The 144,179-nt window shown below is 41.9% G+C and overlaps 1 protein-coding gene across 1 annotated transcript; it reads right to left on the bottom strand.

Annotated features, from left to right (window-relative positions):
* Positions 1-50,163: 50,163 nt before the first annotated feature.
* LOC309586827 (ephrin type-B receptor 5) lies at positions 50,164-108,261 on the bottom strand (the record flags this gene model as incomplete). Its single annotated transcript, XM_082304375.1, has 16 exons — positions 50,164-50,406; positions 51,439-51,594; positions 52,840-53,033; positions 53,183-53,332; positions 54,399-54,614; positions 55,558-55,805; positions 56,212-56,331; positions 56,442-56,497; positions 59,014-59,128; positions 59,977-60,139; positions 61,264-61,388; positions 74,045-74,383; positions 76,550-76,705; positions 91,540-92,236; positions 96,721-96,785; positions 108,168-108,261. The coding sequence occupies 16 exons, from the start codon at positions 108,259-108,261 to the stop codon at positions 50,298-50,300; spliced, it is 3,003 nt and encodes a 1,000-aa protein (XP_082160501.1). The 3' UTR covers positions 50,164-50,297.
* Positions 108,262-144,179: the final 35,918 nt, after the last annotated feature.

The raw sequence follows: 144,179 nt of genomic DNA, 5'->3' as shown, positions 1-144,179 counted from the left end.
TGGCTTTGTTATGTCTGTTTAACAAGACACCTGTGACCTAACTCAGCCTCACATATCAGTTTTGGGGTGGTGTGCTTTTCATGCTCATTCTGTGGAGCAGCATGAGAGAGAAAAAATGACAGCCTGATTACTGGGCCCTCACATTTTATTACTGCCAATCTAGTATGATGAAATTTTCATTCAGGGATAGCAAAAACCTGCAAAGGTATTTTTTTAGGTACAACAGGGGTCTGCATTAAAGAGAACTTACTCCTTTTCAGTCCCTTTGCTGATATGCTTTTGGTTTAATGACTCACACAGGGGGAAAAGAGTATCTTGGGATAGCCAGAGGACATGAGTAGCTGTTACCCAGGGATGGATTTTAAGCATATGCATGTGGGCTTTGCTTGTAGTGGAAAGAGACACAAGAAAGAAGTTTGCCTGGAACTCAAAGCAGAAGAGCTTCAAGCAAACCTTCCCATTTGGTTTCCTGTCTCTGTTGTTGTTCCCTCTTCTACAGACAGGGACAAAATATACCTGAAAGAGAAAGAAAGTGAAAAGCCGAGGAGGCAAAAGTAGCTTCTCTTATAACTTTGCTGTTTCTCTTCTTGACAATATGTGCTGGAAGTCCTGTGTGGAGTATAAACAAGACTATTTGGGGAACACAGTAGACTTACAGCTTCTGAAGAAAGCCATCTCTCTTTAAATCAGGAAGTAGTTTGGAAGAGAGGTGCATGCTTGCTCTCTTTCACTCAACAACTCTCCAGCAGGCTGTCTGTCTCTGGAACTCAGCCAAGTTGCCTGCCTTAGCCAAATATTGCAACTCTCTGCCACTCTTCTGCACTGACCTTTTCTGCAGAAGCACCCGTTTCCCACTTGGATTGTCTTATCCCAGGTGGAACAGGGGAAGAAAGTGCCATTTACAGACACACATTAGAGGGAGAAAGAGATGGAGGTGGCGGTTTGAGTTCAGCTGAGGGATGGGGAACCCATGGGGATGGTCCTGCCTGAGGATCATGGGTTGCTCCTCTGGCTCTGGAGCTCTTTTTTGCACCACTTACAGGGTGAAAGAATTCAGGCTAGATGACTGGATGAAATCAACCTACTGCAGCAAAAATGTATGTCCAGGACTTGCTGTTCCTTTCTGCCTTTTGCTTCAGGTTTTTTCCTTGTCTGCTGTCCCCACCTGGTGTTTACCTGTTTTCTGTCCTAGACTTGGATGCAGAGAATAACTGCTGCCTCCAGGCTGCTTGGAAACAGTTCTTCCTTTCATATATCACTGGGTGTTAAGAAATGGGCATTCCAAAGATGCTAAGGACAAGCTAAAGGACACTATGACACAATGGCATAGCTGATTTGACAACTGAGAATTCAGCAGCTCCAAATTGTCAGGGAAAGCACAGCAGAGTTCATAGGAATCTTTTGCCACCATTAATAGTTTGTGGTCTTGAGGGAGCCATACTCCGACCTTTGGCCCAATTGCAACCAGAAATTTGATGTGTCACACCCATCTTATTACATATACTCTCTGATATGTCTCTCCCCTGCTGAAATGTTTATGGAGAGGGACAAATTTTTAAAGCATTTTAAAATTGTGTGACTGTGGAGGAGAGTAAAACAGGGTTTACAGGAATCTTCCACCATTCACATGCAAAGTCCTAGGGGAAGAAAGCCAGCCAATGAGAAATTGTACAGCCTCTTCAGTGAGAGTGAATTTATGTGGTCACAGTAAACTCATGTTATGTGCTTAGGCTGCCACTGAAAGCAGAAGTCTTCTCCCTGTGTCCAAAACCTTCTACATCTACTCTATCACCTTCCTTGTGCCAGCACTAATGCTAATGTGGTTGTGCTGTGAGCTGGAGAAGTGAGCTTGTTGCAGACCAGAAACCTGAGAAAAAGGTTTCTTTTCAGCTGGATGGGTTCTTGATGTGTTGTGAACTGAACAAGAATTAACCCCGGCACAAGGAGGTACAGGAGAACGCATACCTGGGCCAGAGACAAGGGTGAGGCTGAGACACCCTCCCTCAAAATGGTTGTGCAGCTGCAACCCCAGACACAACATACCAACTGTTGATCCACCTTGCTCTGCTGCCATGCTTTTGACATTCTCCTCTTTTGATGGTGACATCCAGTGAAGTGGGGGATAGCCAAACAGTCTGAAACTAGGCTGGCAAAGGGACTATCACTTCAACACTCAAGTGTGCTTGGTGAATGGGTAGCAAACTAGTTCCTCTGAGTTTTAGCTATCTGAGAAGTATCTCATCCTTACTTGCAGGGAGCTACATCAATCATCATTGTTACCGATTTTCAGGATTCATAGCATAGGAGCCATAGCATCAGTGCTACTTAAATGATATTTATGAGAGAGAGGGGATGATTAAGGTGAACTGCTGCTCTATAGCTGGGCGGTCAGAGTACAGCAAGAGAAAAAGACTTCTGTTGGGGTAAAAATTTTTCACAATGCTAACATAGTAGCTGCTGTGGACTCTGCTCTTGCAAGGTATTTGGGGAAACTAAGTACTGCAATGTGGATGATTATTTCCTGTGGGTGGCCAAATAGGTGAATCACAGGACTGGCTTGATCAGTTATTTATTCTATTAAGTCTTAGGGTGTGCATACTGTAATTCTATATTTGGCTTAATCATGATGGCTTGTACCTGAGGAATTCATGAACATGAAGGCAGTAAAACATGGCTTGAGAACTGAAATCCAGAGGGCCAGTAATTGTACAGTAACTAGAAGGTTAGCAACTGGAAACCTTTCCTCTAAGTCCTCCTGCTCTATTACGAATGTTCACTACCACTGAATTAATGAACTGTTCAAAGCAAATAATGAAATTAATGGAACGTGTCTGAAAACAGGAAAGGGGTGAGATGTTAAAATATTCTCATTGTTATTGACTTCCTTTTTTAAATTTTAGCCTATTTAAAAGTAGGAAGAGAATAACAATGAGACTACTGTAATGCTTAGGGCTAGAAGCAGCCACAAGCTGAATGAGAGAAGTGAACAGTCACAGAGCCAACATCCTTCAGAAAACTTCATCCTGTCCCATTCTGTAAGCAAACGAGACAACTTTCTGCTGGAATCCTGTGTTCAGCCTTGGTTATTCTATCTCAAAAAAAGGAGGGGAATGTAAGAATGGGCACAAAAACTTATTTAAAGCATGAAGAAACTATGATTTGAGACAGAGTTGAAATTGTTTGGTTTAGAAAGATTAGTAAGTGGGAGAGCGTGTGCATAGAGGGATGATTTCCTAAAATAATGAATGAGAAAGGGGAGGATGATCCTATCCTTCATATAATGGAAGAAATAAGAGATGTTGCAAACTGAAAAAAAAAAAAAAGTGCTTTTTACAGAAAGTGTAATTTACTTCTTGAACAGGATATAGTGAGATAAAAAGCACAGTGCAATACAAAAATAAAGTGTAGAGAATCTGGAGTTTGGGGTTTTTTTTAAGGTAGATTACATTCATAGCATGGCTAGTAGCATAAATCTACTGTATGCAGTCAGAGATGCAAGAGACTTGTTTAATGGAGTTCTCAAGGTGAAACTGTACCAGGAAAGGGACAGTTAAATGTATGGCAGATCAGTGCTGCTATGCTAGTTTTTAAACTTGATACATGCCTCTCACACAACAGGCACACTTAACTGTCTTATGTACTTCATGAGTGAATCTGATCCTGATATTAGCATTTAAAGAACCTCTGGCATCTTTCTGCATCATATGTGTGAGTGGCCATGTCCTCTGACAGAACACTGAGTTAGTGAGCTGATATTGTGTTACAGTATGGCCAAGGCTATGTTACCCTAGTAACAATAAAAAGGGAAACCGTTACAAGCATCATGTAACCCTGAATTTTAATTGTAGAGCATGGCCTTGGATAACTTGTATTACCTCTCCCCATTTTCAACCTTAAAATCTGCAGGGTAGAGCTTCCCTTTTGGTTGATTCGTGTCTCCCAGTAGGTCAATGTTGATTAAAAACTCTGACTATATCATAAGGGGTAACATATTGTAATTCTTGGCTGCATTAGAAATAAGACTGAGCTGATCTTCCAAAGGCTTTTATTTCTTTAAATTATTATATATCTTTTGATTATGCATTTTTAAATTATTATATATCGTTAGATTATGCATATATCATTAGAGAATGCATAACATTTTTTCAACAATACTTGCATTCCTGATGTAGGTAAGGCCAAGTGCTATCAGTGGTGTGTTCATGTTTCATGTTACACCAACACTGTTTATTCAGATACCTAAAAAGCACCCCACTACCTAGCAGGAACTGGAATTTCATGTAGAACTGTCTGGGACATTCTTTTAGATGATTACACAGATAACATGCTGAGGAATGCAGCACTGCTAATAGAGTATTAGGAAAGTAGTCATTACCATAAATGACTGTATTTTTAAGAGTGACTTTTTCTAACAGGTTTATCTAAAGGTTTATTATGTAACAGAAACAGCCCACAGCTGTTGCATTTTTATGAGCTAAGTCCCACTCTCAGTGACACTGTCCAACCCTATTGACCTCAGTTAGCCTGTCCAAGCGGGTTCAAGAACAGATGACCTATTGACCAGTATTCACCTCCTCCTCTGTTGTCTCATGAGGCTACACAAATAGTTGAAGGTTTTTTTTCATGTTTGAAATTCAGTTTGATTTTCTTTTTAAATTAGAATAGAATAGAATAGAATAGAATAGAATAGAATAGAATAGAATAGAATAGAATAGAATAGAATAGAATATTTCAGTTGGAATGGACCTACAATGATCATCTAGCCCAACTGCCTGATCACTTCAAGGCTGACCAAGGTAAAGCATGTTATTAAGGGCATTGTTCAAATGCCTCTTAAACACTGACAGGCATGGGGCATTGTCCACCTCTTTAGGAAGCCTGTTGCAGTGTTTGACCACCCTCTTGCTAAAGAAATGCTTTGTAATGTCAATTCTGAACCTCCCCTGAGGCAGCTTTGAACCATTCCCATGTGTCCTACCACTGGATACCAGGGAGAAGAGATCAGCCCCTCCCTCTCCACTTCCCCTCCTCAGGAAGCTGTAGGGAGAAATGAGGTCGCCCCTCAGCCTCCTTTTCTTCAAACTAGACAGACTCAGTGTCCTTGACCGCTCCTCATAGGACATGCCTCCAGCCCTTTCACCAGCTTTGTTGCCCTCCTCTGGATGCATTCAAGTACCTTCACATCCTTCTTAAATGGCGGGGCCTGGAATGACACACACAGTACTCAAGGTAAGGCTGCACCAACACTGAATATAGCAGGATAATCACCTCTTTTGGCTGGCTGGTTATGCTGTGTTTGATGCACCCCAGGATGCGGTTTGCCTTCTTGTCTGCCAGGACACACTGATGACTCATATTAAGCTTACGTCAACCAGCACCCCCAGATCCCCTTCTGCAGGGCTGCTTTCCAGCCACTCCTCTCCCAGTTTATACTCGTGTCTGGCATTCCTCCATCCCAGGTGCAGAATCCGGCATTTGGACTTGTTAAATTTCATCCCATGAATCATAGCCCAATGCTCCAATCTATCTAGATCCCTTTGCAAGGCCTCTTGTCCCTCAAAAGAGTCAACAGCACCTCCCAGTTTGGTATCATCAGCAAACTTGCTAATGGCGCATTCAACTCCTGCATCCAGATCATTGATAAAAATACTGAAGAGAACTGGCCCTAGAATTGGGCCCTGAGGAACACCGCTGGTGAATGGTCACCAGCCAGATGTAGCCCCATTCACTACAACCCTTTGAGCCCTGCCGTTCAGCCAGTTCTTCACACAGCGCACCATGTACCTTCTCATCTCACAGTTGGACAACTTGTCCAGAAAGATACTGTGAGGGACACTATTGAAAGCCTTACTAAAATCCAGAAAAATTACATCTACTGCCTTCCCTTCATCCACTAGGCAGGTGACCTTATAGTACAAGAATATCAAATTAGCTAGACAGGACTTTCCCTTTGTGAACCCATGTTGACTGTGCCTGATGATTGCATTGTTCTTTAAAGGCCTGTCAATGATACTCGGTATGATCTTCTCCATAATTTTTCCAGGTACTGAGGTTAGACTATCAGGTCTGTAGTTTCCTGGGTCTTCCCTCATGCCCTTCTTGTAAATTGGAATAATGTTGGCTAGCTTCCAGCTTCCAGTCAGCGATGACCTCCCCAGACTCCCAAGGCCTTTGGTAGATGATTTCTTCAGGTAAACAGACACGCATAGTAAGTTCAGTGAATTGAAATAAATGGGGAAAAAAAATCTACTTAAACAGAGTTTTGTGCTCTACTCTACAAAAAGATGTCTTTAGCAGGTCTACTTTTTTAACAAAAGCTGAGATACAGCTTTATGAGCACCATAGAGATGGCCTGCCACAGTGATGTGAGAAAATCGGGTTCTAATATTCATTATCCTTCATTTAAAGTAGGGATGAGTCTTTCCTTGCAGGACACTGCTCACATTATGGAACTATAGGATTTTTCCAGAATTAGCAGTTCTCCATCTTTTTACCATTTCCTTATAATTAGTCCAAAAAGAGAGAAAATATCTTCCACCTGGAGATACTGAGAGCATTTTAATATAGAGCATTTTAATGTAGAATACCTGGTAGGAATCTGGACGGAGCCATTTCCTGAGACTTTGATTCAAATCCTGCTCTGAATCATATGTTACATGGTTTTAAATTCAATGCTGCTACAGAGTAGGTGACTGAATTGAAAGATATGATAAGGTATTGTTTTCCTTTTCTTTTAAATTTTACATGTGATAGTTCTGTTTATTTGTGCCTCAATCCAAAAACCATAAATGATTCATACTTTTTGTTGTACAAACCAGTTTACAAACTAGTTGTAAAATTAGTTCTGAATACCCGAATATGCTCAAGGTAACCCATACTGCATTTTCCTGCAAATAAATTGTTTGCCAAAAATTACAAAACCATCCCCAACAAATCCGCAGTTCCATTAGCTTAAGTGGGGTAAACCCAAGTATGAATATTAAGACATGCAGAATATTTTAGTTCTGATAGATTTCAAGAAGTTTGATGTGCCTCAGCGCTACTCTAGTCAAGAGGTTCTACAAATGGTTATCACAGATAACAGCAAAGATATTCTCTTCATTTGCAAAACTACTCCAGGTTCTTGTGGTGACGTTCCCCCAGCTTTGCTCTAGAAGTACTCTGTGGCCAAAATTAAAATAAGAGTCCTAATTTCAAGAGTATTAGGTCCCAGTCTTAACCAAAACTAAATGTTTATTCTTAAAAAAATTCTTAAAAAAGAATTAACTCTCCAGTGTACCAAATCAAATATCTCAAGTGTGATACTGTTTATTTTGATAGTCATTTACTCCATAGATATTTTGTATGTTCACATATGTGTTAAATGTTCACACATTTTCATTACTGAAAATAACCTCATTAGGATCTCAAACATTTCCATTTCTTTGTTGCATTTATGCATCAAAAGTTTAGTATGCAAGTGCTTCTCAAAGCTCCATCTTCTGGGGCAAAATATAGTATTTAAAGAGTTATAGACACCAGTACTTTATAACATCATACATTCTGCATTCCTTCTAAGGAAGGTCCTTCCCCTTTAGCACATTTCTCAAAGAAATCAACCCTTAAGACTTTTAAAACTGAGATATATCAGAGGTGAGGTGATCTTCCAGGCAAGAGGAAATCCTTATTGCCTGAGTTGCCTATACATGGAACAGATAGAGGAGTAGATACTATGTTTCCAGCCTAGATGCACTAGTTGTATTTTGGAAAAGAACTCCAGTCTAGTAAGGAAAGATCATGAGTTTTATTTAGAACTATCCATGTTTTTAATTTTGATGACCATAGTAAAGGGGTATTTGGTATTGTTCCTTAAAATTGTTTTCATCAAATAGATCTGAAAAATAAACTATTATTTTATTGGTTTTAAACTTGGACTGTGTCTGTAGTGTTTGAAATTAAAGAGGAAAATTTTCTCTCTGGAATCTGACTGTAGAGTCCAGTGATTACATCAAGGCACTGTATGATAGGGCATTCTCTTATTTTGATTGACAATTTCCTCATCTGCATAATAAATAGGAAAAATGCAGCCGTGTTATGAAAAGATTTCAGATACTTGGATGTAAACAGCAACATAAACATGAAATACGTAACTTAATGTGGGCTAGAAATTCCATGATGATAATTTGCACTGCAACAGTATAACAGGTAGTATGATCTGCACTGAGATGGCATGAATCTAACTTGTTTTCAGCATTGATTCAGTGTTCTTCCTAATTCCTGTATGAAGACAACTCTACCTGAATATTGAAGAATGGAAACAAGTGAGGTGAAAATAGAGATACTGGGCTGGTATAAGTACACTCACACCAATTGTACATTAGGAAAGTAAACGACACCTCAGTCTGTGTGAAAGTATAGCATACTGAGCAGTTTCAGTATTGTTTTTATTTCTGTAATTGTTTGAAAATCAAGGCTCATCAATTTCTTTTTTTTTTCTCCATCAGAAAGGATTTCATTGTTGTTATCAATGTTGGGTTTTTTTTTCCTCCAGACACTGTAAGAACATTTTACCCATGTAATTATGGAAGGGTAGAACCCTTTTATATATAAATATATCTATCTATCTATGTATGTATTCTATCTGCTTTTATATTTTTCGTTCTTTTCTAATGTCACATGTATCCCTTCAACAAGAAGGAGACAGTAGGTGTCCATAGCAAATATATGAGATGTATGCAGTGCCAATACACTATGTTTCCTGCTCTCTGCATGTCAGTCTGTATCCTGGCCAAACAATACCCAATGGTACAGTTGGATTTTGAGAAAACTGAAGAAAGGGAAATACATGTTCTGACCAGAGGCTTTTCTAATCCTGTATACCATCTCCATTGATACCCTGTGCTATATGGTTCTGAAGAAGGTAAAAGAGCACTCACAGTTAATACCTTGGAAAATAATCTTTTCAATTTTGGCTTTTATTTTGAAACAAAGGCTATGTTTTCAAGGTTTACTGGAATGTCCCTAAAGAATTGCCCCAGATTTATTATTCCAATAATGCACTGAATATAGTGTGCTGGCAATTCTGGTTTCTGCTGAGGTGGAGATGAGGATGGTAAAAAAGCAAGCAGATAGATACTCTCTGTCTTGTTACTTTGTTCCTCAGGAGCTGAAAGGATGAAATAACAGCTTGTCCATGCAGTGAATTTGGCTAAAATAGCCGCTAATGGATAATCTGCTTGGCACTTATTCCTGAAAGCTGTTACGTAAGAGTTTATTAAGACAGTAATTTTAATCAAGTGCTTTGTATGGATAATTCCTAAATTACATGTAGGTACGTTTGGAGGAGCAAGACACAGAAAGGAGCAAGAGGGGAAAGATTGTAGTTCGGTTTGCTTAATTTCATGTGAAATGAGTCACCATAGCATATTCAGAGTGAGGAACACAAAGCCTAACAAGAAGTATTAATACATCAACATGCATTAACCCCTTAATTAGCATTTTTATACTTTTAAGGATACTTAAAGGTATTCATAGAAATCCCACGTGAATCTCAGCTAGGATGGATCCAAGGATTCTCTGCTAAAACCCCTGATGTTCTGGGGAATCAGTGTATCAAGAAGTCATGGAGTCACCAATGACCTCAGTGGAGCACAGAACATTCCCTAGCAGCAGAAATAGCCAATAGTATGGTGCTACTGGTATGTTTAAGATATCTAGTAAGTCCTCTGAGGTAAGAGCCGCATGATCCAGTTAAATTGCTCTTGAAGCCTGTGACTGGCCTGGTGACCATGAGGAGCACAACAAGTGTGCTTGCAGCATAGCAGAAATGAAACAAGGGGGCTGGTGTTCCTTTGTGAGGCCAGACACAAACTAGAAGCTGGGGCTTTTTGTTGCATCATTCTATTCATGTGGCAAGAAGATTACTGGCAGAAATACAAGCTTATTTGAAAAGAGAACACATGATATTCACAGTGTTTTTCATGTCAAACTCCCAGGGTGCTTTTCAAGGGTTACCTGATTATCTATCTGAGACATAAAAGGAAATGTTCTGCCCAGAGCTACAGAGTCCTATAACTGGGTCAGTTCTTGTCCAAATCCAGTGTGTTGTAGAAAGTACCAAGTCCTTGTTCAAGGACCTGGCTGAGTGTAGTGTGAGAGGATGAAGGTGACTGAGAGTTGGTATATGATGTGACTCAGTCCGTTCCAGGCTAGCTGGTCATTTGAGGACTTCTTTGTCCTTCATTAGTGATTCTCCTTTTAGATGGAACAACAGCAGGATTGTGCTATGTCAGAGAAGAAAGTGTAGGGCAAAAATTCTAGAAAAGCAGCAAATTCTGGATTGCCATCAGGCAATCCACTGAGTTCAGACACCCCTATTATTCAGAGTATCTGAAGCAGATATACATCTTTGTGAAGTCACAAAATGCCTTTGTTTATGACCCATGTGCACCCAGAGTGTTGCTGAACAGCATTGTAGCAATAGTATGTCATAGATATAAAATATGATAGTGCTGGCTTCAGTTCAGTGCTGAGAGATGATCTGTAGCAAGGGGTACTGATAGGGAATGGGAACAAATTAAGAAAACACTCATCAATCTTCTCTTTTATCATTCTGGAATTGCTGTATTCCTGGTCTGAGTCACAGATGCAGAAGTCAAGTAGGGAATTGCTCCAGAAAAAAAGTGCTATGCTGAGCTCTTCTTCTACCCACAGCTCTTTAAACTGCTTATCTGATTTTATTCCTAAGAATCAAGTCTAACAGAAAACACTCCCAAACTGATTTTGAACTAATGTAAAAAAGAATAAGTCATATTTTTATCATGCAAGTTCTGATTCTGGATAATTGTATGCCCTTGGGGTTGGAGAAGCATAACCTGGGCACTGTGGTTGATTGGGAGCAGCACTATGTTGATATCTAGAGATGGTGATGTTCTAATACATGCAATGGATATGTCTATAGCTTTGGGCAAATCATATACCTCTGTATGTATGAATTTCTCCATCTGAAGATATTATGATGGTGTGTAGAAAGGATATATATTCTACTTTGTCAGAATTATTTAACGAACATACCACCAAAGCAGTATCTGTTCTAATGATCAGGTTTCAAGGCTTTTTTCCTTCTTGCCTTCCTCCCTGTCTTCCACCTTTCCTTCTTCCTTTCTTTTTCTTAAGAAGTTCTGCCACAGGCCCTTGGAAATATTTTTCTATTGGCTAAACAAAAGGGCATCAACAAACAGAACTTCAGACATATCAATTCTATTGGTTGCCCTGTTTGCCTTGGGTGCAATTAAATAACTGAAATTATTCAGCCTTAAGAAATGCCACTGTTTTTGTGTGTGTTTAAACCTTTCCAGACTCTGTTGCAAAACCTCTATAAAGGGCGAAGAAAAAGGCTTAAAATTGAACTTAGTCTATACAGTGACCTACCTAAAGAGGAAGGAATTAATCCTATATATCAACACAATAATTGAACACATACACAAACAGATTACAGGGCTCCTAATTGAGAGCAGACACTAACTGCTGTTCTTTAGAATGAATTATTTTATTCTAGAAGGACAAAGAACTATTTCTAGTCTGACTTCATACAGTGTGGAGTGGTGTAGGAAAACAGAAAATTCTCGGGCAGTGCTTGCTTGTAGCAGGAGGTAAGGTAAGAAGGCAGCAGATAGTATTTGTGGATGAACCCTTTAGGACGAGGGCGTTGATCCTATTATTGTTTAGTCAGTCTGCTGGGAAGATGGGAGAATGGGAAATGAGACCATATTCTTTTTCTCCAGTGTTCTCTTTCAGGTTTCACTGCAAGCCTAGTATGAAACTGGATAACACAGAGATTAGCAAAAAGAGACAAAAAGCATATTACTGCTGTTCAATATGTCATTAGTGATGCAATAATAAACAAAATAAAGATTAAACCAGAGCAGTTTTATAAGGCACTGGGGTTTTTTTGGCAACCTGGATCCATACATAGAGATGTCACTCTTGGGTGGTTTTGTTTGTTTGTTTGTTTTTTAATAATACAGCTAAAGAAACCAAAGTTTTGTAGCTATTAAAGAAGGAAGCTATCTACAACAACAGACTGGGTGTAGGGGGGAGCATTGCCTCTGAAAACCATTTTGGGGTCATAGAGGACAAAGAAATTAACGTGGCAGTCAATGTGAAACTGCAAAAGACACTACTGCAATCTCTTGGCATGCACATTGAAAGCATTATGCAGGAGAAAAATGTAAATTGTTAAATAATATGTAAATTATTAAAGCATCTGAAAAGTTTAAAAATTTGTTGAAGGGAACCCTAAAAATGAAGTAATGATTGGAGACACATGCCTTACATTGAGAAGCTTAAAAAGTACAGTCTGTACAAGTATTAAAAAAAAAAAATGAGAAGTGCCACCTTATAAGTGTTAAGTAAGTGTTCATAAGGAGAAAATGCCAGGTTTGCAACAGCTCTGTAAACTAGCTGAGAATGCCATAACAAGAAGCAGTGTCTGGGAGCTTAAGCCAATGTTAATTTTAAACACAAGAAGTGATATTTTCTTTAACAGTGATATTGATTAACTGGGGAAGAATTTCCTCAAGAAATGGTAAATTTTTCATCTCCAGGAATTTCCAGAAGACAAGCTCTGTCTAGATGTATTTACCCAAATCCCTAATATGTGGAGAATTATAAGCATCTAAGATATATGGAAAGTCAGACTAGATGATTTTAGGGTTGCTTCTGGCCTTAAATTCTAATAATTCCTTCTATTTCAAACAGGTAGTGAACACAAACTCAGTATAGGTGAGAAGAGGGGTGGAGCAGAAGGGTAAGGAGAAAAAAGGCAGGCAGGAACAGCTACGCTTAAAGAAGATCACAACTTATCATGTAAGATCATCACCTTCTGCCAAAACGGTAATAAAGAGATAAAGCCCATTTTGTCCTTGTCCTTCTACCCTGGCTAAAGTCAGAGGTGGAGAACACCCTATATGCTGAGTAGGCTGTCAATGCTATGATAGTCAACTGGAGAGCTATTAAGTCAGTAGAAAAAACATCTGTGCCTCATTAAACTGTTCTCTGTATGTTGCAGCTAAAACTGTTTTGCTCTTTGTGCTACCACTGCAGTGTATCCTCTCTTCTTCTATAAAATGGAGACCAGTTCATTTAACTCTAAACTAGACACCTATATGTGGACAGAAGAATCATATCTTGACCTCCATTTGCTGAAGTGACAAAGGTTAATGATAATCTAGAAATCTCGCTTAGGTACACCTATTCTACAACTCTATAGAAGGCATTTAACATTAGTTCAGATGAAACCAAGATTTAGTTTCTTATCTGGTATGTTAACTCTGGTATGACCATAGATTGTCAAGGGAAGAGCTACAGATGTCATCCATCTGGACTTCTGCGAGGCCTTTGACATGGTCCCCCACAATGTCTTTCTCTCTAAATTAGAAGGATATGTATTTGATGCGTGGACTGTCTGGTGGATAAGGAATTGGCTGGATGGTTGCCTCCAGAGGGTAATGGTCAATGGCTCGATGTCCAGATGGAGAACAGTAATAAGCGGTGTCCCTCAGGGGTCCATACAGGGGCCAGTGCTGTTCAATATCTTCATCAATGACACAGAGAGCAGGATCGAGTGCACCCTCCGCAAGTTTGCAGATGACACCAAGCTGAGCAGTGCGGTTGACATGCCTGAGGGACGGGATGTCATCCAGAGGGACCTGGACAAGCTGGAGAAATGGGCCTGTGTGAACCTCATGGGGTTCAACGAGGACAAGTGCAAGGTCCTGCACCTAGGTCGGGGCAAGCCCTGGTATCAATACAGGCTGGGGGACGGAGGGATGGAGAGCAGCCCTGAGGAGAAGGACTTGGGGGTACTGATAGATGAAAAGCTGGACATGAGCCAGCAAAGTGCTCTCGCAGCCCAGAAAGCCAACTGTATCCTGGGCTGCATCAAAAGAAGCGTGGCCAGCAGGGCAAGGGAGGGGATTCCGCCCCTCTGCTCTGCTCTGGTGAGACCCTACCTGAAGTACTGCATCCAGCTCTGGCGCCCTCAGCACAGGAAGGACAAGGACCTGTTGGAGCGAGTCCAGAGGAGGCCACAAAAATGATCAGAGGGCTGGAACACCTCCGCTATGCAGAAAGGCTGAAAGAGCTGGGGTTGTTCAGCCTGGAGAAGAGAAGGCTGTGGGGAGACCTTCTTGCGGCCTTTCAATACTTAAATGGAGCCTATAAGAAAGACGGAGACAGACTTTTTAGCAGGGCCAATAGCGATAAGACAAGGGGTAATGGTTTTAAACTAAAAGAGGGTAGATTCAGACTAGATATAAGGAAGAAATTTTTTACGATGAGGGTGGTGAAACACTGGAAGGGGTTGCCCAGAGAGGTGGTGATGCCCCATCCTTGGAAACACTCAAGGCCAGGCTGGATGGGGCTCTGAGCAACCTGATCTGGTTGTAGATGTCCCTGCCAATTGCAGCAGGGATGGACTAGATGGCCTTTAAAGGTCCCTTCCATCCCAAAGCATTCTATGATTCTATGATTGTCAGTCGTATGAGGTGTTCTGCTTATACAAATTCTTTGAATTACTTATGTGCACCTTGCTGGCTTGATAATCACATATGCAGTCACTTCCTATAAGATGGCACCAAATAGCGACAACCTACATATTAAAAAGAGAATAAATCAAGTGAAGAATTTCTTGTCTCTGTTCAGGTAGTATATTGTGCAAGAACTGGTTGCACAGTACACTACTGGTTGAAATACACATCATCACAGGCCTCTGTCCTGACTCTTTCTGGATATTGGCTAGTGGATTATAACACAATCTTGAGTTTTAGTGGCTGGGGTTAAGACAATTAGTGTCTGCTGTCCCATAACTATTACATGCTCCTTTACCTCACATGTTAAAGGTATCTGCCTTGAAAGTTACAGAGTTTAGGATTCTAGGCACAACTCTGTGTATGATAGAGAGAAAACATCCTGTTTTATCAGAGAGTGGATTGACTACTGCAGGACCCACCCATTGAAATAACTCTTATTCAGGATAAAGTGGAAGCAAATTTTAGATAAGATTTATAATTTCTGATCCATAATATTTGATGATTTTCTTTTCTAGTGGTGTTATTTTGATGCTATCTGTTGCTGTGACTGGGGATGGGGTTCCGTACCTGCAGAGCACAAACCAAAAGAAGGCTGCTGCAGTGCCAGGGACCTGTGCCCTCTTTTGTGCAGGAGCCCATAGAACAATGTATTGAGCTAGTCACTAGTCACTCTTTCCTGAGATCAGTTCTCTGCGCAAATATGTGAACACCAGCACAGGTATAAGGGAGAAAGACAGACTCGAGAGAGCCCACATTTTGATTGGATCATGTTGCTGTAGAATTTCTCAATCAGCTTATTCTTCTCAGTATTTCAAAATCCTTCAAAATGTTTTCTCATCTGTAAAGGTAAAATCCCATCTTTTTCTTCCTGTATTTCAAAGTGTAGGTTAGTCAAATTGCTCTGGCTTTTGGAGTAGTTAACTCTTTCATTTTTTTTTTTAACAAAGGACTAAATGCTGCATCAGCCTTGATGCGTAGTAGATCAAAAATAAGGAAGACAACAGAACAAGAAAGAGTGAAGAAACTCCTTGTGGGATACATTTTATGTAGGAATGTTTGTGGTAGGTGAGTTGCCTAGGATTTACTCAGCTTTTTGAGCAGGCTTTTGCACCTGTAGTGATGTCTGTGCTGCCTTGGTTGCATTTGAAGCTAGATCAGGTAACTACGCTGGAAGACACAGCAGTGACATCAGTTTAAAATGCTCTAGTAGGATAACATTTTTAGTTACTCAGAGAGAAATCAGCTGTATTTGCTGTCAGCTTAACAGTTCAGCTGTTTGAAAGTGCGGTACACACAGAGCAGAGACGTGGAAGTCTTAGGACTATGCAGCCTGTGTTCAGAGCCATGATGCATTTTGCAGATTGTTTGTTTTGTATCCCCACTGAAAGGCAGAATGCAGTGGGTTTCAAGTTCCTGGCATTGATTTGAATACTTCTGTGATGTGTAAGAAAGAGGACTCATGCATCAGTTCCGTTCAGAAAATGGCTAAACACATGAATTCCTTGCTTTTGGCATCTTGGACAGGTCCACACTCTCTTTCACTAAGGGAATACAAAAGCCCAAGGGTCTCACCTGGATCGCAGCTGATTGCAAACTAATATATATTCGGCATGGATAATCAGGGAAGTGGGATTCTGACACAAATTAGTGTAACTGCACCCCAGAATCTCTGAGGGATTGGCCTAGATGAGTTTTCTTTTGGATAGAATCAAACTTCTTAACTTTATGCCAGAAACATGACTCTGATAGAGCAAATATAAACTCTCTCATGGGGGTCTCAGACCTCTGATCTGAGTACGGGAGTTCTAATTTCAGAATTGCTGCAATTTTTCTAATTGTTGTAAATGTATTCAGAATAAATTGTCACACAATTGTTAAAGAAAGTGTCTAATAAATCAGCAAAGCTTTATATTTGCTAACATGTCACCATCTCAGGTTGAGAAAATAAAAGCCAGTTTATGTTATGCTGTTATTGTTTCTGAAGCAGAACTCTATTTCAAGGGAAAGCATCAGTCCAGCAAGTATGTAGGACATGGACACCAGAACTTCCCAGTGTTACAAATACAGATGAAATAATTTTATGTTTTGCCTGAGCATTTTCAACAATGATTGTCGTCATATTCAGCCGATCTAATTTTCAGAAAAGCTAAACTATGAATTCTGATGGAGAGCTTAGCCATAGAGCAACAGATATCACCTATAGAGAAAACTACTTGCTGTCTACAAGGAGGACATGTCTGCTAACCATAACTCACAATATTGTGAGTCAGTGGAGAGAAGTTAGGCAGCAGCTGATGAATATCGTGATTAGTTTGAATCACCTGTCCCATTCCCTTCTGCTGCTGTCTGGGAAGTTCTATTGTGGCTTCAGAATCTTGAGAAGCAGCCCAGATCATCTGCTCATTTATATACATGAATTTTTTAGTTATGGAAGAATGCAACATGTTTTATCCAAAGGTGGCAGGATTTTTGAGGTGAGGGAGGAATCTCACTAAAAACTCTTTTCAAAGCGTCCTTGAGTATCTCAGAATGTAAATCATTATGTAGAGCAACACATTCTTTTCTTCCAAGGTGAATCATTAGGTTCCAGATCTTCTTGGGCAAAACTTACTTTTTAGCTACTAGTCCTCTTTTCATGCATATTGCTTAATGCTGAACAGCATGCACTTCCTTCACCCAAGCTGTGCAAATAAAAACAGAGAAGATTTGATTTTGTCTTAACAAAACACACAAACAACAGCCTATGGACACCTGCATAGTCTTTGTAACAGTTCTTGCAAGCCAGGCAGTCGTGTTTTTGTCAGAGAATATAACATTTCAGCAGCTGCCTCTTGTTGAAAAGTTAGTTATGAACATAAAATAAGACTGAAAATGAAAACCTGAATGGACTGCAAGAAGTAACATACTGACTCAGCTCTTGTTTGACTAAACATTGGTTCCAGAGGGCTCAATACATAACTACCTGGATATGATGTTTGTAATACTCAGGGAAGGAGTTCGTACTGTGGGGTTCAGGAGCTGAAGGTATGGCACAGTTAAGGAAAATGTAATAAAATCAGGCAGAAGAAGAAGGCTGCATTTTTTTTTTTTTCTATTACAAGAGCTCTGTTAGCTGATAAAGTAGCATCTTCAAATGAAATTAGTGAGACTTATTGTCTGAGCCAGGGTGGAGTCAAGCCTGGGAATGAGAAGAAGGTATATAGTTTTATGGACAAACTCCCTGACATTTAAAGGTAGCAGCTGCATTCCAAGGTTGTAAAACTGGCCTCATAAAGCCTGTGCACATTTTATGCTTTGGGTCTGATTTACACCCTGATGTTAATGGCTTAGCTAAAGATGAAACTTTAGATGGGGTTAGGTTGATGTTTGTAGCAGTTTGAACAAAAACCTAGTTCACATGGTTTGTATTTGATTGAGATTGCCACATATATGTCTTCTCTAAACAGAAATACAGTTAAGTGTGATTATGTGCTTGTTTTATCAAGCCAGTGCAAATATGTGTGGATAATACAATGTTATCCCTGCTCAGTGCAAGCTAAATTTCTAGAAACAGCATTAAGCCAAAAAAGACTGTGTGCGCAAATGTTTCAGGGTATCCAAGAGAATATTAGCCTAAGTACCTAAATGTCACTGCAAACATCAGTGTTGTTCTCCGTGATTCGACATCACAACAGGTCTATTTACAGATAAAATCCAGCCTATCCTAAGTGCCACCCTGATATTCTTGGCCTGTATTCTGAGTGTATCTGAGATCTCTCCTGCTTCTCAGTTATTAAAAATTAGCTTTTAGATCCGTTTTCCATCTCAACTGTATGGAAATTAGCAGTTCTTAACAGCCTTATTTATAGTCATATACTGAGTAATTCTTCATATCTCGAATTCAGGTAGATAGGAATTTCCCCAAACCCTTCCTGTTTTCCACGCAGATCTCTGCTGCTACCATGTGGTCATTTCGTGTCACTGTTGTGGAATGGCTCTCGTATCCTCACAACAAAACTGCCCTAGGATCTCAGAGTAAAAACCAAGATTGAGAGTTTCAGGTTTAAAGAAGCATTTGAGAGGTAGTCATCTGAGGTAGGCCTTTTTGTGCCGAGTCATGCTAGACATTTCATAGCTTAGCAAATTCTTTGCAGATTTTAGTGTTAAAAAATAAAAAGTAGACTAGATGATTGTTCCTGTCTCAGACCAAATTCATTACATTTGCTTCCAAAAATAATCACTTGAAAACCAAAATCTTGCGCCTTTGCATGGAAACTGATATGCAGGATTTCTTTCTGGATGGTTATCAAATGTAGGTAGATTTATTAGTAGTAGGATAATTCTCAATCATCTTATTTTTTGCATCTGTCTTTGCATTTGTCGAAATTTGTGTAAACAGGTTTCCCATTCAGGCCAATGAGTCATTGAATCTGCCCACATATGTTGCCCTGGATGTTTTTTCTGCCTCTAGTATGGAGGCAACCTCATCCATACAGTTTTCCCGGCCCGGTGGGAAGAAAGAAATACAAGTTTTGTGCAAAATAGATGTACTTCTGTGAAACTCTGAAGTTAAGATTTTGCAGTTCTGAGAAGTTCACATCCATCTATCTATATCTGGTACTTTTTCCATCTGGAATCAGATTTGCTGCCATTTCAATTTGCAGCAAATTTGAATGCAATTTGCTGCCAGTTCAGCGACAGCATCACTAAGTCTTTGGTGAAAAAAAAAAAGAAAAGAAAGAAACAAAAACAAAACCCCAAACAAATTAAAGCACTGCAATAATAAGCTGGTCAATACATGTATCCTGCTACTTTTCCCCCAGCAAAATTGATGCTGCTCAGCTCTGTGTCCTGGACAAAATTATATGTTTACCTTTTGCAGGCAACTAACACACCTGTCAGCACTGTTCTTAACTGAACTATCAGCCAAGTCAGTCCCAGCTGGGTATCATGAGGCAGAGGTTTGGGTAAGAGATGTGTGAATGAAGTGGCATCACTTCTGAGAACACCACTGAAGTGCTGTGTAGAAAGATGCAACTTTTCTACCAAAAGGAGCAGATCCTCTGTTCACATAAAAGCAAGGCTGGGCTATGCAACTTTAGGGGCCTGAAGTTCTGTCATTGTTTAAATACTGTGACATTGTTACAGTATTTAAACAAACATACATGGAATGATAGCCTCAAAATCTGGAAAGGTTATCTGAGAGTCAACCTGAAATAATTAGTGACCAACCTTCAGGCTGCCGTTATCGCTGTCTGTATAACTCTACCTTTGTCTTAATTTTGTTTGTACCTGTGCCTAATGTGCTCTTCTTTATTCTCAGCAGGCCATTCATGATGCCTAAGATGAATTTTTAAAGCCTACCATTAAAAATTTGTGAAGATGAAGTAAATGTAATATCCCTTAATTAAAACATTAATGAAACTACTGTAAAATATATTATACATTATTTGGAATAATTTTTAAAGCAGCTGCTCATCACCTGATTGCATATGTGCACATAAGGCTGGATAGTTATACAGATCTGATGAACTTGTCTAACAGGACTCTGGAAGAGTGTGTGTGTTGATGCACTACCTGTAAGGTGTCCAGGAATTAAGAAATTACTTTATTTTATTACAGAAACTTGTTTTTGACATGCTAAATTTTGCTCCAAAGGGTTTCATCTATCCACAGGAAAATAGAAGCCCATGATTGGAAAAGGTAAAAACACATGGTTTATGAGCTAGGGTTCTTCAGGATTTCTATTCCCACAGTCATTTGAGAAGCAGCAGAAAGGCTGGTGAGAGTTTTCACCCTTCAGCGAGCAGGGAAAATGACCTGATCAATCTTTAGTCATGCAACTGTTCAGAAAAGTCATTCAGCTGATGACAGGATTTCTTGCTGCTTCCTCCTCTGAGAAATATGTATGTTATGAAAGCAAGTGGCCTGTTTATTATTTACATGCTAAATAGTCCATTTTCACAATTTTCTTTCCCTTTGACATGGTGGTCTAACTTTTCCAGTTAGGCCAGCTAGCCTAACAGCCCTAAATACGACTGTATTTGTTGAGGTAATTTGAAATACAGAGAAAAAGACAAGCTTGAATCAAATATTATCTTTTCTTATCTAGAAAACTAGGTAGAAACAATCCACTTGCTCAATGAAGTGAACAATTTTGAAACATTTTAAGTGCGAACTCTTTCTTCCTACTCATTGTTACATGTCTGAATAATGTTTTGGAAAAAAAAATAGCAGGGAAACTAAAAATCTGCCATTCGGGAATTCAAGGCTAAGTCCCACATCTGGAATGGAAGTAGCCTATGACTCACTTCAGGCCAGGGACTGACTAACTAGGTGACAGCTCTGCAGCAAGACTTCCAAGTTGAACATGCGTCAGCGGTGTAGTGTGCCTTTGCAAAAATGCCATTTAACTACTTACTTTGATGTATTAGGAAAAGCACAGCCATCAGGGCAAGAGAACTGATTATTTGCCTCGGCTCATATGAGGTTGCATCTAGAAAAAAGTCTTAGGTTGAGCTCTGCAGTATAAGAGAGATGATGATGAAGTGGAGTAGAGTACAGTTAACAATCACTATGATACTTAGGGTGCTGGAGCACATGATATGTGAGGAGAGGCTGAGGATGGCTGGTTTGTTCAGCTTGGAGAAGCCTGGGGTAGATATAATTACTATCTTCCAATACCCATGGGGGGAGGAGAAAAAGGAGTCAAACTCTTCTCAGAACAACACAGTGAAAGAGAGAGGCAACGGGAACAGGTTGCATTAAGGGGAATTCTGATAGGACATAAGGAAAAATTTCTCCTCCTGAGGGTGTTTCAGGCTCAGCACTAGCAAAGGTATCCAGAGAGCCTGGGGAATCTAGGTTCTTTGAGATGTTCAGAATTCACCTGAACAGCCTGATCTGGCTTCGGAGTTAATCCTGCTGTGAGCAGGGGTTTGGGAGTAGAAAGTTCCAGAGTAGAAACCACCAGAGGTCCCTTCTCACCTAAATATTTGTATAATTGCAACTAGATTAAATTTCCTCTTCTCCTCATCCCCCCCCTTGAATCTTGTCTCTAAAACGATTATCTTTTTGAGTTAACAAAAGCCCAATTTTGAGAATGGTTAAAAAATTATAATTTCAGTAAAGAAATGTTTAACATATTTTGATTAAAAATATAATGAAGACGATCAAAGTACCACTTGCCTGATACTTCCATGCTCCAAAATACTATTGCTAATCTGTAGTGAAGTTCCAGTCAATGGAGGAAGAGAAGAGGGAGAAACTCCCTGCTTTTGTGTCCTTCCCACCTTTCAAGAGAGGAATTAATCTCAGCTCATGCCTCCCTAGATTTATTCTCATTCTTCCCAGACATGTTTGATTGATTGTGTTACCTGCCAATTATTCATATTAAGATGACTCAAACAATGGTGTTCTGTCACTTCTCTTGGAAGCACATACCAGTATAAAGTCTTATTGTTTCATTATTAATCCTTCTTCATGTTTGAATCTCTGAGAACAATGTCTCCTTAGTTGTGTTCACTGCTCTTCTCTACATGCCTTCGAGTCTGTCCATAGAATAAGATAGTTTCCAAAACTGTTTACACAAACAAAGACCATCTGAATGATGCAAGGGCTAGTCCAAATATGTTTTGGGTAGAAGAGAAAAAATTTCATTAAAAAAATTATAGGTGCTGAGCCTGTATTTCTCTTTTCAAAGCATGATGGATTGTTCTTTGGACTGTATTTCATGCACTATATCATTCAGTGCTCAGAGTGTTCTAAATGAGGTATTTTGGCTCCGAGTTATGCAGAGAGTATAGAGACCCTTACATGGGTTTAAAGCACTTTGATGTTTTCTTCTCTGGAATATGGATGGTAAGAGATCACACAAGGTCATAAAATTCAGCTGTTCTGCTGCCTTCTGGATCCTTTTGTCTCCCAGTTTGAAAGTGAAGAATTTCCTTCAAATGTAATTTGTGAGCAGCCTTTCTAGGTACCTTGTAGATACTGTTAATCTGTTTCACTTCAATATTTTTCCCATTTTGTCTTTTCTGATGCAAACAGCTTGTAACATTTTGGAAAGTGCTCACAATTTAATTGGTTTCTCATTACTTTCTCCCATGTAAACACACTGTGCAAGAGAAAGGGGCTACACTTCAAAGAGGTTTCCCCAGGCTTCTAGATTATCCTTTCAATCCCCTTTCATGCCTGCCCACCAGCAGTTAGGAGCATAACCACTGGTTATCTTAGAACCTTGTAACCAACAACCTAACTAACTGGGGCCATAGAGAGAGCAAGGACAGAAAGAAAACCTCCCAGCTGAACCACCTCATTAGGATGCATGCTGGGACATGTCTCAGCTGCAGAATATTTCCTTTTCAACTTGGTTGTGCTTTGGCTAGAATATGCCTTCTTTGGCTGAGCTAACTCAGTAGCAGAAACTATGAGTTTAGACATGAGCTTTGCATTTCTAACAGTGTGGTCAGATTTGCCATTTTACTGCTTCTTCACGAACCAAGGCGTCTTGATATCCCAAATAAATTCTCACTGAGAATTAACAGAAATGTTTTGTCCCCTGTTTGTTAGTGTCTACAGTTCTTCAGGTTCTATTTGTACTGTAAGCTGAACAGTGATGTTTTTATGCACTGTAACTGGTATCTGTATTTGTTTGCTTCTATTTCTGCTCCCCACATTACTTTTCATAGCACAAACATATACACTTACTTCTTACAAGTATTCTTGTCACTGGAGCCTGGGCAAGGAAATGCAACTTACGTATAAGTCAGACGGTAGTAAAGTAAGTGCCCAATGCCCTAGACCTTGCTATTAGGCAGAGGAGCAATGGACTAAACAGGTACAGAAAAGCCTTTTCTTTTAAAGAAGATCCTAGTACTTTTCAGTACTTTCAAGAAGGATGTGTTCATGTGATTGCATGATTTATGCAGACACACAAACTATTTATTTTTGTGCCTTTTAATGGAAGATGTGCTAGTGCTATTTATATTCTTTGTGTATTTATGTGATACTTATATGTATAAAGTTAGATGCTATATGCTATGCAGATATATGCAAGTGCATATGTTAATATATGCTTTATTTAACAAATATGTTACAGGTATACATATACATTAGCATACGGTTTACATTAAAAAGGTATAACCAGAAGAATAGAGTGTATGTAAGTATTTCTTGGGTGTAGATAAAGCAATAGAAATTGTTATGGTGGCCTGAAAGAACACAGAGAACTAAACAATTAGGCAAAACCGGAAGATTCGGGTAGGATGATAAGAGATCCTTCTGCACAATTGCAGCTCTATAAGGCTACAAAACAGTCACCTCAAGCACAGGAGCCCAATCATCTGGAATCTAAATGATTTAGACTTCAGAAATGGCAGAAAGTGTGATTTTGGACTATCCAAGGCAGATCACAATGAAATGACATTGCAGACTTTCATGTATATTTTCTTCTGAGAGAAATGATTTTTTCAAGCTTGACTTTTGAACATTTTTTTATTTCCTGCAACTCCATGTTCAAATATTTAATTATTCTGTAATCAGCCTCCAGTTTCTTTCCTTATATATAGTTCAGACTTAATCTTTCATAAAGGCTTCAAATTCACTTCAACCTCAAAGATTTATGAGTTTCATTTCTAAAACTCCTAACTGTAATGAGATTCAGACCTCCCACCTTATTCTCTGGCTTTTGGGGGACAGAAGAACCTCTACAATCCCCTTTGGAGGTAGCAACTTTTTGCTTAAGTATGGCAAAGCAGACCATCTGCTGAGTGGGTCTGGAGAATATTAATTAGAGAGGAAAGCCTTTTCTTCTCATTATCTTCTTTGTGTCTTCACAGAAAATTGCAGATGAAGTGGTCTGTTGTGAAGATTGGGAATTCATTTTCAGGAGGTGAATTAGTTTTGGACTGTATTAGTTTTGCAGTGATTTTACAATGTTCTCAGAGACTTCTTAGAGTCAATTCTGGAGAGAGTGTAAAAGCAACCTGAACAGCAGAGCCAGTTGGCTCTTGTCAGCTCTCTAATTTCTCACTCTCATCTTTTAGATGTATAGTAACCTACAGTGTTCCTTGGGCCATCTCCCTCCCTTGGATTTCAGCCAGCAGCCTCAAGGTTTTTCGTGTACTCAAGTCTTGTTCTGCCCAGGGCATCTCCTGTATATCTGCACCTGGGATAGAAGAATGCTTTGGACATTTCCCTGACCAGAAACTGTCCAGAGCAGATGCCATATGGTGAACAGCTATTATATGGTGACTCACTCTTAGGACTTCCATTCTCCTTTTGTAGACTGACCATACTCCTTTTAGATATATTTTATTTTGAACAGATGAACTCCAATTGAGAACCCAGGAGGCTGGAATCTCTCCCCTAAATAAACATTGCACAGAGAGAGAGAAAGCAGATTTCCAGCCTACCAACCCTTTTGCAAACATTCAAGTTCAATGCCTTTAGTTCATTCTTGACTTTCTCTAGGAGTAACAACTGACAGGAAGGCATGGTGATTGTGAAGGTTTCATCAATGTTCCTGAGGAATCTGCTAAACTGAGGAACATTCAAAGATTTTGTAATAAGAAATGTCATCTGTCACCTGCCTTGTGTGAACAAACTGTTCCTTTTACAGTTAGCTCAGGCAACTAGCTGCCGGTTGAAGGGGAATCCTAAAATTGTGTTTTGTGGGAGAACTCTTTCAGAATTTTCGTCTTGACTCATTGAAGAATGAAAGCTATTTGTTTGTTGAACTATTATTCCATGCTGCTCCTGAAGGAGAGAGCTAGGTTCTGCCGTCTACATTGCTGCCTATTGCTAATCACTGAAGACATCATAGTCTGCATGGATAGAGAGAAGCTGTAAAGACTTCAGAGCAGCCTCCTTTTCTATGAAGTGCATGGAAACCAAGGAGAAACATGAAGGGAACATGCAAGACTTGGCAGAAGGGTTTTTCCCATCTTTTTCTGGGATATTTATGGAGGATCAGGGCTCACTTTCCAAAACTGATTTAGCGTAAACGATGAGCCCTACGTCTTCTTTCAATGTTTCGTTGAGACTAGCAACCAAACACACATACATAGTACCTTTTTTTTCTTTGTGCATTGAGAGGCAGTGAAACAGAGGTCCTGGATTGTAGCTGCAGATGTTTATATTACCCACTGAACCATTAAGGAACTATTAAAACCATTTAATCTTATCTATGTTTTTAATAAATCAAGTATTGTATTTCTGGTAAAGATAAGTAGCTGACAGCACTACCTAGTGTTATGCAGTGCCAATGAATGCTGAACAAGTGTTGACCATATATTCAAGCATACTCCATTCCTCTTTTGCATCCTTTCTGCTCTTTCTTCTTTAGTTTCTGCATGCCATTTTGCAGATGCAGGTCAGTAGACAGACGTAGCCTTTTTCCTAATTTAGTTCTTCAACTTTGTATATCTGTGGTGTAATACCTGTTGGCAAGATTCGCTGTTACCCCAGTCTTGCCCTTTCAGCAGGTTTGTCAGTAACTTCAGGCTTGACTTCTCATTTTCCTAAGCACAGCCTGTTCCATTAAAAGCAGGCGGAGTGCTTTTCATTCTTTCCTTATGAAAAACATGATGCTGCATGTTGTTAGTACATTTCCTTAGGGTATCACTTTATTTTACTTTAAGTTAACAAGCTGATGAAGAAGAAGCTTCTTTCTTTTTTTTTTCTTTTCATTTTGGCAGATTAAGCTGGCTGAGTACATACAGACAGAACCCCTGTGGCTCTCAGCATCAGAGATAATGACAATGGGCATGCAGCCAACCTTTATTTTTCTTAAAGATTATTTATTTCTGTTAACAATGACATCTTTATTTTCAAACTTTCCAGAGGGATCGTTATGCATTGTATTCAGCTGAAGCTCCCATGCTGGGATGGAATAAGATGAAAGGTTTGAATATTTAATTAGGATTCTTTTTCTACCCGAATTTCCTGGTTAGAGCAGAGGGCTGGGAGTCAAAGAGACAGTTTTGTGTTCTGCCAATGTATTTCCATCTGTCAGAAAGAAAGGATTCAGTTACTGAATTTTGTATTATGACAAGAATCAATGATCCAGCCTACTTGAGACTGGCTGGTGAACTTGAAATGGGAACAGAAATCCAGAAATAATGCAGGGAATATGTGCAATTTCTGCATGGATCTCAGATGTTGCCTGCTAGAAAATGCTGAGGCCTGGCAGTGTAAGGTTGGAAGGTAATTTGTCGCCTTGTACAAAGTCTAGTCAAGTACAGTAAATGTGCAATTACCCTGGAATTCTAAATTACCATCTGAGTCAGAATTTTATTTCCTTTGTGACCTTTTCATCAGCTCTCTAGTAATTTTAAAGCTGAAATATAGATCTTCTGCTTATGCAAAATGTCTGATCTTTAAAAGGTGGATCGTTCATGTATATATCTTGACAGTTCTCAAAAGTGTCTGTTATCTTGAGAACAAAAACCTCTAAGCAAGTCTGTTTTGCTGATGCAGCAAAACTTGTTTCCTATAACGACTTTATTTATTTTAGGACTATGAATGGGCAATTTTTATTGTTCCGGGATCTGGGAATCTCCCCTGATCCAGGCCTCACAGGATAATGATGTGCAAGCTATTCAGAAACTTCTTGCTTGCAAAGCCTCTGGTACTCATCAGAGAGGTAGTGCCCCTTCTTGTACTAGCCTTGGCTGGAATACTTTTGAGAACAAAACATCTGGGGTCTGCATGTTTGGATAACGGGCACAGGGCTGTAGTTGTAGCAGAGAATAAACTTCCCAGGAGGGAGTGGAAACAGCTGAATGGTGGGGATTCAGCACTGGGATGGTTAATTTATTATTGTCTCTCTAGGTGCAGTGGGGGAGACAGCCCTTCATATGCTGCCTTGTATGGCAATGTGGATGCTACTCAGGCTCTGATAGGTAGCCCCAGAGCTTGTCAATGAAGTAATGACATCTCAGCTGTAAGCAGGTAAAAATGCTGAGCTGAAAGGACAGTGTCGGGACACCCAAATGGTCCAAGATGGTCCAATAATGGTCCAGATCCATGCTAAAGATTCACTCAGGATCCAAAACAGCCAGTGAAAATGACCTATTCAAGGATGTTCTATTTTATTGTCCCCTGACTCAGTTTCTTGACACGTCTGGATACTCTGCTTTCATTCCAAGAAATAAACTGTGTATGCATGCTGATCTAAAAAACCCATGTACCTGAACTGTGTACATATGCTGACCCGAAAAAACAGAAGTTAATTTTGTCCTTGAAATATATCCCATTTTCAACCTTTTTTCTCCATTTCTCATTCCCATTTGATTTGTCTGGATTGATAATTGAGCAAGACCACTTTGTGATAACCTCTGAAGAAATGTTCCAGTGCTGCAAGAAGCAGTATGGATTCAGAAGACGATGCTTTTCCTATCTGAAGCTCATTCTCACGGGTGTTGCTAAACAGAGACATGCCAGAGGAATCAATGTAAGCAGTCCTGAGGAGCCTCCTCCCTGACCAAACACACTCAATGAGAGGAGAATGCATCTGAAGCTCTCGTACATTCATGTAGCCCTCAGGAGCCGCAGTATTGATTCTGCTGTTTTGCCTACATTTCAGGGTGAACGTTACCTTTAACTCTGTGAATTTTTGGGGGGATGTCACATTTTCAGAGTAATTTCTTAGCAATTCTTGTGTATTGTGTGAGAATTGCATCCTTCTATTTCAGAAAAAGACCGAAAAGAAGTAGGGTATATAGTGATTTATGTTGGAAACCTAACTATGGTAATTTGCCTGTCTCTGAACAAGGTTTGTCATTTCTCCGTGCCTCAGTTTCTCTATCTGTAAAATAACATGAATTATTGCAGAGCCATAAACAAAGGCTGATGAAAATTTGGTGAAGTAACATTTCCAAGTGCTTGAGATACTCACATAGAAGCTATTACAGAAGTGTAAAAATATGAGTAGGAGCATAAGTGAAATAAACAAGGTGCGAAAACACTTTAATGAGAAATGCTGAGAGTGAGCATTGTTCATTCTGAGTGGCAATTCATTTCACAGTTGTAGTATCTGCCTCTGGGTCAAAACAAATTAAAGACTGCATGGATGAGAAACTAGGCCAGATCCTGTGGTCTTTCTCACACGACAGAGACTTGTGATTTAGTCATTTGTCTTTCCTATTTCTTTCTTGCGTGAATGCATTTCTTTCTCCTGTTCTCTCCTATAGTCTTCATGTCACGTCACGTCACGTCATCTTGTCTTGTCTTGTCTCGTCTCATCTCGTCTCATCTCATGCTCCAAAGAAACATATGACAGCTATGGAGAGCAATTTTTCAAAAAGGTCTCAGAAAATATACAGAATGTAAAGGACTGAAATTTGATAAGCAAAAGTGTAGGCTGAGTGTCAGGAAATATTTGTGATAGTATGGAACTTGTAATACAAATATTAAGCAATTAGCAGATATTTCAAAGCACTGATCACTTAAAACCAGAGCAGAAAAAGTAAAGGAGAACTATATATTTTCTAACAGTCAGTAAGGCTCTCTCTTGACACAAAATATCAGTATGGCTATCATAAAAAAAACACACTCTGAAATGTTGGAACACCTCTGCTGCCAGGATTTGGCAAGATAGAGAAGACGTGAGATCAGCATAGTGCCCTGTTGCAGGACAGAATAATCTTTTCATTGTACTGTTAGTCTGAATTACCCCTGAAGAGCAGAAAATTTCTGCAGGACAGATGGAAAAGAATGCAAACCCAGAACTGCGTTCATCTCCAAATTTAATTTCTGTTTTCATTTCTCCAAATTCTATAACCTGCTTTTCATATTTCTTCTCTCTATAAAGTTGGGTTATTCCCTTAAGGTGTTACTGGGCTGAACTGCCATTTAATAAAAAACTGGAATAGTGCAATAAATGTGATTAGTTGATTTATGTTAGACAATGATCTCAACACTGTATTTAGTAATTGTCAATGCCACAATCTATGAGTGTAAGCAAATAAGTTTAGGAGAGAAATTTACTACTACTTTTTATTCTGGCCCTTCAATTCTTTTTCAGTCAGACATATGTGTTGTCTATATATGTGTTACCTATGGTATGTATGTAGGTACATTGTGTTTATATATGCATGTACATATTACACTTCTATTTCTGTTTCTTTCCCTATAACATTAAAATCTACTCCTACAGAAACCAGCATCATAGATCTTTCCATCCCGTTGAGTTTTCAATATTCTCCTCTAAAACAGCTACTGGGCCATTGTCTTAATTCCAGATTGAGAAAGCATGAAAGCTTCCAAAAGAAGGTCACTTATCTCTCCATGTACTTGCTTAATAAAAGCAACTTTTCAGAGACTTAGGCATTTTTCAGATAAAATATGCTACAGATGGTGGTCTAATCTTACTCTTGTTTACTTCACTGTAGGTACAGTGACATTTCATTGGAGCAAAGGCATTTTGTGTGAACTGCTTTTATGAGGAAAAAAATAATCTTTGTAAATAGAGCCATTATGAGGCTGATGAACTCCTTTACATCCTACTCACACTATAAAATAAGATTGAAGTGGGATGTAGGCCTTGCACTGCTTCTCTGTGCATGATGAACTTCTATATGAATGCTAAGTAGGTACATCCACTCAGGTTCAGTTTTGCCCTGTTAATAGAGATCATAAGTCGGAGCTAAGATTATAAACAGGAGTTAAGATTAGTATAAACTATTCCTTTCCCTTCTTGTTTGTCCTTTCTGATTGTAGTCTTATGTCTTTTCTTTGTTATGCTTCTGCTTGTATTTCATTATATGAATGGTTCTTTCTCTCCATCCACTAAAGCCAAGGGGGGATTGCTTCTTTCACTCCTGCACCAAAATGAAAGCCTGAAAAAAAACCCTGTTATAAAACATGCCTCTGGCTGTGTGGCTTTGCAGAAAAGGACTTGGGGCTCCTGGTCGACAGCAGGTTGAACATGAGCCAGCAATGTGCCCTTGCCACAAACGTGGCTAATGGTATCCTGGGCTGCATTAGAAGAAGTGTTGCCAGCAGATTGAGGAGGTGATTCTTCTCCTCTACTCAGTTCTGATGAGGTCACACCTGGAGTCCTGTGTCCAGTTCTGGGCTCCTCAGTACAAGAGAGAGATGGAGCTGGCCACACAGAGTCCAAAGAAAGGTCACTAAGATGATTAAGGGACTGGAGCTTCTCTCCTATGAGGTGAGGCTGAGAGAGCTGGGGCTGTTCAACATGTACAAAAACCTGAAGGGAGGGTTTAAAGAAGGCATAGCCAGGTTCTTTTCAGTGGTGCCCAGAACAAGAAGCAATCAGCACAAACTGAAACACAGGAGGTTCTGTCTGAACATCAGGAAACACCTTTTTACTGTGAGGGTGATTAAGCACTGGAGCAGGTTACCCAGAGAGGTTGTGGAATCTAGTTAGCCCTGTTCTTGACAGGTTTGCTGCATTTTCAGTTATTTTGAGGCTGCGGGTCCAAAGCAGTTTCTTAGTTTTAAAATTCTTCATGGATTTGCTTGGTTTTTGTTTCTTATGTTCTTCCTGCCCAGCCTGAAGGTCTTCTTACTCCCTCCACGTTCTCCTCTGAAGAACATATATCTTTCATTTACTCTGCCTTTGCTCTTTGCTATGACTTGATTCTTGTCAAAATAATTTTCTCTCTTTCTCAGGCAAAACCTCTAGATTCCTCTGCTGCTTTCACCATCAGGAAATCATTTTGGAATGTTGTTGTGGGAATTTCAAATTAAGTGGCGGTGTGTAAATGGAGACATTTTTTTCTGACTTTTTCATTAGTCTTGTTTAACTTAATGTTATTTCCTGCATTTCTTTTAACTGCTCTTCAGGGGAATATATTTTATCTTTTGCTGCCTATGCTGGGAGTGAGGAAATTGTATGTTTACTCATTGAAAACAGACTGATATCAGAGCACAAGGCTCCTTGGGTAAGAACTGTTCAATAACCTCCTTCAGTTTTCCTTAAATAATGTGCTATTAAACAGTGTATCCCATTTTCCCAAACTGTTTCTGACTGCCGTCACTTCACTTTAAGAGTGCTCAAGTATGAGGTTTAAACAGTCAAGTGAAAAGCAGTGAAGAGGGATGGTCATGAATCATACAAAGTATATGGGTCTTCCATAAGAATATGGTCTATGTCAAGGTTTCTGAAGACAATCTGTAGGTCAACAATGGAGAGCTGATCTCTCCAATTTTCAGAAGTCTAAGTTCTGTTGATGTCCTTTGTGAAAGAAACACGTTAATATTAGTTTCAGCTCAGCAAAGTCTGTTGCCTATGACAAGGCAAAACACTGTAGGGATGTGCATATGAAAAATTATGCCCAGGACTGGAATATCAAAGATATAAACAATACGAACTGAAAACTAGGGGGAGAAAACAATCTACTCTGGAGAAGTTGTAGTCCTGGAGCTACCTAGACAGAGAAATGCTCAATTCCAAACTGACTATTCCTAAATCAGAAAGGAAAGAGGCTCTTGCACTGGTAACCTATCACATTTCACTTCATGTCAGCAGCAAACTACCTTTTTGATGATTTTTTTATATATTGAAGGCCTCTACTTGGCAGCTGCTATCCTTAGGTTTTAAAGTGGATGTGTTTGTAGTGCACTGAGGGGCTGCAGGTTGCTAACAAATTGCTTGCTCTTACTGAAGCTGAGTAGGGACTACCTAAGAGTCTGTCATAGCTAGGAGATGAGGTTTTTTTATCTTATTGTTTCACAGAAGATCTCATTTTCTGTCTGACCTCTACAGGTAACACTGTTCCCCATATCCTGGTTCTTCAACCCAACAAGACCTTTGCCTGACAGATCTACAATCTCATCCTCTCTTATGAAAGGAATAACATGGGGCAGGAAGCCCTGGACCAGATTCCTATCAACAAGGGACTCACTCCATTCAAGCTAGCAGGGATAAAAGGCAACACAATAGTGGGTATGTGAATAGTGTTCAGATTACCTAAAGCTGTTGTCACTGTACCACCTCCTGAACTGAAGGAGTCGATGGATTACCTGTGTATGGGACCATTTAGATGCAGAAATGCAGCTGCCCAAGGTAATATGTATAAGATTGGACCTGTGCTGATCCAGAGAGAACTTCTCAACTCCTGCATCATCACCAACAAGTTATCATATGGTGTATCAGAGCACTATTCTGGTCAGTAGTGACTTAAGAGACAAAACATCCATTACTCATCACCTAACATTACAGCAAGGACTTGGGTCTGTCCTGGCTGAGGTAAAAGAGGACCTCTGTTAAACTGGTAATTGTTGTAACATGTGGGGATTTTTGGAAGACTTTCCACCCTGTTAGTGACCCAGATCAGCTTACTTAGCTTGAGAACCTGGTAACACCAGAAACTGACAAATCCATTCTCCCTTCGCAGGAGAACAAGGCAGTTGGGAAATCTGGGGAGACTATAAGGGAGATTGATTTGAGTAAATGTTTTTATTGCTTCAGCTGTTCCCATCTCATTAATTAGATGTTTCAACACCTCATGCAGAAAAGAGAACATGTCCAGTGGAATTTTGGCCCTTAGACCTCCACCTTGTATGACCTCACTGAGATTGACTCATGGGAAGATGGCCATTCTCTCTTGGAACTTAACATCACCTCAGGCAAGAGAGAAGTATATTATTTGATCGATAACTCCTTCTTTCACTGATAAAGTTTTGCACTCTTTCTAAATATCCCAAAATATTAGAATTGTCCGTATGTTGAAAGCCAGGAGTGCAGCTGTTACAGTGGAACATCACAACTGGCATAACCTCAGAGGAATTTGGGCTGCAGACATAATGGAGTGATCCAACAGCTTCACCCTGGCTTTCTCAGGTCACAATAACAAGGTAGCATAGGCTTCAGTATGTCCTAGAAGCACATTTGGAGTTCCTGAATAAGCTTTTTTGGCCTGCACTGAAACTCAGCACGACACTGCAATAGACTGCCCATTATTCAGGGAGCCACAGTTACGGGCATTGCGTATGCCTGTCTAAGTAACATTTCTCATAGTTATGGTGTGTGGAAGAAGTAGCAATTCCTCTTGAGAAGCACACTTTAAATCCTACAACACTGTCTAAAACTTTAAGGCATTCTAAAGCTGGCTACTTCCAGTTCTGGGGACATTTAGGTTACATGATGTGGTCAAAGTATGGGACAGGTCCCCACTACGTGGACTAGCTAAACAAGTGGCTATTATGTGATTCTGTATTAGTCTGCCTTTTTTATTTAAAATCTCTTCCCTCATTCTCTTCTTGCTCTTGTGTATGAAAGGTATGTAAAGGTGTTAATGGAGTGCTCTGCTTATCAATACCTTTCAGAAACTGACAATTTATTTCCATTTTATGGATGAGGAAACAGAGTCATAGAAGCGAAGAAGCTAGCACTTTGAAAACTGCTTGTGATTTTTAGTGCCCCAGTTCAGTGGACAATATGAAGTATCTGTGGTCATATTCTGTAGAATAGGCATCCACAATTCCAGGTGAACTCTTTGGTACTTCAAATGCCCAGAACCTCTGAAAATCATTCTCTACTAGGTTGTCTACAACTGTGAACCTGACTGTGAGATTATCAGGTAGCCATCTTTTGTTAGCAGTTGAGACCTAAATCAGTTTTCTTTATACTAAGTCATGCTCAGTTCTCTAGGCTGCAGTTTTATAACACTGAGAATTATGACAGAAGCTATACCATGAGGAGGATTTGTTTGTGTTGGTCACCACCGGGCCTGCTTAAATGGAGCCTTACAGCCATATCCTGGTCAGTTCCTAACGTAGTGAGATCTCTTTCAGGAATCTTATGTGACTCCTGAGGAGAGCCTCTGGCTGGTGGAGGAACTGGTCACAGTGACAGGGGCTATAATAATATTGATCTTGGAGGTAAGTGAGAACAGTTTACGTTTATAGTATTTCCTCAGTTTGCAAGTTGTCTGAATACAAATGTAAACAGTGTATACCTCTTAGATTCCAGATACCTTTAGAGTCAGAGCAACTAAATACTTTGGGCAAACCATCTTGGGAGGACCTTTCCAAGGTCCCACTCTTCCAGATTTCAGAGAGATTTTGTCTCTTTTTTGGTTTGGTTTGGTTTTGTTTTGTTCTAGATTGCTACCTGAAAACCACTTAAGGAATATTTTTCCTTTAATTAGGAAGTCATTCTAAGGGGAAAAACTGGATGATAGGAATTGTTTATATTGCTCATTGGGTAATGTGAAAGAAGTCACACCTGTTCCACTAACAATGGCAAGAATGGATGAATGTGTTCACTCCACAGAACGTCACATAAACAAGGCACAGGAGACTAGCAGGAATTCCTGTTGGAATTTACAGTCCTGAGGGATATAGGCCAAGTGAAGAGCAGAGTCAGGACTCTGAATTTCAGGAGAGCAAACTTTTAGTTTTTTAAGGAACTAATGGATGGAACCCCCTGGGAAACTGCCCTCAGGGTTAAAGGAGCTGAACAGAGCGGGCAGCTCTTTAAGGGCATTTTTCTTAGAGTGAAAAACTCTGGATTCTCATGTGTAAGAAATCAGGCAAGAAGGGCAGGAGACCAGCATGGCTCAGTAAGGACCTCCTGGTCAAACTAAAGTATAAGAAGGAAACGCACAGGCAGTGGAACCAGGAACGTGTATCCTGGGAAGAATATAGAGACGCTACCCGAATGTGTAGGGATGGGACCAGCAAAACTAAGGCATAGCTGGAGCTGAATTTGGCAAGGGATGAAAAGAATAATAAGAAGGGCTTCTACAGGTACGTTGGCCCAGAAAAGGAAGATTAAAGAAAATGCACGCCCCCCACCCCCCTGGGACAGGAGAACTGGTGAAAACCAACATGGAGAAGGCTGAGGTACTAAACAATTTTTTTGCCTCAGTTTTCAATGGCAATCTCTCTCTCCACATCTCTCAAGCCCCTGAACCTCAAGGCAGGGACTACGGGAATGAAGTCCCACCCATTGTAAGTGAAGATCAGGGTAAAGACCACCTAAGGAACCTAAACATACATAAGTCCATGGGACGCAAAGAGATGCATCCCAGGGTCCTGAGAGAATTGGCTGATGTAGTTGCCAAGCCACTTTCCATCGTATTTTAAAAGTCATGTCAGTCAGGTGAAGTCCCCAGTAACTGGGAAAAGGGAACTGTCACCCCCATTTTTAAAAAGAGCAAAAAGGAGGACCCTGGGAACTACTAACCAGTCAGACTTACCTCTGTGCCTGCTAACATCATGGAACAGATCCTCCTGGAAGACATGTTGAAACATATGGAAGACAGGGAGGTGATTAGAGATAGCCAACATGGCTTCACCAAGTGCAAGTCTTGCCCGACTAAGCTAGTGGCCTTCTACAAGTGGACAAGGGAAGAGCTACAGATATCATCTACCTGGATTTCTGCAAGGCCTTTGATATGGTCACCCACAACAGTCTTGCTGCTAAATTGTAGAGATATGGGTTTGATGGATGGACTGTTAGATGGAGAAGGAATTGGGTGGATGGCTGCGCCTAAAGAGTAAACAGTCAATGGCTCAATGTCCAAGTGGAAACCAGTAACAAGTGGTGTCCCTCAGGGGTCCATATTGGGACCAACACTATTTAATACCTTCATCAATGTGTCATTGATAACGCGATTGAGTGCACCCTCAGCAAGTTTGCAAATGACGCCAAGCTGAGTGGTGCAGCTGATGTGCTTGAGGGGAGAGATGCCATCGAGAGGGACCTGGACAGACTTGAGGAGTGGGTCCATGTGAACATTATAAAATTCAACAAGGCCAAGTGCAAGATCCTGCACCTGGGTTGGGGCAATCGCCAGGATCAGTGCAGACTGGGACATGAATGGATTGAGAACAGCCCTGTGGAGAAGGACTTGAGGATACTGGTGGATGAGAAATTGTATGTCAGCCGGCCATGTGTGCTTGCAGCCCAGATATCCTGGGCTGCATCAAGAGAAGTGTGGCCAGCAGGTCAAGGGAGGTGATTGTGCCCCTCTACTCTGCTCTCGTGAGACCCCAGCTGGAGCACTGCTTCCAGTTCTGGGGTCCCCAGAAAGACATGAACCTGTTAGAGCAGGTCCAGAGGAGGGTCACAAAAATGATCAGCGGGCTGGAACACCTCTTATAAGAAAGGCTAAGAGATTTGGAGTTGTTCAGCCTGGAGAAGAGAAGCCTCCAGGGAGACCTTCTTGTGGTCTTACAATATATAAAGGGGGCTTACAAGAAAGATGGAGAGAGACTTTTTACCAAGGCCTGTAGTGACAGGACTAGGGGCAATGGCTTTAAACTGAAAGAGGGTAGGTTTAGATTGGCCATACGAAGAAATTTTTTACAGTGAGGTTGGTGAGACACTGGAACAACTTGCCCAGAGAAGTTGTGGTTGCCTCATCACTAGAAGTATTCTAAGTCAGGCTGGATGGGGCTTTGAGCAAGCTGATCTAGTGAAAGATGTCCCTGCTTATGTCAGCGTTGTTGGACTAGATGATCTTTGAAGGTCCCTTCCAACCCAAACCATTCTATGATTCTATAATATGGTGCTTGAAATTGAGGGAACAGAGCTAGTTTTTGAATTGGGAACAACAGTGGTAGAATTAGAGAGGGAACATCATTGTCAGTAAGGGAGAAGTAAGTTTCTTCAAATGGCACAAGCTAAAGGCAATATTTTCAATGGTCTGCATGGCAGAGAGAGTCACTAAGTTGGAATTGAGTATCAGACTACCGGATCTGGTTTCCATGTCTGGATTGGTGGAATGGTTTAGCTTCTGGCCCATAGGTAACACTAAGAGGTGACACTTTTGGAACCTGTGGCTTCAATTTTCTGACACTCCAAGGGCAGAGGAGTCCCAAATCAGAGGACAGAATATTGGCCAATCATTACAAAACAGGACACTGAAGTCAGGAGCCTTGAAGACCATAAGAAGAGCTAACTGAAGTAGTTATAAGTAAATAAACTTGGACATAGACATACATAGGAGATGTGGCTGTCTTGTCCTATTGTTTGGGCTAAAATCTGATGCTTTAGTTTACAGAGATAATCAGATTATGTTGGCCAAGGCCTTGATAAGAGTCTTGGGTTTTTTTCCTTTTCCTCTTCCTTTTCCTCCTCTCTTTTCTTTGCTAGCTTTTTACATCATCGTCCAGACCCAAGATCCCGATAAGCTGGGCCACTTCCACAACTACCCCATGGCACTTTTAGCACCTTTGAGCTCTTCCTTATTATCATTGATGGACCTGCCAACTACAAACTGGACCTACCCTTCATGTATGGCATCATTTATTCAGCTTTTGTTGTCATTGCTCCTTATGCTCAACTTACTCATTGCCGTGACGGGTGGCACCCACTGGGGAGTGGCTCATGAGCAGGATAAGCTTTGGAGAGCCCAGGTGAGAAAGCTGTTCAGCTATGTGACTCCCTGTTGTGAATTATGAAGAGTGTGTTGGAAGGGACAGACTGTTTGACAGTCCTGGAAGGAGCAGAGTTGGTGTATTGAGAAGTGAGGCATGTTCGGCTGAGAAGAGCTGTGGATTTTCTTATGGGGGGAAGAACAGAATTCTTACGAGCAAAGGTAGGGCTAGATGAGAAGTACATGTAAATATTTCATGAATTCAAAGGTGATTAGACGTGTGGATTTTGTCTTTGCTACATTGGTCTCATGGCAATTATGGAAATACTCTATTTCCTCTCTTTCTGCATCCCTCAATGCCTGCAAATATTTACTTATTTATATATTTATTTACTGCAGGTTGTTGCTACTACTGTTATGCTGGAGAGGAAGCTTCCATGATGCCTCTGTCCTTTCTCTGGAATCTGTGTCCAGAAATACGGTCTAAGGGGCAGATGGAATCTCAGGTAAATTCTGTTATAGTAGACAACTAAACAGAGTAAATTCACATGTATAAACCCATCAGAAAGGACTACATTGTTCTAAGTCATCAGACCCAGTGAAACAACCACATAATGCAGGATGGGATTGTTGGGATCTGATGTGGAGTTCTGAAATCTGAAGCTGGACAAGAACCACGAAAAAGATAGAATCAGAGGTTTAAAAACATTGTTACATTATATTAGGTCCCACTCCCATACCTCAAGTAGAGAATTTTTATCTGCGGTTCATCACAAAGTGAGGAACACACTCACTTCATGGTGAGGAATGCGTCTTACAGGAGTCCTAAGTAAATGTCTCAGCATAGTCACAGCCCCATAATCCATCACTGTTAGAAAAATGCCTCTTCATGCTTAATCCTGAGTATTGTCCCATTCTTTTCCATTCACGCCCACTCCTGAATTGCACTACTTTAAACAATTCCTATGTCCTACCTAAGTGTCTTGTGATGATACCAAGGTGGCATGGAAATTACCTCACATTGTTTGACCTTGTGAAACAATGATTAAGGGTGGATATTATTGCTCTCACACAAAAAGCATAGCAAATTCCTTTCTGAAGGGAAGGCATCACCTCACAGCCATAAGAAAATGGATCACACCTAGGTCTGTGGTACTGAAAGCTGAACTTACAGTTCAGCTTGCCAATTGTGCTGCATTCTGACTGTGGCTGGATAAGAGAAGTCTCAAGAATGGTTCATTGATTTTATGATATATATTTGCGTGAAGCTACTCAACCTAAGATCTTCAGTGTTAGCTTAATAACTTAGTACTATTTCCTAGAGAGGTCTAAAAAACATCCTAAATTTGAATAAAAACAGCCTAGCAGTCCTAACAATAAACATTACATCCTCACTAAGTTCTATGTGCGTGCAGTTAAGCAGCTGTTCACATGATCCTAAGTATGTCCCTAAGCTGACATTTAGTTTCCTAATTGGTAGGTTTGATAGACTGATCTTTCTGTTCCTAATAATATTTCAACTGTCAAAAAAATACATTGCTTCTCAGTACAAATCACAGGAAACCCAGTTGTTGGACTACTGCTATTGTCACTGAAGTACTCTTCATTGGGGAAAACCACATTTGTTTATCATGATCATTATTATTATTGTTGTTGTTAGTTTGTTCTTGTTATAAGTCTGCATAGATGACAGGTTAAAATAGCAAGAGTTTTGCAATGTAACATAGTAGAGACATTAGGGTACATTATAATTACTGTCCTTTTTAACAGAGCAGCACTAAGAGATATATTTTTAAATAGCTTATTTCAGATAGTGCTTTCTCACTCATATCTAACTAGCTGGCTTCTCTGAATACACTAGATTTTCTTATTTTTAATCTCCTGTTCACTTGCAGAGTCAGTATGGTTCAAAGAGGACTAGAGTCAGCAACAGAATTGTTTATAAATGATCATTCTGTTACAGCTGTCCAAATGCATGGACAGTAGTAGGCTTGTATAAAAGTTACCAAAATGCATGAGGGAGAAAGTTGCATAAATGTAACTAAAATTCTAGTTTTAGCCAGCAGCATGTATAATTTCTAGTGCCACTGTAAACTAGAAAAAAGTCCAACCTTACTTAGCGTGGCCTGAATTTAAGAGATTAGTTTTCAGAAGCAAACAACATTATTGCTGTTAAACTCTATTAACTAGTTGAGGCATCGACGCCAAGATGCCAACGTGCTGTACTCATAGTTGTGACCTGCTCTTACGGCAGTTGATTAAAAGACCACATTACTCCGTTTCAGGAACAAAGATCATGGCAGAAACTAGAAAGGAATCTTGATCTGTCTTCATGACATGTTTCAACTGAGACGATTTCAGGGAGTTTTCTCATCACTCAGAAAAGGGAGATAAGATATATAAGCTACAAGGCTTTTGGAGGGCAAAGCCTTCTCTTCTGTGGTTCAGGTAGCAGAACACCAGGGGGAGTAATTCCTCTTCGAACAGGTCCGAGTTACAAAAAGGAAGACACAGTGATTTCTCATCATCTCAGTGCAGCCCTTTCAGTAACACAGAAGTGGAACAGCTTCATACACAGAGCATGATGATCTTGAATGCCACAACAAAATGTAAATTCGGAGGTGGGTGTCATTTTTTCCATATAGGTTTGAAAAGTGAAGGATTAGACTAGCTTTTTAGTAGGACATGAGATTTGCTCTTCCATGCTGTCTTTTAATGATATCTAGAGATATCATTAATCACTGTGTAAGTCATACTGTCATTGAGCCTTTCTTCAACATCATTTCAGGCACGGGTGCAAAAATCTTTGAAAACTCTGGGTGAGCAGGGCCTGCTTTTGACTTAGTGAGGCAGGGGGTGCACAGGCACGTAGCTCCTGGCTGAGAATTCCACTTGGCTGCTGAAGCAGCATAGGTGTGAATTTGCTTGCCTGACGTGCTCTTTGGCAGCATGATACATTAACTGACATACTGGTGCAAACCCAATTGTCTGTCTGGGAGGCTGTCCAGCAACAGACACCAAAAAGGCAGGTGCAAGGAACTTTATCAGGAATAATTACAAAACAGCTTGCCTTAAGGTGAAGTTTCTTCCTGTAGGTAGTGAAAAGTTGGTGTTCAAGCAGAAAAGCTGTTAGTCTTTGCAATATATTCTTTCCAACTGTAGGTATGACTCTTCTGAGTTTTCATACAAAGGCCTAATGCCCTCATGAAGGTCTACGCATTGACACCTGTGCATTTAATTCAGTCAGTCTTCTTATGCACTGCATATTATAGATATCACATGGAGTAAATTAGCAACCTGATCTAGTTGTAGATGTCCCTGCCAATTGCAGGGGGGGTGGACTAGATGACCTTTAAAGGTCCCTGCCATCCCAAAGCATTCTATGATTCTAAATGTGGGCAATAACTTGTTAACATACCATCACTTCTCTGGCAAAGAATATGGCTCTGCAAGACTTTTTTGCATTGTTTCTCACTCTTCTGGTGAAGGACAGATATCAGGTGCCTAGGTGAGCCCCATTCCTTTCCCTCCCGATTCTCATTTCCCATCCCCACCTGTTGGTGCTCATACACTGCAGGACATCCTAGATGATGCCTGTGGAAATGGAATGTAGGATTTCTGCTTTCACATAAGATTGAGAAAAGTGAGATCAGGATATTTCTAATGCTTTTGCCATGACTGCCTTTTCTCTGTGCTTGCAGAGTTGAGGACCGACATGATAACAAATAACACAAGATGCATTGTGACACGAGAGCCTTTGCATCCCAAATTATGGAAGAAGTACTCTGAAAACAGGGAACACCCTGTGAATAAAGAGAATGGGGAGACTTCTTACAGAAAAGCCACCCTTTTGCACTCCATTTGTGACCCCAAGCCTGCCCCTGTGCAGTTCTAGCCACAGCCAGGACATCTTGACACTTCACCGTTTGGAAATATCATAGGGACGTTTCAACCATGCCTTAGAACAGGAGGAAGAAGAGATCTATGATGTCCAACCACTACTTGCCTGCCTTGGTATAGCGAGTAAATCCATTTCCTCTGACTGTGAAAACAACTTTTCCATAGACTTCATATGCAGAAGTAAATGTCCTACTGCCTGAACTACCACCAAGCAGTTTATTTTACTGCAGCTCCCCATAAGGGGCTATTAAACCTTGTTGTCATTGGTATGAGATTCAGACAAGGCTCCCATTTTGGCTTCCATTGCATGAAGACAGAGAATGTATTTTCTGCATATAAATTTCCACTAGACTGAAAAGAGGCCATAGGTTTTGAACTAGATCACTAATTTCTCCACTAATCTTGACCACCTAAGGCATGGAAAACATAGCCTGCTGTGTTTCCCCAAATGACCCACAGAACTTCTAGAATATACTCATATATGAATATGCATACATAGTATCTACAGAACTTGTGCTATTCTAACCCTGACAGCTGGAGAAATACAGTAAGTTCATGACTAGTTCACAGTGAGCCAACAGAGGGGCACAGATCAGAACAGCTAGGGTTATTTCCTCTCTAGACACAAAGAAAGTATCTTCTTATGTAATGTCTTCATTGGGGGGTCTTGCTTAACAAGGCCAATTCTGATACCCCACAGAAAGTGAAATTTTCCACTGAGCAAAACTACAAACCACCTGTGCCTTGGGAAAGGAATCTGGGAGGGAGCTAAAAGATATGGAAGTATTTGCAAGCAAGGATAATTTAAATACAGTCAACCAATACTTTATGAAATGTTCATCACTAACCAATAAGTGTAAATTTGGGCAGGTTTATACTAATCATGTAGCAGGATAAATATGTTGTAGTTTTGTACTAAGGTGTGCTAGATTTGTGGAACTGCCACCTAGCACCCACCTTTGTGCAAATATGAAGGGAATAAAATACCTTGGCTCTGTGTGTTAATTGGTGTCTGCACACCGGGCGAATGACCCTGCTTTTGGGACAACAGTTTTTGGCACCCCAGATGGGACCGCGCTGACAGCCTTGCCCGGATCATCTTGCTGTACCAGATGGGGAGAAGTGGTCCAACTGGACTCCAGCACACACTGACCTGTTGATCGGGGACTCCATCGGCTCCTCTCCTGCAGTCGGATGGTAAGCGACACAATGGTGCAATGCTATTTGAAAGAGGCATTTTAAAGGGAAAAAGGGGGGAAGGGCAAAACCTCTTCAGGAAGCAGTTAGAGTTGTTTTTTTTTGTTCTGCATAAGACGCATCGGAAAAGACACACAGCAGCAGCGTTGGTTTGTTTCTACGTGTTGTATTTGTAATGTAGGGAGAAAATCCCTCATTTTGTATTTGGAATTTTGTGCGTATGAAACATTGATTTAGGTTTTTTGGTACCAAAATGGGTTCTGCTGTTTCCAATCAGGGTCCTCTTTGTTCTCCCATAGGATGTATCCTAAATAATTGGAGCAAATTTGGAGGGGACCCCATGACCAGGAATAAATTAAAATGGTATTGTGATCAATGGTGGCCACAATATCAATTGGATGATGGTGAAATATGGCCCGAAAATGGGTCTTTGAAATACAACGTTGTATTACAATTAAGGTTGTTTTGTTGGAGAAATGAGAAATGGGATGAGGTACCATATGTTGATTTGTTCTTTGCTTTAAGAAACAACTGGGAGATTAGAAAGAAATATGGTCTGGTGGATTCAAAATACCAGAGCGGAATATATTCTGAGAAGGAAAAAGAGAAAAAGAGGGTTTGTGCTGGGCTAACTGTAAGATGAAAAAACCCAGATCAGATGACATGGAGGAAGATACTCAGCTATTGGTAGCCCCTCCAAAACAATTAGAATTGAATGGGGAGGAAATTGAAACTGCTAGCCCTGTAGCTGGAAGAACTAGGGGATGGAGACCTATCATCCGAGCTCCTCTTAGGCAGGCTGTAGGACCTGAAGGAATGCCAGTGCATGTATATGTACCATTTACTACTTCTGATTTTTCAAATTGGAAACAGGCAGTCGGGTCTTACCAGAATAATCCTGAGGCGATGATGCTAGCTAGTAATATGAAACTGTTTAATATGTCGCTTATTGGTCAACCAGCATTGGGTATTAGAAAGAAGCTGCAAAAAGTGGAGGGTGAGGACAGAATGACAATTTCACAATTAATATCGATTGCATAGAAAGTATATAATAATAGAGAAGAGGTAGAGGAAAAAGAGAAGTGAGGACGAGCAAAATTGCAGGCTTCTTTGCTGGCCGCTCTGACAGAAGGACGGAGATGAGGAAGTGTACAAGGAGGATTTAGACATAGAGGAAAGCGTTGTGGAGGTAGCAGCAGAGGCCATTGTGAAACCTCCTAAGAATGAATCAGTGTGCCCACTGTAAACAGGAAGGTCACTGGAAGAGAGAATGTCCACATCTTTTGAATGATTGACAGAAAGAAGCAGGGGAAGTTGATGGGGTAACGGCAGAGATTGGATTGGACTGAAGGGGATTGGAGGAATCTATTAAAGCTTCCCCAGCTGATCTTCTGGTTCCAGTTAAGCCAGGGAATGAAATAATTGATTTTCTGATTGATAGCGGGGCCACTCATTCTGTAATAACTAGTTGTAAAGGACCTTTAAGTGAGACTAGGATAAGCATTGTTGATGCTACAGGGAAAAGAACTTTGAGGCTGCTTTTACAGCCTATGGAGCTCTCGATTGGGAATACTAAATTAACATGTGAATTCCTCTATATGCCAGAATGTTCGTTGCCATTACTTGGGTGAGATTTACTCTGTAAATTAAATGCACAATTAACTTTTTCTGAAGATTCTGTCCAGCTCCATATTGCCCCAGAGAATGCATGGAAAGTCCAGGTATGTTTGCTAACTGAGAAGAATCCTGTGGAAGAAGAAGATATTCCAGATGAGGTATTAGATGTGGTAATACCCATAGTGTGGTCATCAGAAACACCGGGACGAGCCAAGAATGTGACTCCAGTAAAGATCGGGCTAAAACCGGGACCCCAGCCAGCAAGAAAGAAACAGTACCCTATTAAATTGGAAGCCCGGAAGGGATTAGAACCAGTGATAAATTCCTTTTTAGAGCATCGACAATTAAGGGAATGCCAGTTGGAACTCAATACTCCAATTTTGCCTGTAAAGAAGCCTCACTCTCAGGAATATAGATTAGTACAAGATTTACGAGAGGTTAATGTGAGAACTATAGACGTGCACCTTGTGGTTCCAAATCCATATACCCTCCTCGCCTCAATTCCTGACGGTAATACTTATTTTACAGTGCTGGACTTGAAGGATGCTTTCTTTTGTATATTTGTGGACGAACAGTCAGACTATTTTGCCTTCGAAGGGAAAAACCCGACTACAGGACAAAAGATGCAACTCTGTTGGACTGTCCTTCCCCAAGGATTTAAAAATAGCCCCACATTGTTTGGTAATGCGAGAAAACTAGAACAGTGGCACAGTGAGTATGATACCATAACACTGTTACAGTATGTAGAGGACTTAGTGATTGGTTCTGATACCTGTGAGGAGTGTTTGGAAGCCACAACTGGCTTATTCTATTTTCTGGGTTTAGCAGGTTACTGAGTTTCTAAAAAGAAGGCCCAGATAGGAAAAGAGAGGGTCCAATATATGGGATTTGAAGTTACAAAAGGACAAAGAGAATTAAGTGCTGAAAGAAAATGGGCCATTTGTAGAATTGCTGTACCTACTTCAAAGAAACAATTAAGGACATTTTTAGAGATGGCTGGGTGGTGTTAGCTATGGATCCCTAATTTCGGACTAATTGCCAAGCCGTTATACGCTGCCACAAAAGGAACGGAGGGGATTTTGGAATGGATGACAGAATGCCATAGAAGCTTTGATGAAATTAAGAGAAAATTGATGGAAGACCCTGCCTTGGGGCTCCTGAATTTGAGGAAAGCCTTTCAATTATATGTACATGAAAGGCAACAAGTAGCGTTGGGGGTGCTGGCACAGAAATTGGGGAGCTAGAAGAGACCAGTGGGATACTTTTCCAAACAATTGGATGAGTTCAGTAAAGGTTGGCCTGCCTGCTTGAGGGCAGTAGCAGCGACTGTAACCTTACTTGAGGAATCCTGAAAACTGACACTGGGTCAACTGATGACCATGTTTGTACCCTATGCTGTATCGTCTCTCCTTGAAAATAAGAGACACCACTCGATTCCCCTGAATAGGTTAGCAAAATATCCATCTGCGTTACTAGAACAAGATGATATCATGTTTTCTCTGACCTCCACCTTGAATCCTGCCACTCTACTCCCAGTCCCTGAGTCTGATGAACTGCAACATGGTTGTTTAACCACTATTGAACAAGTGTATTCCAGCAGACCAGATCTACAGGATGAACCCTTGCCTGATGCAGAAGTGGAGCTCTTCATCAATGGTAGCAGCTACATGTTGGAAGGAAAATGAAGAGCTGGATAGGCAGTGGTAGCAAACACCCACACATTAGAAATCAGAGCATTACCCGGTAATACATTGGCTCAAAAGGAGGAATTGATAGCACTGACTCGAGCTCTAGAACTGAGTCATGGGAAAAGAGTCAATACATATACTGATTCCAAATACACATTTGGAGTGGTCCATGCACATGGGGCAATTTGGAAACAAAGAGGACTATCAAACTCACAAGAGATTCCAAGAAAATATGGGGCAGAAATTATGAAACTTTTACAAGCAGTTCTTCAACCAAAAGAGGTTGCAATAATACATTGTAAGGCTCACCAACAAGGAAATTGCAGAGTTGAAAGAGGTAATCGAAAAGCGGATTGGTTAGCTAAAGAGCCAGCCCTGAAGGAGCCAACTTTAGAAGAAGCCTTGATTCCAGGATCTCATTTAGAACTATCACCATCAAAATACACTGAAAAAGAAAATCAATTGGCGAAACAATTGTATTGCTCCAAAAATGATCAAGGTTGGTGGGTAACACCACTGAAACAATTATTGGTTTCTGAGAAAATGATGGAAATTCTGCGTAAAAGGATACACCAAGAGATGTATACAGGAGCAGATACACTGGTATTAACTGCTAAAAGAAACATTTTTGGGCCCAAAATGCAGAATATAGCAGATATTGTAGTGAAAAAATGTACTGTCTATTGTGCTAATAATCCAAAAATCGGAAAGAAGATTATGGGAGGACTTGTAAAACAAGGAATAACTCCTGGGGAATACTGACAGATAGACTTTTCGGAATACCTAGATATAACCTATATAAATATTTATTGGTAATAGCAGACATCTTCTCTGGTTGGCCAGAGGCTTTCTCTTGTCACACCAACAAAGCTAGAGAAGTAATTAGGATTTTGTTAAAAGAAATTGTACCTAGATTTGATATCCCAGAGGGTATCTCCTCTGACAACGGGCCTCATTTTATTGCAGAAGTAGTGCAAGAAATTTCCAGGTTTTTGCAGATTAAGTGGGAACTACACCCCCCCCGGAGGCCCCAGTCTAGTAGGAAAGTAGAATGAATCAGACTCTTAAGAGACAAGTTTCTAAACTTTGTCAGCAAGCACACCTTAAGTGGACAGAAGCCTTACCTTTAGCTCTTCTATGAATTCAAATAACCCCTAGGGTTAAGGAAGGAGTAAGCCCCTTTGAGATAGTATATAGGAAAGCAAATCCCACCTTCTAAGCATGAAGGGAGACCAAATACATATAAGAGGACAAGCTGCGATTAAAGAATAATTGATTTCTCTTTTGCAGACTTTGTTTTCACTACACAGGTGCCTAAATCAAAAGACTTCTCTTCCCTTGGACGTGCCGGTTCATCCATTCCGGCCAGGAGACACAGTCTATGTACGAACCTGGAAAGACGAACCATTGAAAGAGAAGTCAACAGAACCTTTTCCTGTGCTATTGAAAACTTATACTGAAGTCAAGGTAGAGGGAATTAATTCCTGGATTCATTATACACGAGAAAAAGAGCACTGAGGCCTGATCAAGATAAATAAACTTTCATACCAACTTTGATTGACTAGAAACCTTCAATAAATTGCACCTGGAAAACAAGACTGGCCTATGTAGAAACCAAGTGCCCATAGTTATAGAGACCCCCCCCACTTAGCATTGTTAACCTAACTTCACTGAGGTGAAAGTTGTAAATGTTACAGTTATATATTCAGTATTTGCTGTCTGTAAAGCAAATTTAGTCTTACAACTCACCCAGTCATTCAGGAGAATCCACAATATCAGTAGTCTGACTGCATGTCTTCAACTACCAAAATCCGCTGCAAAACCCCTAGAATGGGGAGTCCTAACTACAGATTTAAACTGAACATTTGAAACCACAATTGGCAACAGCTTGAGATATCTAAAGTGGCTTTACAAAACAGATTAGCATTAGACTTAATGTTACGACATGAACATGGGGTTTGTGGATATTTAGATTTAAATAATAAAGACTGCTGTGTTCACATCCCAAACATTACTGAAAATCTAGAGGATCAATTGGACAAAATAAAACAAAGTGGCACAGTCAAGTCGTGACCTGAGGGCCTCAATAAAAGTGGGATGGATAAACAAAATATTACATGGACTTGGATTCTCCCTTAGTGGATGGTTGCAGAGCTTATTGCAAAATTTAATCATTGTTATACTTGTAGTTATAATTGCTCGTATTTTATTTGGATGCATCAAGAGTATGATAGTAAGACAAATCACGGGAAATTACGTACTGTGGATGAAAAGAAAGAGTGAGACATATGAGACTTGTGGTAGGGTCTCATAGTCTCAAAGGGTGGAAATGATATCCCGCAGAAACTGGAATTTTCCACTGAGCAAAACTACAAACCACCTGTGCTTTGGGAAAGGAATCTGGGAGGGAGCTAAAAGATATGAAAGTATTTGCAGGCAAGGCTAATTTAAATACAGTCAACCAATACTTTATGAAATGTTCATCACTAACCAATAAGTGTAAATTTGGGCAGGTTTATACTAATTATGTAGCAGGATAAATATGTTGTAGTTTTGTACTAAGGTGTGCTAGATTTGTGGAACTGCCACCTAGCACCCACCTTTGTGCAAATATGAAGGGAATAAAATACCTTGGCTCTGTGTGTTAATTAGTTTCTGTACACCGGGTGAATGACCCTGCTTTTGGGACATTTAAATTTCCCTATGTATTGGTGAGGTGGACAAGCTCAGCTTCAGGTTTTCATACTCCTCTATAGGGATAGATACAGTCCTGAAGCTCTGCTCCTCCTCAAAGCAGATCTTTCCTTAAGCAGGTACTAGTCTGTCTGAAGGGAGACATAAGCTCTGTCATTCTGGTCACTGTGATACACCTCTACCAGACTACATAGTTGATCCCAAGGACATTGTTATTCCTTTACTGGTACCCTTTCCTGATCACTCTTGGCAAGAAATTGTGAAAGAGTTCACTTCCCTTGTTTCAATTGTCTATTTGGAGTTCACTACTGCAGGTCTACATTTTTCTTCAGAAACAGTAGTCAACCAGCTGTGCCCATTGATGTAGCTGGTTAGGGTGAGAAAAAGAGCAAGTATTTTTCAACAGCAAAGGGCTTCAGATCTTTTTTGTCACGCTTTCCAATGTCTGTAAGGGGGTCAGAAGAGAACAAAACCCAAATTCTGGGTGCTCAGGATTTTGGAATATCAGAATATTATGCCTTTCCTCTCAAGAACAGACTTGTGAGGACCAGAACCTATTTGTTTCCCTCTCCACTTGCAGATCCAGCAGGACAGATTCTAAGAATCCTTATTTTTCCCTTCTGTTACAGTCCCATAGAGTTGCATAGCACCAAGGACTTGCTGTTCCTTGCGTCAGCACAAAGTATTGGTAAGTTTCCCTCCTGGATCATGGAGCAGAGCCAAGAACTGCACATGAAACAGAATAGAATTTTGAGCCCTTTACTCTCAACCTCTTTACCACGCGACATGTCTTATTGCTTACCACATATTGTGCACTAACGGGAATTTGAATTCTGGACCAAGCTGGCATACCAAGTGATAGCCTGATGCTCACCTCCATCTGAGTAATAATCTCTCACACCATGATGGCATTCTTTTGGAAAAAAATGGTAATTTTCTGTTGCCTTTATTAAAGTCTTTGTAGCTTTGCTGGGCTCCTAGGCACAGATAAAGCCTGCTGATAGCTTTGTAAAGCTGTCTGACACCTTTTGTTGGTAGAGAAGACGCAACAGGTGCTTGTGATCTGTCCAAGATATTATTCCATCTCCTCCCATGTTATTACAACTTTCCCTCCCCCAACCCACGCCCAATGTATGATGTCAGCCACATTTAAATGCCACCAGTTATTTAGCTCTGCTTTCAAATCATGGCAAGGCTTTGTTTTTGTTCATGGAACAGGACATGTAGTGTGCACTCTCTGGGTGCATTAAGTCTTCAAGTAGCATACTGACATCTCTTTCTCTTACAGTGAAAATCTCTGTGAATTCCCCCAGAACCTTTCCAGAGTTTGAGACTAGTGGATGGTGTAAACATCACACTTCAACTGGTTCAAGCTGATTCAAATGGACTCGCATGAGCTGGATGCTGTTTAGAATCTTTTTCTGGTGACCAACGAGGGTGATGCCGATACGCTGGATATCTCTGCAAGAGAATAGAGGATGTGGAAGGTGTTAAAACAGGCTTATTGTTCTGAACAGTCCCAGTCTATTTCCCTGTAGATCCAAATCAATGTGTATGGATATATGTGTATGTGTATCTTTGTCTGAGAAACAGCTGACAAGACTTCTGCTTTGCTGGGCAAATGTGTGTGGGTGGAGCGGGCGTCAGCAGAATTTCCTAGGTTGTGGTACCAAAAGCAGTGGAAGTAGGCCATGAAAATGATCAGAGGGCTGGAAAATCTCTCCTATGAAGAAAGGCTGACAGAGTTGGGGTTGTTCAGCCTGGAGAAGAGGAGGCTTCGGGGGGATCTTATCGGGGAGGCCTTTCAATATATAAAGGGGGCTTACAAGAAACATGGGGAGAGACTTTTACCATGGCCTGTAGTGACAGGACAAAGGACAATGGTTTTAAACTGAAAGAGAACAGGTTTAGACTGGATATAAGGAACAGTGGTAAGATACTGGAGCAGGTTGCTCGGAGAAGTTGTGGATGCCCCATCCCTGGAAGCATTCAAAGTCAGGCTGGACGCGGCTTTGAGCAAGCTGATCTACTGAAATATGTCCCTGCTCATGACAGGGGGGTTGAACTATATGATTTTCAAAGGTTCGTTCCAACCCAAACCATTCTGTGATTCTAAGAACGTTCCTTTTCCTGACTCCTGTCTTCTACATAACACTTCAACCCAGTATATGGTATGGCTGTTATTACCTGTGGCAGCTGTCATGAACATTTTGATGTAACAAACAGTCTCTCTGCAACACTATGTTTTGTAGTGTACGTGGGATCAGTATTAATGCTTATAGAAACAGATTACCAATGTACAGTGATATGGAGGATGTCCAGAGGCCCTAATAAGATGTAAGAAACAGTTGCTACTTTGCTCTGGCCTCCCTCTCCTTTTTCATGCATATGTATTCTCCATATAGCCGTTACTAAATATTTCTCAGACTGCTTTCACTTTCTCCATGGAAAAATCAGTGTCTGGTATCTTCTGCTCTCTGCCCATCTACTTACTCCAGAGTCATGCGTGATATGACATCAAATGTAATCAGACCAGCCTGGTCAAAATTCTCCTTGTAACGGCCCATCTTGATAGCATCCAACCACTCATGGGCATTGCTGAGTGAAGGGAAATCTGGAGGACAGTTGCTCAGGAGAGGCTGAGACGGTCTGCAAAAGAGGCACGTTCTGAAAACCCAAGTTATCAACATCAGTTGATCACACTGGTAAGGTCAGATTTATGAGAGGCAGAGAATGCAACCTCTGAAGAGCACAGAATGGAGCAGAACAACGATACTTGTTCTTCATGCCCTGATTCCTAAAGTCCCACCTTGATGCCCCATTTCTAGACTACCTGTGTTCCCTTTTCTGCCTGAAAACAACTAACCCAACCCAAGAAATTGATCTTTCCTTCCCATTTTATAGTCTCTCAGGCACATTCTCTTCTTTTTGCCCCAGATCTTTCCACACTTTCTGGTCTAGACCTATTAGCTGGGCAAAGAGTTGCAGTGAGGAGGCTTCTGAGGCAAGGAAATGAGACCTTATAACTTTTTACCATTTTCCCTCTCCTAGATGCACTCCTTGAATCAGAAAGTAACCTATGAGATGAGTGTGTTGTTTCAGCTCCAACACCCATCACAAAGAAGCATAGCAGTAAAAGGCCAAGAAAACAACTATTTATACATGGCCTTTGCTCTTTTCCCTGTCATCTAAATCTGTCCCAAAGCTATAACTCTCTTATGTGCTGTTTTTTAGCAAACTGGGCATGACTAGGCACTTTTCCCCTCCTCCAGCTATGGAGTACATTGCCGTGAGTCAAGGTTTATAACCACAGGCAAAAACTGTCCAGGCCAGCAGGATGTAATTCTGTCATCAGCCCAACAGCCGTCTAATCTTGGTGCCATTTACCCCCCCAGAGACTTCTGCTTTGCTGATGTCCTGCTTCTGGTTCCATCAGGCTGCAAAATGCAGTTGGGAAAATATGGAATGCAAGCTGCAGTTCTAGTTAGCTTTAGCTACAGATTTCCTTCCCTCCATAACCTAAGGTCTTCTCTTCCTTCATCCCCTCTTGTGTGACAATACTGTGTGATCACAGAATATCTTGTGTAGCTGCACCCAAATGTGTCCCTCCTTTCATTCCCCAAGATCCCTCACTCATGTTCATCCTCAGCGCACCTCATCAAGAGATTTATCTCCCCTCACATTCAGCACTCACAACACCTCATCACCCATTAAGTGAATCAAGATATACAGTTCTTCTACCCCTCTCCTCCATTTTTCCCCCTTCCTGTTTGGTCCCAGTCTTAGATGAGAGGGTTGGAAAAAGTACTGTATAGCTTGATTTACTGCTTTCTTTTTCTCATGATGCCTACCCAGAGACAAGCCCTATTATTTTGCACTAAAGCCTCATCTCACCTGCTGCTCCCAGTGCCAGTGGCTTTGAGGGCAGATGGCTTGCGGATCATTTTATCTAGGGCACTGACTATTTGCTCAAATTTGGGTCTCTGGACCCGCTCCTTCTGCCAGCAGTCAAGCATCAGCAGGTGCAAAACAGTTGGGCAGTCTGGAGGTGGTGGCAGGCGATAGTCCTGGTCAATGGCATTAATTACCTGCAGGAAAAGAAGAACAAAGCTTTATCACAGCTGGGAAAATAAAAGACAAACATGCTTCAGTCACTTGGTGGTGTATGACTTTCTTCTGCTTGAAGTGATACAAGACAGAGAGGCAGATGTACATTCTCACCACTTCTAAAACTTACATCCTGATTGGACATGTCCCAGTAAGGCCTCTCACCATAGGACATCACCTCCCACATGACAATGCCATAGCTCCAGACATCACTGGAGGAGGTGAACTTGCGATACTGGACAGCTTCAGGGGCAGTCCAACGGATGGGGATTTTGCAGCCCTAGAAAGCAGTCAGAGAGCAACCAGAATGTTAGTGAGATAAGGATTATTTGTGAAAATGCCATCACTGAACTGATCAGATGCCAGTAGCACGGTACAACTCTGAGCATGGAGTGCCAGTCCAGTTGACGCTGTCTTGTAGACATTGTTGGTTTAAATTCAAACTATATTGAAGGTTTTCACCTTGTTCTACTGACAAATACAGATGATAAAACAGAATCATGCTCACTTGCTGCTACAAATCCCATGATAATTTTAACTTTTATAGCTCTTCTTTGCAGCATTTGAGAGGTGGCAGATAGTCAAATCCTCCTGAAAGTCACAATCATTTGGAAATCTAAAGCCATTTAAACCATCCCAACCTGCAACACCACGGACAGATACACTGAGTGGCTAGCATTAACTCCTTCCTCTTTCCATCTTGACCTCCCTGACTGCAGGTATGACCTGCCAGATGAAATATCATTCAGGTGCTGGCCCTTCAAAACACATATATCTAAAACTTGTTTCACTTTTCAGTGACTGAATTCTTCTTCATCCCCTGCATACTAAATGGAAGTTTCAACCCGCCTGTTACACTGCCACCCCTTTTGTGGTATGTATAACATGTGTCAGAGCTTCACAGGCAATAAGTTCATTTCATGGTTGGTTCTAAGCCCATATACTTATGCCAGTTATCTTGTCTGCAGGAAAAAAAAACAACCTTTCCTCAAAGGGTAGTAGTACAGGACTTCAATCTCTCCTTCAGTCCTTTATACTTCCTGTAAGAAGCTAAGGAAAGGGGAAAGGTAACACCTACGTCAGGTTATGAGGTTTGTCCTATTCACCAATCATTCCACAAAGAACGGCACTGAGACTCCATTTCACATGGCAGAGTGGATCAGATATTCAGTTATTTTTGGTTTTTTTCTGGTTTGGAACAGATAGCCCACAACATAGAAGACTCTACCCCACTGGTATCTCTGGTCTCAAGATGGACTAAAAAGGGTACACCAAATCAAGGAGGAACACAGAGAAAAATTATAGATGACAGCACTACAGTAACTCACTCCATAGTGGTAACTCACCAGAGCTCCAGTATAAGTGGGATTTGAAGCATCATCTTCCAGAAAACGGGACAAACCAAAGTCCGACACCTTGCACACAAGATTACTGTTGACTAAGATGTTACGTGCTGCCAAGTCACGATGCACATAGTTCATGTCTGAAAGGTAGCGCATGCCAGCTGCAATCCCCCGTAGCATTCCCACCAGCTGTAACACACTGAACTGTCCCTCCTTCTGCTGCAAGTGAGGAGGCAAACATAGGCTTTTGTGACCACAGAACATGAAGCCAACAGGGAAGGCTAACAAAGAGCAAGGTAACAAGGTTGATTTATGAAGTTAGAGAACATACATCTTAACCTCAGCCAAAATCTGAAGGCTCAGGGACAGCAAATAAGAAAGGAAGGTGGGCTTAAGGCAATGAATCTTAAATGAAGTCAGACACTGGTGATCTGGTCTTTTTCTGAAGACAAATCTCATATTGTGGCCATATCCTCCTTTAGCATCCTATGCCTAGTCTCATTAACTACTAAGATGGCTAAATGAATGGGAGCAGGCAAATCTGCTCTTACTGTTAAGATCTTTACAATGGGTTCTATGCAATTCTATGCAATGGGTTCACGTGCTCTTCAAAATGTACCTGCCAAAGCATTTGTGGTTGAATTAGCATCTGAACCAGTAAAAAAAGAAGTGAAGCATCTATACTACGAAAATACCTGTATTTATGTTTAATTACTAGAAAAAACACTGGAAACCCTGAGTCCAAAAATAATTACAAGTTTCATTACTTCATTACAATGCTGAAACTTGAAAACATTCAGAGGAATAAAGTCTGAAAAACATTATTAGAAAGGCAAACTTTGGAGCATGCACATAAGGAACTAGAAGGCTGTGTACAAAGGTAAGCAATTTAGTATTGTTTACCATTAATTATTTGAGCTGGAGAGGTCTAAAATAATGAAGAAATTTTATATGATGGGTGAGCTTTTGGAATATTTTCACCATGTTGGCCCAAAATCACTTACTCTGGTAATTTGGTATTATTTCTATTGCACTTGCAGAGGGCAACTGAGGACTTAGAGAGACAGGGGTGAAGAGGAAGGACAGGCAAAATTATCAGATCTGAGACTGGCACACAGCAAGATGAAGAGGTAACGGTTGTGGGAGACTCTGGTTGTGGTACCCTGAGGAAGGAATCCAGTGATCCATTCTCCATGAACTCTGTGACAATCATGACTGGTCGGCTCTTGGTGACCACACCCTCCAGATGGATGACATTGGGATGCTCAAATTGCCCCATGATGCTGGCCTCGCTCAGGAACTCCCGCCGCTGTTCATCTGTGTAACCTGACTTCAGGGTCTTAATAGCTACTGTGTATTCACGCTTCCCTGGGTGTTTTAGGCGCCCAAAGCACACCTCTCCAAACTCTCCTGTCAGGGAGGGAAGAAACACACCTCAAGTAAGGAAACACAGCAAAGAATTTTAGGCAGGTGCACTAAAACATTCTACTATGGAAGACTCCAGGTGCTGCTTGGAAATAGGGTTACTAGGACTATTTGGATTAAGGTAAAGTTCTTGAAGGCTCTGAATTCAGTCAGGTTGGAGAATACATCTTCAGGGTTCAAATGAGGAGCTCTGAGTCTTCAAAGGGTGTTTTAAACTTGGTTTGGAGCCAGCATCTAAGGCTAAGTAGGTTAAGATGAATTTTGGTAAAAATGAAGGTTAGCTATCCCAAGACACTTGATGTACCATGGTTGGGTCCATTTCAGGCCAGTAGTGTGTCAGGTATCAAGGTGAACAAGAAGGCACTTCAAAATCTGCAGAATCTCACACTACCTGATCCAATGACCTCCTCAATCTTGATGAAGGACACATCAATCTCCTTGGCAAATTCTCGAATAGCTTCATTGGGATCTTCATAGGTCGAAGGATCAATATAATACTTCACTCCAAGTCCTGCAGTGGAGGAGACAGCCCAAAACATCACCAGAATCAAATCCTGAGAGACACAGGTGTTAATGAGTCCTGAAAAGAGCCCTTGCCATCTGTTGCTCAAGAACACTTACCTCGTGCACTGATATACTGCTGCAGGCGGTCTGTGTATGGAGTCTCTCGCCTTTTACTGCAGGACATAAAGGAAAGGAAAGTCAAAACACACACAAGAGTCTCTCATAGGATGTTGTGGTAGGTCAATGCAAGACTCAGAGAATCCTTGAATTTAGAGAGAGAAGATGGGTGTTAAGATCCTGCCCATCTCTTGGTAACCAGTGTGTGCTTGTTTTCTATGTGGTAGTTTTGACACCACTGTTTGTATCCCCATTTTAGATATGACAAAAGATAGGGCCTCCAGCACTATGCTGAAAAAAGATATTACAGTTTAACCTTACTGCCTTGGAAGTTTTCTTGCTATTCAGGCTAAATTTGCAGTTTATTTTCATTTAATTACTACAAATTATTCTTTTCAATACTAATCTAAGCCATCTCCTGCGATTCCTTTTAAGTTCTTCAGAAATATCCTAAGAGCCATTTACTTTAATGCTTAGTTTGTATAAATTTCCCCCAAAGATTAATTCTTCTTTATTCTTCCTCCTGGTCTCTTAAAAACGTTTACTTTGACTATTCATTTCATAAATATGGTACCCAAAACAAACCACACAGAGCCAGATGGACAGAAATCTGTTCCATGATGTGATTTTTGCATGTGAGATCAAAACAGGTATGGTCTTTATTATTGTAATATTTATTGCATATATACATCTAATTTCCAGTAAGCATAGCTCCTTCTCAGCATAGGCGCTTCTCAGATTTCACTCTCCTCTTAAATGTGTATGATTCAAGCAATTTTTTCCCACATGATCTAGTTGTTATTCTTGGTTTGCTCTAAATATATTTTCCATTTTCAAGCCACTTCCTTTGTTCCCAACAGTGTTCACATTTTTTTTTTTCCAAAAATGTACAAGTCATGCTAGTTTACAATCTTTTCTAAATTGTATTAATTAGACCAGATTGTAAATCAAACCCTATGGTATCCTGTAGTATCCCTGCTGTATGCATGAATTCGTGTTAACTCATACGCTTTGCTGTTTCAGCACAATACCTTCTACCTGCTGATTGAATTAGCATCTGAAGACAGAGTATCATGGAACATTATGTTACTTTACTAACTGAACTAATTATGTCTTTCTAACAGGAAACTTTGTGTATTACTCTTACTTGTCGGGCTTATCTCTTTAAATTCTGCTAAGATTGCAAAAACACAGATATTTCTACCTTCAAAATCTGTTCTTTCTGTTGTGGAAAGAAATTGGCTTTACTAGGCAAGTGTTTCACATTGTATATTGCCTGGACAATGTGTACCAACAATTTACAAAAACAAGTTAAAATTATAGCATTTGACTCTACATATATTCAACCTTTTAAAGAACTCCTCATTTCATGTGGTGTTCCCCATTTCCTTCATCTTCAAACTTACTTTTATTACCAAGGACAAATTTAAAATAGAAATTTGGTATCTCCACTTTTTCTGAACTGCTGTCTACTAATTGCACATGATCCTTCGGTTATAAATCAATCTATTTTTTATGATATTTCCTTTTGTGTAGATACATTTACAGAAACCCATTCATGTCTCTCCCCAACACAGTTTTGGTAATATTAATTTATTCTGGGTTTGGTTTATTTTTTTTTTAGAAAAATATATGCTTTATTGAGTTGTGCACATAATATCACATTTCCAGCTGTAACAAGAAATTATATTTTTAACAGTTCAAAGCTACAAAAGGAGGCAACAATGCAAATATAACAATATTTGATAATTCTTTTCTTTCAAGAAAGAAAAATATTAAAAGAGAATATACACAGAAGGAGAAAACAAATGCAGAAAAGAGAAGAGAACAAAAAAGAAATAACTAAAACTCGATGTCACTTTTTAAAGTTAAGTCGTTTATACATTTTTTTTTAGATCAGTGGAAAAAGCTAAAAAAGTCCCTCTTGTGCAAAGGCAGAGTAGAGCAAAGATAGAGAAATCCATTACTGACAATCTAGGGGACCAAGTTCAAACCTCAGTAAATTCAAGGAGCAGGTAATGACTGTTTCTTTTCTTCAAATAACAAAAACCCCATTGTTGACTTATGTACCTTTACACAGCTCTCCTAGTGACACTTACTTTTCTCTCTTTCTTTCTAAAATTTCTGTCTTTCTTTTTTACCATATTGTCTCTTGGTCCTTGGTTAAAAGGTATTTAGCACCTTCTAAATCAGTGGATCTAAATACTTATTCCACCAGTCCTTCTTCACTACATTGTTTAATTCTCCACTTCCTTGCCTAAAATGCAATTTACAGTCCCTTCTTTACAGTGATGCATTGAAATACCTTTTGAGCACTAGCTTTAAAATGCGTCCCTTGTGTTCTTACGACTAACTAGCCAAATATCAGCTAAGTATTTGAGCGGTTTACCAAAGGAGAGACTCCTCAGATAGGAGCAATGGGGCAAGATCTTTTCTTAATTAGAAAATGGCATCTCAAGGACATCTGGATAAATGTAGATCAGGCTCTTTCCCTTGGGACGGGGTTATGTAGCGGGGTTAAGAAAGTTCCACTGTCTGCAGTACAGGCACATGAGCAGGTCAAGGAATTCACCTCTTGAAGATGATGGCAAGGATGGCAATGGCGGCAATTACCAAGAAGGCTAGACCACCAAGCGCTGAGCCCACGATAAGCGGCAACCGGTCCTGCACCATCTCCGAGCGCTCCCCTAGCGAGGAAGACACATGCATACACACACAAATGCAGAGGACAGGAACTGTTAGAGTTTCCCTTCTACTCAACTAGGTCTCACCCATAATTCCATCCCTACCAGCCCTTCGGTTCCCAGGCTAGTCCTGACAGTTCAACAAATGGTAAACTTGGTTATCCCTTTACCCCTTCAGTCACTGTGCTTCTCCAGTGCCTTCCTTCCTACTTCTGAAAAGCCAGTGCTCCCTCTGAATCCACTTTTCCTTCCCCTGGTCCACTGATACCTGAATAGCCACTTAAGTATAGGCTAGCTCTACACCTGGGCTTTGATCCCACTGTCCCCTATTAATTTAGCTTGGGGATGATATATACGAGTACCTTTGATCCAGACCAAAGACTATCACAAGGTATGTGTTACTCTCTGTAGGAATGGACGGTGATACTGCTGGAAGGCAAGCTTCTGTGTATATGTCCCGTGTCCCACCTGTCTTTAAGACTTTCACAGGCCATTCAGCTATAAGACGTCCTGTGACAGCTGGAGACCACACTACAGCAATGTATAGTGCTATCTACTGTAACACCCTCCAAAGAGAGTTCTACTGACACATGCTGCTCCTGCTGGTCAGAGGCAACAAGAAGTAGGACTAGGGCAGTAGCAAAGGTTAAGGGAGTGTAAACAATACACTCTGACAGCATGAAGCATCTTTGACTGAACAAATCGGCATATGCAAATTACAATATACAGAAATACAAGTTGAGTACGAGTGTCTGATAGCAGTCCTCCAGAGGACAAGCTAATACACTCAGGGACACACACAAGTGAAAGACGGTCATGTGCAGATCTGAGTACAAAATGGTAGCACTTACCTCCCATTAAAGTCTGGAAATACATCTTTCCACTGTATGGGCCATAGCCCACTGCTGTTCTAGCTCGTACTTGGAAGGCATAGATCTTGCCTGGGCTCAGATTTGATATAGTGGCCATGTTGGTTTCACTAGTCAAGGTGAATGAATTATCCTCATCTTCTGCCTGTGAATGTCAGTGACCAAAAAGGAATGTGAGACTTCTGCCCATACTGCTGGCCCTCCTTCTCAAGGAATGCTACTTCCATGTCAGCCCCATATTCTTTCAATCTGTTACAGAGCCTCCCAACCACAACTGCTGTTCCAGATCTGACTTCCTCACACACTACTCATTGCTCCTCACTGCTGCTTTTCATTCCCTCAGGCCTGGGCTTCCCACAAAGCTCTGCCAAAGACCCTCAGTCCTGACCTAAACAAATGTGAGAGACAAAACTACCTTGTCCTGTGGTTCCTTGCTAGACATATCCATAAAAAAAGCCCTAGCCTGTCTTGAAATTTTGCTTTCTACAAGGTCCAAACTCATGTATTCTCCTAGGAGAATCCAGACCAAGAACACCTGTAATGCTGTATCCAGGAAGCTGCTAGACGTTATTACAAATAGCAGGCCCCTTGACTGCTAGGAAAACAGTAGCCCTGCACGATCCTGCAAAGTTATTTATGTGAAAGATCAAGAGTACAGAATGGGAGCTTGTCTGAACAGCCCTACATACCTCCTCCCTTCAAATCAGTTGGATTAGGAGTCATGAAAGCTATGAATGGAGAACAACTTTATATTTGCCACCCTGTAATTGCAGCACATAAACAGGTAACTGATATCTGCCACACAGTGAATGAAAGAGTGCTTTCCTCTTCCCAAAATTTCTTAGAGATGTCTGTCCAGGCATAAATAGGGACACAGGACTTCCCTCCACAAACACATGACAGAATGTTGCAGTGAGTCCAGTTCCCATATACACATTTGAAAACTTCAGTTCCTTCCACTGTTGCTGGTGCTAAACTTATTAGGTTGTTAGCCACAGCTTTTTAGCTTAGCTAGAAGTGTCTTCTCCTTTTTTATCTGCATTGTCCCTAGATGGTTCCAAGTTGGGAAATGCAGATGGACTCATGTTAGATGAAGTGTATATTATGAACTACTGGTTTTGCTACAGCTTGTTCTTCCCTCATAATTGAAGCATTTTTCTCCACCTTATCCATCCTGATTGAGGGGTGCATCTCCCAGACAGAAGATTTTCCTGTTCTCTTTTGCATAACAGCTATACAACAATCAGCACTGCATCACTTTCTGCTCACCTTGTCAAAGTAGCGTAGCTGGTAATCCAGGATGATCCCATTAGGCTGGTCTGGCTGAGGCCATGACAGTGTGATGCTACTGGTAGTACGACTCACCTGATGCATCATAGGGACAGCAGAAGGGACTGGAATAAAAGAGAGGAAGGAGAGATTGCAAAGGGATAAGCTTAACAATTAACTATAATTGAATATTCATTATGATGAGTTAATAAATTAGGTCCGCTCTTCCTTTAATTTCCCTTAATTTGCATTATGAAGTACTTTATAAAATAACGAGAAAAGATCAAGGTACAATTCTACTCTACTGGAAGATACAGTCACTGACGACTTGGACAGAAAGGAAATGAAGAAATCCACATCCAACTGATCATGCACAGGAATTATGAAATGATCTATATTGTAGCTGGAACATTATTCTGATCTTCAAATTTGCAATTTTTACATGCAAGATGAGACGGTGTTCAGTGCCACTGCCTTGTTCTAGGATCACATTTGGACAAACAATGTGATAGTGGTCAGAGTAAAAGCAGAGCACACCACCTCTCTTCTGCTTCTCTCCCAGATTATAATTCTTTGCCTGGGAAAAAAATCAAGTTGGGCTACCAGAGTAATTGAGGCCTTTCACTACCAGATCACTGTTACAAACAAGAAGACAGAGGCAGTTGAGAATACTGATGCGTTAAGGAACAGACTTTGAAGCATTCCTCAGTTCAGTGGTCCCAGTTCAGTTGCAGATCATAGAGAATGAAAGCATCTCATTTTCATAGCCTGATATAGAATTATTGAATCATTTAGGTTGGAAAACACCTTTAAGATCATGAAGTCCAACTGTTAACCTAGCACTGCCAAATCCATCACTAAACCATGTCCCTATGACAGATCTACCCGTCTTTTAAATACCTCCAGGGATGGGGACTCAACCACTTCCCTGGGCAGCCTGTTCCAATGCTTGACCACCCTTTTGATGAAAAAATTTATCCTAATACCCAGTCTAAACCTCCCCTGTTGCAACTTGAGGCCATTTACTCTCATCCTATTGCTTGTTACTTGGGAGAAGAGACCGACACGCACCTTGCTACAACCTCCTTTTAGGCAGTTGTAGAGAGCAAGAAGGTGTCCCCTCAGCCTCCTCTTCTCCAGGCTAAACAACCCCAGCTCCCTCAGCTGCTCCTTGTAAGACTTGTGCTCCAGACCCTTCATCAGCTTCGTTGCCCTTCTCTGGACACGCTCCAGCATCTCGATGTTCTTCTTGGAGTGAGGGGCACAAAACTGAACACAGTACTTGAGGTGCGGCCTTGCCGAGTGCAAAGTGCCGAGTACAAAGGGACGATCACTTCCCTGCTCCTGCTGGCCACACTACTTCTGATACAAGCCAGGATGCCATTGGCCTTCTTGGCCACCTGGGCACGCTGCCGGCTCACATTCAGCTGACTGTTGACCAATACCCCGAGGTCCTTTCCAGCCACTTTTCTCCAAGCCTGTAGTGTTGCATGGTGTTGTTCTGACCCAAGTGCAGCACCTGGCACTTAACCTTGTTGAACCTCATACAACTGGACTTGGCCCATCGATCCAGCCTGTCCAGATCCTTTTGTAGAGCAGCCTTGTGTTCAGACTAGGTCCTGGATCTCAGGCCAATCCCTGTCAGGACTGTTGCCCACATGTCAAAACTACCACTGTATTTGAGACTCTCAGTCCCTCTGCAGGCCGTTGAACGACAGAAGTGCAGTCTGAATGGGTTTCCAACCAGCACTACTGCCTGGAACCACCACCTCAAGGTCACTGTTAAGTGTGTATGTGTGGAAGCTTCACATATAGTTTTTCTGTCTGTTCTTACATAGCTTGCTAAGTTTCTGTCTTTTGGTGAACAGGCAGCCTGGCATGCTACCCAGATGGAGCTGTTAGCTCTCTTGATTCCATTATGGTATTAAGTGCTTATAATCTGTGTCAGATATTAATTACTGTGGGAAAACATCAACTTCCCTTTACATACAAAGCAAGGATCTGGACATCAAACATAAAAGAGGGCTTTGGATGCATGAATCTAAACCAGAAAGCAAGCAAGAACTTGTGTCTACCAATTTTAGAAATCTTTTGATTGGCTATTCTAAAAGTCTGAAGTTCAGTTCAAGCCTTCGAGACTTGTGTAATTGCCATTACTTCTCACTAACCTGAAACTCATTACATCAGCAGGAAGGAAACAAAATATCATCTTGAAGATAATATGATTAATGATTTCAAATAGTAGTCACGGAACTAAAATTAGATTACAATGAGAAACAATACAAACTACTATTTGGGGTAGTTTTGCTTTTCATTTTTTTTTGTCCTCCTAAAGGCACCATTCACATGTTCTGATGACAACAGAAGTACAGAACATCTTTAGCAGCAGCTCCTTTCCTGAAGCAGTTAATTCTTCTAAAAAATGTCCTCAGAGCAGGAAGGGAGATGAATGGTTCTTAAAGCCACTTGCACGTGAAGCTTTTTGGAGAACGAAAATCCACTTCTACAAAAAACATCCATGAATTTATACTGTGTGTACACACACACACTCTCCAAGTTCATGCAAAAGCTAAAAGAATGTGACTTTCTTCTTAGGAAGAGATTTCCAAGCAGAAATTTCAGGATAATTGGAAGAGGATCTTTCAGCCTGCCAGCTGTCTGTCCACAAAGCTCTTCTCCAGTCTTGCTTTCTCTCTGCAAGCAAAATGTCATGTTGCCAAGAAACCTCCAGGTAGGCAGCTAAGGAACCCTCATTTTCCTAATGGAAGTAACATTTTCAGCAACATTTAAATTTTCCAGAAAAAGCATGTCAATGAAAAGTTGCCACCTAACTCCATTGGTTTTACACAATAGACATAAAACTTTCGTGATGTGAGGGATGAAGCAGAGACATTTGGCAAATGATCAAAAACTGCAGAATAGCATTTTCTTCCCTCATAATTGTGAAAAAGATAAAAGGATTGTTTTTAATAACAAGATACAATTATTCTGAAAGACACAATTCAAATGGGCTCCAAACAGCTCAGGCAAGTGGGAACCAGTTAAAAATGTAAATGAAACAAAAATGTAAGAGTATAAACAATAAAATGCTTTCTCTCATCCTTACTCATTTTATTTCTTAAAATTGCTTGTCTTTCAAACAAGATTGCACAACTACTTCACCTGCTAATGACAATGTTGCGACAAGGAGGGAAGACAGCAGCAATGAACCAAGACCATATATAGCATTTAAGACACAAACGAAGAACACTGTATTCAAACAATAATGTGAGGAGAATGGAATAACTGGTCAGTTAACACTTGATCAAGACAGATTCCACTACATTTTAATGTTGTGAAATGGTTAACTTCCTTCTCATGGGACATAAAGCACACACAGGGAGAGGTGCAGACCTAAATACACAGCTACACTGCCAGGGAAGAGCCCACTTCCTTCTAGTTTTGAATGAAGATTTTGCAGAATGATCAGAGTTAAATCTCCCCTCCCTTCCTGTCCTCCACCTCTTTTCATTCCTCTCCTTCCCACCCCCAACAGTTATTCTTCCTACCCTTCTCATTTCTTCCCAATCCACAAGTTTTCCCCTACCTGGAAGGAATACTCAAAGTCAACTAGCAACACTCGACCTGTATTTTAGTTAAAACTTATTCATTCTGATGTTAATGTGTACTATCAATTTTCAGCTACCCATCAACAGGTTATCTTTTGCCAATGGTACAAAGACCTGAGCTGGCACTGTGCATAGTACATTTAGGCACAGCAAAATCTGCACCAGAACAATGATGATAAATGGTACTCTACTCAGATGGGCAGTATGCAGAAGCAGGTTACTACTAGTAGAATTAGAAATATTGGGAAACATAAGAAACAAAAAATCACTGGAATGGCTTTACCCAGAGTTACACTGTGTGTATCTCTTGACCATGTGCCGCAGCATTCTAGAATGTCCCTGTTATCCAGGTATGTCCATCACTCAGGGTAATTGGGTGGCTGTGGTGGGGATGCCCAGGATAATGCAGTCGGCTGTGTTAAAAATAGTCATTTCAGTGATATGTACCTAATAAGCAGATACTACTTAAGGTAAAAGCCTAAACCAGTAAAAATGCCCAGTAATAAAAATAGCTACGAATCAACGCAAGACAGGTTGTTTTTAATCTACCTCTCTGAGACAGAGTTCAGATTTTGATACATGTGTTTGCCTCTCTTTTAAGGACAAAACTTATGAAACATTGGGAAGGGAGCTCTCCTACCACTTCAAGTAAAAGACATATCTAGATTTGTCCTTCGAAAAATTTCATGCTAAAGGTGATGTGAATAATAATACTAAGGTGATGTGAAATGCGAACTTATTTGTGGGTGGAGTAAGTACATATTTCCTGTCCGAAGTGTACAATAAAGTTACTCTCCCAATGTTAATAAATTAGGAAATACAAAGTTCAAGGTTTTATGTCTTAAGACAACACCTGAACTACCTGCTGCCACAGAAGTTCTAGATGAGTATTTTACATCGTATGCATGCTGACTATTAAAAATGTTTATAACAGAACACTGCTTTCAAAGCTTGTTCCATATAAACAAGTGTCCAGTTCTATGTTGATTTGTCATTTTTATTCATTTTGCTGTTTTCATATGGGGTTTATAAACGGAGACATGCTAGGTCTTTGTCCAATGACAGCTGAAATCACAAGGCACGATTCAATCCCATCTGGGCAGTTGGACTAGATGATCGTTATAGGTCCCTTCCAACTGAACTATTCTATTCTATTCTATTCTATTCTATTCTATTCTATTCTATTCTATTCTATTCTATTCCATTCCATTCCATTCCATTCCATTCCATTCCATTCACTGAGTGCAAACAACATGTTGTGAGATCAGACCTCTAAGGAAGACTGAAAAAGGACTGCTTTTTGTATCCAATTTATAAAATAGCAAATGTATGGAAAATGCTTGCACATATAAAAGCTACTTAAAGCTGTAAAGCAGTCCAACACCAGTTAAATACAGCTCCCAGATTCTATTTTTTGTGGGCTGTCAGTCGCAACTCTTCTACATGGCGGTATTTTGAGTACCTTGAAAATGCTACATTCTTTGAGTTACTAATGTTTGACAAGTTACTGCTGTTCTCTAATAAAGCTGATGTCCTTGACTGTAGTATCTGCTCAGACCAGCAACATGTGCCTGCAAGCCTAAAAATATACCTTAGTCAACAGTCAAGGTAAAGGAAGGAATGTGAAGGAAGTGCAGACTTGTGTAACAGCACATGGTGATCCCCACTTATGCAGAGCACAGCCAAGCGCCATTCTCAGTACACCATGAACATCTCTGGCATGTGGCATTCAGTCCGTATTCCGTGCAGATACCCACGATAGGCAGCTGAATCCCAACCCCAGCCAATACAATTGGTGGAACCTAATGAGCAATTCGGCTCACTCTAAAGCAAACACCCAAGGAGCAATTCAGTTGCCCATACATTTGGGAAGCGCCTGGTATCCATTCTCTCTCTCATCCAAACGGCATTCCAGAAGGTGCTGGGTCTTCAATGGTTCCTATGCCATATCTGCTAGCCCTGAGTAGATGTCTTAGCTACACCGCGCGTCTCAGATGGCCTTAGATCCTTACATGGGCAAAACTGAACGGAGCTGAGAGATGACAGCTCTAAGTAGCCTCACCTTCGGAGGCCCTGATCCTCAAGGGGGACTTCAACCACCCTCCTATCTGCTCTAAGAGCAACACAGCAGGGCATAAGCAATTCATGAAGTTCCTGGAAAGCATCAGTCACTACTTCCTGACCAAAGCCATAGAGGAAACAATGAGGGGAGCTGCCCTGCTGGACCTCAGGCTCACAAACAGGGAAGGGCTCACCGGTGATGGGAAGGCTGAAGGCAGCCTTGGCTGCAGGGACCATGTAGAGTTTAAGATCCTGAGAGGAGGGAGCAGAGCAAAAAGCAAGCTCACAACATTGGACTTCAGGAGAGCAGATGTGGCCCCTTTGGGGATCTGCATGCAGGAGTCCCATGTGATAAGGCCCTGGAGGGAAGAGTGGCCCCCAAAAAAAGAGTTAATGTGCAAGGATTACCTCCTCCAGGTGCAAAAGTGCTCCACGCCAGCAAGCAGGAATTCAGGCAAAAATGCCAAGAGGCTTGCGTGTTTCAACAAGAGGCTCCTACCTAAACTCAAACAGAAAAAGGAAGTATGCAGAAGGTAGAAGCAGGGACAGGTAACCTGGGAGGAACATAGAGGCACTGTCTGAGCATGCAGAGACATGGTGAGGAAAGCCAAAGCCTACCTGGCATCCCATCTGGCAAGGGATGTCAAAAGTAAGGCGGCCTTCTCTAAGTACGTAAGCAGCTAAAGGAGGACTAGAGAAAATGTGGGCCCTCTGATGGTTGGCACAGGGGACCTGGTGACACAGCACATCTTCTTCACGTCAGTCTTTACTAGCAAGACCAGCCTTCAGGTCCCAGAGACCAGGCAAAAGTCTGGAGCAAGGAAGATCTTCCTCTTGGTAGAAGACCAGGTGAAAGGAAAGAGGGTAGATTTAGATTAGATGTAAGGAAGAAATTCTTCACCATGAGCGTCGTGAGGCACTGCAACAGCTTGCCCAGAGAAGCCATGGATCCCTCATCCCTGGAAGTGTTGAACGCCAGGCTGGATGGCGCTTTGAGCAACCTGGTCTAGTGGAAGGTGTCCCTGCCCACGGCAGCGGGGTGGGAACCAGATGATCTTTAAGGTCCCTTCCAACCCAAACCATTCTATGATTCTACGAATATTTAGGCAAACTGGATGCACATAATTGCATGCGCCCTGATAAGATGCACCAATGAGGGAGCTGGCAAGATCCTGCACCTTGGGAGGAATAATCCCATGAACCAGTATATGCTGGGGGCTGACCATCTGGAAAGCAGCTTTGCAGAAAGCGTCCTGGGAGTCCTGGTGGACACCAAGTTGAACAGGAGCCAGCAATGTGCTCTTGCTGCAAAGGCGGCCAATGGTAGCCTGGCCTGCACTAGGAGGAGTGGTGCCAGCGGGTCGAGGGACGTGACCTTTCCCCTCCACTCAGCTCTGGAGAGGCCAAGCTTGGAGTCCTGTGTCCAGTTCTGGGCTCCCCAGAATGAGAGAGACATGGACATACTGGAGAGAATCCAGCAAAGGGCCACAAAGATGATGAAGGGACTGGAGCATCTCTCATAGGAGGAGAGGCTGAGAGAGATTGAGAGACTGTTCGGCCTGCAGAAGGGAAGGCTTGCGGGGATCTTATCTATGTGCACAAATACTTGAAGGGAGGATGCAAAGAGGACAGAGACAGGCTCTTCTCCGTGGTGCCCAGGGACAGTGCCTGAGGCAATGGGCACAAACTGAAACACAGGAGGTTCCCTCTGAACACAAGGAAACACTTTTTACCATGAAGGTGACTGAGCCCTGGAGCAGCTTACCCAGATGGGTTGTGAGGTATCCCTCCTTGGAGAAATTCAAAAGCGGTCTGGATGTAGTCCTGGGCAACCTGCTGGAGGTGACCCTGCTTGAGGTGGGGGGTTGTAGAAGATGTCCTCCAGAGGTCTCTTCCAAGCTTAGCCGGTTTCTGATTCTTACCAGACAGCTGAATCGCTCAGCAGTACTGAGTAGCCATCCACGTACTACCACATGAGTTCAGACAACTGGCTCACAGGTCATCACTTAATTGGGATTTAAGCTAAACCCTGCCAGCACCTGTGTGTTCTTTCTAGTTATGAGTTTTCTTCCCCTTCCATCTCACCCCAAAAGCTTCTGAAAGCATCCAGTGTCTCTCTCACTATATTTCACATGGTTTGATCAACCTCAGCTATTCCTCTAATGTTCTCTAATACGGCTCTATATTCTCTAATACTAGCCCCAAATCTACCACTCTCACATTCTTGTTTCTCCTTCGTTACGTCTTCAGGTATCCTATTATCCTCTTATTCTAAGCAAATGGCATGAAGACCCTAGCTTTGTTCCACACATCTTTCCACATATCATCTTCAAGGAAGATCAGTCTGAATACAGCATGGAAATTCCCTTCTTTATGTGTTTAATATCTTATCTTTATTTTGAAAATGTCCTATGTCTTTTCCACAGACTTCAAATTAGTTCTGACCCTTTCTCTAAATACTTGAAAATCCTTTAAAAGTATCTTGGGTTGTCTTTTGTTGTAAGCTTGTACTTTACCTCCTGTGGATGAAGAATGCTTTAGAAAGGCAAATTAGTTATTTTCACTTCCCTTACCTCTATTATTACTACTTTTTGTGTATGAGTTCCACTCATGCCTAATAAACAGGAAAAAATCCCTTATGCCAAAAGCTGTCATGTTTTATTATGCACCTCCTATTTCTACTTGCTCAAAAAGTTTCTCTCTTCATTTAAACAGCTGCTGAAACCTGAAATGTGAAAACATTCTCTGTTCATGCTGCAGAGGTAGGACGTAGTAAAGAGATGAACTGGAATAGTTTCTTTTTGCGGAGTGACCACAGAAATTTTTTTTAAGTCCCAGTCATAACTGGGCAAATCTGCGGAAGACACCAAAGTTGACAAATGTCACTAAGGGCAAAATTAAACCTTAAGAGTATTTTTGTTGTTCCTATGTAAGAAGAAAACAATACAATTAAATTCTTAGGGACCTTTGGTGAGTGCTCAGGGTTGGCAATTATATTGTAAATAAACAAACAGCTTGTTACTTGGAAAATTAATGTAGTTCATTCAGAGGACAATGAACACAGAGCTCACACTCCAGTTGCTTCACCTGCTGGTTTTAGCCTGGCAAAACACGGTTGTATGTAGCTTTTGACAGCTCTCTTTGTATTCCTATCCTGTTTTGATCAAGAAAATGCCTTGCCCGTGTCCCTGCTCTTGCCAGCTAAGTCTACTGGACTCTTTTGCCTCTCTTTGGAAAAGCAAACATCTTCAAGCAACTCATTGATTTCCCTTCATAATCTCATAATCATACTTGGCATTTAATTCTTTTCTTCTTCTCACACCATTTCACCTGAAAATCTTCTGTCAGGTCCTCTTAAATTTTCTGGCACTACCCGTAACTGTCCTTGTCCCCATTCAGCCTCTTACACAAGCCTTCAGACTGTCTAGCTTTCATTTCTGCAGTTCTACAGATTTTTGCTATTGCCAGGTCCCACTGCTCTGAATCCAGCTGACGCAGAAGGCTGCTACATATCTTTTCAGAGGTACAAGTCGACCTGGTCACATAACCTTTATCCTCACATATCTCCATTAGCTCTCATAATGCCTCGATTTAGTTTAAAAAAAATCTACTTGCTTTGAAAAGTCTGCATAGATTTGCTCCAACATTTGAGTCTCTGCTGCCTCTCTCTCTTCCTCTTCTTTGTAGGAATCTAACAACTGCCTGAATGAATAAGTTCAGTAGCATGTCTCTGGCAACAGACATTACTACATGCTTCAGTGGAAGGTGCAGGGAAAAATAAAATGGACAGGTAGTTACAGCTGTGCACAGAGAAAGTTTTTTCACAGTCCTTTAAATGAAAACCTGACTTTTGTCCTGAGACATGAGCAGAGATATTTGTTTACCCTGACAACTTGAAGATGTTAAAATAATCATTCAAATTCTAGTCAGATTATAATTTTTTTAATAATATGGTTGGATTTTAAATTCTTTGCTTGCTTTGTGTCAGGTTCCCCTCTACGAAGAAACTCTACTACAATGACCGAATAGCCTTTCCTCATGCAGTTCATGCCATCTGAAACAGCCTCCCAACATCCTTCTATATATCCTGACACTTCTTTAGGTATTCACCCTCATCACTTCAAACCTGAGCTGAGAGCAATTCCCTTCTCTCTTGTCTCATCTCTGGACAGTTTTTCCTTCTGGTAATTTGCATTTCATATTTGCATGTCATACTATTACTATCCAAACAGGCTTCAGATGCTTTTTGCCATAGAAGGTTAAGTCTTACTATATTAAAGAAAATTTTTCGGTGCCAGCCTAAGATAGCTCTAACAAAGGGGCAGAGGGTGGGGAGGAGGATTTTTTGGACCAGCAACTGGGAGCAGTGAGAGAACTCTGAGTGATGTATGAGTAAGCAGAATATTCAGAAACTGCCACGGCTAGAGAGTCTTTTTTTGGTCACCTTTAATTCAATAGAGAGAAAATTTTTGCTAAGGCCATTTATTCTGAAAGCTTATCTTTCTCCAGTTTGCTTTTCTTATACCCTTCATGCCTTCCTGTCCCTTCCTTGTCTCTTTCAGAACATAAGATCCTGAAATGTCCATCTCTGCTTGTATAATAATAATAGTAATAATTGTTATAATAACACAACAACAACAATAAGCCACGCTAAAGTGAAAAGCTGCTGAAGGGATCAAAGGAGGGGGTATGGATGAGACAGGTCACGTGATGGAGGAAGCAGGGCCTTGTTAGTACGAGCTGTCGCTATGAATCGAGGGCAGCTCATCTCAAGCTCACTCCTAACGATCTTGAGGAAGAGCAAGGGAAAAAAAACAAACACAAAAAGAAGCCATTCAATACACATTGCTGTTTAAGAAAGCTGGCCTCCCCTGAAACTGCTTCAGTGCACAAGAGAGGCACCTTAGAGAGAGACACCCAACACACCCAACACATCCGGAGACACCGAGAGACACCTGGAGGAAAAGAAGTGGTCAGAAAAGTCAAACAGAAGCAAAAGAAGAGGGTAGATTTGGTGATTCCAGGCAGGAGAAGGAAGCAGCTACTCAGTTAAATTACCTCAGATATAGATGAAGAAGGCTAGGATGAGAAGCATGAAGAAAGAGAATTCTTTAGGATGTTCATAGAACACCCACCCATCTCCAGCAGAAGCCAAAGGAGCTGCCTGGAATTACCACACAAATTACCCAGCCAGATCTTTTACTGTAAACAAAGCTGATCACCCACTTGCAGCCGGCCTCTTAAGGGGACCAGGTATCCTATACATGTTCTGCTACTCAATGCCTGTCACGTAACGTTTCAAAGGGAAGAAACAGACGTTGTCAAACCCCTGACATCTGCTAACAGTAGGAAATGTCTTGGGGTGCATATATATTCCCTTTCTTTCATAGCACAGAGGCAGAAATGAAAAGATGTGATTTAACCACAATTATGATGCCACATCTGGTTTCACAGCGTTTCTCTTGAGCTTTACTGAAGCCTGGTTTTGCAGGGGTTTCCACAACTACACCGTGGAATCTCATTAGGAATTTGTTTCAGTTTAACATTTACACATCGCTAAATGTTTACAGACTTTTTCTGTCACTCAGTTCAAATTGTTCCCCCTCTTTCTCCTCCTCACCACATTACTCCTCATTATATCCTCTTAAACAAGCTGTGTACAACTCCTTTCCATACCAGCTTATACATGCTTGTAAAGAACAACATATGCCCAGTCTCTTATTGCTGACATTTAGCAGAACTGTACGCCTGTATGCATGTGGCTCTCTTCAGCTCCAGTCCTTGATATTTCCAGAAAATCAGAATTTGCTTGATGCTGTTCTCCATTTTCCTCCATATATATAAGCCTTCTGTATGCTATCCATCAGCCTGACCTACTCTTCAACTCTTTAATCTCTCCCCTTCCTTTGACTGCCCACACAAGCCATCAGTATTTTAGTTCAGTCATCCTTGCAGTTTAGTTCTTAGTTACAAGGATCACAACACCTTTGATACAACTGTACAACACATTTCAATATTTCTACAATGTAAAACGGGAAAAAAAAAAATCTTTGTTTCCTATGGACAGGAGAATAATATTCCAAGACCATTTATCAGAACAGCAAGGTTGAAAAGGCAAGGACAATGTAGAAGAAAATACATGGCATGCGGAAGAACCCAGAGCAATTTCAGTAAAGTAGGAATGGTGATTCTGATTCTGGATCCTTTGTCAAAATTCTATTTAACACGTCTCCAGGGATTGTGAAAACTGTAGCTTTCATATCCTTTTGTGACCCACAGGACTGCACAGTATAACACACGCCATCACAAGGTCATGTATATTTAGGTGATGAGTAAATATTCATTGTATACATTCTTTCTTGTCATACAGCACCTATCTGTATCTTTAACTGTATCTTCATCTTTAGACAGTGCCTATCTGTCTCTCTATTTTCCACTTCCTTACTTTGATATGCAGCAAGGCAAAGAAGGACAGATTTGATGAAACATTCAATACCACTTGTTAAAGTGCATAGAGCATGAACTGAAATGACGAGAATGGAAGGTGGTGCATAGGAACAAGAAAGGATGGAAAAACAGAGTATGGCAAAACATAGAAAGACAAAAAGGAAAAGTGAACAGGTGAAAAATGGTAGAAAGACTGACTTAAGAAGATGAAATGGAGAAGAGTAGGAGAGAGAGAACGCGAAGAGAAAATGAAGAAACGCTCTCTAGGAGCTGCTGTGGCAAGCTGATGCTCACAAAATCCCCATCAAACTCTGATCGTGCCCCTTGTCTTGCACAATGAAGCAACATGCTTTGTCTGCCCCACAGAACTACATCTCCCATTGCCATCTTCTCCAGGGCAGTTTCTGCCTCAACAGCTCTTCTCCATATACAACCACATCAGCTGCCAAACTCATTTTTTACTGCCAAGAGGGAAGAACGGAAAGCCCATTCAGAGAAAGCAAAATGAGAAGCACAGAAGTGAAATCATGGAACTAGCAGGGCAAGATAAAAAAAGGCACAACACACAAGTAAGAAGACAAAGCTCCGGGATTCAAAAGATAAAAGCAAATCAAATGAGACACAGAAGTGGAAATTCTGGGACTCAGATGCAGGGATCCCCTCACCTGACTGGCTGGTGCTAACATTGATGGTGGCATAGTGGGGTGCTTCTGAACTCAATTCAGTCACCAAGTTGACCGCCTGGATCTCAAAGGTGTACTGCACGCGGGCCAAGAGGTTGGAGACTTGCACGCGACTTTCTGTCAGGCCCACTTGGCGTGGTTCAAACTGTACGCTGTCCCCACAGCGCACGCATGGCCCTGAGGACCCTGCTGGACATACTTTGCAGATGACATTGAAGAACACATCCTTGCGGCCACCTAGGTCCTTGGGGAGGCGCCAGGTCAGGAGCACGTTGGAGCCAACAATTTCATAGCTAAGGTCACGGGGAGCAGAGGGGATACCTAGAAGACAGAATGAAAGATCAAAATCACATGAGAGAATCGGAGAGAGGTGGGGGAGGGCAGAAGACAAAGCAGGGGGAAGAGAACAGAAGAACAAGTTGCTTTTTCTTCTCATTCTTACTCTTCTCTCGTTGTTTCTCTGAACATGGCTAAGAAAAACATATTCTTTGCTACATCAAACATACACTTCCATACACGAAGGAGCAACTGTACTATCACATTTTAGAGAAAAAAAATTAACAAGAAGGGTCTTTGTTTCAAGGCTGTGACTTTTATTTTTCCCTAAAAGAACAGCCAGTGTTTAGGGAAATTCCAAGCCTTTGCAATTTTAAATTTTCGCACTAGCTTAGTAAAGATATGTCTCCACTGAGACCTTTAATTCTCTCCTTTGGCACCTAATATCTCTGAACTCTCTCAGATGTCAGTTAGCCTGTTCCATTTATTGCAGGAACTGAACACCACTTTCCCTATGATTACTCCTGCTGCCAGCCAGATTCCTGAATTGCATCGGGAGTAAACTCTGACAACTAAAAACTGCCCATTCTGTGCATCCAACACTTCCCCTGCTGGCACAGAGACACTGATGAGAAGGAGGAAAATGCAGAGGATGAGAAGATGGCATGGGGATGAGAATGGGACAAGACACTGGAGCTAGAAAGTGCAAGGCTCAGGCAGGTAAAAATAAGCAGCAGTGTTGCACTGCTAAACCTGGGCATAGCCACAAAGCAAGACTGGAAGGGCAGGGACAGGGAGGCTGAGCTCAGTAACAGGGCAAGGAAACATGATTTACAGCACATTTCCCTCCAAAGGCTGTAATGAAATCCAAGAATCCTCATTCTCATCATTACTCTGTAGTCAACAGTATTGATGAAAACTATGGGCCAAGCCTTTCTCGGTCTAGCGCTGATCAATGTAAAGGGTGACACCCTCTATTAGTACAGGTGGATGAGGTCTTTGTGGGGGATCTCTCCGGTTGCAATCTAGTTCATTGCTGGAGCATTTGAGTATTTCCAATAGCTATATTTCCCTGGGGACTCACATTTCCAGTGTTGTTAAAAAAATAAATTATGTTGGAACACTGCACACAGAAGACTGTTTAAAAAATGTATTACTGACAAGATGAAGCATTTGTACATCAGGAAATGTCAGAATTAAATTTTCTTTTGTAATTTTAACTGGGTGTCTCACCATTTGCATATTTAATTCCATGATCACATACTAATTTTCCCTAAGGATTCTTATCACAGTCAATGCAAAGGATAGACAACTGCTCAGGAAAAATAATCCCTGTGAAGTCAAGATTGCTTGATGCTGCTGAAGATGGATTCTGTGCAGTATAGGAAGCACGGGATTATGGAAAAAACCCACAATCGCACTTCCTAATTTCTGAGTGTTTAACTTCAGAGCCATAAAGTGTTTGCAAGATGCTTTAGGAAGTTCATTTTTTTCCCTGTCACTTCCACAAAGGTCAAGGGTGACATCTGATATATTATTTAAACTATATTTTTGAGTGCTAATCACTAACCATATTTAATTTTCTGCATCTAATTATTCTTTCTTGACCTATTAACATTCATAATCAATGACTGTGAAAAGTCAAAACTGATGAGAACCACAAAGAAACCAATGAAAAAATAAATTATTTTACCATAAATAAAATTTGCACAATTTGAATTCTGTGCAGTAAATATGGTCTTCACACTTTCAGTGATAAAGGGAAGAAAATATTGGTTAACTCCATCAATGAACGATGTTTACCCCGTGTATAAAATGAGTTTAGCATTTCATGAGAAATTAGTATACTCTCATCAAAAGTTGCACCTTATGCATACTTGCAATGGACTTACTTATTTAATGCTGCGTGAGTCATCTAAAATTCGATATTTTTTCATTTCTGAGCATCTAGTATTGCAACACCCCAGTATTCTCAAAACCCAGTTTCATCAATGTATCAACATTGTAAAAAGCATGTTGGAATACTTCTGCCTTCTCATCTACATTCAGTGCGTGGATACACTCTGCAGCCAACAGGAGGAGCAAAGGGAAGTTTTGGGTTATTTCAGAGGTCATGAGAAGAGGTGAATTGCAACTCCCCTGAGTCATTCAGGCACATTCTCTCTCATCAACTGCCCTTCTTACTTTCGAACACTCCATCCAAACACTTACCAGTGCACGGAGCATCAGAATTGTCCAAAGCAGATCGATAGTAGCGGTTCTGACACACACATTCACTGGAACCTGGCAGTGGAGTGTGGCTGTGGGCAGGGCATAGATGGCAGGGGTCATCTCCCACAGATACTTTAAAGAAACCAAGGGGACAGGCTAAGAGGAGGAAAATGAGAGAGGCAAAAGCAGGAAACTCATTAATTCGGATTCTAGAAACAACACAATCTATTTTACATTTAATTCATGCTGCTGCTGTAGAGAGAAGTTATTACATAGAATAGCTACTACTGGTTTTGTTGCTTTATGGAGCACGTATTGTTAAAGTTGCAATTTCAAAACGGTTTATTTTATTCTATACAATAGGTGCTTAAATTGATTCACTGGCAGATGAAAACGAACCAGTCCAGAAACAGCTTTGGCCATCTGAAATAATTGTCTTCTCATTACTCACTCAACGAGCTTTAGCTTTGGAGAAGCCAAAGAGCATAGTCATGCGATCTGTCTGGAAATAGCCACAGCAGTTACAGGTATTATCCACACCTCCTTCTCCCCACCCAACACAGCCACAAAAATGGATTTTTTTATGCTGCCTTCAACAGTTTCATTGCTTAAAGTAATAAAAGCTACAATGGCTGATTTTGCATCAAAATTAGGAGCAGGCACTCAGATTGGCAGTCCTAGTGTTTTCCTGTAGGTCTGGAAACTTCCCAATAATGGATAAAAGCCTCTTAATTTAGTCAAATTTAATCTGCAAATGCATAGGAACATGCCTATGCAAAAAGCTGAAACAAGGATGGAAATCTATCCTACAGGGAAAGAAAATGAAAAAATAATAACTTATTAACAATATGGGAGTATGGCACGTTCTAGGTTTGGCAAAGATGCTGTGCTGAATTACATAACAGAAGGTGCTTGGATCTTACACTGAAATGCTAGGATAAAGCTTTTACAATATTTATGTAAGTTTTATGTAAGTTTTCTAAAGCTGATTTTCTATACAGATACAGCTCTTTTAGATTTTATGGACGAACAAGCTCACGTGAAAGTTCATTTATGGACCGAAATTTGGTTCACAATAAAGAGCATTTACAGGGAATGGGAAACTTTCAGATAGACCCCAGATGAGCATCTGATGTCAAAACACAATAAGGGATGCACTTAAGAGAAGAACTGTCCTAGTGATTACCATAAGCAGAACAATCCAAAGGATTGTGGATAGCAAAAAGTTATATAAAAAAAGAAAAATGTGTAAGAGAAGAATATTGTATACAGATGTTAATATGAAATTAGGGTATCTAATGAATGTTCCAAAATGGAACACCACACCAGGAGCTGCAGAATTAGCCCATCTGGTTATTACTTACTGTACTTACAGGCTTCCACCTCTAATAACAATTATTTGGAAATGTTTCGAACCCACATGGGGGCTGAGTGGCCATTGATGCATCTTTCTTAACAAATAAACAACTTCAGAAAAACAGAGTAGCTTGCTTATCTAACCTTCTTCTCATATGTGTTCAATTCCCGTTGCTTTGGGTTTTCAAAGCCCAGTGCAGAATTTTTGATGTATACTGTGGGACTGCAGGTATGCAAACCTTAACAAAGCTGGAAAGGTTACAGCTGCAGTCCAGACATAACAGCCAATAACATCTGTGGAGTCCCATCAGCTTTATGCCTGTTATATTACTTCATCTTCTCTGCCAGAAGTCTTCTTGGCTGAAGAGTAACCTCCACATGTACTGTGATAAGAGTGATAAGCCCTGGAACAGGTCAGACCATAAAAGGGACTTCAATAACTCTGAATGATAGCTATTAGATAGGAGAACACTGATTCTTCCCAGCACTCAGAAAATGACAACATTCAGTGTGTGATACATTGCCATACGGAAAGGCAGGGAGAAGAAGAGACTGTAATTTTGCGTATGATGGATGATGGTAAGAAAAGAGGAACTGCCTTTGCCTTCAGGCCTTTATCTAGCAGAAAGTCAAATCATTCTCATATGGAAAGATCTGTCCCTGTGTTCCCCTGGACAAAAAAGTAAGTAAAATTTTGTCCACTTTATGAATTATATGCCTTTCATTCAGTTTAAGGCTCTGCTAACAGCCACAGATGTATAATACAATTTTCACATTTCTTGGCAAATGAACCTGTACTGAAACTATGACTATTATGAATGGGAAGATCTTATCCAACTCGCTCTATAGTCCTTCAACCAAAATTTACCACTTTCAGGGATCTTCCTTTATTTATTTGAAATTTAAGAATGCTGAACTGAATGTGAACTTCTTTATTTTCTTACAAGTCATTTTACCTCATCCATTTTTCTTGCATCAAACCCCTTCTCAAGCTTTTGTCAAGGCTTAGAACTAATGGCACATTCATTCCACTTGTCAAGGTAGACCCTGGAGAATGGTTCTTTTTCTTCATTCAGTGCTAGAGCCTGACATCAAGTGGGACAATGACCTTGCTGCTAGTCACAACAGTGAAAATGAGCAGATAATGATAATGCCTGCAGTCTACGTGATGCTAAAAGGAAAGCTGTAGACGATATAGACTTTGCCCCTGTAATGCAAAAGCATATTTACCCTGCAAGGGTAGTGCTCCGAGAATTCAAGTAGATTAATCTCTAGCCCAACTGCAAATCATATGGAAAGCTAGACAAAGCTGTGAATGAAGAATAATTTGTCTGGTATTTAGTAAATAAAATTTATTTTAAAATAAACATGATTGTGTTAAAAATAAACAAACATTTATTTTTATGTGGTGCTTTGAAGTCTACTGGCAACTTGCTGTTGAGCCTGGGGATGCAGGGATGAGGGCTGCAGGGATGGCACACTGTTGATGAGTTAGACAAAGGTATTAAGCAAAAGTGCAATGTTGTAGTGTTTACGTAATGGAATGGACATGCCAGCAGCACTACCACCTCAGTAAAGAAAGCCAGTTTATATAAGGAGAGCAAGTCTATTGCTTAAAAGGCCATGCAAGATTTCATTAATGCTGTGGACTGGTCACTCCAAGTGACCAGAAGCATTCAACAGCTGCTTAGAAAAACCAATCAACCAACCAACATGGCAAGAATACAAATCTTTGTATAGGGACATGGCGCCTGCTAATGGATAACAATGTTATCTACTCATACCACAGATACAGTACAGTACTATACAGACAACACTTTGGAAAAGGCACTCGTAACAAATATTAGAGACCAAATACTTACAGCTATTCTTTCATATTTGCCTCACAAAATTTAATTTCTTCATCCACGCACTGTGCCTGCCATTATATGCCTGCACCATATACAAAGGTAGGTTACTGCTGTCTCCTCTAGCACCTCCCAGTGTGCTACGCTTTTTGTGCTGTCACACTTCGATGGTTTCTTGCTATCTATTCTCTCTCTTACTCATTGAGGCAGCATCTATTCTTGAATGTAATCCCAGAACTGTAAAACTCAGTGAATGAAGAATTGTTTATTTATGGTGAAGAGCAATGTCAGCATGAAAACAGGTGACTTTACAGTAAATTACCAGTTTAAATAAGAATGCTTCCACCAACTACAGCAGCAGGCTTCAGAGAAAAACTTCCAATACAAGGAGCAGATGAAAAAAAAAAAAAATCCTAACCACATTTAAGAAGGAACCTGGCCTGTTTCTAAAGTGATTTTGTGATACAGTTGCCATTGAGAGCAAAGTAGCAGATTTCATGTAAACATATCTCCTTCTACCAAGGCCTCCCCGTCCAATACTCCCTTGTTCTGTATTTAACATAAGCAGAGTGTGAAGCAGCCACATAGGCTCATCTATAAGCACACCACTACAGCTGAGTAAATTACACAAATAAAATTCCACCGCAGCTACACCAACAAAACAAATTTCAGTAATATTTCTCTGCCCTTATATGCTCCTTCCCTTCTGAGAAAAGAGGTGGAATTTCTGCCATTTTGGCTATCATGTTCCTCCTCAATGACCCAAAGAAACAGATGAAAGAGGGGTACAAACAGTGAATTAAAGTCTCCATTAAGATGTATCATTTTTACAAGATCACTCAAGTACAAACAAAACACCGACTGTGATGGCTAATCGTTTTTTTATGCAAAAACAGCCCTAAAATGTTAAATGTTAACTTAACACATCACAGAGAGAAGGGAGCTAAGAAGTCTCCCTGTAAGAAAAAAATCAAGAGAGCAGACTTGTGTAACAGCACATGGTGATCCCCACTTACACAGAGCACAGCCAAGCGCCGTTCTCAGTACACCATGAACATCTCTGGCATGTGGCATTCAGTCCGTATTCCGTGCAGATACCCACGATAGGCAGCTGAATCCCAACCCCAGCCAATACAATTGGTGGAACCTAATGAGCAATTCGGCTCACTCTAAAGCAAACACCCAAGGAGCAATTCAGTTGCCCATACATTTGGGAAGCGCCTGGTATCCATTCTCTCTCTCATCCAAACGGCATTCCAGAAGGTGCTGGGTCTTCAATGGTTCCTATGCCATATCTGCTAGCCCTGAGTAGATGTCTTAGCTACACCGCGCGTCTCAGATGGCCTTAGATCCTTACATGGGCAAAACTGAACGGAGCTGAGAGATGACAGCTCTAAGTAGCCTCACCTTTGGAGGCCCTGATCCTCAAGGGGGACTTCAACCACCCTCCTATCTGCTCTAAGAGCAACACAGCAGGGCATAAGCAATTCATGAAGTTCCTGGAAAGCATCAGTCACTACTTCCTGACCAAAGCCATAGAGGAAACAATGAGGGGAGCTGCCCTGCTGGACCTCAGGCTCACAAACAGGGAAGGGCTCACCGGTGATGGGAAGGCTGAAGGCAGCCTTGGCTGCAGGGACCATGTAGAGTTTAAGATCCTGAGAGGAGGGAGCAGAGCAAAAAGCAAGCTCACAACATTGGACTTCAGGAGAGCAGATGTGGCCCCTTTGGGGATCTGCATGCAGGAGTCCCATGCGATAAGGCCCCGGAGGGAAGAGTGGCCCCCAAAAAAAGAGTTAATGTGCAAGGATTACCTCCTCCAGGTGCAAAAGTGCTCCACGCCAGCAAGCAGGAATTCAGGCAAAAATGCCAAGAGGCTTGCGTGTTTCAACAAGAGGCTCCTACCTAAACTCAAACAGAAAAAGGAAGTATGCAGAAGGTAGAAGCAGGGACAGGTAACCTGGGAGGAACATAGAGGCACTGTCTGAGCATGCAGAGACATGGTGAGGAAAGCCAAAGCCTACCTGGCATCCCATCTGGCAAGGGATGTCAAAAGTAAGGCGGCCTTCTCTAAGTACGTAAGCAGCTAAAGGAGGACTAGAGAAAATGTGGGCCCTCTGATGGTTGGCACAGGGGACCTGGTGACACAGCACAACTTCTTCACGTCAGTCTTTACTAGCAAGACCAGCCTTCAGGTCCCAGAGACCGGGCAAAAGTCTGGAGCAAGGAAGATCTTCCTCTTGGTAGAAGACCAGGTGAAAGGAAAGAGGGTAGATTTAGATTAGATGTAAGGAAGAAATTCTTCACCATGAGCGTCGTGAGGCACTGCAACAGCTTGCCCAGAGAAGCCATGGATCCCTCATCCCTGGAAGTGTTGAACGCCAGGCTGGATGGCGCTTTGAGCAACCTGGTCTAGTGGAAGGTGTCCCTGCCCACGGCAGCGGGGTGGGAACCAGATGATCTTTAAGGTCCCTTCCAACCCAAACCATTCTATGATTCTACGAATATTTAGGCAAACTGGATGCACATAATTGCATGCGCCCTGATAAGATGCACCAATGAGGGAGCTGGCAAGATCCTGCACCTTGGGAGGAATAATCCCATGAACCAGTATATGCTGGGGGCTGACCATCTGCAAAGCAGCTTTGCAGAAAGCGTCCTGGGAGTCCTGGTGGACACCAAGTTGAACAGGAGCCAGCAATGTGCTCTTGCTGCAAAGGCGGCCAATGGTAGCCTGGCCTGCACTAGGAGGAGTGGTGCTAGCGGGTCGAGGGACGTGACCTTTCCCCTCCACTCAGCTCTGGAGAGGCCAAGCTTGGAGTCCTGTGTCCAGTTCTGGGCTCCCCAGAATGAGAGAGACATGGACATACTGGAGAGAATCCAGCAAAGGGCCACAAAGATGATGAAGGGACTGGAGCATCTCTCATAGGAGGAGAGGCTGAGAGAGACTGAGAGACTGTTCGGCCTGCAGAAGGGAAGGCTTGCGGGGATCTTATCTATGTGCACAAGTACTTGAAGGGAGGATGCAAAGAGGACAGAGACAGGCTCTTCTCCGTGGTGCCCAGGGACAGTGCCTGAGGCAATGGGCACAAACTGAAACACAGGAGGTTCCCTCTGAACACAAGGAAACACTTTTTACCATGAAGGTGACTGAGCCCTGGAGCAGCTTACCCAGATGGGTTGTGAGGTATCCCTCCTTGGAGAAATTCAAAAGTGGTCTGGACGTAGTCCTGGGCAACCTGCTGGAGGTGACCCTGCTTGAGGTGGGGATGTCCTCCAGAGGTCTCTTCAAAGTTCAGCCATTCTGTGGTTTCCCTTAAACATATGCAAATTAAAATGCCTGGATAGATCCCTGTGGTCTTGGCTGCCCCACTGCCAGATCTTTTACCACATACATGATTGTGGGTGTACTGGGAACAATGAATGGAAAATTCTTGATGCTAGGCTACGTCTCATTTCAGATGTTCAGAAGTGAAATGAGATTAAGATTGGCAGGTTCCTTCTGAGGGAGGAACCTGAGAATAAAGTTTAAAGGAGACAGAGAAAAGTGTAAAGAACAGCAATAAGGAAGAGAGTCACCTGCCCAGTTCAACTCATGACAGAAAAGGCAACTGAACAACTATGGAGTGGAATCCATAGCAACTTTAGGAGGAAAGATCTCTCTGCAATGATTATTTTTGTATTGTTTAGTGAAAAAAATTAACGACTTCATAAACCTATAATCTCATGCTGGTATTTCCAGGAAGGATGGCAGATACAGCGAAAGAATCATGCTTTGAAACTCTCATTCTGCCCCTGGGTATTTCTACTTCCAGAAGAAAAACAGCAAAATGAAATCATACAGCATACCGCAAGCAAAGCTGAGTTGTAAGCAATTAAACATGACTCACATCTCCCCCGCCTTCCTAATGAAGAGCTAGATGGGAAAAAAAAAAGAAAAAAAAAAGACTACGACCTAAGATTTGTAGTTACTTATATTTTACATTTGTAATTTTGGCCAATAAGGCTGGACTGACTACAATAGACACTAACTGGCCTCCATGTAGCTAGAGAATGGCCTCCACACGCAGAGACTGCAGCTATCACACATCTGCTTCCACCTAAACTCTGACTGCTGCCTCTGCATCCAGTCGGGGAGCTACTTACATTCATGAGCACCTTTATCCCTTTCCAAAGTTGTCTAAAATACGCTAGCTCGCTGCACTCAGGACTTTAGCCCACAGATGGCAACAGTAATTGTTCCCATGACATGGAGCTTTTCCTGGCATTGCCTCAGTCCGGTCACTCTATAAATAGTATATCAAAGGTCAAGTTGGGAGGAAAGAGAAAAAAAAATCCCCTGGCAACCTAAATAGGCAAAAGCCACTTCCTTTTATTCCAGCAGTTACAGTGAGCTGTCTTTCCACACACAGACAGAATCCATCTCTCATTTGTTTCTGAAGGATCCCTTTTTTCACACCATGAGATTTTTCAGTTTTCAGGTACCTTACATTCGCTTCTTAACGCAGATCATGGCATCATGTCCCCTTGCTGTAGTCCTACAATCTCTGCAGATGACTACTGTGCTCACTGGAGACAGTCATAACAAATACCCAAGCTAAAGCAAGCCCACCAGCACTAGGACTGGCATGTTTTGCTTTAGTGAACATTACCATTTCAGGACCATCCCAGAGAAAGCCTGAACAAGAGCAGCTTCTCCTGAAACACGTCCACTGTGTGCCTGCAGAACAACTTCAGACAAAACACCATCAGTTAAGCAACCGGCCTTGCCACTGGGGATAGTACGACTTGATCATCCCCCAGGCACCAGTACTTTCCAAGAAAACACAGATTTAGCTCTCATCGATTCACAATATCCAATGCAAGGACAGAGGGTTGTAGAGCTAGCACCTCAGGGGGCAGAGCAAGCTGCCACTTCCCATCAAGTCAAGGTTAGTATAAAAGGAGAAGGCAGAGTTCAGAGTGCACAAGCGCTTTTCTCTCAGCCTGTCTCAGTCATTTTTTATACCTTGGCACAGTGTCAGAATGCCACAACAGTTCAGCTGGGCACAGCTCACTTCAGAGACACTGACCCAATTTCCTTCAGCTCCACCCTACAACACTCGCCCCTGTGTTGCCTGTATTTGCCTTACTGCTCACTGGAGACAAGCTCCACCTGGGAGGCCAGAGGAGCAGTTTCTGACAGGTTCCTAATGATAACAAATATCAAAAACAGCAGAGAAAAGTGCTGGAATCATGGAGTGTGGGGCGGAGCGGGGGGGGGGGGGTGTGTCAAGAAAATGGAAATGGGGAGGGGACAGATGAAAAACCAAAGAAGTTAAGAGAGAAAGAGGGATTGAAAAGCCCACTTAGACAATAAGAACAGAGAGAAAATGTTCCGAGAGCAAAACAAAACACAGCAAGGGGACAGGGACCAAGAAGGGCAGTCAGAAACTTCAACAGAGCTTTATGTATCCCCAGGAGTGTTTTTAGGGAATGTGATACAGATGACACTGACTTTTTGTACCCTGATATGATTTGGAACTGAGCTGTGACATAGGAAGACATTTAGAAAAGCATAAAATTGCTCTCTTGACTGAGACAAGTGATCTGTTTCTTATATGGGAGTTCTGCTCCCAGGTGTACGGTGGGGCAGCGAGAATGAATACCAGATGTGAGAGTACCAAAAATGAACAGCCGTCAAAGCTGGCACTGGCGTCAAACTGGGAGGGACGAATGGACATAGCTGAATTTGAGGCCTAGGGGAAACTGGATGTGCAGAGCTACAGAGGGCCTCAAATGAGAATGACTCTAGGCAAAGCAGAATCAGCATGGAGTTTAAAAGAGAAGATAACTGGTATGGGCCATGCCACTTGCTCTAACTAGATAATGGGAAGCACTGCTAGAATAAGCCCTGAACTGAATCAACTGGAAAGAGGGATGGAGTTTGGCAGTTACAGAGGGCAGGATGAAGGAAGGATTTAATAATTGATAAAATTGTAGAAATACAATTTAGACATTAGTCTCTTATAATGCAAGAAAGATGGCATAATTAGCATGCAGAAGACACACTGGAAAAGAAAAATCTAAGTAACTTTTAGATAAAACACTCCCTTTTTTTTACCCCAGAAATAAGCCTATGGTGATAGGGAGTAATTTCCCACTGGGGCAGGATATTCCACCGTGACTGTTACTGTGGATCTTGCATCTTGTTCTGAATGAGGTGGAATCAGCCAGAGTTAGAAGCGAGGCATGGTGAAGCGATAGGGCCCTAGGTTGATCTAGAGTTTTATAGTTTCTACAACTGTTTAGGTGGGGAAGAGATAGCAGAAAATGAAAGAAACATAAGGAGAGAAGAGTGTGGCTTTTGGTTTTCTTAAATGGAAAAGGAAAGCATCAAATCAACTGAGAAAATAAATGAAGTGACTAGGAACTGTTTCCTGCTGAACTGTTGATAGGAGATTAGTTGAATAAGGGATTTTTAGGTAAAAGAGGTAGAGCTGAAGCAATTATCAGCTAGTTACATATTGGGAGGACTGCCAGGGAATGGGCTGTGTGAAGAAAAAAAGGCAAAACAAGAGAGGAAAGATTTGGGCAGGGAAAGGATGGAATATGAGTAGAGAGCAACCACTGGATATAGGAAAAGCAGCAAACTACTTGAAAAGCACCAAAATGTATGTCCATGTAGCAGAATAAGGCTGGAGAAGCTCATGAAAGGAGCAATACGTAAGGAAAAAAAATATAAATAGATAACCTAGCACAAGGCACCAAACATTATTATCAACTGTGAGTTTACCTCGAAGTTAAAGCTCTTACTCAGGAGAGGCTAAGTCACTGGGTTTGTTCATTTTAAAGAAGAGAAGGCTGGGGTGGGGGGGGAACTTATGGCTGGCATCAGCCACTTAATGGAAGGATATAAAGAAGGTGTAGGCACAAGGTGGTAGAACATGAGACACAAGTTATAATAATCACTTATTACACCTTATTACAATCTCCTTCTATATAGGAAAAATAGATTTCACCATGGGTGTCATCAAACATTGGAACAGTTGCCCAGGGGCATTGTGGAATCTTCATCCTTAGGAATAATGAAAACTAGACTAGAATAGGCCTTGAGTGACCTAACCCAATTTGGCCCTGCTTTGAGTATGAGGTTGGAGCAGATGACTTCCACAGGTCCCTGCAATGTAAATTATTCTATGGTTTTAAAAGAAGCATTTTTTAAGTGATTAAAATTTGTATTTTTTTTTGCTAATAGTATATGCATATTTTTAGCAGACTGCTGAAGCTTATGCTTTAACATAAATCTTAACATTGCCTTAGCCTCATACACTGAAAAAAGTTTATCCAGGCTGGTAAGGAAGGGCATCTTTTAATAACACAAAAATAATCATGCGATATTCTTCCCAAATGAACCCTCAAAGAGCTGTGTGCACAGTTACTAGCTCCGCCAGTTATCAGTAATACAGATGTGATTCCTTCTGCAATCAGAAGGGACTACATATGACCACATGCCATGGGCAATTTTACGGAATCTTCTTCTCTATCTGACTTTGTACACCCTTGCATCCTACAGAAGAGCCAATTACAGCTGCTACAGAAGACAGGCAGACCTTTTGCTTCCTCCATACTCTCAGTAACATCCAGGGAAAGAAGACAGGAGAAGCCATGTGGTGAGTTAACCTTGGCAAACAGCCAAATACCCACCCAGCCACTCTCTTGCACCCCCTCCTCAGCAAGACATAGGGAGAAAGTATTATGAGAAAGCTCGTGGGTAGAGATAAAGACAGGGAGATTGTTTACCAATTACTATCACAGGCAAAACAGGCTTGGCGAAAATTAATTTAATTTATTGCTGATTAAAATAGATTTGGGTAATGAGAAAACAAAACCAAACATTAAAACAACACCTTTCCTCCTCCCTTTCCCAAGTTCAACTTAACTCTTTTTCACTCCAAACTCTTCTACTCCACCCAAGCATCACAGGGTAGGACACTGGGTGTGCAGTTTCTCTCTGTCACTCCTTCCCTCTCACACTTTTCCCCTGCCCCAGTGGGGGCTCTCCATGAGCCACAGTTCCTTCAGGAAACATCCATCTGCTCCGGCATGGAGTACTCCACAGGCTGCAGTGCAGATGTCTGCTCCAGCGTGGGTTCTTCCACAAGCTGCAGAGAATATCTGCTCCAGCAGCTGGAGTATCCCCCCTCTTCCTTCTCTGACCTTGGTGTTCCCTCTGCTGTTTCTTACTCTTTTTGTTCCCTCCTCCTTTCTCTGGCTGGTGTTTTCTGCCCCTTCTTAAATATGTTTGCACAGAGGTGCCACACAGGTGGCTAATGGTCTGTCCTGTGGTGGGTCTGTTGTGGAGCTGTCTGGAAAAAGCTATGTCTGGCATGGGACAGCCTCTGCCCTCTTGCCACAGAGGCCACCCCGTCAGCCCCCACCACTACTAGAACCTTGGCGTGTAAACCCAAACTATGATACCCAACAAGGGGATCAGCAGTCCAAGTCCAACAAGGGAACTTCAACAAGGATGCAAAGACTTGCCCGCAATCTCATGATTGAAATAGCTCCCTCCACTCTATCCCTTTCTAAATATGGTTCCATGTATGTTTTTCTCCTGTAGTCCCATGATCTTCTCTCCCTCAGACATCAAAGCTGGATAAAAGGAGAAAAGTCAGTCCTCTGAGCTACAGAAACAGCAGGTGAGTAGCTAGAAGGTAATTGCAGATTTAGGGGTATACTTATACAGAAACGGCACATTTTCAGTGATGCGGGACAAACATCATATTGGATACTGCTATGGGACTGAGTAGAAAAACAGATATGGAGCTTGATTGGTGGAACTGACTTGGAATTAATTTGTATTTGGACTTAAAAAGAAAAAAAAGATAAACTATGCATTATCAAATTAATAGTTCTATTTCAGTGATTTTTCAAGCTAAGAGCTCACCTTACTTCTTCATTTGGAAGTCAGCTTAGCACTTTATCAAGTAGTGATTTCTCTTCTCTTTTTTCTCCACATTGTCATTTTTGAAATATTTTTAAAAACGTCTCAGTCATGAATTCTAAGTATTATTTTCAAAAGCATCTGGTAACTTAAATCCCATGTGACTTTTAGCTAAAAGGCAATGATAGGCAGTGAGCAGTGAATCCAAAGAAACATTATATTGTAAAATGGTTTGTGGGGATGGAATCTGGGAACAACTGTTTTCAGTAACGAATCTGTCGATCTGAAAGAAGATGAGGGACAACAGGCAATCAGTCCAGAATTTTGGGAACCAGTAGCCTAGGATGGCCTAATCACCCCAAACTTTCCATTTCTGGCCTTCTATGTGGAAAAACACTTAGAGTTGCAGGAAACCTTGCAAGGCAAGGCACCCTCTGTGTATTCATCTACAGAAAGTAAAGGAGCTAAGGTCCCAATCTTCCTTTTTCCTCTGTAAACTGCCAGTCTCCTTTCTGACTGTTCAGCATGAGAAAAAGTCTAGTTGGATAAAGCCAAAAGTGAATCCCACACATACCACATCCCACATCACCTAGAGGGCTTACTAAAGGATGCTGTTTCACTCTTCTGTTTAGCTGGAGAAATTGGCCACGTAGTAAGAAACAGCAGGCAGTCTTACGAAACGAATGAAAGAAAGTATCTTAACTCATGGTAGAGGGCAGGAAAAAAAAAAAAGGGCTTTCTATCTATCTGCTCAGAATGGTTCTTGTCAGATTCTTTGTTCTAAATAAAGAGGTAACAGCTGGTCCAGGAAGGACTTCACAGGCTTCCATATGGTGAGGGGGAAGGCAATGCCCACACACTCTTCTACTAAAGTATAAGACGGAAACTTGCTTCTCCTTCCTATCCTTGGCTCATTCTTCAGTCTTATTAAGAAGAGCTCTCTGTAGGATCATCAGTAGAAATCTGCCTTTGGGCTATTGCTTTTGTTCTGTATTTCATATAGAGCACTGTAGCAACTCTGTAATGCAGTGTACTCCTGTTCTTAGGAAGAAGGGAGAACATACAGAGAAGTCCTGGAAAGAACTCCACGCAAAGAAACACCAAGCAAGGGGACAAACTACGCTAGCTGAACATGCCTCCATTCAGACAGGACAGCAACATATTGCTAGCAGAAGAGATCAGGAATGGTGATCAAGCCAGAGGAGTTTATGAGAAACATGAGGAGAAAAAATACCTTCTAACATTAAAGTTCATCATTTGGTTGTTCTAAGCTGCTCATGGAATCCCAGGAAATAAATGATGGGAACTGTATTTTGTGGTTTGATAAACTGTCATTATTTCAGTTATTCCTTAAAATATTTACCATTTTCATCTATCTCCAGCTTCAGTGATAATGGGGCTGCAAGGGAGTGTCAGCTTTCATTGAACGCTACAAGAAAGGGAAGACAGATTTTTTAAAAATCCCTAATTTTATTTGCCAAGCCTAATTTCCATATTTTTTTGAGTGCTTAAGACTACTATCTGCTACTAAATTATTGACTGGCAGTTTACCTGGATTGTGAACTGATGCAGTTCATCATGCTACTGATGCAGACAACACAGCTAGTGTCATATAGAGCTGCTCTGTGTCTGTCTGAGCTTTCTGTCTCAGGAGCAACACTGTAGGAATGTAGTTACATTTCTTTCAGGATGAGCAGGATAAAAAGGCGCATACATTTTACTCATTCTCAAAGCTTAAACAAATAAAAAGCACTTACCAATATTAATTGCTTTATAAGTCTCCAGCACAATGAACTGTATTTTAACAAAATTACTTTGCATGACTGCAATCACTTCATGAAACAGGAATTTAAGATAACATATTGACAACCATTCATTGCATTTGCACTTGTTGTTAACCAGAATATTTGTACTCTCAATGTCCCAATTGACCTCTTATTTGAATAAATTATAACCCAACTGACAAAATTGTGTCTGCAGGCAAAACTGGGCTCCACATTACATTTAATTTTTTAGAGTACTAAGGCTGGTGCAGCAACATTTTACATCGCTGAGAGATCTTGAGTAGATGCATATTAAAACCAAGGATCCACCAGAAGAACATTATACACAAAATTATATAACCAACTTAAGCAGTTTGGTCTAATGGACTGTCTTAAGCTTGAGATAGGAAGACAGTCATGACATTAGACTGGGTGTTCAGGCTTGGCCAGATTTTAGCCCAATACCATTACTGGGTGATACGTAATTTATTCTACCTCCTACATGCATTTCACAGAACATAACATGGGCCCCAGGGCAGGGAGCACATTAGAGGCAGTGATAATACCATTATGACTGCTTTTTCTTACTGACCCAGGCTCATAGATCCCTCCTGCATGTTCTCTGTCCCATGACCAGGCTGCTGCCATTTCCCCTTTCTTTTTTTTTATCACTAGTTCCAACAGCACAAAAGGGCCCAAATTAGGTGGGACGGTAGAGTGTATTAGCTCTGGGCTCAGCTTTGCTCCTTGTAGGGTCTCTCCTCGAACGCTGTTGCCTCTTGGTAAAGAAGTGGAACTATGTTAGAGCTGGCTAGTTATAACTCCTGCTAATTCTGTGTATGTAGCCTAACAGGCTGCCTCTGGTGGCAGCTTGACTTAAAGCCTGAGTGGAGTTTCCAACCATGTTCTTAGCACCAAGAAGTGGTCACTCCAACTCCAGTCTGAGGAGCTAATAGTGTCAGAAGAGGCTGCTAGTAAGCATCCTCTGTGAGAAATTATGTACTCTCCTAGCTCTGTGCACTTTTGGCATATGCCAAATACTACTGAGGACCAACAAAGAAGTGGCTGCTGAAGAGGTGGGGAAAAAGGGTCTCTCACCTTGGCAGGCTCGTTCATCATCAATAGGCTGGTAGCCAGCCTTGCAGGTGCATCGTCCAATGGCCACCATCCACTCCCCTTCTCCATTGCAGTGCAACCGAACGCCTGAAGACCCAGTCATGCTTGTCTCTTCAGCATTTGGCACACACGTCCCTGGTGACTCCACCAGTGAGGTCCTCTCCCCTCCAGCAAAAGTTTCAGGGAAGGAGGCAAATCCTTTCACCACAGCTGGGCACTTGTAGAAAAAGACTTGGACTGCCACCAGGGACATGCAGGCTCCTGAGTCCTGAAAGGCTAGGTAGAAGCCATGCTTGGTGAGCGGCCCAAAGCTACGTACTTTAACATTCATCTTTACCACCTTCCCAGTGCTGTCCACCTGGGAAAAGCTTTCATCAGCTGCAATAGTATCCACTTTGGTCCAGGGGCCCTCACGCCACTCTGGCAGTTCCTGAGAGGCTATGTCAGCCTCCGACTGGTGGTAGTAGAGTGTGAAAGTCTCCTTGCAAGAAGAGGCCACAGTGCGCATGCTGGCACAGTCTCTCACTGAGAAACGGAGGCGGACATGGACTCGGTGGGCTCCGCGTCGCTCTATGAAGTGAGTACGCAACCAGTTATTCTGACCTGGTTCAGCCACATTACAGACTTCAAAGGTTCGGATCAGGCGCTTCTTGTCATCCAGGACACTTACCTCATCCCACTATAATGGATATATGGGAGAGAAAAGGAAGAAGAAATAGTAAAAAAAATATGGATTCAGTGTTCAACTGCACCAAAAATACAGGACAGGCCTTCTTCTTCCCCTCCCTTCTCCTTGCCATGTCTATGACAAGACTTAAGCCTGCTAATGTGCATGTGCATGTGCATGTGCAGCACAGCACCCTAGAGAGGACAAGGTATGACCTTGTAAAGAAGAGCTGTTAAAGCCTGCAAGTAAGAACCATTGTGACAGAAAACATAATTCATGCAAACCTGTCACATGGCATTGACAATCTTAAAAGCAGAGCGTCACACTTTCTTCCCTCCTATTTCCCCATCTCTCATCTCCAGAGACAAGACTCACAACACAAACAAATGAGGCAGAGAAAGAAGACACTGTTCTTTGGAGAAAACATTAAACCAGGAGTCCCTTCTAACCAACTTTACCACAGTTGGAGCTGTGCTCTGACATCTCTGATGCACAAAAGCCAACTCAGCATGGCCACTACAGGAGCAGCTCCATGATCTGTTTTGTGCCAGGAGGAAGGGGTACTGCCTGGAGTTGTAAGAGAAACCCCTCCTTACCCTCTCAACTGCCTTCACAGAATAGGCACAAGGCCCTGGGTATGACAGATGAAGTGCATCATGAAATAGAAGACAATGAACTTGTGCAAGCACTCTTGCCAAGGTCAGATCGACCAACTCCTCGCAACAAGACCTGCTTTAAGACCAGTGCCGCGAAGAAAGAGTAGCAAGTTATGGTCACTGATGACTGCCTCCTGTGTGAGCACCCACACAGGAAGCACCCATTTGCAGACCGGACACTCTTTTCAGGGAAGTTTGCTGCCTCCCTGGGTCCCAGATTAGGGATCTCACCAGATGATGGAAGAGCTTAGTACAGCCTTCAGACTACTATCCACTCCTGCTCTTTCACATGGGTACTAATGATGTTGCAACAAAAAGTCTAAGGTTGATCAAAAGAGATTTCAGGACCCTGAGAAGAATGCTAAAAAATTCAGGAGCACAGGTAGTGTTTTCCTCAATCCTCCCACTAATGGGGAGAGACTTTGGAAGAAACAGGCGACCCCAAGATACCAATATCTGGCTTCAGGACGGGTGCCTCTGCCAAAACTTTTGGTTTTATAACCATGGAATAGTCTTTGAGGCACAAGGTATGCTGGGGCCTGATGGAATCCACCTGTCCTGATGGGGGAAATGCATCTTTGCTTGTAAGCTGGTGGGACTGATTGAGAGGGCTTTAATCTAGAATTGATGGTGGAAGGGGATACCAACAGGAGAGCTGAAGGTAAGCCAAGGGTTGGTATGCTATTGCCTGAAGGTGGCAATGCTAATGGGAACATTTATGCTGCTCCTGGGAGCACGGAGAGCTCAGCTGCACATCTGAAATGCTTGTACACCAATGCACGCAGCATAAGAAACAAACAGGATGAACGGGAAGCATTGGTCAGTTTCCAGAGCTATGATGTCATTGATATTAGTGAGAGTTGGTGGAATGAGTCTCACAATTGGAGAGGATTGGAGCTGGGATGGAGGGCTACAGGCTGTTCAGGAGGGACAGGCAAGGCAGGGGAGGTAGAGGAGTTGCACTGTACGTAAGGGAGAGGTTTGACTGTACAGCCCTTACGGTTAGTGATGATGTGGTTGAGAGCCTCTGGGTGAGGATTAGGAGGATGGAAAATAAAGGAGATGTTGTAGTGGGTGTCTAGTACCGATCGCCCAGCCAGGGTGTTAGCACTGATGAGTTATTCTATAGGCAATTAGGAGAAATCTCTGGATTGGTAGCCCTTGTCCTTATGGGACATTTCAACTTCCCAGACATCAACTGGGAATACCATACTGCTGTGACAAGCAAGTCTGGGAAATTCCTGAAGTCTGCGGAAGAAAACTTCTTGTCACAAGTACTCAGTGAGCCAACTAGGAAAGATGCCCTCCTAGACTTGCTATTTGTGAATAGAGAAGGACTTGTGGGAGGTGTGATGGTAGGTGGCTGTCTTGGCCACAGTGATCACGAAATGGTTGAGTTTAAAGTTTTTGGTGTAATGAGAAAAAAGGACAGCAGAGTTTCTACCCTGGATTTCAAGAGAGCAAACGTTAAGCTGTTCAGGAAGCTACTTAGCAGTGTCCCCCAGGAATCTGCTTTTGAGGGCTTAGGAGTCCATAAGTGCTGGTCAGTTTTTAAGAACCAGCTTTTAGAAGCACAGGAGCAGGCAATTCCAGTGTGTTGGAACTCAATCAAGTGGGGCAGAAGACCATCTTGGCTGAACAGGGAACTCCTCGTAGAGCTCAAGAGGAAAAAGAAACTATGATTTCTGGAAGCAAGGCTTTGCAGGAAGATTACAGAGCTGTGGTTCGTATATGCAGGGAAAAGACATGAAAGGACAAAGCTCAGTTAGAGTTGAAACTGGCCAGTGTTGTGTCAGACAACAAGAAAGGCTTTTTTAAGTGTGTTAATAGCAAGAGGAGGTCTAAAGAAAACATTGGACAGACACTTGTTCAAGATGGTCACTTGACTAATAGGGATGAAGAAAAAGTGGAGGCATTCAAGGCTTTTTTTGTCTCAGTCTTTAATAATACTGATTGATAGAACTCGGGCTGCCCAGTCCCCTGCGTCGGAGGACGACAAATGCAGGAACAATGACTTTCTATTTGTGAACACTGAAATTGTAAGGGACCAGTTGTATCACCTGAATGCTCATAAGTCTATGGGGTCTGATGGGATTCATCTCAGAGTACTGAAGGAGCTAGCAGATGTTACGGCAGGACACCTCTCGATCATCTACCAAAGGTCTTGGGAGCCTGGGGAGGTGCCTACTCACTGGAAGCTAGCCAATGTTATTCCAACATGGGGCATGAGGGAAGACCCAGGAAACTACAGAGCTGTTAGTCTAATCTCAGTTCCTGGAAAAATTATGGAGAAGATCATACCGAGTATTATTGACAGGCCTTTAAAGAACAGTGCAATCATCAGGCACAGTCAACATGGGTTCACAAAGGGAAAGTCCTGTCTAGCTAATTTGATATCCTTCTATGATCTGCCTAGAGGATGAAGGGAAGGTAGTCGATGTAGTTTTTCTGGATTTTAGTATATTGATACTGTACCTCACGGCATCCTTCTGGACAAGTTGTCCAGCTGTGGGATGAGAAGGTACACAGTGCGCTGTGTGAAGAACTGGCTGAACGGCAGGGCTCAAAGGGTTGTAGTGAATGGGGCTACATCTGGCTGGTGACTGTTCACCAGCGGTGTTCCTCAGGGCCCAATTCTAGGGCCAGTTCTGTTCAGTATTTTTATCAATGATCTGGATGCAGGAGTTGAACGCGCCATTAGCAAGTTTGCTGATGATACCAAACTGGGAGGTGCTGTTGACTCTCTTGAGGGACAAGAGGCCTTGCAAAGGGATCTAGATAGATTGGAGCATTGGGCTATGATTCATGGGATGAAATTTAACAAGTCCAAATGCCGGATTCTGCACCTGGGATGGAGGAATGCCGGACACACGTATAAATTGGGAGAGGAGTGGCTGGAAAGCAGCCCTGAAGAAGGGGATCTGGGGGTGCTGGTTGACGGTAAGCTTAATATGAGTCATCAGTGTGTCCTGGCAGCCAGGAGGGCAAACCACGGTATGGGGTGCATCTGTTGTATTCAAGGATAGCAACAAAGCTGGTGAAAGGGCTGGAGGCATGTCCTATGAGGAGCGGCCAAGGACACTTGAGTCTGTCTAGTTTGGAGAAAAGATGGCTGAGGGGCGACCTCATTTCTCCCTACAGCTTCCTGAGGAGGGGAGGTGGAGAGGGAGGTGCTGATCTCTTCTCCCTGGTATCCAGTGACAGGACACATGGGAATGGTTCAAAGCTGCCTCAGGAGAGGCTCAGACCTGACATTAGGAAACATTCTTTACTGAGAGGATGGTCAAACACTGGAAGAGGCTTCCTAGAGAGGTAGTCAATGCCCCAAGCCAGTCAGCGTTTAAGAGGCATTTGAACAATGCCCTTAATAACATTCTTTAACTTTCGGTCAGCCCTGAAGTGATCAGGTAGCTGGGCTAGATGATCGTTGTAGGTTCCTTTCAACTGAAATATTCTATTCTATTCTATTCTATTCTATTCTATTCTATTCTATTCTATTCTATTCTATTCTATCCAATCCTATCCTATCCTATCCTATCCTATCCTATCCGTTCTGTTCTGTTCTGTTCTAGTTGGACTGTGTGGAGGGATGGCTGCAGACCTCATGAGTATTTCTGAAGGAGGGTGGAAGGAAGAGGGTAAGGAGGTAGCAATAGTATCCCACCCAGTATCCTCTTCTCTTAACAATCTGGCTTTGTACAATGTACCGTATTCAAATTGTTCATATGCACAAAATCCATAAAACAAGTGTCATTGGTTCCAGTTTCCTTTTCTTCATCAGCCACATGCATGCCTTCCCCGCAGAAGTGTAGTCAAGAAGAGGACAAGGGAAATGCTTACCCCATCAGAAGGGTGGGTGGTCCAGCCAATCTCTGAGGTCTCTCCAGTGGTATCCAGAAGTATTTCTGTTTATATTTTAAAAAATTAAATAAAAAAAAAGTATTTTGTGCTTTTCCAAGTCAGGCTAAAATCTTATCTGTCCCTCACAAGATTGCCTCTGAAAAAAACCCCCAAAAACATGTCTTGTAGAGACCTTCCACACACCCAGAACATATACATTCATGTTTTGAGACTAAATATGACAGGCTATGTCCATACTAGTAAATTAAGCAGAGCCAAGACAGGGGCAGAGGCACTGGGCACATAATCATGCAAGTTGCTTGGCAATATTCTGGCCAGACGAAAACTTTCTCAGGCAAACTGTAAGCACATTGACAGCATGGAGCAAGGTTATCATAATGAGCAGTACAGATGAGGCCACCCTCCTTTTGGAAAGGAAAGGGTGGGACAGAGAGATGAGTTATATGAATGCATGCCAGTCTCATCAGGACCATGGTTGCCCATTTTATTTGCAGGTGTAAATGTGGACACAAGGCCAAGCCACTTTTGTTTCCAGCTCTGGAACCAAATTTCTGTGGGAGTTTAGGATGATGACCCAGTTGATCCTGTAATGGGTTCACTTTGTTCTGGAGCTGGGCATTGGCATGCAAGCCTGTGTACGAGTCCTAGCTTTATCAGAAAATCAGTATTACATAGTCTCTTGGATTATATTGCTCAGGAGTAGGGTACATGCAGAACTTCACAGGCCTAGCTTATTCCCACAACTAGTCTGCATTTCCATTGTTATTGAATCTACCACTAGAGACAGGTAATAGACTTGACTGCTCTTGGAGATGTTATTTTCTGTTCAGGTACAAAGAAATACATAAGAGATTGTGACAGTGCAAGCTATACACATAACATTCTTCAGAAGTGAATGTCAAGGTCTGAGACCACCCTGGAAGTTACTGGTATGCAAGCATGTGCGCTTTTCTGTGTACATTTATAGTGAGCACATAGGGGAAGAAAAAGACTGTCAAATAGGTATTTATATGTGTGATAAATACTGTACAAATCGACTGCTTTTTCTTAAATTCTGGAAAGTCAATCTCTTCTGTTTTCTTATTTTAATTTTCATTTTTCTATCATCTTATTGCTTTGTTTAAAAACAAAAACAAAACCAAAAACAAACAGAAAAAGCCCCAAACCCAACAGCAACATCTCGCTTATTCAGGATTCATTATTCCCCTTGCAAAGGTTTAATGATACGATTGTCCCATGTTTTACGCAGGAGAGATCCTCAATAGTTTCTGTTTCAAAATTATGGATTGCTGACTTCACTATCCCAATCAGTACTCCACATTAATCAGCAGAAAGGAAAGACTAGACTCATCCTAAAGCAGACGTGACAAGTAAGCAAGTTTATCCAGACCTCAGGCTTCATTGATGTCCCCAAACTGATGTTCCCTATATTCCTACAGGAGATCACATATTTCTTAGGCCTTCCTGAGGAGCTCATGCAGTTCCTTGCTTCAAAAGCAGTGCAAAAATATCTGGGCTGGCTTGTCAGAACTGGAAAGAGCTACTGGTTACAGCTAAAGCACAACCCCACTAAAATTACCTAACAGACCTCAGGAAATGCTGAGCAGCTCGGTACTCAAGGATAGCTCAGCTCAGATGGCTCCTCTGAGTGGCAAAACATCTGTGAAAGGCCTATGCCTCCTTGAGGCACAGTCTTCCCCCAGGCTGTCCTGGCAGCAGAGGGACTTGGCATCCCCCCCCCCCACATTACTGTCTGAATTGCACAGTCTGGCACAGGGGTTGCACTCTGTCACGTCAGTACTTTGCCACTGGGTTCCCAAACATGGCTTTGATATGCTGCAATAACATACATTATCATTTTTCAACAAAGAACGAACTTTTTTCTAAACAGGTCTGAGTCTCCCATTTACCAAAGTATAATGCAACTACCCCATGGAAACTCTAGGAGAAAATAAAGTAGAAAAAAGTAAATCAGGACCTGGAAAGCCAGATAAAAAGTGAGAAAGGAAAGAAGAGAGAAAACAGAGAAGACTTACTCAGCAGCTTGGGCTCTGCCATGACTAGCAGGAAGCATATTCTCCAGACAGCTTCTCACTAGTGAGCAAGGTAATCTTTATCAAGCACATGAATATTTCACAGGCGAACAGATACAGGCAGCCTGAAGCAGACAGAAGTGTCCATCTCACAGTAAGTATTTTAAGTCAGGAAGCATTAGAAAAATAAGAAAAGCACACAGAATGTTGTGTGCATAAATCTCATTTGGTGACCTACAGTCAAAAGTCCCTCACTATTTTTCTTCTTTTTCTCCCTCTCCTACTGGCTGTATGCCTTGAATCAGATCCCCAGTCACACTAGCTGCATGTACACTCATATATCTAACAAACTGTTAGATTGCTCTCTAATTCTGAGGACAACAAGCACAGCGTGGTTCATATTCACATAAAAACTCCAACCCCACAGAAGTGCATGGTTGCATCCAAACAATCTCTCAGGAATGGTCCTTGGTCCATCCTAACCTCTGACCTGTGCCTAGGCACTGTTTAGGAGAAGGTTAGTTGGCATGGGCCAAACCCATGACTGTGCTAATAATTTTACAGTCTGAGTAACTACGTACCAGTGTACAGGTATAAGCCTTCACTCTGCCACTTTATTAGTACTGATGTAGCATTCTACATCCTCAGTGTGCTGGGCCAGACCAGTGTTCTGCTGCTGTTCAGTGCAGATAGCAATGATCTGTTCTGCTGAATTTACCAACCTGGAAGAAAAATGGCTTTCTATCTTGCTCAAAATCAAGGGTCTTTCAAGATCAGATCAGACCCAGGACCAGGACAGTCCAGGATGGTACTAGAGACAGCACTTATTGAGGTGACTTCAGAGTATCAACAGAACAATATTCCACTCTGGATTAAAAATGAGGAATAATCAAGGTATCTGAGCAATCTGGAGGCTTTTAAACACATGAAATCATAACAATTCTTCTTTGACTCCTGCTTTAATCTTATATTTTTAAAGAATGAGAATCCATTTTCTTATTATGACTGTTATTTTAGTTCAAAGAAGAGAAAAATAGCTGATGAGAGATTCTCCTGTATTTCTCTTCCCTAAACAAAAAAAATATCACCTTTCATAGCAGAGTCAAATGGATTCATTACACTCCATAACTACACTCTCATTTCGGTGTCCTCTGTTCTTGCAGGCCAGAAAGGGTGAGAAAAAATCCCAACGGCTTATGCTAGTACCAGTCTATACTTATGCCACAACCCAATGTTTTGGGCTGCACTATACTATAATGTCGACATCAAGATCAACTGGGCAGAGGTTGGAAGTTGCTATTACAGATCAGGCTGTTCAGAATAGGCATGTTAATGATTTTCAGATTTTGGTTAGCCTATACTTTCAAGCAAGACACTTTGTGCTTGTGTTATAGGCAAAATGTTCCCCTGATGAAAGAAGATGACAATTCACTCAAGGATGATTGACCCGTGGACAACCTTCATGAAAGCAGAGATGGCCTAACAGCTTCTGGATTGAAGAATACTTGTCCTCAGTGTCTTAACAGTGGAGTGGTGCAAGAGGAAATTATACAACCCAAGTCCAGGCAAACTATAGCCACTGAGAAGAAACTTGATCCTCAGAAGACAGCAAAAGAATCCCTGTTACCTGTGGGATTAGAAGCTGGTGCTAAGAATGACCAGACCATAGAATCACAGAATGAAACAAGCTGGAAGGGAGATACAGAGGTCATCTTCATCCACTGTCCTCTCAAGGCCAGGCTAAATTACAGTAGGTTGCTCAAGGCCTTGTCCAGTTGAATTCTGAATATATCCAAATATACACAGACATTGTTAGATAGGGCAAAGGGCACTAGGGCAAAAAGTAACATTCAGAGAGTTTGCTTTGCTATGCTGCTGAATGCCCCAAGGCAGCAAAGCTCTCTGGCTTAACAGACTTCTTGAAAAGAACTGAAATATTACTGGGCTTATTCTGCCTTGTATGATCATGCCTTGAACATGAACAAGTAGGAAGACTGCAAATACTCTCTAAGAGGGCTGGAAAGAGAAAGCATTCTCTGGGCTTGTGCAAAAGTATTGTTAGGGGTTGCCAAATCCAGTAACCTCACGTAAGCAAGGCTGCTGTGGCTCCATGTCCCCAGGTCCAACCAATAGCAAGGTTGAGTGGGTATTCCCAATAGGCACACACACAAACACATGCAGGCACTGCACATATACACGTGGCCAGCCACAAAGATCAACACAGCAGAAACACTCACCAGTCATGCAAACAGCAACAGCACTACCAACAGCCTCATCCTGCTCCCCTTTCTGGCTCATCAGGATGAAGGTCTGTTAGTGGGAAATACATATGCATTTATATACAATATGGATCCCTGCAATAATTGTCCTTAACCATTCAGTCTCCAGTAGCTGAGAGAAATGGTCTGTGGTCTCCCCATTTGCTGGCACTTGTGCATATAAGCACCTGAAGCTTGCAGCCCCGCTCCTGTTCCTAGTGAGACACCCTCACTCACTGATACATCCCTTCACACACACACACACAGAGGCATACTATGGATCCTCTACTAACTGGCCTTAGGCATGCAGTCTACCCAGCAGCTGGCCCTGGATTCTTGTTCTTCCAGGTTGCTGGCACTTGGACATGTGAGCCTCCAAGGCCCGCAGCCAGTTGCTGTAGTGCTGCCCCAATCCACAGAACCCCACTTACACACACAGAAACACATGCACAGGCACACACACTATGGATCCCTCCAGTAACTGGCCTTAGACACTCAGCCTACCCAGGAGCTGACCCTTGGATCGTCTAGTCTCCGTTTGCACAGAGATACACAACATACAGATAGGACTCACAAAGAACCCCCAGAACTTCTGGGGGTCTCCCCAGTAGTTGGCCTGGACCTCCTGATCCCCTCAGTAGATAGCTCCTCCAGCTGTCTCACTCGCAGAGACACACACATACAAACAGGTGTCTCATTCATCCTCCAGACTCTCTGGTCTCTCCCTGGCTTCCTAACCTAATTACTCTACTGACCAGCTAGTCTGGCTTGGTATCTGCTAGAGATCACAGACTCACGCATATAAGCTCGCTCGCTCCAGTTGCTGGCATCACAGATGCACAGATCCTATGACCTCTGGTCCAACTTGAGTTCCTGGCACTTGATTTTCATCCATTCCAGGCTCTCCAGTTGCTGGGAGCACTGACAGATGGGCGCCTATGACCTGTGGTTCAACTCCAGTTGCTGGCATTTAAACATCCATATACACAAAATAAAGCCCCCTCACCCAGGTAACCAGTGAAAAATTGAATTTAATAGGAAGATCGGATAGACTATGGCAATGAGGTGCAGGTCAAGGCCTCACAGGCATACTGACCAGCAGCCTGTTTACACAACTGGCCCCTTATCTCTCTATTTTCTCACACTTGATCCTCCCCAAAACTACCTTGATCCCTCTCTTTCCTCACCTATAGTTTCTCCCCTAAACAACGCACAGTAAGTTTTGCAGAAGCCCCAAATGATCTTCCCTACATCCCATAGCAAGTCCCATGCCCCTGTTGGCAGTAACCCCCCTCAATCTGCAAGGTGTTCCAGAGAGCACTTCCATTGACTTATCTTGATGGGTTCCCTTCCCACTCAATGGGCTGATCACGCTCCTATGATAACCCTGGGAGAAGCTGGGTCACAGCGCTTATTTCTCTATTAGGTTATTTGGGTTCCCCTGCCTTTCATTTTTCCTCTCTGCTTCTTTGCATGTGGGAAGATGAGCCTTTTATCATGCAACTGAACAAATATATTTATCTATGTGGGCTACCACTTGGAGACAGAATACAGTGAAACCTTTGGGAAGCCTTAAATACACTAGAACTTCTTCCAAAACTAAACAGCTATTGTGGTGAAGTAAATAACAGCAAATATCAATGGCTAGTTGTCGAGGACTAACCAGAATTGTCTCGACATTGCCGTTCTACCGCCATCTTCTGGGTCCGACATCCAGCCCCCGACGAAACCACCACAGCCCATGCAGAGACCAGGACACGAAAGGCGGGACCATGGTCTGCACGCACGCCTGCGCAGACACCAGGGCGCGAAAGGCAGAGGCCAGGATGCGGAAGGCAGGGCCATGGACTGCACGCACGCCTGCGCAGAGACCAGGGCGCGAAAAGCAGAAGCACAAACTGCATGTATGCAGACCTGCTCTGCGCATGTGCATGGCCCTATAAAAGGACCGCGTGCGCCTTTTGAGGTCCTCTTTTTCTCTTCTCGTCCTTCACCGTGCACCTCCTTGGAAGCTGCTCCTGCGGACACAGAGGCTGGACCGACTGGACCTTTGATCGACGGGACAACGCCGGACTTGGAGTGGCGGTAGCTAGTTCCCCTACGTGGCTCTTTTCTCACCCGCCTGAGCACGCTCTTTCTATTTTTCTCTCTTTTCCTCTCTCTCTTTTTTTTCTTTTTTTTTCCCCCCCATCTCCCTACCCGGTCCTCACCCCTTCGTTCGCCAAAATAAAGTCAAAAGGTTGTATGGCATTTGACCTCGTTTGCATCTTAATCTCGTCCTTGGGATCGTATCGAAACCTCTCCCGACATTGGATCGGGACACTAGTGACATATGCAACTGTAACAAGTATTTTCTTTTTCAAGAATGAGGAGTTGATGAAACAAGTAAAAAAGCAAACAAAAATATCCAAAAAATCCCACTTGTTCATAACTATTTAATACAAAGATCGCTGTTTTTTTAACAAAAAAATGTATTTTTTACAGTTCAGCTATGACTTAACATGAAAAAACAAGCTAGAGAGTCATAAAATATGCCTCCTAATATAAGAGAATATATACAAAACCAACGTATATGAGACAAATGAGTTTGATTTTTTCCTTGGATAAATCTGTATTGTGAAGTCATTCCTGCAATGAATGTTCCTGTATTACTGCTGTACTCATACACAATTAATAAAAAAAGCTATTTGGAGTCAATGGGATACGTATTTAGTGAGTTCCGTGAAGTAAGGTATTTTTTAACTACTTGCTATGTCAGAGCAAAATGCTGACACTATCAGAACATCGAAGTTGTCATCCGCATGAAGGAATTCTCACACCCCTATCAGGAGTTATGTACCATCTGTGAAAGAGAGAAATGACAGCTAAATGGTCTAGGATATGGAAATACACAGCTATTTGCAAGGTAGCACAGCTTTTAAGCTTTATGAGTGACTGTGTATTTTTCTCTTGATGTCCCCTATTCTTTTGTTAAAGCTCTAGGGAAACTGCCAGGATTAGCATGTTGCACTAATTCCTCTGCTGATGTCAGGAAATGCAGACAACAGGAAATAAAAAAAAAAAGACATGAAATGCTTAGTTTCAACTTTGCATATGCAATCAAATTAAATGATATTCTACAACTTTCCTAGTAATACAATGTAATATGTATTCTTCCACAGCTTAAGAGATTCATTCTGCAAACACCCACTATGGAGTCTACAACTTATCCAACTGCCACTGCCATCAAACTGGCTACTGTTGATGACAGTACAGTGTGATTTGTAAAGTTTATCTATGTTTTCTTGCTTATTTTTTGTTTCGTAAATATTAAAAAGTGAGCTTGGGTTTTCCAAGGTTTCACTGAACCATATACTGAAAGTCCCAGGTACTGTATATTACAAGAATGCTGTTCCTTTTCCTTGAAGCTTTAATTAGCTTTGAATAGAAACAGTGTTAGTTGCAGCATGGATGGCCTCTGCTGTCCTACTGGCCTCCAAGCAGCAAGAGCTAGCCTGCAGCTCGTGAACAGTTTCAACATAGGGCTATGCATGGTACATACCTGGGAATGGGGATGTCCTAGCACAAGGACTACAGAGTATTCTATTAAGGGAGAAAACAAATCAAGTGGAGCTGCCAAGACTGACCAACAGGGTAACTCAGACACCCCTCCCCTTACAAACAAGCTGCACATCCAGCCCAGTCCCATTCACCTTCTGAATGTCTACAACAGGAGATTCCTCTGCCCTGGGCTTTCCAAGTATGTGGCAAAGATTTTGGCATGCAGGGAAGTGTCAGGAAAGAACTGGGAAGAACATAACAGAAAATCTTTGCTAGGATTTTAATAACTCATGTGAATCACAAGCAACTGAAGTAAAAAGTTAATTTTACTTTTTTTTTTCCCTGAAGTAAAATAACATCCATTTAAACCTCCCTTTGTACATAATAAAACAAAAGGCAATGGTGTTTTTTACTGTGAAGATTACCTTTGAGGAAAGTATAGTTTTCCTCCACTTCAAAGTCAAGCCAATTTGAGCAATCAATACATTATTTTCAATAACTCAAGATGACAACCAGCTAATAGAAAAGACAGGGGAAAAAAAAGGGAAAAAAAATAAAATAAGAATGCCTGATCTCACAACGCTTTTCTTGCATATTCCTTTTTGCCAAGGAGACACTGTTAATACAAGAAGTTTCTACCAAAGCAAAAGAATTATCCTCTCTATATCTTGAACTTCCAGAAGATATTTAGAAAGGCTGTCCAGCCATTCTGCAGGCTGGAGAGTTTGTTGTAAAATAAATGCAGTCACTCACATGCAGAACACATCATTCCTTTGGAACGTATTTAATGAGCTCTGCAAAATGAACTCGTGTGTTTACAGCTGTAAACATTTATAACTCAGTCAAACCAAAACCAATATTCCACAGAAAATTCAACTCTGTGCCCTAGTAAGAGCTATTTCATTAGCAAGTTATCACTTGCTCTCAGCTATTTTGACTGTAGCCCAACAGGCATTCTTAAATTCTATGCTTCACTAACTTTTACAATCAGAAAGGTTAACCTACAAAGATGTTAAATGATAAACTGTAGACAGTAATTACATAAATATACAGATACTCACAGAAATAAAATTTCTATGTATTTATGTATTACTGAGAAAAAGGAAAAAATCTATTTCTTTCACCCAGCATGTCGCTCAAAAATAATGCTCCCCAAACCAAAACCCCAAAAACCCTTGCAGAGCCATAAACATTGGGAAATGCAATCTCAATGAAAACTTTTGTGCAATTTTGTTTCCTTTTATAAAGCTGAAATAAGTTTACAAATGTCTTCTGTTTCCAAAACAGTTTTCCTTCATGCTTCCCATGCAGGTTTTTTCCTAGTCTAAAAACTGTGTCTGGAAAATTTTTGACAGACACGCTCATTCCTAGTGAAATCAGTGTGTCCAAGTACTAGATCTGTATCAAATAAGTTCAGCCTAAAGATTCCTTTTTATGCACTAAAAACAACAATAACAAAAAAAAAAAAACATTTTCAATTGCTTACAAGAGCTTCTTTACTTCTGAGTCATGAAGGGGTTTAAAGTCCCATTATGTCCTGTAAAAGGGTACTGCCTTCCTTATATCCAAAAAGCATTCTGCATAAAAAGTATTTGCTCTCTTCATAATGCACAGAAAGATGGGCATTTGAATACTTTGGCTACTTTTCTTCCCCTTTCTACAGCTTCTACTTCTTTTCTTAACCATTTACATTAAGGTTTTATCAACATTGTTTTTCTCCAGTTAGAAAATTTCAAACAAAGCTTAGTTTGAGACAAAAAGTGAGACATTCAGACTGTTTAAACCTACCCCAAATGCCTGAGAAACACTTGGAAGAAAAATTACCTTGATTGATTTTCCCACTCAGTCAAACGTCTTCCATTAGAGACAAGACGTATTTTAGACACCACCTAAAACTTCTAAGAAACCTTACAAAAATTGAAGACCAGTCTGGATATTCCCCATATTTTTAAACTTAAATTTGAACCCTGAAGTTCAAGTTTCTATTACATACACTAATGAGTCAACAAAATGGCCGTGGGCCTTTTTTCTTCCTTATGGATAACTCTGTAGTGAAGCAAAGCTTTCTACACAGTTATCATCAGACTTTCCTTCCCCTAATGCATAATTTTTCTTTGCCTTTTGACCACAACAAAAATACTTACCTCTGAGATGCAAATTAGCTTTGGAGTGCAATCCTAGGACCATGTAGTACAGTCACAACGCAAGGTGCTGACTCCCCTGACTCTGAATTGAAAGTTGAAATTCATCTCATGGGCACCTTTACTACTTCATCTCCATAGGCAGCATATTACTGTCCTATTTTAATCCAGGCAATTCAACCATGTGATCTGTGAAGCCATATCACACAGTGTTTTCTAAATTCTTTTATCTCTACAAACTTACAGGAGTGATCACTGAATTCCAAAAATGTCAGTTCCTACAGACATCACTGAATTACTTCATATTTGCAGAGAATGGACATTTTCTCTCCCTTTTCTATCTCTGTTCCTCTATCAGTTACACTAAGGAATAACATAGTACTTTGTAAAATAATTTTTAAATCAGCAATTAACAGAATTGCAGAGGTTTAAGAATTTGTATTATCATTTTACAGCGATTATTTCCTCTCTGAACTCCCTCCCACTCCATTCCCCTCCTATTAAGAGAAGGGATGCTTTAACAAGCTTTCCTCTTCATTATTAATAAGAAAAAAACAATCTTTTTTTCTTCCCCATCTCTACCCTCTTTTTCTTAAATCTCACACTATTCTCCTTTCCCTCCCTCTAGGTCTTTCCTTCCTTGTCTCCCTTTGATTCCCCCTCTCCCTCCTCTCCTTTTTCAGAGGCTTTCACATATGCAAGAGATGAACATTCATCACAAAGCAGCGCAGTTCATTGAGCAAATGTAGCTGCAAGGATATTTCTTGGAACAAACAAGAGGATTGTTTACAATACCTCTGCCCTTCTCTAACTCTCTCCCATAGCTCTCATCTTATCTCCTGCTCTCATCACCCTCCCTCCTATCATCTGTTCTTTTTTCTCCCATTTTCTTGGCCTCTCTTTTCCCCAGCCCACCTTTTCGCTATCCTGTCTCCACTGCTCTCTCCGGCCTCTCCTCTGCTGGCTCAACAGAAACTGCCTCTTCTTGTTAGTGCAAATCATTCTCTCCATGTCTATTACATGAGGCAAGTTGTTAAGATGGCAGAGACAAAAATCCCTGATTTCAGCCCACTGAATGCTGCCTTGTAGAACAATATAAACATTGAGAGATTGTTTCACAAAACAAACATGGTGCAAGAACAGGAACACAAGAATCAAATACGCGCAAAGCATGAACAAGGAGCTTATTCCTGGGGCAAAAAATTTATTGAGACTGTCACTTCTGAGATAGCTAGTAGAAACGTTCATCAATGGTCTTTCATAAGCGGGTTTCCCTGTCCCACCAGAAACAATACTAATGTCTTTTTACAACTCATGAGATAGTGATCAGCCATCAAAACAGAAAGACATATGCTCATCTGGACTAGGATAAGCACACTGGAGAGCACACTTTTTTTTTTTTTCTCTAGAGAAAACTTTGTTAAGTCATTGCATTATATAAAATCTGTTCTTACCTTCTAGCGAGGTGACTAGATGAAAGAAGCAGACCATCCAGAGCCAAGCCATTCCTGCGACTCTTCCTGCACTGATGCCAGCATTAGAATCCATGCAGATTCTCTGTAGATAACACCATCTCCAAAAACCACACACCACTCCCTTGAAATGGTCAGAGATTTCTTGGACTGTTTTAATATCTTCCCAAATCAAAGCACAGATGCCTTCACACAGAAATACTGATTAAGAAAAAACAGAAGGTAGAAAGAGAAATCAGGTCACAATAATACAGAATTGGCAGTTTTTATATGCTCACTCCATCATTTACTGCTTCCAAGATACAGGTGAAAAAGAGCAGCACAGACCCGGTATTTACCATATACCCATACCTCCCACCCCTCAAGACTTCAGTCCCAGTTGTTTTGTACACTGACGGTATATACAGATCTTGAGACGTTCATGGCATGAGTGACAGTGGGGTTCCCAGATCAATGTTAATCTGTCCCACAATATAGGCTGTATTCTTACTTAAGTCCTGACCCTTTGCATCTTTGGCAATGTCCCTTGGAAGGTCTCCATTCCACTTCCCCTGTATGCTTTCCAAATTCCGTCTCTTATAATTGTACTTTCCCTTTTCAGGACTCTGCAGGGCAGGAGCCATGACAGGAGAGTTTTCGCCATTTATGATAATACAGATCTACACTGCTGACACACTTGTAATTGCATTTCAGATGCAGGCATTTGTCCTTTTAAGCACATGACTACAACGCTGTGAAGCTGGACACTATTTTTTCCATTAATACGTCGCAGGTAAGGAAGCAAATGTTGTGATATTTAAGGTCAAATAGGGAGCCTGTGTTACAGCCAGGAAAAGCACACAACTCCAAATTTATTATCTTAAGTGGGAAAAAATCCAAACAAAACCAAACAAAACTCTACCACCACCATTAAGAACCTGACATAAACGCCTATCTCACAGTCAGGGAGCAGCATGCAGCCTAATCCAGCACTGCATCAGATCAATCCAGCACAATAATTTTGCTAAGCAAGGTATTTCTGGCTCCGTCTGCCCAATTCTCAGCCCACCAGAGAAATATCATGGCAATATGTAGGCTACATGCAAAAAGCCAGTATGTTTTCTTTCTTTAGGTACTCTTTGCAGAGCATTGAAAACACTTCAGTGTCTTCAGTGAGACAGTGAAGCGTAGCTAAGGAGAAAGAAAAATGTCTCAGGCAATATAGAGAAATGGCTCAGTAACTTGGCTGAAATAGGGGAGAGTTGTAATTAAAAGGGGCAGCCTTACTGCAATTATCTGAAAACCTAGCAATGGGGGATTTGAGCAAGTTCGGCGTAGCAGAGAAAAAAGCAGCCTGGGGAGTAGGAGAAAAGGCAATGGAGTGAAATCTGATTTGCTTTACTCAAGAGGGGGAGAAATTACTGGACAGAATGCAATAGTTCTCTCTTACACTGCCCCTAACGAGAACCTAGAGCACCAAACACAGATGAACCAAGGGCACCCTGGGTATCACTAAAACGTAAGGAAACTAAAGGGACCTCAAGAAGAAGCAAAAACTTTGATTCATGATTTATGAGAAAAGAGAAAAATAAAATCAATTAAGTATAACTGAGGAAAAATGAAGATTAAATGAGGGGATGGATGTAATACAGGTACTGAATATTAGTTTATAAAGCATGTATACACCACAGAAGAAAAACCTCACTGGATGAAAGTGTATAAAGGAGAAAATTCCGGGCTGAATGATCAGAAAACCCTTTTTTACAGAAAGAACTGTCCAAGCATATAGCAATGTTCTCCAGAAACAGGGCTGAAGACTACCACCTGAGCCACCAAAAACAAGACTGGGTACACTGGAATCAAGCCTGCATGACTACTCTACCTGGAGACATAAATACTTAGCATTTGTACCGCCAGTCAATCTATAACATTGTAACATCTAAAAGCCTTTTTTTTTTGGCCAGCCAACTCCTGAGAGATGGGGACTTTTAAACATTCATTTTGAAGGCAAATAAATGCAGAAACAGAGGTGAAACAAACTGAAGAAAACTTTCATTTCATTCAATGGGACTTTAATCATTTACAGAGGGTTTGAAAACAGTCCACAATTCAGACTTTCTCAATGTCACATAACTTACGAGTGGTAGAGCAGGAAACAGAACCCAAACATGCTCTGGCTGCTGGATCTCAGGCCAACGTCTTGCAATTACTAGGTAATATGTAAGGAGGAAATCAGTTTGCTAGCACAAAACAGATATAACTAAAAAAACCTCTCCTACCAAGAAGCAGACACAAAATCATTTCTGGCTCCAAGGAAACCAATTTTTCTCCTTCCGTCCCTACCTGCACATCTCTCTTACAACACCTGTTCAGCTTACCCTGGTAGACCCCGTATCCCTGCAATCTTGCACTGCTCTTCATGAGGCATCATACAGCCTTTGTCTGGATTAGACTGGAAAATTATTTTTTCCTGAAATAAACTGTGGCTAAACCAAAAAGCTGGTTTTGATTTAGCAGATAAAAAAAGGTAAATCTGTCTTTTTTTTTTTTTTGATTCTGCCTCTTCCACACCTCAGTGAAAAATGCTTACTCCACAATGAAGGGTAGAGGAGAACACTATGGAAGCATTTAAGGGAGAGTAGGAGGGAAGCACTAGCCTCTCTGAATTAAAGAGTACCAAGCCCCTAAATTGCTAACCACTGCCCTGCCCCTCCCCCCAGCACTTGATGTGTGCACAATTTGACTACACCCAAACACACTCATCTTTCTTCAGTTCTCCTACTACTTCTTCCCTACACCAAGCTACTTAAACAGAAACCTCAAACCATCCCAACTTTTAAACCACCCTCTTCTCTTGTCCACACAAGCACCTTTCCATGGCTTCTCAGCTTGTTACTTCTTCCAAAATCGCTTTCAGACAGATTACCTCTCCTTGCTACAGAATACACTATCCCCCATTCTCCTCCAGATCCAGCTGCAAAGTAATACACCTTCCCTGCACAGGATCCTTCAACAAACTTCCTTAAATACCCCTTCTCGTCCTCTGTCTCTTCCAGCTACACAGAACTTGCCACCCATGTCAATCCTTCTTATGCTAACCCTTCCATAAAGGATTCTATGCCATTTTTGGGCATATACTTCCTTGGCTAGTGGAATGATCTCCAACTCCTTGGAAGTCCTGAAAATCATAAAGCATCTGAAAAGCATAAAGCATCTGAAAAGCATGACAGTTCCTGAGGATCCAAATGTCTTTTAATGATTCAACCCTATAAAACAGTGACGATCCCAAGCAGTCTGAAAAGACCAGTTATATATTGTCTTTGCTTTAGTACCAAGCTCCAAGAGACGGGAGGTGGAACTCTCCAGGTTATCTGCTTATGTTATTCACCAATGCTATCATCATGATTGTTTACTTTGGCACCATCACTGTGGTAGCTGGATTACCAAAATTTAATTATGTTCAAGAACCCAATAAGAGAGATGAATACAATCATCACCAGTATTTTCAAGAATCCTGGTTTCTTAGCTGAACAACCAGCGAGGGAGAAGAGGTCTTCAGGAAGCTTGTCAAGATGAGTTTTGAACATCTCCAAGGATGGAGATTCCTCAGCTTCTTTGGGCATCTATTCCGGTGCTGAACCACTACTGGGGATTTTTTTTCTTCCTTATGTATAGCTAGAATCTCCCTTGCTCTCTTCTGTTGCATATCTCAACAGAAGAGAGTAAGCTCTTGCCAGCATCTCAAAGCTTCTGCTACACAAGACTGCAAACATAAACCATTTCAGCTGGAAAGCCTTGAATGCGAAACAAAGTATGCCTGGCTTAACTGTTTACAGCCTGTTTCTTCTCACCACATGGAGCCAGTGCTGCAATTTCTCACTTTTTCTGAACGCATTCTTTGAGTGGGAACACTTTAGTGCAGTCCCCAGGCAATTGATGCTCAGTGCTACAGGATAGATAGTGATAGTGCTCCCCTATGTACTAGGACAACTGACCCTTGTACAGGCCTGTGTTTGTGAGATTTCTGTCATAAAGGGGGCTGCTGTGTGACCATCTTGTATCTAAACTGTGGCAAAAATGAAGTATTTCATGCAGCCAGTATCTCTGCAGCAGTTTCCTTATGCAAATAAAAGATTCCCTCAAAGTTCAAGCACTGTCAATGATGACCCCTGGAGAGCTACAGGGCACCAGTGTTGCTGAATGGGCCGGCATTGATTCAAAATTCTTTTCTATCAGTGCATATGTTTTTATCAGAAGGGAAGCAGATTTCGTCCTAGGTTTGTGTAGTCACTTATTTTAGAGCACCCCAATGGCATAGGTCTTGAGTCTTGATGGAGGTGGTCATGCACATGACAAACCTAAAAGGTATCTATCTCCTTAGAATGGACTGCTTTTTTTCTTCTGGGTTTGCCTGGCACCCTGAGACTAATCAAAACCAGTGACAACTAGATAAACTGTATTCATTCTCTGCTGGCCACAGGTTCTGCTGGACCTAAGCTTTAAAGAAAACCCCTTGCTTTCTAATCCTTTTGATTCCACCCACAAATCTTTAGACAGGCCTTCGCTGAAGCATGTTCTGGCTTAGTATACAGACAGTATGTGGCCACAGATCAGAAAGTGATGCACATTGACCCTATTCCCCTCTGACAGACACCACCTGCAGAACCTGACATCAAATAGCAGTTAAGCATCCATCTGAACCATGCACCCGTCTGGGTTCTGCAGGAGGAATTCAGGCATGCCTTTAGGATTAAGAAAAAAGCTAGGATTGTTCAGGCACTCCACAAGCCTCCTGGAGAAAAGATGAGGGCCTGACAGGTTCTTCCTCTCCGTGAATGGAATGTAGCTATTTCTTTGAGTTCTGTGAAATTAGAGCAAACCAGAGGCAGCAGGAAGAACTATTAGTCCCATAGCCCCCAAATCCTACAGGACACCTAAGGTCAGTTCCAATATTCTGTTCCCTAAAAGCTGACAGGAGCTTGATCCACGGCAGAGAGGATGCTCCATCCTGCACTACTTTGTAGAAATCCCAACTCTAATATTGGTCCAAGTATCTCATTCCCAGGATGCATGGAGGCAAATGGAAACAATGGGGCTCCCAACACAATCTAAAAATTGTCAATTCTTAATCAAGAATTTTGAACTTGCAACAGATTTGAAATTATTTCTATGCCTGTGCAACAAGTACTTTTATGTATTTTAAATTGTTCTACTAATAGAAGCTGAAATCGTAACAATGTCAGATTTCTACTCTTTCTATTCTTCTTAACTGTCCCAAGAACTTTGCCAAACCATCTTGTTTCCTCCCACTGGAACAATGCTTCTTCCTCCTTCGTTGTCAACTGACTCCTCTAGGCCTGTTTCACAGCTGAAATCATTATATGGGCTTAGTTTCCATCTGCTACACTTGATTCAACAGATTTTCCTCATATTTCTCATACTTCTTCCTCACACAAAATAAATGCACCTCCAAAATTCTTCAGGGCAGAGAAAATGCTGTACCTTTGCAGGCACAGTCTTTCCTCCTCTTGCACATTTTGCACTATGACTCATAACAGCTTAATATTATCCTCAGTGAGAAAAGATAAATGAGCACAACATCTGGGAGAGTCAATAAACTACTATTCCAATTAATTTGTGCTGCACACTGATTCATCACATTTAGGCAGAGTACAAAAAGTGGAATTAATACTACTTCTCATTCATGATAAATAGGGAACCATGATAGTGCTATACATCAAGCAAGAGGCCTTCCCCCTTCCTCTCCCCCCAGTTCTCTCGTACTATCATTGCTCCTTCACCACTGAGATGCCCTTGCAGCTACGGTCACCCATCTCACTACGATACATCTCACAATACTGTTGTGAAAAGCTGTCACTCAATGCCTGCGCGACATTTTTGAGCACGACATAATACTGTTTACCTTCTTTCTAGGCAATAATTGCAATAACTGCTATTCATAGAAATCTTTCTACACTCCAAACAGGAAGTGAATGGGGGAGAGCAACACATAATTTGTCACTCAAGGTTTTAATATTATAAAGTTAATATGTTTTTCTTTAGAAAATTTATCACTGGGGCACATACAGCAGCACAGAGAAATGTTTACTTAAATAGATAAATCATTTAAATAGTTGCTGTATATCCTTTTACCCTCTGTTACTATTTGAGATTACTTTGAATGACTCCAAAATACTTTAAAAATATCTGAGAGGACAGTTGAATTTGTAATAAAGCCTTGTGGATTTTTTATGGTCCGTTCAGTTTATTAATTTAATTTTGAGAGAAAGGCTCTAGGTGCTAATGTATAACTAAGCTTAAAGGAATTCTTCCTCAACAATATACTTCATCAAAGATTTCCTCTAGCTGGCTTGATCATTTGTTTCTTGCTGATTATCTAAATAGGGCTGTGTCTGTGTCTTTTGGGATTCTTTAAGTTAACAATGACAATCCAAAGGTTGATTTTGAATGCTCTCCAAAGAAAGGGATTTATTTCCTTGTTTACCATGGAAACACCCGGAGTCTTGAAGCTCATCTTCCACGCTCTGATTATACCTTTCCTAGTGGGATCCAAGTTAAGAACTTCCATAGCCCTTAAAGGGAAGAGACGCTTTCATGAATTTTTATTAAGCCCTTGAGGCTTGGATAGAGTGCCCAAGTTAGAAGCATAATCACTCAACATCTACAGTCAGTGGACTGAGCTGAATCATCCTCAGTAGGTACCTAAGATCTTCACTAATTAAAAAAGAGAGCTATGGACAGCTAACAGCCCCTTCCATATGACTCCTTAGCTGTAGCCTAAAGGTATCTGCGGAGATTCTGAGCCTTTTTGCTGTCTTCCAACCCATACAGGTGGCCACGTTAGCATTTCTTTGGACAACCACAGTGCTTTCCTTTAAATCTCTCTTTTCTGCCATGACACATATACTTGGCCAGAGAAGCCTCACAGCTTTGCTTGTGACCCCAGTTTATCTTCCTAACCAAAATTCATTCACCGCTGCCCTGTGTTTCCGCAGACTCTCTCAATGCCTCCCCATTATGTTTCTGCTATACCTAAGAAGATGGACACTGATCTCTTGAAACTATTGCAATGTTTTGGTTTTTTTTTTTAATTAAAGATACAGATTCTTTCTGCTGCTTATTAGGTACTTGAATCACATGCATATTAAGTATGACAAAGCTCCTGAATAAAATCTCTTCCCACCTCACAAGATTTGACTGAATTGACAATTTTTATAGTGATTTGTGTACTTTTCAAAGAAACATTGGTAATTATACTCAAGTTTCTAACATTAACACCTGGAAGCAAAATCCCAGCTCTAGAATATTAATAACATTATAGAACGAAAAATGTGAAGAAATGCATTGTTGTGTATATGTTATCCATCACTTGCCTGATAGAAACTCACCTAAAAAATAATAGGAATAGGAGTGATACAGAAATTACTCCCTTTGAATTTTCATACAGTAAATAAAGGAGACTGCAAAAATAAGAGGGAGAAAAAGAATCAGCAGCTGCCCATCACATTTATCTTCTTTGATGGAAAGAAAAGATAACAGCTCTATCTTCTGGGTATGGTTTCACTGTGCTCTTATCAATTTTACTCTAATTTCTCAGGAAACTTCTCTCAGTACAACTGTACACAGATCCTTGCAATGCACTTTTATCTATGTGGAAATAAACACGTTTTCAACTTCAAGTATGATTTACCTTTAGCAAGTATACTTTTATCTGTACAAAAGGAAGACATAAGGCTTCAGAGAGGAAAAAAATAGGTAATTTAGAAGCTCTGTGGCACAGCAGCAAACCTTTCTCAATCACTGTGTAAAAGGTTGTATTTCCAAAATTATAAGCACAGAATTTTATGTTCAGGGGATTTGACTTAAGAATCCCTGAAGATGGCCACACGATTAACTTCTAGATGAAAAAAATCTGTGGTAGCAAAAATTCTTTGAAAATTGACGTTTCCTTCTCTGGTACAACTGGCAATAGCTAAGTTTAAGCAAATGCTTCCAATTGTACAGTAATTTTATGATAGAACAAGTTTGAAAACAAGGAAAAAGATGCATATTATTTTGGCATTAAAAAAGGGAAGGCAAATAAAACTTTTTCACAAACAGTATTTAAACAAAGGACATGTGATGTAAAGAGTGTGTCCCTAAAATCATGTTCTCATCTACTCAGCAATGCTGATCTTCCTTCTTTTTCATCTGAAATTAAAGCTTTATTATATACCAAGTTCTGATTGCTGATGGATGGAAAATGATAAACAGGCCAAGCACAGTGGTAGCAATGGCCAGACAAGCAACGCCACAAATCAGACAAATAACCTTGACATTTGCTGACCAAGTGTGTGAGAGCATCTGCAAATCGGCATAGACAAACCAAGCACAGAGCTGCAAAAGGGCCTTAAAGGCACTTTCAGGACACTGGAAAAGAAATCAAGGGCCTGAAGCATTGGGTGGGGGGGAAAGTGAGAGTGGCTTACAAAAGTAAGATATGGATAAGCCTAAGAAAAGGGATATTTTATACTAACGCTGTTTCTTATTTTAAATTAAGAATGTAGCCTTACATGGCATGTCTAGAAATATCTGAACCAAGATCTATGCACAAACACTCAAAACATACAATGGAGGGAAAAAAACACACTGAGAATACTTTTCTTAAACTGCTGTTTGCGGACAAAAGTTTGCAAAGCCCTTTAGTAAGGACTAAGATTTTCTTCAGCTGCAGTAAAAATGTTTATTTTTTGTAAAACTATAATTACTGTCTTCATCTCTAATTTTGCTTTTGACTTTCTAAGGGTTTTACAGTAAGGAATACTTAGCATAAGCAGAAAATGCATGCTATTCATATTCACAGTGTCCAAACTTATGCTGTCCATTAGGAGACAGTGGCAGCAACGGTTAAAAGATTATGTTCCTCTTCTATGGGAATTCCTTGCATTATGAAATTGCCTTTCATTCCATGAGAGAAACTGACATTTCAAAAGAGACTACAGAAAGAACTAATAATATTAAAACACCTTCATTTAAGTGCTGCTCTTTTTATTAACCTCCTTTCTGGCTTCAAGGAGGCAACTTGGGTTTTCAGAGAATGTGCTTCATGATTTAAGGGTTAATTATAACTACTTTTTTTCCATTTTAATCAGTTTCACAGCCTTGGGCTGTCACAGAGCTTGGTTCTCAAATTGCTGGCTGCATGCATTTGCAGATAGAGGCTACTTTTATTTTTAAAACTATTTAATTATTAGCATTATTTATCATCACTGTTTTTATTCCTGTTAAAAGAAGCAAGGAAAGAATGCTTTTTTGTAAAACAACAAGGCAGAAAAGCACTGAAGCATAATCACTTTACTGACTTAATTGCCCTGATCTTGCTGTCCAAACCTCCTCCCCCAGCCCCACTCCATGCAGCTGACTACCAGCTAGCTTCCATCCAGTTATACCCCCACACCTATTGCAAATATCAGTTTTTGAGTTCATAAGGTTGCCCTAACAGAGGCCTGCAACATAGCATTTTCCCTGAATGGAAGTGGGAATAAGAAATTATCTTCAGTCAAGCTGATTCCCTTAAATTTTGCTGACTGCACCAACAGGCTATACAATACGCAAGCTTTAGCTCCAGCATGTAAATTAGAGCGTTTGATGTGGAAATATATGCACAAAACTAGGAAGCTATGAGGGAGAGAGAAAATGGCTCAGAGAAGAGTTCTACCACACAGTTTTCATCCTTATATGACCACTGTTTGCCCAGATGGCAATTCTGTCTGTTGCACCATTAGTTTGAGCCTCATGTTCCCATCAGGCTCTGAAACACTACAAAACAATCCTGCACTGCACTGATCACACTCCACAGAACTGCACACCGACACTAACTACAGTCTGTCTACAACCATTTTTGCAGGAGGTGTTACTGCACTATGCAGTAACAAGCAACTAGGGAGCTACCTTGGCAGCAATCTCTCAAGGCACAGTAAGAACACAGAGACAGGAACTATGAGACCTAGAACTTATTCTGGGAAAACTTTAAGAAAATAGATGATTTCTCCAGTTTTGCTCTCTTCAGTTCCAGTCTCCAAATCCATATTCTTCATCCAGACTCAGTCTCCTTCCCTCATAGTACCTTGGTCTTGTTAAAAATGACTGAACTGAGCAACAAGAACAGAGAATATAAAGGTCCTATTCAACTTCAGAAACACCTGACTTCATCTTTAACACTGATTTTCTTTTACCTTTTGTCAATGGTATATAGATATTTTTTAGAGGACAACATTAATGATTCATGCTGGTTCAAGGCTTAGACCAGGCTCTCACTTTGATTTTGGGAATCAGGTTGCCCAAAATTGACTTTTGCCTAGGAGAGGGTTGAGACAGCAATGAGGCAGAAATGGCAGCTTGAGGAAGAAGAGTGAGATCAAGGCTGCAAAGAGGAGAGATGACCTGAAAGGGAATGACTGAGTGGAATGATTAGCTGAGTTCAGTGAAGCATCGTAGGGAGCCCATGTGTAGTGAAAGCAGGTTAGAGAGCCCCACCAAAAATTTGAACTTGCCACTGGCAGAGCCTGCAGAGCAGCCAGTTCCATTCTCAGGTCCTTCCCTCCTCCTCCATCCTGCATTTCCAGTTTGTTGTTTCCACCCTCAGGAAATAGGAACATTATGTGCCACTAATACTTCAGCAGAACAGAAAAAGTTTTAAGAGGAAAAGGGAAGGCCAAGCACGTTACAGTAGAAAGATATTTCAGGCTCATAGCATCTCTTTCTAATGCATATTTGTACTTTTTCTTGTGCCAGAGATGAAAGCAATAACATATAAATCTCAGAGCTCACCCTGCCTCCTCTGTGTCTCACAGGCTTACTTATGTTTCAGTGTAAATGCTGGGGCTCACTGCTCTTGTTACAGCCACGTCCAACTTCAAAACCAAAGGATTACACCTAACGTGGAGCAAGTACAACACACCACTTCCTTGCCTTGGATACCAACCAGTCTTGGTTGTAATACAGCAGATCCAAGATGCATTTTCTGTCAGGAAGGTAGTCCCTCCCCAATTGCTTGTGAGACTGTAATAATAGAAACTAAAAGAGGGGGATGGGCATCTTTATTTAGACAACATCTGGCCTACAGTCCCCAGTCAACTGCAGGATCTTTGTCTGCATATTCCTTTAAGCTTTCCTGGTTATATTTTTAAATGACATAAGCGACAGGGCTTCCACGTCTTTCTACAATCTACTTAGACCCTTGCTGGAAGAAAACATGCCTTAATACTGAACCTGAAACCATCTACTTTGGGCAATTTGAGCCAGCCCCATTGCCTAGGATCCTGTCAATAGTCTCCCAGCTACTACAGATACTCCACAGCAATGCTTTCACAGTCATCATTAAGCTAGTTCTTTTTAATAGCATGTCAAAAATTCCCCATAGTCTCCTAATCACATCTGTTGCTCTTCACTGAGCTCCCAGTTCATCAGTGCCATGGCAGAGAAGTTCACACAGCCAAATACAAAAAGCCCATGTGCATTTGGATTAGTGCCGTAAAGTCAGAGATTGTCCAATATCGACACCACAGGTTCAGAAGCACAAGAGAAAATATAGTAGAAAACACTGGGCTGATCTGGTATGATCTGGGGAAGAAAAATCAAAGCCTTTTTCAAAAGAATCATCTAAAAAATAATTTTAAAATAACTTTCTGAGTAGGAGTTATTTTACCAAAGAGAGTAAAACTTGCTTTAGCTTAATTCTTTTAAATAATTGAACATTTTTATTTTTACTCTGTTTCCAAAGACTTGATTTGTTTTGTTTTCACCCTGTCACTGCACACACTCTTTTGGGGGTAATTCATTAGACAGAATCAAAAGAATCTATTTAGGAAACAATTCTTTAAGCCAGTCTCTTCAGGTAACAGGGATCTAGTCACTAATTTGATTTCCTTAGTTGCAGGAACCTGCAGCTCTCTGAGACCATCCAGAGCCACTGCTAATTCAAGACGGGTAAAATTATCCATGAGAAACATGCAATTGTCATCACGATTCTTCCAGTCAGCGTTAGGAGGCCGTTTGACTGAAACAAGGAGCACGTCATGCATCATTCCCATTACGTTATTTCAACAAATATCTTTCTGGTGCTCAGCCTGGGGCCCTGAGCAAAAAGGTGCTACAGTAAGGCTCCAAAAGAAAACTAATTACTCTTCAGCATCTGACTCCACATACGTGTCCCAGCAGAACACAACACCAAGACACATGCAAACTACAGAACATTTCCTCTGTCAAGCCTCTATCTATCTGCTAGATTTTAATGGACTGCTGATTTATATCAGGTCAGCACAATTTGTTCTCAAATCATGTTGTACTGCACCCTTACCGATTTCTAATACGCTTAGATACTGGAGGAGGAGGAGGCCACTAAGATCCTCTCTGCACCAGTAATTAAATGAACATTCGTCAATAGAACTATTCTGTTCCTGATATCGTAATGATGGCAGTGATAACTGCCGATATGGTGGCCCCTTTATGAACAACACACGCTCCAAATGGGATTAGCAAACTCACTGAAAAGTGAAAATGCCAGTACATATTTGCATTCCCATTGCTGCTGGCACCAGCTCAAAGCCTACTGACATTAGCAAGGGAAAGGACCATCTGAGAGACAACTGCAGGCAAGCATCCCAATCCAGCTGTGTTTCCAGCAGCTTCTTCCTGGCTCAAAACCAAGAAGGAATAATTTCAAACATCTTCCTGGTGCAGAAAGCATTTCAGAGTCTGCTTACTGGAATCAAATTGATCCTAGCTGTGAGTGAAACTTAACATTTGGAAATTCAAACAGTTTATAAACAGTTCAATTTGAATTTCCAAATTGAAATTATTCAAAACCTGCCCAGAAATCTCTGCAACAATATCCCTCTTGTGACATCCCACCCTCTCCTTAAAGAATAGTTAGGAAGATAAGAGAGTTCTGCCAAGGAACCCTGCTTCCATTTGTAGACATCCTCAGGATCTGAGAGAACCTGTGGTAAGCCTGATGCTAAAGGCCTCCACACAGGCGTCTGTATCCTACACACTGCCTCTGAAGTGGTCAGCTGGGCCAAATAGATTCATATCATGTGAGTGTTTTACAGTAAGTGGGAGAGAGATCAGGTCATTTAGGGAGCTTTGAAAGCTTTACAGTAACTTGGAGGAACATCAGTATGCTAAAGCAGAAATAAGTTACAAAGAGTCAGTAGTCCTCAGTCTCTAGCTTGTAGGGTTTAATTACATGACTTAGACACATTGGATATTTCCCAGAGACATGGCACAGAGAAAAAAACTGCACTTGGAAACTGCAGAATCAGCAGAGGAATCATTTACTTGGCAAGCTCGGGGAGAAAAAAAACGAAAAAGCCTGTCTGAAAATGAAGTCATATATGTTTCAATATACAGGTCTGGGCTGGCAAGAATTTCCATCTTAAGGTGAACCAAGACCTTAAGGATCCAGCCTTCATATGTAAGGCTACAGTTTTCAGACTGGATAGGCTGTGTTCTTATAGTATCCAGCCTCTTCTCTGCTCCCAGGATAGCACTTTTTTTCTCCTCTTTAACCGTTGTTGTGTGCATACATGGGCATGTGCATGTATGCATGCATATGGGAGGGGGTGTGCGCATGTGAAACATTTGAACAAAAATTTTCCTGACAAGCAAGCCCTGAGTAGCGGAATGCACAGGGGCCTCTGGAGGCATGGAAAATTGAAACCAGTGACTAGAAGAGCTTGACTTCCAAAGCTGCTTCTTTTTTCAGAAGCGGTCTCAAGAACAGTCTTCAAGTAGCACCTCCATGACAGGAGCATCAGTCTGCTCCATGGTGACATTTTAAGAGGCAAGACAGCGTCTTCTGTATAAAATATTGTGCTAGTACCTCCATAAAGTACGCACTGTTTAATTTATTTTTTTAAACACCAGATGTATTAACAGTACACTTAAAATACTATTCCTGGTGGCAGAGGAATATTTTTGAAAGCACAACACATGCTTCTGAGAAGAAAGTACTAGTGCAGTTCTTCTCTTTGTTAAGTTTAAAACTCCTTGTATAAATCAAATGCGAGAAGAGTGACAACATGAAATCACATTTTCTTACTCTGCAGATTTGCGGCTCACATGTCAGAGTACCGTGGCTGACATGAGTAATTAAGGAGTTTTCGTCCTTTTTGGGGTCTGTTTACGTAGCACAGTTGGCACTACTCGAGGCAGAGAGCTAGTTTGCTGCTGTACAACATCTACAGAATTATTTAAAAAAATATTTTAAAAAGTTATACTTGTGTACACCCCCTGAAGTCCATGACACTGCACGGTTGCCAAAGAGAGCAAATATGGAGAGAAGAGCAATGTCCAGCCCAAGACTTAATAGGCAGAAGCTAATTATAAGGTTGCAAAGAGTTGGAAAACTGCTGAATTTGTTGAGTCAGTAGCTGGAAAAAGTACATTAACTGTATTGCTGTTAGATGATATAAAACTTCCTAACAAAATACAAATTCTCCTTTTTTTAAACAGTAAAATATAATAGTAATATGGTATTAAAGCAGGTTTAAGAAAAAACATAAGAGAAAATAATGACAAAATTATTTGAGGCTCATCAGTTTCCTCCTAAAGCTTTAATCAACTTTTCTCTTCATAGAAATGAGTCTTTCAGCTTTTTGAAAAAAATCATTATATGTTTATGACTGAGAACAGCTGATCTGGAATATTCTTAACAAACACTTCTTCACAATAGCACCCTTTTTGGGTGATATTGCCATCCTTTTTTGGTGGCTAAACCACTTTATAAAGATCTAGCTTGACCACACATACCAGTTTCTGCTTTTTCCATCTTCTATTGTTCGCGTGTGCAGTATACATACGCAATATGGCCACAGAAATGAGAAATAAAAATAAACTGGGCAGCCTTAAATGTGCTCTAAAAGTACTTTGCACTCATCTGTAGGGACTTCAGGAGAACTTTCTGCACAGGGGCTGCTGAGGGATAATGCACGGATAACAAGGAAAAGCAGGTTTAAGGGGGGGGCAGACCTACAGAAGGAAGTGTTCCTGAAGCCAGAGGAAAAGCATGCATAAATCTCATACCAGTGCACGTATCCAGGGAAGGAGAGTTGACCACAAAGCAACTCTATCTTAATGGAGGCACACAAGGTAAGGGGTGAGAAGCTATGATGATTCTCTGCATATGGCAAATGCAGTATCAAAGGGGAGAAGGGGAAGACATCTGCACCTAGGCACAAAGAAGAATGTACACAGTGAATTTGTATAGGCATAAAGAAGACAATTCTCAACGGATTGAGGGATCAGCTCTCTTGTCAGACACATCTGCTGACAGCCTATGGGAGCATGCTGGACAATAAGCAGCTGTCTCCTTGGAGCCACCAGCTGCCTTTCCCCCAAAAAGCATTTACACTGTGTCATTGGTCAGCCTGCAAGTCAAATACAGAAGGTGAAGTGAGTAGCAGCCCTGGGCAAAAGAAAAGAGAGGAGACATCTCTCCCCCAACCCCCTCCAAAACCAGCCTCTATAACCCAAGCTGTTCTTGTCACAGATAACAGCTTGGAAGAGCTGAGAACCTCAGAACAAAGCAAGAAAACATGCCTTTCTGCAGGGTGTTGGTGATTAAATGAGAGAGCATACAATCCTGCTTCATACAAGCTCCAATGCCCCAAAGTAATGGTATTTCCAAGTACCAAAACACATGGCCAGAGAAACAATTCTGTGCACCTCAGTGCAAGCACAAGAAAGTCAAAGAGGAGAAAACTCATGAGACAAGAAAAAGCGTTTAGTGGCTAGAGGGGCACACATACATGTCAAGGAATTAAAAACAGCACGTGTCATTTGGCTAAGAGGACGTACATGCAAAAGGCAGTAAAGAAAACGATGCAATTACGTGCAGTTATCTGAGGCTTGCCAAAACACTAGCAAAATAAACCGAAGTGGTGCAAGGTGTCGAATTTAGGGAATGAACTTCTAAAGAAAAACAGATTTTTTTTTTCAGCACAGAGATTGGGTAACATCAAAGAAAAGGGATGATTAGATTGTGGATTATCTCTTCCTTTCCTGCTCCCAAAGAAACCTCAGCATTGGCATTATTTCAAACTGGGAATGAAGAAAGACCTAAAAATAGTCACTAAATCTTGTATTAGTGGTTTGGGGCAGGTGGATCAGCTGTGACTAAACAAGAGGTGCACCCACGTCCAGTTTCCATGTTTCTGATTAGAACCTACATAAAAAGGAAGAAGGCAGCCTCCCTTGTTCATCCCAGCTGAGGCTGCAGATCGGTCTCTGTAACAGACGTGTCTGGTGGCAGCTACTCTTCCCACTCTCTTGACTTTGTTGTTTCCATTTGCCCTCTCACTCTCCTTCGTCATCAATCTGCATGACTTGATATCACTGCTAATGAAGGATGCCCCTTGGGAGATTTGCTTCCCCATCTTTACTCTCTTATTTCTAGAACTTGTGGGGGAGGCAGGTGGTATTCACTCTTCTCCCCAAGCACATGAGTGTGGTAACAGCAAGAGAAACTTCAGAGTAAGTGAAATCATCTCCGTGGATCCATGAAAGTCAAATTTAAAATCACCCATCACAAGAGCCCCCCCCCCACATTCACAGATTTATTTAGCATGAGTAGTAGTAACTTGCATCATCTTGAAAAATAGGTTAACATGGCTTTTCTCTGCCACAAGTACTCATACAGCCATCTGTCCTCCACAAGAGCATTAAACAACCCTACCCACAGAGAAGGCCACAAAGCCGTCCTTGTATCTTCCCTCGAGCATCAGGAACCTACACCAGCATACATCTACCCCTGCCTTCCTGCTTCAGAGACTTCAAAGGCAGCATTTAACTATGGCTCTTCAAGGAGCTAGAGAGACAAAACCAACACGCATAGGAGCAGACCAAACACACCATGCATGTGTGGAAGATATCTGGTTTTGATAGTAATTTCTGTGAGCAGAGAAACCGTGACCCGATTTCATACAGCGTTTCTCCCCTTGGCCACACACGGCATCTGACAGGAGAGGTGCGCTTGGGGAGGCTCCTTCTAGGCACTCCGAGTCCAAGTAACACAGCCTTTAAACAGCAGACACCAGGAAAGGAGAAAAAAACCCACAACTTTAGGAGTTTTAATCCCTTTCAGAAGCAGTACTCGCTTGTTCTGTGTTCCCCCGCCCCCGGATGGCAGAGACCCGAGGATGTCCTCGACCACGGCTCTCCCTCAGGTCTCTTCGGCTCGCAGCGCCCTTCCCCGCCGCCCCGCTCCCGCGCCACAATACCTTTTGCAGGACTCCAGCAACACCCCCTTCACTTCCCAGCATCACTCAAGCAGTTTTCGCAGCAGCCCTTCCCGCTAGCGCCGTGCCGACCGGCCTCCCGGCATCAGAAAAGTTGGACAAAGACCATTTTCACCGTGGGAGTTACAGCATCTCGATGGGCCAGCGCCAGGTCCCTCTCGCTCTGCACCCACTCCGCTTTGTCCCCCGGCCCCGGGCACAGCCCTTGGCGCTCGATAGATGCCTTCGACACGCCGGATGCCTGCCAGCAGTCCCGATCCCGGCGCTCCTCTCCAGGCCCTTCTCTGGGAACGTTTTTTTTCCTCTCCTCTCCCCGCCCAGGATCCCTCTCCTACAGGAGTCTCTCTTCCTCCCGCTTCCTAGGATCTGCCTTGTCCCTTTCTCCGGGCTCCTCTCTCGCTCGCTTTCTCTCTCCCCTCCCTCTCCCCCTCGCCGTGCCCCTCCTCCTCCCCCCCCCCCCCCCGCCCCGACCTGCTTTCCTTTGCAGAGGCCCAGCCCGGCGCAGCAGCACGCCACGGCAAATGGGGCTGGGGGCGCTGCCGGATCCCAGGCTTCGAGGCGGCGGCAGCCGCTCCTGTCGGTTCCGCGGCGGCCACCATCCTGCCTCCCCCCCCGCCGGCCCCCTCCTCCCCGGCCGCCGCGGACCCCCCTCTGCCGGCCGCCGCAGCCCGGGCTCCCAGGGATGGGGAGCGGGGCGCGGAGCCGCCCCCCTCGCACAGCCGCTCCGCTGGGCGGGCCGCTGGGCGGCACCGGCTCCGGTCCTCGATGCGAGCCGTTGCTGCTCAGGCTCCTTCCCGCCTCCCCCCACCCAGCGGGGGATTCTCCGAGCGGGTCTTCCCTCGCCGCGGCGTCAGAGCTGCGGGCCTGGCCTGCGCCTTGTCCGCCCCGCTGTCTTGCTGCAGGCGGGCTTTCTGCGGGGATGCCCGAGGGTGCCTGCAGGTGTGCGTGCCCCTGCTAGGTTCCTGCCAGAAGGTACCGTGTGGCAGTACAGGAGTAACGGCATGCGGATCCTTGGTCAGCCTCTCTTGACGTTGTTGAAATCCATGTTGCTGTACGGCATCTGCTGTTGTTCTGTGGCTTAGAGTTGGCACGTGTGTGCTTACTTGCACTCCACTCCCAAATGCTCAAGATCAAATGCCACAGCGGCTAGGTGCTTCCTTGATTCTAGGTACTAACAAACCTCAACTCAACCAGCAATGGTGTGGATGAATCAACTGGGGTTCCTCAATTCTCCCAAAGGAGAGCCTCAGCTTCCAATGTAGAAACAAAGGACTGGAAGCCTCTTTCTGGGTCACTCCTGTCTCCTGCTAGTGCAAGAACAAGGGTGTACCTACTCAATCTGGAAATGTCACTAGGCTGAATATGGAGAAATGCTAGAGGATGAGGCATGCTGCATAACCCCCTGATTGTACCTACCGCTCAGTGAGTTACACGGACAAGTGGCACAAAATGAGGGTGCTGTGAGCTACAGCGCAAGCAGAGTGTGCCCATTAGAACCAAATGGAAAATATATCAAAACTCAGTGGCTTACAATTCACAAATGCTTCTGTGCTAACACAGTGCAGAATTTGGGGCTTCTGCTGCCAAAGTAACTTCCTTTGGTTTGAAGTATGAACTTCGCATTACATACAATATAAAGTGACCATGATTCCTGTCAGTGTAAAACACTGGTACACATACAAAAGCAAAAATACACATTAGAGACCCCACTGCATAATAAAATGTATAAACTTCTGCTTAAAAGCAGTACTATCAGCAGATAGTGCCACATCTCAGAGTTCAAAAAGCTAGGGCTAGTTTCCACGCAGCACAGCCTTTTCTAGCAGTTCTGTATATATGCAGAATAACACAAATACCTACATCTTCCCAGACAGCATAGTTTCTTTCTTAATCCTCTCTGTGGGGGTTTCTAGACACCAATTACAACAGACCTCTTTCCTTCCAACTCCCCCCCTTCCCCCCCGGCCTGATTCTAAAAGAAATTGACTTTAGGAGAAATTGCAGGTACTCAGCTCCTCTTGGAATCTGGTCCTTACTCAGCTCGGTAGTAAATTTTTGCACATATGTCTTCCTTTCTTCCTCATTTTAGTACTACGAGGAGCATCTGGCCCCTAGAAAGGAGCAGAGGGACTGTACCATTGCACCGGGGTCGGGAAAGAGGTTAACTAGCTGCTTTGTTCAATAGCTGCAGAAACACTTTCTCCCCTTTACGGTAATGGAATATTCCCCCCCAACCCTCCTCCTCCTCCTTCTCCTTGCGAAATGAAAGCCAAGCATGAGCGAGCTGTTACTCTGAATGGGGAAGTTTGGGAAAAAGTTCCTGTGCGACAGGGGCGCATGCATGCACATGCCACATCCAAACCCTGTTTAAAATCTCACTCGGTGGAAAGCAAAACAACAGTCAATCCTTTACTAGGGATTAATTTTAAGGCAGTGTTTAAATGTTCTTTCTTCAATGCTGCAGCATTTTGCAATGCATGCATTTATATCTTCAAAAATTTTTCCAGTTTCTGAAACCTTCCTCTACTGGGCAGACTATCACATCGTACCAGAAAAACTCACCCCACTCAAAATGTAAACGATCATAGCCCAGACATGACAGAAACAGAGAAACAAAAGCTCTCCATCCCAAACTACCATGGATCAGGTTCTCAGGTCAGTCTTAAATGTGATAAAACCAGCATGCCTTATGCAACAGTGTGGCTGCATGATATAGATCAGTGGTCTCCAAAGTGGGGTGCATGCACCCCAAGGCGTGTGTGAAATGACCCATTGGGGTGCAGGAAGAAAATATTAGAATTTCAGTAGTACATTTATGTAATTTGTGAATAAGTAAATATACTTACATTGAGGGTGTATGCTAAAGATTTTTACCGATAGTGGTACACAATCAAAAAAGTTTGGAGACCACTGATATAGACAATCATGTGCTCCAACTTACATAGAAATTCATTTTATAGACACAGAATTCCACACGACAGCGAGCTGCAAATATCCAGACACACAAAGAGATCTCATAATATTTAAAGCAAAAGAAGGTGCAGTTATTAAAACAATGGTCAGAATAGCAAAGCATAATCCATTTCATAAATAATCTCCTCACTGTGTGAAACATGTTAGGTCTTGAAGAGAAAAGAGTTGGAATGTGCAGGGCAGACCACACAAACCAAAGAGAAGAAAACCACCCATGAGAGAATAGCTGAGGAGGATAAAAGGGAGGGGTGAGGCTAAGACAAGGGGAATAGAGTTTCAAAGGAAAAAGAGAGAAAAAGGAGGGTAAGAGTAAGAGAGGTGGGAGACAGAGGTAGAGAAAGCAAGATACACACAGAGCAACTATAAAAGACAGACAAGGAAAGAAAGGGAAGCAAAGAAGAAAGGGAGGAGCTGGGGATAGCAAATAGAATAGCAGGCAGAGGAAAGAGTAAGAAGGGTACTATTTATACATGAGAGGACATGTTTGACAAGCAGCTTTGAAGCAGAACTATTTTCAGTGCATAAAATCTTCAAGATTTTTTCCAAGGGCAAATTTATCACTTCAGAATTCTGAAACAGCACATTTTCCTTCCCAGATTTCTGAAAAATAATCATACAGATCAGTAAATTAAAACCTTATAATATCTTTCTGGAAACTGTATATTATGGCCTTGTTTTGTTTCTTGACGTGTTTGGTGAAGTACAAAGGTATTTTCTCCCTAAGAAAGCCCAGCATAGAAAGAGGAGAAGCTTACAGAAAATTAGTAAGAGATAACTGAAGAGAATTTAGGGAAGCTCAGAAGTGCAAAAGGACTGAGGGGCAGCCCAAGGAGGAGTGTGAAATACCCAACCCTGCAGCTTCACAGTCTCTACACTGGCTCTTGGTAGCCATTAGTATACAGTCATGCATTTTTTTTTGTTTATTTTTTAATCTTTATCACAAATAATGAGATTTTCTACAAGCGAGGAGGCTTCTTACGGGTTTCAGTTCTCCCTTGAAATAAGCAGTGTGTTTCTGCTTACAGAGCAGACTTATTCTCTGCTTTGTTCCTTCTCTGCCGTCACTCACTTCTGCTTAGAGGATTGTTTCCTGAGCTCCAATGGAAATAAATTTAAACCAGAGAGGGGAAAAACTCCATCTACATTAGCTGAATATGCACCCACCTGTATTTTTAATTACTATTGTTATTAAGTATGTGTATCCGTTGTTACAAAAATTCCCTTCCTTAACTATTATATCAACCAGTCTTTATAGTATGACAGTGTATTAACTTTGTTTATATATATATTAGTTCACATTATACACTGTATGCTTGTGAGGTAGTGAAATTTTACTGAAGACATCAGTATTGTTCCTGCTTAAGTAAAAGAAACTAAAGAACAGCCCGGTCCTGGAAATAAGGACTTGGCTTCTTGGAAGCTTAGAGCTGTCCATGAAGGATAAAGGATACCCCTGAATAACGAAGATAACTCCAGCATCCTAGCCCACATCTTTGAAACCCTCCCAGCATTATCTGGTGTTACAGATAAGTAACTCTAGCAAGACTGCCTCCAGGGATGCCTGGATCAATACACAAGCAGCAAGAACGCTGCAAAAATATAGTTGCTTTGCAGAGGTTTACTATGATTAGTAATCAGTAGTGTGGGTGTTAGTGATTAGTCAAATTGTGTAGTACCTGAACATTTGAAGGGTGTAAGAACCATGTGTAAAACCACATTTGAGTTGCCCCAATTTGGCTGCAGCACCTCATACACATGAATAAATATTTACCCTTGTAATTCTATACTTTGCATCTTAACCTCTCTCCTCAGTTGGCATAGGCCAGTTGCAAATTTTCGTGACAGACTCAAAGGTGAAGAAACAGCTAGACTGGTGCCAGTTCACTGGAGCTACAATCCAAATGTTTCTGTATCTATCCATTTTCTAGCAGTCTGCCTATACGATCCAAGCATTTTGACACACTCATCACACAGACTGAGTGCTGCTATTCATAATGCTAACACCCAGAAGGAAAACCAGCCATTTATGCTGTAGACCAGGTTTTGGGGAACGATTAAAAGGAGAAGTAGCTGCCTGGGAATCCATGACTGGTTTTACAATAAGCCTAGCTCCATGCTGGAACTGGGCACTTTGGGTATATTTAGTCAATTCTGTGTAGACCTGCAGTCCAGCTGGGTAAGTTCAATACTGGCTGCTAGCTTTTTACCTGAATGCCCAGACCTAGTAAATTAATTTGAAGCGTACTGGGATGAGACACTACAGGGTTTCTGAAGCTGCAAAAGAGGGAAAAAATAAAATTCATGAGCCCCACAGCCATTGCTTAGGAACAGAAATGTGCTGCCATGTGAGAGAGATGTATATTTATCTTGTGCATATTGTTGCTAAAGTCCTATGAACTCTCTAGAAAGTATGAATGTATAGGTATATCTCTTATAAAGGTATATGTACTTCTTAAAGTCTTCTCTGTATTCTATCAAGCATCTGAGACTAGCCTTTTCTATCTGCTGATCCATATTGATCCATGTCCCAAGCTTGACTCGCTTCCTTTGGAGGTGTGCTGTGTTCCTGATTCTTGACCAAGCATGAGATTTCTAATTTGTGAACAACAGGAACTGCAAACTCTTGTTGGAATAGTTTAGACAAAGTACCACTGTACTTTTTTCTGTATTGTCTGTTTGACTTGGAAGGAAGAGGGGCTCAAATAAACGGCAATTATCCCAGTGTTTTGTTGCTTCAATAAGAGTGTTTGGAAGTATTCCATACTTAGAGCAGATCTGTGCTAGATTCAGGTGGCTGTTGCTCAGCTGAAGAATGACTCCAGAAAGCTGCATAAGATTGCAAAAAGCTCTGTTTTCTGTTGCATGCTTATGCTCAAGCGGAGCAAACAGACCAACAGTTATGTAGATGGAAGCGGAAGTTACATTTCCTAAGTGCCCTGGGATTTAAGCAAAATTGCTCTGCTAATAAGCTCCCATAACAAACAACTTGTTCTTGGAAGCCCAGTAGAAAAATAAGGACAGTAAGTTACTGGAGTTGAAAGGCAGAACAGTGAAGGTTAAACACTCTCAAGAAGCTGAAAGGGAATGGAGCTGAGGTTCTGTAAGAGAATGTAAGGTACCAAGGGACTGTTTCTTTTTGGCTCCCAAACTGGCAGCTTGCACTGCCCTATGTCGAAGTACAGAGTCTCTGAGCCTGCTCGAGGTTACAGTAAGGGGTTATACAACTGACTGCAGTTTCAGTTTAGCTCTTGGCTGAAAAACAAGTAGGAGAGGAGAACTACAAATTTAGTTTGGATTGGAATAAAATTGTTTCTCTTCTTTCTGAGAGAAAAAGAATGTGGGAAGTGTTAAAACATTTAATTTTGTTTAGTGTGAAACACTCCATTTAACTTATTTATTTCATGAGCTCTTCAGAGAAGGAAATGAATGGCTAGATACATAAAGCTGCTGGCAGAAGAAGCGTTTCATGAACAGAACAAGTCTATAGCCTGGCAGTTCCTGGGTCCCAGTCTGTAGCCTGGGTGCCCGTTTCTTCCCCAGGGAATGCTTAATTACTTGTAAGGCATGGAAACGTCTCAACAGGACATATGAATTTCTCCCTTCACTCATTCCATCTCCCATGCACAGACTGGCATACTCGGGAACCTGGTGGTGATAACATATTCGTAGAAAATAGTTTAAAATCACTGTAATGCAAAATGGGAACTGCTTCTAGGGCTGTGGTCCCACAGACATTTCAACCCCACAAGAATACAAACCTCTACTGAGACAGACAACCTTACTCTCTCTTTTCTCTGCCCGGACCTGCATGTCCTCATCACCTTCCCTGCGCTGGCAGCAAAGATTTGTGCAGTGGCGTGGATCAAGGAACTGATCTGGCTGAAAACTAATTCAGCAAAAATTGTATGTAAAATTTTGGAGTATGTGTAGGAGACTTTACGGAGCTGTGCAAATGCTACAGCTGGAAGATGGATGGGAAGGCAGAGGATGGGATGCGCAGGTTGGGGAGGGACAGGCAAGGCCACCCCTTTTAGCAGCAACCTAACTGATGTGTGTTTAAAGTGGACATATGCCAGTCCCCAGAGTATGAGGCCTTTAATACTGAGTATCCCATAATAGGGATGGGTTTTCACTACCCCTTGCTCTTGCAGCCTGTGACTGAAACTGTTCTCTTCCCACCAAGCATAAAGCTGAAAAAAGAAAGAAAATCCTTCAGAAACTATGCAGGAAACTAAACCTAAACTTGAAAATGCCTCCAGAAGTAGTTGAAATGCCATTGTTCAGTAAATCTGCTAAACACTGGGGGTGTGGGGTGGGAAGTCACCCAGGTTAACCACAGTGTAACATGAAAAGCATAAAACTCCTATGTAATAGGCAGCACTCCTGCAGAAGGTGGGTAAGCACCTTGAAGGTAACAGTAGCAATGAACAACTGCTTCTGTTTGTCATGTTGGGGAATGATCTATTGTAATCACCTCAGCTCTCTTGCTTATCATGGAATCATAGAATCATAGACTATCTTGAGTTGGGAGGGACCCATAAGGATCATCGAGTCCAACTCCGTGCTCCGCGCAGAGCTACCTAAAACTGAACCATATGACTAAGAACGTCGTCCAGATGCTTCTTGAACTCTGACAGGCTTGGTGCCATGACCGCTTCCCTGGGGAGCCTGTTCCGGTGACTGAGCACGCTCTCAGTGAAGAACCTTTTCCTAATGTCCAATCTGAACTTCCCCTGATGCAACTTCATTCCATTTCCTCCACTCCCCCCCTTGAGGAAGTTGTAGACTGTGATGAGGTCACCCCTCAGCCTTCTCTTCTCCAAGCTGAACAAACCAAGTGACCTCTTGCTCTCGAGACTTTTCACCATCTTGGTTGCCATCCTCTGGACACACTCTAATAGTTTGATGTCCTTCTTGTATTAAGGTGCCCAAAACTGCAGACAGGACTCGAGGCGGGGTGGACTCCAGCGTAGACTGGGACAATCATCTCCCTCAACCGGCTCACTGTGCTGTGCTTGATGCACCCCAGGACACAGTTGGCCCTTTTGGCTGCCAGGGCACACTGTTGACTCATATTCAACTTGCCATCAACCCAAACCACCAGATCTCTTTCCACAGGGCTGCTCTCCAGCATCTTGTCCTCCAATTTGTATCTATGAGTCCAGGATGTGAACAGAGAGGACTAAGATCTGTGAAAAAGATAGGAAAAAGAATTAAGGAAGAACCTGGGAGAAGGGAGTGCACTTTTGAGCTGGATCTCAAGAGAACAGAGAGCCAGGGGATGTGTTTGAGAATGAGTAATAACATTTTCCTTGAGCTGAAATCAGCATACAAGGGTTCAGACGCTAAAGATAATATGTGGACAGTCCAGCATTTCTTTAGTTCTTTCAAGAGCGCATGTAAATCTAGCTCACAGTGGGTGTAAAATCACATAAAGCACACAATTTAGGAGCGCCTCTTTCAAAAACCACGTGTGTGGGCCAGAGGACGCCAGTTTGCATTTCTGTAATTGAACAGTGCCACCCGGTGGACAGAAGTGGTATTGTTAGCTAACAGAACAGCATGTTAACAGCCAAGCATGCCAAAGCACACCAAAACCTGCAGGCAGGGGTATCAGCTTCCACTGACCTCCAGCTGATGCTTCACGTGAGTACCATTTACTAGAAGGAGAGGTATAAAAGCATTGTGTATAAAAATTTTAGAAATTCCATGGGGAAAAAGAAGCTTGGAAACGTACTAACCTTCTCTGTTTAAGGGTACTTATTAGCACTGCACAGTTTAGGGTAGGTTTATTTGCTTCGATCAACTGAACTCAGTAGAGAAAGGATTTTGAAACTACCTACCATGTTGCTAGCATTGCAGGGATAGTCATGAATTCTAAATGACTATGATTAATCATTAACTACTACCCTGCTGGGCTTCTCTGTGCTGCAGAAAGTATCTTGAAGCAATGGGTGTTCTCTGTTTAAAGTCAGCATTATCCTAGTGACACAGTGTGATGCTACACTGTGGAAAATTAAGTTAGTTTTTAAAGAAGTCTTTTTTTCTATGAGTCTATGATTCCCACTATGATGCTTGTTGAAGTTGTGCTCTTTCAGCCAAGACAGTCAGGGTCCTGGGTGTACCGATAAGCCTTAATTGCCCTGAACAACCTCACCTGCGTCTTCCAACAATGCAGTCTCTGTCCCTTGCCCCAGGAGCTGTATTTAAGCTCAAGCCTAGGCACACATTCCCTGTCTAAGCTATGTTGTAGGTAGTGCCTAGTCTTACCTTTGTTGTTTCTGGCTTGTTGATTTGGTTCATGGATGGAACATGGACTTGAATTGTCACTTTGTATTTATCTTATGATCGGTTGATGGAATGTCTCATTGTCACCAGCCCTGCTTGGGTACTATGGGACTGTGGCTTTGTCATTGAGGATGCTGCTTCTGCCTGTCTTGTGGTCTTACATTTCTTCTCTCATGGGAAGAAATAGCCCTCTTCCCTTGCTCTTATTAGTCCCTGAAAAACTCAACATTAATGTCCTTATCACTAGGTTTTTAAAGTTATTGTCATATATTTCTTAAAGCTAGCATTGGTGGTAAATTCTGGTATAATAATTACATTTTTGTTGGTAAGTGCAATTCATTTCCTAAGTCGTCTCTTGTGGGTTTTACACACTGGAACATTATGGTTGCAACTGGTGAAACGGAAATAACCTTAGAACATTAAAACACAACAGCCAGTTTTTCTTCAGAGAATCATAGAATTGTTAAGGTTGGAAAAGACCCTTAAGATCATTGAGTCCAACCGTTAACCTATCACTGCCAAGTCCACCACTAAACCATGTCCTCGAGCACCACGTCTACCCGTCTTTTAAATACCTCCAGGGATGGAGACTCAACCCCTGCCCTGGGCAGCCTGTGCCAGTGCCTGACAGCCCTTTCAGGGAAGAAATTTTTTCTAATATCCAACCTAAACTTCCCCTGGTGCAGCCTGAGGCTGGTTCCTCTCATCCCATCGCTTGTTACTTGGGGGAAGAGACCGACACCCACCTCGCTACAACCTCCTTTCAGGCAGTTGCAGAGAGCGATGAGGGCTCCCCTCAGCCTCCTCTTCTCCAGACTAAACAACCCCAGTTCGCTCAGCTGCTCCTCATTAGACTTGTGCTCTAGACCCTTCACCAACTTTGTTGCCCTTCTTTGGCCACACTGCAGCACCTCGATGTCCTTCTTGGGGTGCGGGGCCCAACACTGAACACAGTACTCGAGGTGCGGCCTCACCAGTGCCGAATACAGGGGCACTCTTACCTCCCTGGTCCTGCTGGCCACACTATTCCTGATACAAGCCAGGATGCCATTGGCCCTCTTGGCCACCTGGGCACACTACTGGCTCATGTTCAGGCGGCTGTCGACCAACACCCCCAGGTCCTTTTCTGCCAAGCAGCTCTCCAGCCACTCCTCCCTGTCCTGGTTTCAGCTGGGATAGAGTTAATTTTCGTCTTGGTAGCCGGTGTGGGTCTGTGTTTTGCGTTTAGGATGAGAACAATGTCGATGATACACTGATGCTTTGGTTCTTGCTAAGCAGTGCTAAGCTGTTGCTAAATGGTTGCTAAGTGGTGCTCACACTGGTCAAGGACTTTTCAGCTTCCCCTGCTCTGCCGGGTGCACAAGAAGCTGGGAGGGGGCACAGCTGGGGGCGGGGGGGGAGGGGGCAGGCTGGCTGGCTGGCTGACCCAGACTGGCCCAACGGCTATTCCATACCATATGACGTCATGCTCAGTATATAAGCTGGGGGAAGAAGAAGGAAGGGGGGACATTGGGTGTGATGGTGTTTGTCTTCCAAGTAACCATTACGCGTGATGGAGCCCTGCTTTCCTGGAGATGGCTGAGCACCTGCCTGCCGATGGGAAGTAGTGAATGAATTCCTTGTTTTGCTTTGTTTGCGTGCACAGTTTTTGCTTTGCCTATTTAACTGCTCTAATTTATTTTACTTCAATTATTAAACTGTTCTTACCTCAACCCACGAGTTTTCTCCCTTTTACCCTTCTGATTCTTCCCCCATCCCACTGGTGGGGAGTGAGCGAGCGGCTGCGTGGTGCTTAGTTGCTGGCTGGGGTTAAACCATGACACTCCCCCAGCCTGTAGCGTTGCGTGGGGTTGTTGTGACCCAAGTGCAGGACCCGGCACTGAGCCTGGTTGAATCTCATACAGTTGGCCCCAGCCCAACGATCCAGCCTGTCCAGGTCCCTCTATAGGGCCTTCCTGCCCTCCAGCAGATCGACGCTTCCACCCAACTTGGTGTCATCTGCAAACCAATGAACTAAATTCAATGAATGAAGTTTCTGGAGAGAAATGTCACCCTGATAATTTCATTTGGGCTATCTGTGGTGACTTGAGACTAAGTCAGGGTGGTCTTGCATAGGTGTCACCACAGCAACAAACCCCCCTCCCTTTTAGCAGCTTTTTCTTGATTAATATGTGTTTTGTTTTGATCAGCCAGTCAGAACCATAGAGAAGAATAATCTCAAATGTCATTTTGAGAATTTGTCTTCAGGTGAAAACAAGTGTAACAACATAATACTGTAAGGATTTGGCCTTTTGTGCTAACTAACTGGTGTACAAATGCATACAGGGAGATGTGGAGAACCCTAGACTAAGCACTTTAAAAAACAAGGGATCTAGGACTAGAAATCTATTCAGTGTGCCTCTGCCACATGATCTAAAGCCCCTTCAGCTAGTGTTAACAACATTGTCTTTTTCGCAGATAGCAAAAAAAAAAAAAAAAAGGGCAGCAGAGGGCAGCAGGATTCCACATCCAGAGCCAGTAGTTAGTTAGGAGAGACACCTTTTTAAAAAAAATCACGTGAGGTGTGCAAAAGGAAGGCGATGCTGAGTTCTAAAGCAAACGCAGCTCAATCTGAGCATTAGTGAGTGAGGCATTTTTATTCAAGTGAGCTGCAGTGCAGAGTTCTGTGTCAGCAACATCGGAGTCTCTTTGCAGTGACAGGGTGCGTTCAGTTACCAGGGGGAGCTGCAAGCTGCTTACCCGGGAGGTACTTTTTGTTGTGTTGCTGGGTGAGATGCACCATTGCCCTGCAGATCCTGCTTTGCGTTTGTTGTTAGGAAAAGCGCTAGTGATCTCTCATGGAACGTATTTACAAATTCCTTGTTCTCATGTTGACAGTCTCCTGCTGGCTCCTCTACAGGCTTTCTCTCCTACTTAGTGACCACTAGATTGGTGCAAAAGGGTTCTTGGGAGCATTTTAAAGGCACAGTGTCATTCAGGAAAGGCCAGCTCAAGGTCTTTGCCAATGACACAAGGCTATGTTCATGCTTCTCAACTGCATCTGTTCATTAGGTTCCAAAGTGCTGGACAGGGAAAACAACTGGCATGGCTGTAATCTTACCTTTAATGCAGGCTTCAACTTTCATGTTTCCTTTACTTCTGAAAATGCCATTAATCTATCAATAAAAATGCTATGTTTAAGTTTCTCTTTATGCCTCAACAAAGTAAAGAAAGAAACTCTGATGCTGCTGATACAGAACCATGCACTGCAGCTCACTTCCTGCACAAAAGGAGTAACTGTTTTGACAAAGTATAATCAAGTGAACAATAAACAGCTGTAGAAAAGGAAGAAAAAATGATGAACTTGTTGCTGTGCTTTGCAGCAAGATTGGCCAGGGCACCCAAATAAATACATATATATATAGGATTTCTGCATGCAAAATGTGTGGTACAGTTGTACATCCTAATAGTTCATTTTGTGGCTACTTGGAGAGGAGGACATAGCAGACAGCTTGTCTGTGCACAAAATGCAGATGAGGAAAAGGATACCTCCTCTACAGTAGCAAATGTAGCCTGATTGCAGTGAGGTGCTTTCTGGTTTCACAATCAACAAGATGAACGTGGATGTGGCTGAAAGATTTCTGTCTGTAACTGCAACAGTTTGCATCCTTGACTAAGTATTCTCTGGCTCAGAGAAAAAAATTAGCTTCAAGAAAAGGCTGCAGCTTCAGATAAATACGAGACTGTTCTTGAGACAAATGTGGAAGCTTAGAAACCTCATGGTGAGGTCAAGGACCAATCTGACATGGTGCCTTTGATCTGTTCAACTCTGTAGTTCAACAGCTTAGCAATGGTCTTGAGGGTCTAAACAGGAGTTCCAGAACAAGATAAATCCTCTTTAAGGGACAGTCAGAGGCCTCTGCAGGCAGGCAAGAAGCTGGGTTCTGGGCTAGGGAGTGGTTTTGGTTTTCAGACCTCACCCAATGGTAAGCAGAACAGCTGTTTGTTGTGCTCATGGCTAGCTGTGAGGCTTTTGTGCTAATAATGGAATGCTCAGAGATAATTTTAATGGTCTTTGTGCAAGAATGACACACAAATTCATGAAGCATACCATGCTGGAGGGAAAAATGCTATCTTGTAGGAGAGTTTTCAGGCTCAGGAGCAAAAGAGAAAGGTGAGAAGTCCAAAACCATTTTTCCACCATCAATGCAAACTAATGGATTAATAGATGGTCCCTAGCCTGATAGACTAGTAGGCAGTCACTTTGTGCAATCTGCCTTGACAGGAACTCTGTGTTGCAGGCAGCCCTGGCTTCTTCCTCTGTGCTGTGGCCCATTCTACCTCAGACACATTGTGTCTGCATTATCGTGTTACCCAGTGGTAGGCTCTGAGCCAAATGACTGCTCTGGTGTTGAAGCACACTTTGGGATCCTATGTGAACCCCTACCAGGAGTGCTTTGGAGAAACTTCAGCATGGCCTGGCATTTGCATCCTTGTCTAGTGCTCTCCTACAGCTATTCTGGATGATCATGCCCACAGTTATGGTCAGCCTGATGGACCAGTAGTCTTCCTTTGCTTGTCAGATGGTGTGCCAGGCAATCCAAACTTGCACAGCCAACCAGAGGCTGGGACTAAGCATGCTGGTTCTCAGCAATCCTCTACATGTCTGTGGTTTGTGTTTGAGTTCAGAGAGTCTGGTAACAACTGAAATCACTGTTCCTTATGCTCAGCATGTTGTAAGTCTGAGAAAAGGTCTTTGCAAATCCTGCCTGGACCATCTCCAAAGCTAGCTCCTCCAAAGTCCAGCCTTCAGTTAGGCTGGAAACCAGAATCCCAGGAGGAACTGCTGGCCTGGTCACCAGTGACAGGCCTATCAGTCCTGAGGAGTGTTTGAGCATGCTTGCCGGTTTCCGCTACAGGCCAAGCTTGCCCTGTGTTTCTTCCCTCCAGGTCAGTTCCTTGTATACTTTAGCAGACAGCCCTTGAGAGGTGAGCTGGCAGGCTGGAAAGACTGTAATCTTTGGTGGGGCTTGTGAAAGGCAAGGCACTAACTACAATATGACTTGCTTAGAAGAATGAATACTACCTGGGACTATGAGCTTTTACGTCAGGGTCGACGTGACCTGAAGACCCAACCCAAACCAGCTCCTACCAGTTGAGAACACCCCATACTGACAATAAAACAATAGGAGATTTGACTTAAGAAACCAGGCATATAACCACAGCCAGAACAGCAACTGACTAGAATCCAGTATAAAACCATTCCACCTGCACGGGACATTGGTTTAGGAAAATGAAGATTAACACAGCACTGACCATACATCTACACCACCTGCATGAGACAAGCACGTACTTAGGCTGCATGGGACAAGCACATACTGATTATGCAAGCAAGAGTAACTGATTTGCCCACCCCTTAACATGAGTACTTTGATTGGTCTGCACAACTGTGTTGTAACATATATAAACCCAGCTTTCCTCACTATCAGAGTCCTCTGTGCTTTAAACTGGGGCACCTCTATGCACACAGCTAATATGAGAGAATAAATCCCCTTGGTAATTCTATGCTAAGTGTCCTTCTCTGCTGGTTAAGAACTGACTTCTGCAGGTTCTTGGTTATGAGGTTACTTTTTTTTTTTTCCCTCTGGAGCAGAGTACAGTGGCTTCTGTTAAGTCTGACCTTAGGGAGGCTGAGGGAGGTTTAGAAGAGAGCTTCTCTTGACATTTCTTGTCCCCTCTGGGGTCTTCTTTGGGGCCCTGGGCAGCCTAGGTTTTATTCCCATTGGGTGTTCAGTTTCAGATTATTCCCAGGTGGGCCAAGAGACTCCTTTCTTCCTGCTGGCTTGTGTGGTTTCTGGATGACTACAGGGCACTGAGGCTCTGGGAGCACTGTTCTCTGTGGCCTGGCTATGAGGGTCTGTTCTTTGACTGTGGCCTCTACAAGTACGGAAAATAAAGCTATTTTGTCCACAGTAACGTAGGTTTGCTTTTTTTCCATGAATAAGCTAGACTTAATGGCTTGCCTTCTACCTCAGTGTCCTAGGGACAGGCCTGAATCCCAAATTACCTTTCTTTTGCTTTCTACAAATCCATTTCTTCTCTCTCCCTCACCTCTATCCTAAAAGGCAGCCGGTGTCAATCTGCTGACCTTATAATGATATTACGTCTATGATAGCCTAATATTTCTATCTACTGACTTTCTGTCATTCCCTTGATCTGAAGTGTTTTTTAGTGAACTGTTGAAATTCCACATTTTCCTGGGCTTTGAGTTTCTGCCTGAGCAAGACCGAATCAATAATTGTTTTGAGCAAAGCATTTTAAGAGGAGAGGTAGTTGCCATATGCAAAGAGGTTCGTGACTGACAAAGAAGCTATAACTCTGCCTAGTCAATTCAGGGTATCAGAATCCTATAGTCAAGTTATTACGCAAAGAAGAGCAGAAATGAATGTGAAGAATTCATGTTTAAAGTAGATTTATCTGTTCTTTTGAAGGTGGAACATAGCTTGTAAAAGGAACACTCCAGGAGATCGGGACTAATTTGATATCCAGTTTTTCAGTAATTCGCTGGTAAAATGATTCTGTGGAAGATTAATGTTGAAAAAAGCACCATAAGAAAAGCATTAACTTCTGATTTTTCAGGAAGATGGAAAGGTAATGGAAGAGGGAGGACCAGGAATAGAGGGACACCCTAGTAAAAGGAGGGAAAATAGGAGACACCGCATGACCAAATGAAAAATCCAGAGGAAAGAGTTAATGGAGATTGGTAAAAGAAGGTTTTGTGGGGAAAAATAAAATCAAGGCAACAGATAGAACATCCGGCTTCAAAGTGCCTAATATCTCTTGTTGAGATCAGTGCTGTTGCAGGACAGGAAAATGCTGATGTGGTTGTTGCTGTGTATCCTTACAGCTGCTGCATATAAGAACAGAATTGAGCTGTCAGAACCAAGAGGTATGTCTTCTCTCTTTTTCTCCTTCCTTCTTTCAAATGAGCACTCTCAGACCCTCTACTAGCCTCCACATTTCATTTTTCAGCTCCCGGGATCATCAGTCCAGCTTCTTGGAAAGCTACAGCAGCAATGTTTATATGAACCAGCAGTTAGCCCATGAGGAAACTTTTCAAGCTCTGGTGGTTTGTGTTGCAGCAGACAGTGCGAGTATCCTGCACAAACATGTCGTGGCTAGTTGTCAGAAGAGTAAGTTCACGGTGAGCACAAGGAGCTTCACCAGTAATGACACAAGAGGTGTGTTACTGCTGCCTGGAGCCTCATCCTGAGCCAACTGAACTCTTGCACAAAAGCTACCCTTGACCCAGCTGAGCAGAGCTGTGCTGGTTTCAGCTGGCACTTCCTATCATTGCTGAAGGTAAGGACCTTAGACTACTTCCTGATAAATACAGGCTATTTACCTCTTGTTAATGCTGGAAGCTGAATGGAAAAGGAACCCTCATTACTAAAGTCTTCTCAGAAGTTTTATTTCAGATCACAAAGACAATTACTGCCAAGCTCCAATGAAATTCTGAGTTAATCAAAAGGCTTTTTATTGATTTTTGCCGATATCTCTGACAACTTTTGTTCATTTTTTCATCATTATTTTACATTCAGAAATGGGATTCACTGGAAAATATACAACTGCCTTCTCCTTAAGAGAGTTCTCTAAGATCTGCATTTTCAGGGGGCGTATAGAATGTGGTTCATCCACCTCAGTCTAAGGAATGCTGGTCAGTGAGAAATCCACAGAAAGGTGAGCCCTCAAGTGTGTTCATGCCCTAGGGAAAATAGGATCAGCTCATGATCAGCTTAATTATGTATGACAATTTCTTTTGACTCATCCTGCTTATATTTATGCACTGAGATGTTATTAATGAACAGGGAACAGGTTGTTCTTACATTGTTACTTAGACATTGTGACTGTTCACTCAACTGCTCAAATTTTGGCTAACCCAGTTCATGCTAAGGCCTGATGTATGCTGGGAGCAGGGCCACTAGGTCAAAGGGAGAGCACCATGTGGGTGGGACAGATGCCCAGAAAGAGCTAAAGGGCCATTATGCAGCCATTATCACCTGCAGAGTGCTGGCTCCTGCAGCCATTGCCTTTTGTCTGGCAGTTTCTTCAGAATCTGTGAACGTATGGAAATGGTATAGACCAAACCTCTAAGCTGGAAGGTGTAAAAACATCTGGTTACTCAAAAAAACTTTTGAAGCAGATCCAACAGCAGCTGGACTGCTGAGGCTTTCATGCTTCCTGGTGTGATACAGGGGATGCCTGCACCGTGACAGGGGAGGAAGGATGAGGGATGAGCACTCGCACCATCGGCTAGGTAACTAATTTTTTTTTTTTTTTTTGCTCTTAAGTGCACAAATTAAGAGTTATGGGTTGTAAGTTATGAAACCTTATGACTTGAATGGTGAATAAGTGAATTCATGTGATGGACTAGTCTAGGCAAAAGGGGATTGAGCCCCTGTTTGTCGTGTTTGTTGCATTTCTTAATGAGCTCATGAAATAAAGTTTAAATCACAGGGTATGTTGTCCCGTAAATTTGAGATATCCAAATGGACTGTGACAAGACATTTGATTTGACAGCTGCTTGAAACACTGAATATATCCTAATGCTGCTCTATATGCATTCTCTTCTAGACATACTTGACATCTTCCCTCAGGTCAAGGCAAACAAAAGGGTAAATGATATGTAGGAGCTTGTTTGAGGGGCGGAAGAATGTTGAAGGTTTTCAAGTAGGAAAAAACAAGGCTGTAAATAACATCTTCACTGGTCTGCACTATAACAGTTGTTTAATATAAATAACTGCATTTTCTGCTTTTTTTTAGAGTATCTGAATACAGGTTCAACTATAGTGAATAAGATGAATAAGAGGGCTCCTTTAGCCCTCCTGATGGTAGGAATTCAGCCTAGCTGTTCATAAATCATTTTATGTAACTGCAGAAAAAAAGATTCATTGATTTTAAGTCTCTCATATTCGTACTTGTCTGCATATGCAATTTTAATGACATATTTGATGCCATCTTCATTAATGTTCTAGGTTAAAAGTGTAGAAAAGTTCATAGAGTTTGATTAAAATATAATTGTGTTATCGCATATTGCATGTACATCATTATAAGGAGATTCCTATAATCACACTGTTCCCCAAACTCTTTTTTAGCTTCAACTAAACACCTTCAAAAGCTTGTAAAGAAAAGATAATACGGATTGTTCTGTGGTTTCAAGTATATCTGTAAAGTTCAATAGTGTTACAACTATGGAGAAGCCCTTATCTTAGTTATGGAGGTTTATTAATGTTTATTTAAAATCCTTCATCTTTCTCTATGAAAAAGTCAAGGCACGCAAGTTTAAAAATGGAGCAGTAAAGATCTATGTGTTCTTTAGCTTGTGAGATATTTTCCTCTTGTCAGAACTACCCTGATTACTGACAGAACATCACCATAAATACGGGTGTTTATGGACCTAATTTTTATTTATGGC

The sequence above is a fragment of the Platalea leucorodia genome, assembly GCF_965183815.1.
Source record: "Platalea leucorodia genome assembly, chromosome: 2".
In the NCBI taxonomy this organism is placed as follows: Eukaryota; Metazoa; Chordata; class Aves; order Pelecaniformes; family Threskiornithidae; genus Platalea; species Platalea leucorodia.
This window is presented reverse-complemented; position numbering and strand designations above follow the sequence as displayed.